Source organism: Bufo gargarizans, chromosome 2 (genome assembly GCF_014858855.1).
Source record: "Bufo gargarizans isolate SCDJY-AF-19 chromosome 2, ASM1485885v1, whole genome shotgun sequence".
NCBI lineage: Eukaryota > Metazoa > Chordata > Amphibia > Anura > Bufonidae > Bufo > Bufo gargarizans.
Window position 1 is genome coordinate 325,578,997 of NC_058081.1, and position 144,179 is coordinate 325,723,175.

The window sequence follows — 144,179 nt, forward strand, 5'->3', positions numbered from 1 at the left end:
TTAGTGGACCCTCTGGTGCTGGGAGAGGACGTGGCCGTTCTGCCACATCCACACGTCCTAGTGTACCAACTACCTCAGGTCCCAGTAGCCGCCAGAATTTACAGCGATATATGGTGGGGCCCAATGCCGTTCTAAGGATGGTAAGGCCTGAGCAGGTACAGGCATTAGTCAATTGGGTGGCCGACAGTGGATCCAGCACGTTCACATTATCTCCCACCCAGTCTTCTGCAGAAAGCGCACAGATGGCGCCTGAAAACCAACCCCATCAGTCTGTCACATCACCCCCATGCATACCAGGGAAACTGTCTCAGCCTCAAGTCATGCAGCAGTCTCTTATGCTGTTTGAAGACTCCGCTGGCAGGGTTTCCCAAGGGCATCCACCTAGCCCTTCCCCAGCGGTGAAAGACATAGAATGCACTGACGCACAACCACTTATGTTTCCTGATGATGAGGACATGGGAATACCACCTCAGCATGTCTCTGATGATGACGAAACACAGGTGCCAACTGCTGCGTCTTTCTGCAGTGTGCAGACTGAACAGGAGGTCAGGGATCAAGACTGGGTGGAAGACGATGCAGGGGACGATGAGGTCCTAGACCCCACATGGAATGAAGGTCGTGCCACTGACTTTCACAGTTCGGAGGAAGAGGCAGTGGTGAGACCGAGCCAACAGCGTAGCAAAAGAGGGAGCAGTGGGCAAAAGCAGAACACCCGCCGCCAAGAGACTCCGCCTGCTACTGACCGCCGCCATCTGGGACCGAGCACCCCAAAGGCAGCTTCAAGGAGTTCCCTGGCATGGCACTTCTTCAAACAATGTGCTGACGACAAGACCCGAGTGGTTTGCACGCTGTGCCATCAGAGCCTGAAGCGAGGCATTAACGTTCTGAACCTGAGCACAACCTGCATGACCAGGCACCTGCATGCAAAGCATGAACTGCAGTGGAGTAAACACCTTAAAACCAAGGAAGTCACTCAGGCTCCCCCTGCTACCTCTTCTGCTGCTGCCGCCTCGGCCTATTCTGCTGCTGCCGCCGCGGCCTCTTCCTCCGCCTCTGGAGGAACGTTGGCACCTGCCGCCCAGCAAACAGGGGATGTACCACCAACACCACCACCACCACCTCCGTCACCAAGCGTCTCAACCATGTCACACGCCAGCGTTCAGCTCTCCATCTCACAAACATTTGATAGAAAGCGTAAATTCCCACCTAGCCACCCTCGATCCCTGGCCCTGAATGCCAGCATTTCTAAACTACTGGCCTATGAAATGCTGTCATTTAGGCTGGTGGACACAGACAGCTTCAAACAGCTCATGTCGCTTGCTGTCCCACAGTATGTTGTTCCCAGCCGGCACTACTTCTCCAAGAGAGCCGTGCCTTCCCTGCACAACCAAGTATCCGATAAAATCAAGTGTGCACTGCGCAACGCCATCTGTAGCAAGGTCCACCTAACCACAGATACGTGGACCAGTAAGCACGGCCAGGGACGCTATATCTCCCTAACTGCACACTGGGTAAATGTAGTGGCAGCTGGGCCCCAGGCGGAGAGCTGTTTGGCGCACGTCCTTCCGCCGCCAAGGATCGCAGGGCAACATTCTTTGCCTCCTGTTGCCACCTCCTCCTTCTCGGCTTCCTCCTCCTCTTCTTCCACCTGCTCATCCAGTCAGCCACACACCTTCACCACCAACTTCAGCACAGCCCGGGGTAAACGTCAGCAGGCCATTCTGAAACTCATATGTTTGGGGGACAGGCCCCACACCGCACAGGAGTTGTGGCGGGGTATTGAACAACAGACCGACGAGTGGTTGCTGCCGGTGAGCCTCAAGCCCGGCCTGGTGGTGTGTGATAATGGGCGAAATCTCGTTGCAGCTCTGGGACTAGCCAATTTGACGCACATCCCTTGCTTGGCGCATGTGCTGAATTTGGTGGTGCAGAAGTTCATTCACAACTACCCCGACATGTCAGAGCTGCTGCATAAAGTGCGGGCCGTCTGTTCGCGCTTCCGGCGTTCACATCCTGCCGCTGCTCGCCTGTCTGCGCTACAGCGTAACTTCGGCCTTCCCGCTCACCGCCTCATATGCGACGTGCCCACCAGGTGGAACTCCACCTTGCACATGCTGGACAGACTGTGCGAGCAGCAGCAGGCCATAGTGGAGTTTCAGCTGCAGCACGCACGGGTCAGTCGCACTACAGAACAGCACCACTTCACCACCAATGACTGGGCCTCCATGCGAGACCTGTGTGCCCTGTTGCGCTGTTTCGAGTACTCCACCAACATGGCCAGTGGCGATGACACCGTTATCAGCGTTACAATACCACTTCTATGTCTCCTTGAGAAAACACTTAGGGCGATGATGGAAGAGGAGGTGGCCCAGGAGGAGGAGGAGGAGGAGGAGGAAGAGGGGTCATTTTTAGCACTTTCAGGCCAGTCTCTTCGAAGTGACTCAGAGGGAGGTTTTTGGCAACAGCAGAGGCCAGGTACAAATGTGGCCAGCCAGGGCCCACTACTGGAGGACGAGGAGGACGAGGATGAGGAGGAGGTGGAGGAGGATGAGGATGAAGCATGGTCACAGCGGGGTGGCACCCAACGCAGCTCGGGTCCATCACTGGTGCGTGGCTGGGGGGAAAGGCAGGACGATGACGATACGCCTCCCACAGAGGACAGCTTGTCCTTACCCCTGGGCAGCCTGGCACACATGAGCGACTACATGCTGCAGTGCCTGCGCAACGACAGCAGAGTTGCCCACATTTTAACCTGTGCGGACTACTGGGTTGCCACCCTGCTGGATCCACGCTACAAAGACAATGTGCCCACCTTACTTCCTGCACTGGAGCGTGATAGGAAGATGCGCGAGTACAAGCGCACGTTGGTAGACGCGCTACTGAGAGCATTCCCAAATGTCACAGGGGAACAAGTGGAAGCCCAAGGCCAAGGCAGAGGAGGAGCAAGAGGTCGCCAAGGCAGCTGTGTCACGGCCAGCTCCTCTGAGGGCAGGGTTAGCATGGCAGAGATGTGGAAAACTTTTGTCAACACGCCACAGCTAACTGCACCACCACCTGATACGCAACGTGTTAGCAGGAGGCAACATTTCACTAACATGGTGGAACAGTACGTGTGCACACCCCTCCACGTACTGACTGATGGTTCGGCCCCATTCAACTTCTGGGTCTCTAAATTGTCCACGTGGCCAGAGCTAGCCTTTTATGCCTTGGAGGTGCTGGCCTGCCCGGCAGCCAGCGTTTTGTCTGAACGTGTATTCAGCACGGCAGGGGGCGTCATTACAGACAAACGCAGCCGCCTGTCTACAGCCAATGTGGACAAGCTGACGTTCATAAAAATGAACCAGGCATGGATCCCACAGGACCTGTCCGTCCCTTGTCCAGATTAGACATTAACTACCTCCCCATAACCATATATTATTGGACTCCAGGGCACTTCCTCATTCAATCCTATTTTTATTTTCATTTTACCATTATATTGCAAGGCTACCCAAAGTTGAATGAACCTCTCCTCTGCCTGTGTGCTAGGCCTAAATATATGCCAATGGATTGTTGCAGTGGTGGCTGACGTGAAGCCTGATTCTCTGCTATGACATGCAGACTAATTCTCTGCTGACATGAAGCCAGATTGTCTGTTACGGGACCTCTCTCCTCTGCCTGGGTGCTGGGCCTAAATTTATGACAATGGACTGTTGCAGTGGTGGCTGACGTGAAGCCTGATTCTCTGCTATGACATGCAGACTAATTCTCTGCTGACATGAAGCCAGATTGTCTGTTACGGGACCTCTCTCCTCTGCCTGGGTGCTGGGCCTAAATTTATGAAAATGGACTGTTGCAGTGGTGGGTGACGTGAAGCCTGATTCTCTGCTATGACATGAAGACTGATTCTCTCCTGACATGAAGCCAGATTGTCTGTTACGGGACCTCTCTCCTCTGCCTGGGTGCTGGGCCTAAATTTATGAAAATGGACTGTTACAGTGGTGGGTGACGTGAAGCCTGATTCTCTGCTATGATATGAAGACTGATTCTCTGCTGACATGAAGCCAGATTGTCTGTTACGGGACCTCTCTCCTCTGCCTGGGTGCTGGGCCTAAATTTATGAAAATGGACTCTTACAGTGGTGGGTGACGTGAAGCCTGATTCTCTGCTATGACATGAAGACTGATTCTCTGCTGACATGAAGCCAGATTGTCTGTTACGGGACCTCTCTCCTCTGCCTGGGTGCCGGGGCCTAAATATCTGAGAATGGACTGTTCCAGTGGTGGGTGACGGGAAGCCAGATTCTCTGCTATGGAACCTCTCTCCAATTGATTTTGGTTAATTTTTATTTATTTAATTTTTATTTTAATTAATTTCCCTATCCACATTTGTTTGCAGGGGATTTACCTACATGTTGCTGCCTTTTGCAGCCCTCTAGCCCTTTCCTGGGCTGTTTTACAGCCGTTTTAGTGCCGAAAAGTTCGGGTCCCCATTGACTTCAATGGGGTTCGGGTTCGGGACGAAGTTCGGATCGGGTTCGGATCCCGAACCCGAACATTTCCGGGATGTTCGGCCGAACTTCTCGAACCCGAACATCCAGGTGTTCGCTCAACTCTACTCACAACATTTTGGATTATCTATCTGTCTGTCTATCTATCTATCTATCTATCTCTCACAGTATCTATCTATCTATTACGTATCTATCTATCAATTACAGTATCTATTTATTTATCTATTTACAATGAATATATATTTCTATCTATCTATAGTGTATTTGTCAATTTATATCTATCTTATACCTAATTCTTATACCTGTTTATTTTATCTACACGGCATTTATCTATCTGTTGTGGGGTTTCGCTCTGGTAGACAGGATTAGCGGACACAGTATAGAGGCAACAAGTTCTTTGGATCAAACAGTTGAGTGTTTTATTTACACTTTAGGCAAGTGACAAAACAAGAAGTCATAAACAAGCAAAAAGTCACCTTGCGGTGTTGGTCACAATTCACACGATGTGGCAATTCTGCCTCAAAGAGTCCTTGAGCATAGCAGCACCAGCCTATTTTCACACTAAACAGGTATCAAGCCTTCATCCAGACACAAGGGTCCCAGATCCCAACACAGAGACCTTGCTTCTGAGCCAAGCTGCCTATTTAAGAACAGCCAGGTTCTGCCAAAACCCGGACCGGTATTTAAAATCCGGTCCGGAATATGACCTCACCTGGCTGTAAATCAGCCCAGCAGCACATGCTGGGAGGAAAATACCTGTTTTCAAGACCAAACCTCTCACTGTGTCACATACCCCCCCCCCCCCCCCCCTTTGTTCAACTTTGAGGGGGTGAACACACACCAGACAGTGTACCCGGGACAGGGCATCCGCGTTTTCCTATAACCGGCCTTCCCTGTGTTCCACCGGCCTGTCTCATCCACTTGAGAGGGTAGTGGTCAGTCACCAGGTGGGATTTTCTCCCCAATAAATAATAGCGGAGAGATTCTAGTGCCAACTTGATAGCCAGGCACTCTCTCTCCACTATACTATACCGGGTCTCGGCTGGGGTGAGCTTACAGCTGAGGAAGACAACGGGATGCTCCTCCCCGTTGACTTCCTCAGACAGTACAGCACCGAGGCCTACTTTGGAGGCATCGGTCTGTACTATAAACTACCTTTTGAAGTCGAGCGTCACCAAAACTGGGGACCCGCACAGGGCCGACTTCAAAGTGGAGAAAGCCTCTTCCGCCCGATCATCCCAGCGCACCATCGTTGACTTGTGTCTTTTCAACAGTCCTGTCAAGGGCGCTGCTAGAGTAGCAAAGTGGGGAACAAAACTCATGTAATAGCCCACCATTCCCAGGAATTACTTTATTTGCCTAGTGGTGACAGGTCAGGGCCAATTCTGTATCGCCTCTATTTTGTTCCCTTGTGTTTTGATGACTCCGCGCCAAGTGACATACCCCAGGTACTTAGTCTCTTGTAACCCCATCGGACATTTTTTTGGGTTAGCGGTTAGGCCAGCTTTCCGAAGAGAGTCCACTACAGCCTGCACTTTGGGTAGGTAACTTTCCCAGTCGGTACTGTGGATGACAATATCGTCCAGGTAAGCCAAAGCGTACCGACGATGTGGACGAAGCGCAATGTCCATTAGTCGCTGAAAAGTGGCGTGGGCGCCCTACAGACCAAAGGGTGAGACCTTGATACAGCCCCTCAGGTGTGATGAAGGCAGTTTTCTCTTTGGCAGCCTCCGTTAAGGGCACCTGCCAGTACCCTTTCGTGAGGTCCAAACCAGAAAAATACTGGGCTTGTCCTAACCTCTCGATGAGCTCATCCACCCGGGGCATGGTATACGCATCGAACTTGGAAACCTTCTTAAGTTTTCGAAAGTCATTACTAAACCACAACGTCCCGTCCGGCTTTTGTATCAATACTATAGGACAGGCCCACTCACTTTTTGACTCCTCAATGACGTCTAGCTGCAACATTAGCTGCACCTACTCTGATATGGCTTGTCGCCGAGCCTCGGGTACCTGGTATGGTTTTAATTAGACTTTTGCCTGAGGCTCAGTGACAATGTCATGCTGGATTATGGAAGTCCAGGGAGGTCCGAGAACACATCCGTGTTCCAACTAAAGAATTCCCTGGCCTCCTGAGTCTGTTTAGAGGAGAGGCTGTCAGCAATTTTTACTGTGGCAGCTAGCTCTCTTGCATCAGACAGAGGATCCAGTACCTCTTCTCCTAGAAAACCCGGCCGCTGGCTGTCTTCTGTACAGGTTTCCCTATCTTTCCACGGTTTGAGTAAATTCACATGGTAAACCTGCACCAGCTTTCGCCGCCCTGGCTGGTGTACCTTGTAGTTTACATCTCAAATTTTCTCGAGTACCTCGTAGGGCCAGGAACTTACTTCCCCGGTCAGCACCAGAACCAAAACCGGATCACCCAGACCCGAGCCTGCCAATTATAGACTCAACTTTGGACTCGCTGAGCTGCCTCCCTATGCTCCATAACAAGAGGCAACACTGTCTCTATCTGATCTTGAATCTGGGTAACTTACTTAATGACACTTTTATCTGGAGTGGGTTGTTGTTCCCACGCCTCTTTGGCCACATCCAAGAGACCGCGAGGGTGTCTGCCATATAGCAGTTCGAAGGGCGGGAACCCAGTAGAGGCCTGGGGTACCTCTCGCACTGCGAACATGAGATAGGGCAGAAGGAGGTTCCAGTCTTTCACATCTTTAGACACTACCTTTTTCAGCATATTTTTTAATGTTTGGTTAAACCGTTCTACCAGACCGTCCATTTGCGGATGGTAAACGGATGTCCGTAGTTGTTTTATGTGCTGCAACTTACAGAGTTCCCTCATCACCTTGGACATAAAAGGGTTCCTTCGGTCGGTCAGTACCTCTTTAGGTAGTCCTACTCAGGAAAAGATCTTCATTAACTACTTAGCTATGAGTTTGGCCAAGGTATGTTGCAGTGGCACCGCCTCCGGGTACCGAGTGGCGTAGTCTAGAATGACTAAGATTGTGTTGATTCCCTCTGGTGGACTTAGTTACTGGGCCTATGAGGTCCATAGCTATTCGGTCAAACGATACTTCGATAATCGGGAGAGGTACTAGGGGACTACGGAAATGTGGCTGGGGGCTAGTTATCTGGCAGGTCGGGCAAGACTTACAAAACTCTTCCACTTGTTTGAATATGCAGGGGCAGTAAAACTACTGTAGAATATGATCCTGAGTCCTAGGTGACCCCCAAGAACGTGTTGGTTGGCTAGATCTAAGACAAGCTTGCGATAAGCCTTGGGGACCACAAACTGTTCAATAGGCTCACCCTGTAGTTGGTTTACCCGATACAACATATCCAGATGAACCACAAAACGGGAAAACACTGACTCTGCCCCAGGTTGTTGTTGTTCACCATTTACTATTAACACATTTTCTCCAGCGCGGGATAGGGTTGGGTCTCGACATTGGGCGGTACCAAAATTATCCCCTGAGACATTGAGATCTGCCAATTCAGGACCCAGCTGCAAGTCCTTCACGTCTCCCACCATCACATTTAGCGCGGTTGTCTCCCCCTCTTCTACAGAAGTAGTGATCACCCCTACTGCTGGCCCTTTGATCTCAGGTTCCCAGGGTTCTGGTCTCCCCCCTGAGCCGGGCCACTCTGCTAGGGTTACCCCGTCTCATGGATATCAGTCACTCTCATAGCAGCCCACAGTGTCGGGAAGCCCGGGAAGTCTCTCCCTATTATGAGTTCATAATGTAGATTTGTGAAGACAGCCACCTCTTGGGTCCATCTACCGGCCACTGTGGTTAGAGACACCAGCACGGTGGGGTAGTCTTTTAAGTCTCCGTGGATGCACATCACCCCGACTTTCTGGCCCGTATACTCAGTGGACTACACCAGGGTAGCCCTTACTAGGGTCACCAGACTCCCTGAGTCCAGCAGAGCCTCCGCCGGAGTGTCTCCCACTTCGACCTGGCACAAGTGATCTAGAGACTCTGGGGTACCTGTTTCACACAGCCTCCTGGCATATAGCGACTGATGGTAGCCATAGTTAGTGTCCATGGGCTCAACCCGATGGGGACAGTCAGCCCTTACATGGCCAGGCTCCTGACACCGCCAGCAGACTATCGGAGCCAGGCCCGCCATGGGTACATCCCGGGCTGGTTTTATCAGCTCAAATCTCCGGGTCTGGGGTGGAGATTTCCACGGTTTGCCGACCTCCCTTCCGACAGAACCCTCCTTTATATTCCTGATAGCTTCATAGCGTTCCACTAGGTCCACCATCATAAAGGCATTGCCAGGAGACACCTGACTGATCCAGTGCTGGAGAGGGTATGGCAAAGCCCACCAGAACATAACGGTTAACAGACAATCCAGCATAGCAGTAGGACTCAGCACGTCAGGCTGTAGCCAGTTTTTGCAAGGCAAAGTAAGTTATAATACTGGGGTCTTGCAGGGTCAGCCGGGTTGAACCCCCACTGATGCACCCGCTGTGCCCGGACCAATACATTCACCCCCAGTCTTGCCAGAATCTCACCTTTGACGTTCTGGTATTCGGCCGCTTGTTCGTCCGGCAAGTCGAAATACACCCGCTGGGAATCGGATGCCAGGAACGGAGCGACAACCTCTCGCTGCTGCAGATTAGCCTCAATGAGGGACTTCACAACAGCCTCCATTTTGTCGTGGGGCACTGGTTGTAATGCAGCTGGTTTAATGTGCGACATAAAACTGTGCCTGAAAGATGCAGAAACCAAAAATATCGGCGTTTACTCCAGCCTGACTGCTCTTGCCTGCATCCTCCAGCAATTGTGGGGTTTCGCTCTGGTAGACAGGATTAGTGGACGCAATATAGAGGCAACAACAAGTTTTTGGGATCAAACAGTTCAGTGTTTTATTCACACTTTAGGCAAGTGACAAAACAAGCAGTCATAAACAAGCAAAAAGTCACCTTGCGGTGTTGGTGGTACAGTAATTCACACCATGCGGCAATTCTGCATCAAAGAGTCCTTGAGCATAGCAGCACCAACCTGTTTTAACGTCAAACAGGTAGCAAGCCTTCATCCAGACACAAGGGTCCCAGATCCCAACACAGAGACCTTGCTTCTGGGCCCAGCTGCCTATTTAAGGACAGCCAGGTGCTGCCAAAACCCGGACCGGTACTTAAAATCCGGTCTGGTATTTGACCTCACCTGGATGTAAACCATCCCAGCAGCACATGCTGGTAGGAAAATACCTGTTTTCCCAGACCAAACCTCTCACTGTGTCACACTGTTTATCTGTTATAGATTTTATTGATCTATCTATCTATCTATCTATCACAGTATCTATATATCACAGTATCTATCTATCTATCTATTTACAATGAATCTATCTATCTATCTATCTATCTATCTACAGTTCTTTCTTACTACAGTGTATCTGTCTATCTTCCAATCTATCTAATATCTATCTATTGACCTATCTATCTACAGTCTATCTTTCTATCTATCTATCTATCTATCTATCTATCTATCTATTTATCACAGTGTCTATATATCACAGTATCTATCTATCTATTTGCGAATATCTAGAATATAGTGCTATATCTTCGTAATCGCGAATCTTCTATATTTTTTTCATCAGTACACATGATCCCTCACTGCTTCTTGCTTGTGGGCCAATGATAAGGCTGCAATATCTTTGACTTTAGGAGTAGTATTGATTGCAAATGTTTCCGATTGCCGATTTTTATAATCAAGAAAATAATGACTGGAGATCACGAGTTCTCGAATTTGCGAATATATGATGAATATTCGCCCAAATATTCGCAAAATATAGCGAATTTGAGTATTGCCCCTGCCGCTCATCACTGCTATCTATCTATCTATCTATCTATCTATCTATCTATATATATATACATGTATTTACATGTATCTATCTATCTACAGTCTATCCATCTGTGTATCTATGTGTCTATGTATCAATCATCTATTTGTCTCCCATCTGTTCATCTATCTACAGTCTATCTATCTGTGTATCAATCTATCAATCTGTCAATTCATCTATCTTCTATGTATCTATTTATCTATCTATCTATCTATCTATCTATCTATCTATCTATCTATCTACAGTGTATCTATCCATAATTTATGAACAGATCCCATCAATTCTCCAAACCATTTATTACAGCAGGTACATCCACCACAAAAACGATAGCGACTTTTCGGCAGCATTCCCTTTTAATGGGTCAGCGTTCAGTTTTGTGCTGTCCATTCAACACTTGGACACCATCTGAACAGGACATTTGTTGATCTGATTTCACCCTTATGGTATAATTACGCACAAATAAGGATTTACATTTTGAATAAATGTTATATTTTTCAATGAATTATTAGCCAAAGCCTAAGAGATAATTTAGGGTGAGCTCAGATGACTCTCAGGCTCTGGGTATGGACCACTCCCTGGGACCAAGATGATGCATGCAGCTTGCTACAGCTTGTACGGTGTGGATTTGTTTCAGACAGTCTCCTCCCACTCATTCCTCCTCTTAACCCAGCTCTGATGGAACATGTGCAGATCCGTCACCATCACACAGTGTACACACAGCAGGCGTGCTCTCTGATCACCCATCATCCTCATCTTCTGTCCGTCCACAGGTAAGGCACATCCATTTCATATCCAATATTTGATTGATGTTTAGCTTGGATATGTGGAGGGGAAGAGGAAGGTGTTGTGTTTGAAGCCATGATGCTGCTGGCTGATCCTTACAAAGCACTGGAGGCCTGTCTGATGCTGGTGGGATTCTATGTCTACACAGACCCCACCTTAGGATGGATCGTGTGCTCCTCACACATGTGTGCAGATGGTGCTTGTGCCGCATGTCAGTCTGCAAGCACATGTGTGGTTAGGGGAAATCAGACAGCATGCTTCTTCTCTGCTTCCATATACGTGAGGTCCTCTGATCAGAAGCTGAACAACCGCCTTGCAGAAAACAGCTTTACTGCATTATACAGCTCCTGAGTGTATGGCGGTGGTGTGTGTACACAGGAATGTAGATTTTATGTTACTGAATCGTAAGAAAATGCTTGAGGTTTTGTCTAACGACTGCTACCTATCCTCACATTTCATAGTAGATTTCTCGTGTTGGCTGGATGAAGAAGCCCTTTATCTCTGCGCAGTGTGAATGAATCATTTTCTACTGATCTCAGCTTCAGGCGCTTGTGAAGGTCGAAAGGTAGAATTGTGGTTAAATCTTGATGTCATTACCCTTTTCATGGCCTTGCTAAATCTCATTAGGACGATGCAGGTCCTAATCATATAAGCTGACAGGGCGGATGAAAGGATGAAGGTAGTGCTGCTGCTGTTCTACCATCCCTGGTATACATCTCTCATAATACCCATTAGTAAACATGAGTCATTTATGTGTACGACAGGTAAGAATGTTTTCAGCGCTCATAGTAAGCTTCTTAGCACACCGTCCAGACCATGTGATAGTGCATTGCCTTTGAAGGGCAGCCTCCATTGCCCCCCTTCCTCCATGTAAACTACAGTGGAGTAAACCCTGCCCTGCTGCTGCCTGGTGCTTGCAGAGAAGTGCCCGCCTTTCCCCCTTCCCTCGTAGGTCTATTCTCCTCGATGACAAGGGGAGGCCCACTTTCATTTGAGTGGAACGCCCTACTTCATTGTATTCTTGTCATCTTTAAAACATGAACTCTTTAGGAGCGCTCCAGCATGGGAACGTGTCCGTTCAAACGAGAATACTACACATTAGTATATGTTTAACAATACTGACTATGTTACACATGGCACTCTGCTACCATGTAATGAGTCCAGGACTGCTTCAGCCCTCGAATCATTGGAGATTATATTTTACCTATGCACACAATACCATGTTGTGTGACCTGCTGACAGGATATGACATTGCACCGTAGGATAATTTAGGTACATTTCAAATATGTGCAAATCTACTTTAAAACCATAGCAACTAGTCAAACATTTGCTTTTCATTGTATAACTTTCACTAGACAGATGACTGGTTACCATGACTTTAGTGGGGATTTGCAGCTTGAACTAACGTTAGTGAATAAGATTTACTGAATTAGCTAGGTTTCTCATATTTTAATCAGGTTATTGTAAAACGGTAAACTATAAAACTATAAGACATACATTGTAACATAGTCTATAAGGCTGAAAAAAGACATCTGTCTATCCAGTTCAGCCTGTTATCCTGCATACATGGTGTATAAAAAGTTATGGTTGGGCAGCACGGTGGCTCAGTGGTTAGCACTGGTGCCATGCAGCACTGGAGTCTTAGGTTTGAATCTGACCAAGGACAACATCTGCATGGAGTTTGTATGCTCTCTTCAGGTTTGCGTGGGTTTCCTCCAGGTACTCCGGTTTCCTCCCACACTGCAAAGACATACTGATAGGGAACTTAGTTTGTGAGTCCCATTGGGGACAGCGTGATGCTAATATGAAGGAAGGAACCCACAATCCTTTGTACTGCAATTATATCAGGTTTATTCGCCACTCATAGAAGAGGTGACGCACGTTTCGACACATGCAAGTGCATTTATCAAAGCAATGCGAGCAGCATGTGTCGAAACGCGCGTCACCTCTTCTATGAGTGGCGAATAAACCTGATATAATTGCAGTACAACGGAGTGCCGGTTCCTTCCTTCATTCAAGCATCCGGAGTGACGTCCGCTAACCGTGCACCCATACCTTCACGCAGTGCCGCCCGACTATTCGTAACCAGCATGATGCTAATGTCTGTAAAGTGCTGCAGAATATGTCAGAGCTATATAAATGAGTAAAATAAGGTTAGCTTCTTCCCTCTCTGTAGCCAAAGGTTAACTACTGTTCGTTATTAGGGTATGACCACACGGTCAGGTTCCCTGATGCGGTTTTGGAAGCCAAAATCAGGAGAGGGTCATAAAAAGAGAGAAGGTACACAGGACTGATATGACTTCTTATCTTTTTTGAATCCACTCATGGATTTGGCTTTCAGATCTGCATCAATAAACCTGACCATGTGGCAATACCCTTAGGGCTTATTCACACGCAATACACGGGCACTGGCCGTGAACTCTGTGCTGCAGTGCAGACCCATTGACTTGAATGGGTCCGCGATCTGCTTGATACAGCAAAAGATAGGACACATTCTATCTATTGCGGGGTGGAGGCGCGGATCAGAAAGGCACAGAAACATTCAGAAGCCCTTCCATGGGCTTCCAGTGCAAAAGATATGACATGTCGAGGACCCATTCAAGTCAATGGGTTTGCACCACATTACGGAGTTCACACCGTCCGCAACATGGGCATGGCGAGCATACGGTCATGTAAATGATCCCTTATACTGTATTTCTTGGGAGTTGACCAGATACTTGCTTCGTAATGTAGTGATGGAAGATAGTTTACCTTTGGTTGTGTGAGCAGATGCAACCAAATCTGGAGAAAGCCTTTCATTAAGCATAGTCAGTATAAAGTTATTTTAAAAACCACTATCAGGGCAGCTAAGCTCCCTTCTATAGTATATATTGGTGAAATAATTGATTGACCTACTTTCTTTAACCCTCATTGAACCTCGGTTTGTGTATTTGTGTATGTTCCCACTGCAATTAAAGATCATTGACTTCTTTAGTAAAGATTTTCAGTACACACACAATCTATATGCTTGCTTGATGATGCAATCGAGCTATGTCGCTTATATAGTTAGAAATATAAGGTTTTTGGATGCAGAACGAAGACTGAATAAAAAAATGAGAAGTTGTACAGTATCTGTCCTTTATACTTTTTTTACTTTAATGATCCACTCCTAATTTTGGCTTACAAAATTGATGGTGTCTGTAACCTTACTTTCATACTATGACAAAGGACAAATACCAAGAGAATATAAAGAGGGTCTGTATTTTTCTTTTAACATGCACTCAAATAAGCATAACATTTAGCCACCTTATATTGCATTGTACTCCTGAGCTAAGACCAGGGCTCTATGTATGTGCTGTTCACGTGGAATAGTTTGACGCCCTAGCTCAGTGATGGCAAACCTTTTATAGACCGAGTGTCGAAACTGCAACCCAAAAACCACTTATTTATCTCAAAGTGCCAACACAGCAATTTACCCTGAATACTACAGTCCAATATTGTATATCTTCCATGTACTTTATCACAGCTATAATAGCTTGCCTACATTTAATAAACTGCCTGTGCTGTTCATAGTACGCCCTGCGCTGATGAATGACAGGAAAGTCTAAGACATGTTGGTACACCATAGACTTTTTCCAGGGTGCGGGTGCCCACAGAGAGGGCTCTGAGTGCCGCCTCTTGGCACCCGTGCCATAGGTTACCACCACTACCCTAGCTTGAACCTTTAGAGGGCATCTGTCAGCAGATTTGCACCTATGAAACTTGCTGACCTGTTGCATGTGCACTTGCAGCTGATGGCATCTGTGTTGGTCCCATGTTCATATGTGTCCACATTGATAAGAAATATGAAGTTTTGCTTTATGCAAATGAGCCTCTGGGAGCAATGGGGCATTGTTGTTACTTCTAGAGGCTCAGCTCTCTCTGCAACTGCCGCACCCTCTGTACTTTGACTTTACATGCAACAGGTCAGCCAATTTTATACGTACAAATCTGCTGACAGATGCCCTTTACCAGCACTGTGCCAATATACAAAGCTGGTGACACAGTTTCGATAAGAACTGCATTTATAAAAAGTGTCATATCACTAAAATTTTCCACTCTCACCAAACATAATGCCAAAACACTGTGTGAACTCGTGTTTCCAGTCGTGTAATTAATCCTTAATCATGTAATGAAGCTCTGCAATTTTATACTTAAGGTCCCTTTAGACGAGACAATTTAGTGATCTCCACCACAGTATGGGGAGGAGCAATCACAAATGCCATCACTCTTCCCCATACAGACTCGTTGTTTGCCAGCAACAGAGCTTGTTCAGACAGCATGATCTGCTGCCGGCAAACTATTTAGGTGCCTACAAAAATGATTCAATTAACCACTGAATGAGCATTTCACTCAATTATCGAGTAATCGGCGGCACCCGTAGACCACCAGATAATTGCTAACGAGCATTCCTATAAACATTTCTTAGCAATTATCTGGTGGATTCTCATCCCTTTTAAAGGACCCTTTAGTGTTTCAATCGCTCACTGTTTTGCCTGAGATTTTAATTTAGATAAAAACAGAATACACACGGGCACTCACCAAAACTCCCTGTGGCTCTGTAATAAGGAGTCATATGAGACTTCATGTGCCGTTAGTATTAGGGTGCCTAAACACGTCACAGTTTGCTGCAGAAAATTTCTGTGACTAAAAATCTGTTAAATTGGATTTCTGCAAGGTGAATGGAACTGATTTTCAGTTGCAGAAAATTCCTACAGCTAAATCTGGTTCGTGTTAAGGCACTATAAAGCAGAAATACCACGTAATGCTAAATTTTGGTCACCCCAGATCAAAAATATTGTTACTGTAAAAAGTTCACACTTCAGTTATTTGATCAGTTATTTAATTAGTCATTGTGAGCCAAAACCAGGTGTGAGTCAAAAGCACAGAACAGGAGGAAATATTTCGACTATACCTTATCTCTGAGTAGATAAAATTTCAGAATTTTACTTTTTTTTGCCAGATTTTCCATTTTAATTCATTTTTTCCAGTAACAAAGCAAGGGTTAACAGCCAAAAAAAACTCAATATTTATTACCCTGATTCTCAACAGCAGTACGAGCACACAGCAGGGCACAGAAGGAAAGGAACGCCATATGGTTTTTGGAAGACAGATTTCACTGGGATAATTTTAAGTTGTTGTGTCACATTTGAAGACACCCTGATGTACCCCTAGAGTAGAAACTCCCAAAAAGTGACCCCATTTTGGAAACTATGTGATAAGGCGGCAGTTTTGTTGGTGCTATTTTAGGGTACATATGATTTTTGGTTGCTCTATATTACACTTTTTGTGAGGCAAGTTAACAAAAAAAAGCTGTTTTGGCACCATTTTTATCTTTTGCGATGTTCATCTGACAGGTTAGGTCATGTACCAGGGGCGTAGCTATAGGAGGTGCAGAGGTAGCAGTCGCTACCAGGCCCAGGAGCCTGAGGGGGGCCCAAAGACCCTTGTGCCACATAAGAAGATACCAGTATTATAGAAAGACACCAGTATTATAGAAAGTGCATGCTGGTCAAGTTATAGCTCTGGCTGGAGGGAAGGGGTTAGGTCAAGAATTTGGCATGGGGGGGTTGGGGGGGTCTACTGTTTCAATTTTTTGCCACAGGTAGCATGAAGGCTATGTGCTTCCCTAGCCACAAAACACTGAGGGAAGGGGGGGCCCAAGCTGAACCCTTGGACCAGGGCCCATGAGCCTTTAGCTACGCCCCTGTCATGTACTATTTTTATAGAGCAGATTGTTATGGATGTGACAATACCAAATATGACTACACAATATGACTAACGTTTGTTTAAGTTTTACATAATAAAGCATTTTAAAAACAGGATTTTTTAGTGTCTCCATATTCTGAAAGCCATATATATTTTTTTTTTTTGGGTGACTGTCTTATGTAGGGGCTCATTTTTTTCGGTATGTGATGACAGTTTGATTGGTACTATTTTAGGGTGCATATGACTTTTTGATCGCTTGGTAATACACTTTTTGTGAGATAAGGTGACAAAAAAATTGCATTAGGTCATGTGATATTTTTATAGACCAGATTGTTACGGACATGGCGATACCTAATATGTCTATTTTTTGTTTTCACTTTTATCACAATAAAAGCATTTTCGAAACTAAAAAGTGCCTTATATTCTGAGAGCCATATTTATTTTTATTTTTTGGGCGACTGCCTGATCACTTGGTATTAAACTTTTTGTGATGCAAGGTGACAAAGAATGGCTTTTTTATCACAATAAAAGCATTTTTTAAACAAAAAAAATCATGTTTTTGTGTCTCCATATTCCGAGAGCTATGTTTTTTTTTATTTTTTGGGCGACTGCCTTTTGTAGAGGCTCATTTTTTTCGGTATGAGATTACGCATTGATTGGTACTATTTTGGGGGACATACGCTTTTTTGATCGCTTGGTGTTGCACTTTTTGTCATATAGGGTGACAAAAAAACTGTTGTTTTAGCACAGTTTTATTTATTCTACAGCGTTCAGGAGAGGGGGTGCATCATGTGATATTTTTATAGAGACGGTTGTTACGGATGAGACAATACCCAATATGTCTATTTAAACGACCACTGCCATAAGCTCTGATTCAGAATCTTCTACTGTCTCTACCATATCACTCAAGTTCCTTTTTATACTTTCTTGCTTTAGCTTTTTACTTTAATGTATCATTTATGTCTTTAATGTATCATTTCCACTTATCATACATTCTGGTGAACTTTTTCTCTTTTAACCGCTTCACGACTGCAATACGTTTATATACGTGATATTTGCACATGCCCCGTGCAGCTATCACGTCTATAAACGTCAAACCAGCAAAGCTCTTGGATTAAAGATTCTGCCCCTGCACTGCTGCTGTCATGGACAGCATACAGTGCAGTAATGCCGGCAAGGGACCAATCCGAGTGGCCCCTTGCCGGCAATCGATCCGATTGGTTAGTCTGTGCAGACTAACCAATCGGATTGCGTCAGTGAAAAAAATGCTGGTTTCAGGCTCTGATCTGCGCTCTGCAGATCAGACCCTGAAATCCGGTAGTGTCTCTGTGCCCCCCGATCTTGCACCTCCAACACCACCCTGTCCGCGCCTGCCCCTGATTCAGTTCCCCCGCGCCATCCATATTCATGTAGTCTGCCCCTGATGCGGTTTGCCCCCTCCCCGCCCCATGCATTCTCCCTGCCCCTCCTTCCCCAGCCTCCCTCAATGTTGGCGGCCATACCCCCCCATTCCAGCGCTGCCCCCAGTCCCCCTGCTGTGTGTGATGGCGGCGGCTCCATTCTTGAGCCGCCGCCATCAGCAGTGAGTGTCGGCTCTATACTGACACTCTGCTGTAACCGGTTGCGGCATCCATGGGGTTAATAGAGGGAGGGAGCTCCCTCTCTCAACCATCGGGGCTGCTGTGCTGTGATGGCAGCACCCGATGGTTGCCATGGCAACCGGACGCTTTGCAAAAGCGTCCGCTGTTGCCACCTACAGGGCATCTAATAGTATTATACTTTGCAAAGTAAGAGCATTGCAAAGTATAGTACAGCCATGAGCCCCACTGGATCTTTATGATCCAAGAGGGACTTGATAAAAAAGAAAGTGAAAATAATAAAAATGAAAAATAAAAAAATAAATAAAAATGTAAATTAAAAAAAGAAATTGCCTTTTCCTATAAAAAATGAAAAAATAAAATAAAATACACATATTAGGTGTCACCGCGTCCGTAACGACCTTCTCTCTATAAATTTATCACATGATAGACCCCGTCCGATAAACACCATAAAAGAAAACTTACATCACAAAAAGTGCAACAGCAAGTGATCAAAAAGGCTTATGACCGCCAAAATAGTACCAATCAAACCGTCACCTCATCCTGCAAAAAATGATACCCTATTTAAGACAATCGCCCAAGAAATAAAAAAGCTATGGCTCTCAGACTATGGAGACACTAAAACATCATTTTTGGGGGTTTCAGAAATGCTATTATTGTTTAAACTTTAATAAATAAGAAAAAGTATACATTTTAGGTATTGCCACGTCCATAACGATCTGCCCTATAAAACTATCACATGACCTAACTCCTCAGATGAACGCTGTAAAAGTAAATAAATGAAAACTGTTCCAAAACTGTTTTTCTGGCACGTGATAAACGTCTTAGTTCATCTGCTTGGGCTATATTTGTTTGAGGCAAGACTAATGCTGCATCAGACTCTTCTACCTCATACAGGTTCCCTTGCTCTTCAACTTCTACTCTATCTATCTTTACATCCTCTAACAGTGGCATGGCAATTCTAGGCTCAGACATTTTACTTTAAATGCTATAACAATCAATACAAATAATAAAGGACCTTTCACTTTAAATGCAATATTGACAAATGCAGAAATAAATGACTTGCACTTTAAATGCAATAGCAATAGATGCAGGCAATACATGACTTTCATTTTAAATACTTTAGAGTCCACAGACTACAATCTGTCCTGTGTTTTTGAGTTAAAGTCTCTTAATTCTGAACACAAAAAATTGTCTCTTTATGCCAAAGCCTATATGCAATGATAGTAATTAGAGGAGTAATTAAAGGAAAGCTCTGACCTTATCTTAAAGGAGATGTGTCTTTTCTTGATATGATGCGATTCTCTGTGCTGAATTGCGATGCTCTGTGCAGACTTGCGATGCGCTGGCTTGGATACGCTGCTTACAGGCTTTGGGCCTAGTGGCGGGAAACTAGCTGGCTGCAGTACATGGTCTCTCCGTGGATAGCAGTGCAGGCACTCTAGCTCTGGACTTTGGCCTCCCACCATGCAGCTCTTTCTCTTTTTTTTTCTGGTTTCAGGCTCTGATCTGCGCTCTGCAGATCAGAGCCTGAAATCAGGTAGTGTCTCTATACCCCCCAGATCTGCGCCTCCCCGATCTTTCCCTCGCTAGGGATCGCTAGGGATTTCTCTGACTATTTTGGCTTTGCCTTTCTGCCACTTTAAGAGTCGGCAGCAGTTTGACTAATGCACACATTCTATGGTCTCTATGGTAGCTCTGCTGAGGTGTCTCCGCTATCACTTCGTCCTCTGAGGGTAATAGTTCCACTGTGGCAGGTGCAGCACTATGAAGTACCTTTTCCGCTGTGGCATTTAGAAGAATTATGATATCTCAGACTTTTTAGTCTAACCAGATTGTCTATTACTCTGACGCAATTCTATGGAAACAGTAGGTTTAAAGAGCACACCAAATGCTTGAAATAACTTCTTTATTAACTTCAACTTTTCTTCATATATAACACTGCCGCCTCCGCAGCACATAGTCCATGTACATAACACGTGTTGAAAACCTATCACAAAATGGCGGTATGCATAAGGTGGTTCAACTGTTCAATCTTGTTATTCAACATAAAATGGTGGATATATTTTTCTCTTCAGTATCTGTACTCTCACTTTAAGTTATTTAAGCACTTTGTGATCTCTCTGAGAGGTATATCTGAGGTATAACTAATAGTTCTACTTGCTGAATTTGGTCGCAATTTGCAGTATGCAGTTAGCAGTAACTATTTGCAGATTGGTTGAGTATGATCTGGTATGGTTGTATGCAATTTGGATTGCAATATGGAATTTGAATTTGGATTGTGAACTTTGTAGTTTGCAATTGGTGGAACTGTAAGTAAACACACATATAACTGGTTTAGTATACAGTTCAAAACACTATATTAACAGTGGGAACATTATATAACTGTTTTAAATATCTATTTTGGCCTCTCTTCTTCCATAAAACACAGCTCTTAGTGGAGTGAATGTCTGTTCAGCTTCTCTCCTCTGGTGAAATGATTCTAGCAGCTCCTTCTAGGGGAATTTCCCACACAGGCTGTGTGTGAGGCTGGGTGTGATTGTTCAAAACTCCTGCCCAGCAACAACAGTTTAACTCTATGCAATCTGTTGTTTCTGCTGTATCAGTGAGCTTACCTTACATTATATAATGAATCTTAAAGGCATATTATCTTTTCTGCTTCTGTGAACACAATATATAACAGTTTTATGACATCCAAACACAAAGTCACTGTAAATAACTGCTTTTGTCTTTAACACACAAACATAGGAACTATATTAAGGTTATTGGCAGGCTTAGCTGTATAAACATATAAGCTATATTACCAACCTAGGACAGGTCTTAGCTGGCCAGCTACAACATCTCTCTACACTTGCAAAACAAAGAATGGCTGCCAGATCGGGTTCTTTGATAGGGTGGGGGGGGGGGGGGTCCATGTGCTGAAACGTCTCAATTGGCTTTCCTGTCCCACCTGATGGATGTGTCATGGTGTTTTGCCTGATAAAAGTGTTGCTAACGCTACTACAGAGTGCTCACTAGCACACAGACTAGGACCTTAAGTGAGTTAAAGCAAAACAATTACTTTGTTTATTTTAGTGCTCTCATTAAGAGAAACTAAATAAGAGTATTGCAGGTTTGATACCTTTTAATCGCAAACAAAAATAGAAGTAATTATGTTACATAGCAAGCTTTCGATACATCACCAGTCCCTTCATCAGGTGTACTACAATAATATATGAAGAAACAGCAATATATATATACAATAAGAACAGAGACATGGGGGAATGAATGGACATTTGAAAAAAAAAAAAGAACAACATATTAAAGATCTTGAGAATGAGTCCTTAATTATCTTACAGATAAGGGGTGTAAAAGTTTTATGGTCTCTAAATTGATGTTATCTCATAGACCTGGTGCCCCGACTATGTCTATAGACAAATTCAGTCCCGGGATTTATGACACACTACAAGATCTAAAGAGTCTTCTATAGGCATAGTTGGGGCACCAGGTCTCTGAGATACCATCAATTTAGAGACCATAAAACTTTTACACCCCTTATCTGTAAGATAGTGAAGGACTCATTCTCAAGATCTTTAATATGTTGTTCTGTTTTGTTTTTTCAAATGTCCATTCATTCCCCCATGTCTCTGTTCTTATTGTATATATATTGCTGTTTCTTCATAAATTATTTTGTTTCTCTTAATGAGAGCACTAAACTAGTTTTCTATTGGCTAACACGGTACCAGACTTTTTCCCTTTATACATTTTTTAATGGTAATAAAATTATGGTTGACAATAAGAGTTATCATAATTATAAAACTACAGTTATCTTGACTATCATGAGTAAGTAAGAGTAAAGCATCAATACATCACCAGATATTGATATTGTAGCTTGGGGGATTCCAACAATCAGCACAAGGAAGAATCTGGGAACAGCGCAAGGCACTTCTGCCACGTCTTCTAGGAATCACAATTTCCAGTGGAAACCCCCCTAATTTTACAAGCAAATATGTTTTCATAAACTCGTGCTTATTATGAGAAAAGTAGAAAAAGTCTTAATATGAAGAAGTATTATGAGAAAAATCTTATTATGAACACTTCAAATGTTTATGCACAATAACCTGTTTTCCTGACTTGTGATAATGCCTGATAATTTTCTTTGTTTTCCTGAACTCCAGTACCCTCAGTACTTTTCCACTTATATACACGGCTATGCTAACTAAGGTTTCATGACTACTTGAGTGTCAATCACTAGTGTTGATAGAGCACTGTAGTGCTCGGGGGCTTGGGCCGAAAACATTGTGATATTCGGGTGCTCGAGCACCTGAGTATAATGGAAGTCAATGGGAGAACCCGAGCACCAGGTAAGGTGGAATACAGAGTGGGCTCAGCATGCTAGTGGAACCTGCATTCCTTGAAGAAAATGGAGGCCGGCACCAAAGTGGTATTATATAGTGTAGGTTCAGCATGCATGAGGAGCCTGCATCCCCAAAATAAAATGGAGGCTATTTTGGCACCATAAGAAGCATAATATAATGTGGACTTGGCATGCATGTGAAACCTGCATTCCCTGAATGTAATGGAGGCCAGTATAGCACCAGTTAATGTGGTATTTAGTGTTAGGTTCCCATATTACTGAGATCGCCTTGACGTTTGGCAGACGGGCCCAAATAATTTTGTACAAAATGATTTGCCAAGCATCTCAAATATATTAGCGTAGCATTTGCACCAGAATACTTTCTATTATTTTGGCATTATTGTACTTTTTTGGGTTTGCAGACTGCTGTTGCATTGTATATTTTTTTTGCCAACTTGCTTTTGTGGGCTGCATCAGTGGCGTAGCTATAAATTTTTGAATAGGTCTCCATCCCACAGTAATTTTTTAACGACCCCTTCCTTTCATGCCACCCCCATTCCTGTGGCTAGTAAAAATCGCTCTCTCAGACCAGGGCCGGCCGCTGTTCTATCCGTTTTATACACTGTCTATACTGTCACTGTATATAATTTCATTGTGTAATACTGTTGAGGGGGCCCTGACCAAATCCTTTAGTCTTCCTCCTCCTGGATGGGCCCCTTCTGTGTCAGGGCCCAAAAGCTGCAGCTTCCCCTGCTTCCATTATAGCTACGCCCCTGGTCTGGCTCCACAGATTTCTTTCCATCTGCATCTTTCTAAGCACTCTGTGGCCTTAGTCTTTTATCCAGACTCAGTCATTGTGCCACTATGTGGCCTCCTCATGCTGCCATCTCTACAGTATGTCACCTTGCCACTCATTTTTGTCACCATGCTGCTGCTGATGCTGCTTAAAAGCCCTTAAACTGATCACCAGGCCCACAATCTAATTATGTTTTTACGCACAAAACCAAAGTGAAAAATCAATTTTATAGGAAAAATGTATTCTTTCCTGTATACTTACTTATATATAAAGTGCAAGTTCTGCCACAAATGACAAGGAAGAGGCACTCCGATACAACCTGTATATCACATAAAGGAGGGCTTCATTCACATTGAGTTGTGAGCCTGCAGGTGAGCAGACCCTGTAAAAGATTTGATTTGTGGGCCTGCAGGTGAGATGACCCTGTAAAAGATTTGAGTTGCGGGCCTGTAGGTGAGCTGACCCTGTAAAATATTTTAGGTTTGGGCCTGCAGGTGAGCTGACCCTGTAAAATATTTGAGTTGCGGGCCTGTAGGTGAGCTGACCCAGTAAAAGATTTCAGTTGTGGGCCTGCAGGTGAGCTGACCATGTAAAAAAATTAGATGTGAGGGCCTGATGGTGAGCGGACCCTGTAAAATATTAGATGTGAGGGCCTGCTGGTGAGCGTACCCTGTAAAAAATTAGATGCGAGGGCTTGCTGGTGAGCGGACCCTGTAAACAATTAGATGTGAGGGGCTGCTGGTGAGCAGACCCTGTAAAAAATTAGATGTGAGGGCCTGCTGATGATCGGACCCTCTAAAAAATTATATGTGAGCGCCTGCTGGTGAACGGACCCTCTAAAAATTATATTCGAAGGCCACATATGTGATGAATAAGCAATTCATGTTAATATGACGGAAGAGGAGGAGGAAGATAAGAAAAGGAAGATTCAACCATATACCCTTGTTTGTGGTGGAAGGGGTGCATGGGAATACAGTCTATTAACTACATTAAAAACAACACATGTAAAGTGCCTTTATGTTCATCAGCATTCCTGCCAGCATTTTGAGTTGACAGGTGGATACGCTTATCTGTTATAATGCCACCAGCAGCACTAAATACACGCTCAGACAAAACGCTGGTGGCAGGGCAGGCTAGCACCTCCAAAGCATAGAGCGCCAGTTTGTGCCACGTGTCCAGCTTGGACATCCAGTAGTTGTAAGGTACTGAGGGATCATTGAGGACGCTGACACGGTCTGCTATGTACTCCTTAACAATCTTCCAAAATGTCTCTCTCCTTGTGGCAGTTAGAGATGGCCTCGCGGTTCGCCTGGCGGTCGTTTCGCTGCGAACTTTGCTCGTTCGCTGTTGGCCGAATGGGCGAGCATATGACGATATTCGCTCCCCCCATATTCTTTTACATTGTGAAGAGCTTTGACCCATGACACATCCAACAGGTGGTACCGGACAGCCAATTGAGTCGTTTCAGCACATGGATATACCCCCTACCTTATAAATAAACCTGATCTGGGCGCCATTTTACATTCAGTCTTTTGCCAGTGTAGATAGAGGTTGCTGTGTGGAGCAGGGACAAACTGTTAGGGACACAAAACGCTAGCTAATAGGGCCACAAAAGTCCTTTTAAGGACTGGTATAGGTGTGCTTCTGATAGGTGTGACATACTGAGGGGTGTAATATACTTACAGTATAATATACTTTCTAACATAGAAAGTATATTATAGTGCAATTGTATTGTGCAGCAGTTGTGTGCAGTGCTTCTGCAATACTACAGCCACACAGAGTGCCAAACGCTATTGGAACGCTATATACCAATAATATACAGTACTTTCTATATAGTGCATTTAGGTAGTGCAGCATTTGTTTGCGGGTTTGCTGCGTTACCGCATCTACACAGAGTGACAAACGCTATTGGAACAAATAATTTCTACTGGTGTGATTTAGCAGTTGCCCCCCAAAAGAACTGATTAAAGCAGGGGTGTTATATACCAATAATATACTTTCTATATAGTGCATTTAGTTAGTGCAGCATTTGTTTGCGGTTTTGCTGTGTTACCGCATCTACACAGAGTGAAAAACACTATTTAAACAAATCATTTCTACTGATGTGATTTACCAGTTGCCCCCCAAAAAAACTGATTGAAGCAGGGGTGTTATATACCAATAATATACTTTCTATATAGTGCATTTAGTTAGTGCAGCATTTGTTTGCAGTTTTGCTGCGTTACCGCATCTACACAGAGTGAAAAACACTATTTAAACAAATCATTTCTACTGATGTGATTTACCAGTTGCCCCCCAAAAAAACTGATTGAAGCAGGGGTGTTATATACCAATAATATACTTTCTATATAGTGCATTTAGGCAGTGTAGCATTTGTTTGTGGTTTTGCTGCGTTACCTCATCTACACAGAGTGAAAAACATTATTTAAAGAAATAATTTCTACTGGTGTGATTTACCAGTCCCCCCCCCAAAAAAAATAAAAAATGATTGAAGCAGGGGTGTGATATACCTTCTTCCACAAATACTGCTCTTCTATAGGGACTTTTGTCACAGGGTCATTTTGAAAATGACAGACAGAGGAAGAGGCAGGCAATTCTGCAGGCGTGGTAGGGGTCGGGCTGGTGCACCAGGCCGGAGCTTAAGTGGGAATTTGCAGAAGGTGCGTGCGATTACGTCAAAGGACACACCAGACTTAGTTGAGTGGCTCACTCAGCCTTCCTCTTCTGCACCCTCCTCATCCTCTCTATCTACACCCTCTTCACTCTCTGCTGTGTGCACCCCCAAAGGCACCACCACCACCATATCCCCTCTGCTTGAGTCTGAGGAATTATTTTCACATCCATTACAAGACCTTACCGATGCGCAGCCATTATTGGCATCGTATCAGGAAAATGAGGTATCAATGGTCGCCACCCAGCAGTCTGACGACCGTACCCAGATTAGCCCAAGGAGGGTGGTCCCCGCTGTTGCTGCCTACTCCGAGATCGCAGTGTGGGAATTTTTTAACGTGTCCACTGCAGACAATAGTGTTGCCATCTGCAGCCTGTGCTGTCAACGCATATGTCACAGTAAGCCCAACACTCACCTAGGGACGACCACCTTAAGAAGGCACCTGGCCTCCCATCACGGAGCCCAGAACCCGTCAGAACCTACAAAGCCACACTTCCGGTGCTCCCTGTCCTGCTTATTCTCCTTCTCCTCTCTCCTCCCATTTGTCCTCCACTCCACCTTCCACGTGCTGTCATCTAGTTCATCTGGCAAGAGGCAGGATTCCTTGCCCCAAATGTTCGGGCGAAAAAAGATGATGAGGTAGCGCTTTGTCAGTACATGGCATCCTCCCCTATCCGCCACGCTGCTCCGATTTGTACTGGTGCTTATTCTGACACTAGGGCTGGGTTCATATCCTATTTTTGCTATACACACCAAAAATGTATGCGTTAACAGATGCCTCAGACTGATGCCATACAGTGGCGTCCGTTCACCATACAGTTCCATGGTAGAAGGGGCAAATTTTTTAGAGTTTCCCTTTAAGATGCATAAAAATGGCCCCTTATTAAAATACATATTTTTTGTAGGAATTTTTGCCAATGATCCCCCTCTGGTATATCACTGTCTATGTTGTGGGACTATTTGAGCTGAAGTTTTTTTCAGGTTCGCCTGCCATTAAAGTGAATTGGGCCCGCCACGAACTTGCGGTCCGCAAATATTTGATAGCGTTTGCGCGATCGCGTTCGCGCAAACGCTAGTGGCAGTAAGCTGCACACCAGGGTGAGGGTGCTAGCGGGGTTTAATGAAACTGTCCCAGGTTTTGGAGAGTGTTGCCCTGCCTCTGTTAGAACTGCTGTGTGTTCCCCTTGTCTTCCCTCCTCGGTTGGCCAAGGAAGTACGGACTCTGCCGCCAGCGTTGACAGATGGAATATTTTCTTGTCCTCTCCACTAGAGGAATGAGAGGTGAGAAGTTCTCTTTGTAGCGGTGGTCAAGAAGGGTGAACAACCAGTAATCCGTGTTTTTTAAAATTCATATAACGCACGGGTCACTGGAAAGGCAGCCTAACATGAAGTCAGCCATGTGTGCCAAAGTACCAACAGGCGAGACTTCGCTGTCATCATCAGGAGGATCACTCCCAATCTCCTTACCCTCATCCTCCTCTTCTGCCCACCCACGCAGAACAAATGGAATTATACTTCCATGGGTACTACCCTCTGTAGCTGAGGCAACCGTCTCCTGCTCCTCCTCCTCTTCAGCCTCCAATTCGCGCTGAAAAGATGAACTGAGGGTGGTCTGGCTATCATCAACCTGTGTAATGTCTTTCCCCATTTCCACCTCTTCCACATGCACAGCGTTGTCCTTAATTGTGAGCAGCGAGCGTTTGAGAAGACACAGAAGTTGGATGGTGACGCTGATAATAGCGTTATTGCCGCTCACCATCTGTGTTGATTCCTTAAAGTTGCGTAAAACCTCACAGAGGTCAGACATCCATGCCCACTCCTCGCTTGACTGGAAAGGCGGCGACCATGTTGCAGCTGGTATTCCACAACTGCCCTCACAACGCCCGGCCAACATGTGGAACGTGGAGATCCAGCGTGTGCTCACGTCGCACAACAACCGGTGAGCTGGAAATTTCAAGCGCTGCTGCAGCATTGACAGACCGGCTGAAGCTGTCAGTGACTTGCGGAAATGTGCACAGACATGGCGCACCTTCACCAGTAGCTCGGCTGAACCACAAGGTTGAATACGTGGACAAGGCATGGGATGTGTCTAAGGTTGTCCAGCTCCAAATCCGCCACCAAGTTACAGCCATTATCAGACACAACCATGCCTGGTTGCTTCCAGCTAACGACTGATGACTGACTGGTGCTGCACGTGGATAATTTGGAGGTTGAAGTGGAGGAGGCGGAGGAGGAGAAGTGGGGGTTGGAGCCACAAACGTAGGTGGTGGTGGAAACCCTGATGGAATTGAGGCCAGTAATCCTTGGCGTCGGTAGCACCTTTGCCATCCCAGGGTATGAGTCGCTCCCGGCCTCCACAACATTAACCCAGTATGTCGTCAGGGAAATGTAGCATCCCTGGCCGAAAGTACTTTTCCATGTCCATGGTAAAGTGGACCTTACCAGTAACTGCATTGGTCAGGGCACGTGTGATGTTAAGGAACACATATTGGTGTAAGGCTGGCACGGCACACCTTGAAAAATAGTGGCAGCTGACATCAGACTGTGGAAGGCCTCAGTGTCCACAAGCCCAAATGGCAACATTTCCAGGGCTAGTAATGTGGAAAGCTGCGCATTTAGTGCTATGGCCTGTGGGTAGGTGGCTAGGTATTTGCGCTTGATTTCAAATGCCTGGGGCAATGACATTTGGACGCTGCACTGGGACAGGGAAGTGGATGTGGTCGCTGATGGTGCTTGCAAAGGTCCAGGTGCAAGGCGGGAGGCATCTGGGCCTGTGTCTTGGACAGGGGATTGGCCAGCACGTAACACATGGGAAGAGGAGGCAGTGGTGTGACCTGCAGACACAGATTGTGGACCCAGGCTTTTGGCTCTCCTATTAGGGTGCTTTGATGCCATGTGGCGGATCATGCTGGTGGTGAGGTTGCTAGTGTTCACGCCCCGGCTCATTTTGGTGTGGCACAGGTTGAAAACTACTATTCTTTTGGCAAGGGAGATTTACGCAAGCGGGTGCTCCGTGGAACAGTTGCAGACCTGTTCGGTGGTGCCAGTCTTCTACCTTTTGCCATCCCACTGCCTCTTCCAACCTGTTGAAGTGCTGCAGATCTCTCCCCCTCTGTACTGCTCTCCTTGCTCGGCTTGTTGCCACCTTCCCAAGTTGGGTCAGTGACCTCGTCGTCCAGCAGATCCTCTTCCACTTCCTTCCTCACTCTGATCCTCCTCCTGATTTGTTGACCTAACCACAACCTCAGTGATTGACAACTGTATGTCATCCTCTTCCTCAACATCTTGAGACAGTAATTGCAGTTGAGTCATTGGTAACTGTGTCTCATCATCATCCACCTCAGTAAACACTAAATGCCGTTCCCCAGCGTCATGTTCTTGTGACTCTGGATGCTCACGAGGTTGTGAATCGGGGCACAAGATCTCAGGTCCCTCTTCAAGCATGCTTGGTGAGAGGGCCAAGTCAATTAATGGCAATGCAAAGAGGTCCTCAGAATATCCGAGTGTGGGATCACTTGTTTGGCCAAATTGTAAATGGTGGGAGGAAGGAGGATCAGGATGAGGATTGTGTGGACCAGACTCCTGGCTACTGAGACTGGACTTGGTGGAAGACAGGGTGGTGCTTAACCGACTGCTGCAATCCAACCAACCACCTGCTCGCACTGGGCTGACTTCAAGAGTGGTGTCCTGCGCCGCCCTGCAAACTGGGACATGAAGCTAGGTATCTTGGATGATTGTTTTTCTTTTGCTCTGGCAGCAGACACAGTTTCACCGCACCCTGGGCCACGGCCTCTGCGTGCACCATCAGCATCACGGCAACTTCCACGTCCCTTAATGCTCGACTTCTTCATATTCAATTATATATGTTATAAGGGACCGTTTATAGGAAAAATGTGGATTAATTATTGAAAAAATATATTTGTTTTTGCTAATATTTTTCCCAATATCTGGCCCTGTCACACACACACTCTATTACACATGCTATTGCAGCGCAGATGTGACAATTCACTGCGGACATGATTTATAGGCAAAGTGTGGATAAATTATGGAAATAATATATTTGTTTTCACTAATATTTTTCCCACTATCTGGCCCTGACACACACACACGCTATTGCATCACAGCTGTGACAATTCACTGCAGACACCGTTTATAGGAAAATTATGGATACATTATGGAAAAAATATATTTCTTGTCAGTAATATTTTTCCCAATATCTGGCCCTGACACACACAGGCTATTGCAGCGCAGATGTGACAATACACTACAGACACTGTTTATAGGCAACGTGTGGATAAATTGTGGAGAAAATATATTTGTTGTCAGTAATATTTTTCCCAATATCTGGGCCTGACACACACATGCTATTGCAGCACAGATGTGTCAATTCCCTGCAGACACCGTTTATAGGAAAATTATGGATAAATTATGGGAAAAAATATATTTGTTGTCAGTAATTTTTTTCCCAATATCGGGCCCTGACACACACACACGCTATTGCAGCGTAGATGTGACAATTCACTGCAGACATTGTTTATAGGCAAAGTGTGGATAAATTTTGGAAAAAAATATAATTGTTTTAGCTAATATTTTTCCCAATATCTGGGCCTGACACACGCTATTGCAGCACAGATGTGACAATTCACTGCAGACACCGTTTATAGGAAAATTACGGATAAATTATGGAAAAATATATTTGTTGTCACTAATATTTTTCCCAATATCTGGCACTGACACACACACGCTATTGCAGCGCAGATATGACAATTCACTGCGGACACCGTTTAAAGGCAAAGTGTGATACATTTTTGAAAAAATATAATTGTTTTCGCTAATATTTTTCCCAATATCTGGCCTGACACACACACACGCTATTGCATCACAGCTGTGACAATTCACTGCAGACACCGTTTATAGGCAAAGTGTGGATAAGTTATGGAAAAAATATATTTGTCGTTAGTAATATTTTTCTCAATATCTGTCACTGACGCACACATGCTTTTGCAGCGCAGATGTGACAATTCACAGCAGACACCATTTAAAGGCAAAGTGTGGATACATTTTTGAAAAAATATAATTGTTTTCGCTAATATTTTTGCCAGTATCTGGCCTGACACACACACACGCTATTGCAGCGCAGATATGACAATTCACTGCAGACACCGTTTATAGGAAAATTATGGATAAATTATGGAAAAAATATATTTGTCGTCAGTAATATTTTTCTCAATATCTGTCACTGATGTACACATGCTATTGCAGTGCAGATGTGACAATTCACAGCAGACACCATTTATAGGCAAAGTGTGGATAATGCTCAGTCAGATTGGACGGGGAGTGTCTGTGAACAGCTATTTTCAAGTCTTGCCACAAATTCTCAATGGGATTTAGGTCTGTACTTTGACTGGGCCATTTTAACACATGAATATGCTTTGATCTAAATCATTCTATTGTAGCTCTGGCTGTATGTTTAGGAACAATGCCCTACCGGAAGTTGAAGAAAAGCATGATGCTACCACCAACATGTTTCACGGTGGAGATGGGGTGTTCAGGGTGATGTGCAATGTTAGTTTTCTGCCACATATAGCGTTTTGCATTTAGGCAAAAAAGTTCAACTTTGGTCCCATCTGAAAAGAACACCTTCTTCCAGATGTTTGCTGTGTCCCCTACATGGCTTGTGACAAACTGCAATTGTTTTGTTTTAAAAAATGGCTTTCTTCTTGCCACTCTTCCATAAATGCCATGTGGAGTACATGACTAGGATAATGCGCACAGATTCATCCACCTGTGCTGTGGATATCTGCAGTATCTCCAGAGTAATCATGGGCCTCTTGGCTGCTTTTCTAGTCCTCTCATTGCCTGGGCTGTCAGTTTAGGTGGATGCCATGTCTTACTAGGTTTGCAGTTGTGCCATGCCCTCTCCATTTTCAGATGATGTAATGAACAGTGCTCCGTGATATGTTCAGAGCTTAGAATTATTTTTTTTATAACCTATCCCTGCTTTACACTTCTCTACAAATTTTTCCCTGACCTGTCTGGTATGTTCCTTGGCTTTTATGATGCTAATTCATCATTCTCTAACAAAACTATGAGGCCTTTATAGAACAGCTGTAGTTATACTGAGAATAAATTACACACTGGTGGACTCTATTTACTAATTAGGTGACTTCTGAAGGCAATTAGTCACACTGGATTTTATTTAGGGGTTTTAGAGTACAGGGGGCTAAATACAAATGCACACCACACTTTTCAGATTTGTATTTATTAAATTAAAAACCATGTATCTTTTTCTTCTCACTTCACGCATACTTGCTACTTTTTGTTGGTCTATTACATATAATCACAATAAATACATTAAATTTGTGCATGTAACATAAAAACATGTGTAAATGTTCAAGGCATATAAATACTTTTCAAGGTACTGTAGATAAAGTTAATACAAATCACTTACCGATGTACTGTGTGTCATGGAACCATGAACCAGACGTACAACAAGAGATAAGTGGAAATAAGATGGCTTTATTGAAAATCAAGCTGTAAGGCAAAAGTCCAAACGGATGGCTAAACCGAAGCAGGGTCTTGCGAAGCCAGAGGTCAGGAACCAGAAGGGTAGTCAGACGAAGCCTGGATCAGGAACCAGCAGGGTAGTCAGACGAAGCCTGGATCAGGAACCAGCAGGGTAGTCAGACGAAGCCTGGATCAGGAACCAGCAGGGTAGTCAGACGAAGCCAGGATCAGGAACCAGAAGCAGCAGCAGTCTTAGAAGCATGTGAACACAGGAGGACCAAGCAAGGAACTGAAGCCACAGACCTCCTATATATATGAGCTAGGCATCCAGCTCCTCCCAGTGGGAAGGAGAAGCCGCAGGGTGGGAGGCTACAAGAAACCCAGAAACCAAGATGGCCGCCAGCACATGTCAAACGAAGGAGAACAGCAAGAAGGTAAGACCATGACAGTACCTCCCCCTCAAGGGCCCCTCCTCCGCGGAGTAAAGAACGGTTTCTGAGGGAAGCGTGCGTGGAAGGCTCGGAGCAAGGCAGGAGCATGGACATCTGCGGAGGGAACCCAGGAACGCTCCTCTGGACCATAACCACGCCAATGGACCAAAAACTGCACCCGACCGCGGACCAGGCGTGAGTCCAGGATATTGCTCACCTCATACTCCTCACGATTGCCCACTTGGACCGGACGAGGCCGAGGAACCGAGGAAGTGAAACGTTTACACACCAGTGGCTTCAACAGGGAGACATGAAACACGTTGGAGATCCGCATGCCAGCAGGAAGCGCAAGGGCATAGGCTACCGGGTTTATCCTGCGAAGCACTCGGAAGGGACCAACAAAGCGAGGCGCCAGCTTGGGAGTGGGCACACGAAGGTTGAGGTTGCGGGTGGACAACCATACGCGGTCTCCGACCTGGTAGGAAGGAGCGGGCGCTCGTCTGCGATCAGCCTGGAGTCTCTGGCGCTGCGCAGAGACCTCAAGGGACCTCTGGATCTGTACCCAAGAAGCACGTAGGACGGAAAGGTGATCCTCCACAGCCGGAATATCCTGGGGAGAGAATACCTCCGGTAACACGGCAGGTTGGAACCCATAATTGGCCATGAAGGGAGACGTCCCAGAGGAAGAGTTCACCGCCGTGTTCCTGGCAAACTCAGCCCAAGGCAGGAGGTCAACCCAATTGTCTTGGTGATCGGAGACATAGCAACGAAGGAGTTGCTCCAAGGCCTGATTGGATCGTTCTGCAGCCCCATTGGACTGAGGGTGGTAGGCCGAGGAGAAAGAGAGATGAATCCCCAACTGGGAGCAAAAGGCGCGCCAGAACCTGGACACAAACTGACTCCCCCGATCCGACACAATCTCCTTGGGCAAACCGTGCAACCGGAAGACCTCCCTGGCAAAAATCGAGGCCAACTCTTGTGCAGAGGGTAACTTCTTGAGAGGAACACAGTGGCACATTTTGGAAAACCGATCCACAATCATGAGAATGACCGTATGGCCTCGGGATGCAGGGAGGTCCACAATGAAATCCATCCCCAGGTGTGACCATGGACGCTCCCCGGTGGCTATGGGTTGCAAAAGGCCCAACGGAAGGTGCCGAGGGGACTTACTCTGGGCACAAACGGAGCATGCCGCTACATATGCGGCGATGTCGGAACGTAGAGAAGGCCACCAGAACAGACGTGAAACAGCCCAGGACAGCTGATTCTTTCCAGGATGCCCCGCGGCCTTGGAGTTATGGTAGGTTCGCAACAACCGAGTGCGCAACTCCTCAGGCACAAAACATCTGCCGTTGGGTCTCCCAGAGGGAGCACCAGATTGAGCCGCCAAAATCTGCTCACCCAGGGGAGAGGTCAGGCTGGTGCGAATAGCGGCCAGGATCTGATTCGGAGGTATGACCGAAGTCGGAATTGACTCCTCCCCGGATAGCTCGGAGTACTGCCGTGATAAGGCATCCGCTCTGATGTTCTTGGAACCGGGTAGGTAGGAGACCACGTAATTAAAACGTGACAAGAACAGAGCCCATCTGGCCTGACGTGGTGTCAATCTCTTGGCCTCAGAGAGGTAGGTCAGATTCTTGTGGTCCGTCAGGATGAGAACCGGAACCACCGAGCCCTCGAGCAAGTGCCTCCATTCTTTAAGGGCCTGCACGATGGCCAATAACTCCCTGTCACCAATCTGATAGTTGCACTCCGCGGAAGACAGTTTCCGGGAGTAAAACCCACAAGGAAGCAGAGGACCCTCTGGTGTTCTACGCTGAGACAGAAGGGCGCCTACTCCCGTCTCAGACGCGTCCACCTCGAGGACAAAAGGCAACCCAGGGTTGGGATGCGACAGAATCGGAGCCGACACAAAGGCGGACTTTAGAGCCTCAAAAGCTCGGATGGCCTCGAGTTGCCAGACCTGGGGATTACTGCCCTTCCTGGTCAGATCCGTGAGAGGCTTGGCTAGCATGGAAAAGTCCCTGATGAACTTCCGATAATAATTGGCGAAGCCCAAAAAGCGCTGCAGGGCACGAAGACCACTGGGCTGGGGCCACTGTAAGACAGCCGAAACCTTCTCAGGATCCATGGAGAACCCCTCAGCGGAAATGATGTAACCTAAGAAGGTTACCTGGGATCGGTGAAATTCGCATTTCTCAAGCTTACCGAACAGCTTGTTCTCTCGTAACCGTTGCAACACTCGTCTGACATCCAGAATGTGGGCCTCCATGGATTCAGAATATACCAAGATGTCATCCAAATAGACCACCACACACTGCTGCAACAGGTCACGGAAAACATCGTTGATGAATTCCTGGAAGACTGCGGGCGCATTGCACAACCCAAAGGGCATAACCAAGGATTCATAATGACCGGTCCTGGTGTTAAACGCGGTCTTCCACTCATCGCCCGCCCTGATCCTTACCAGGTTATATGCCGCCCTCAGGTCGAGTTTGGTAAAGACCGTGGCCCCTTTGAGGCGATCGAAAAGCTCGGAAATCAAGGGTATCGGGTAAGCGTTCTTGATCGTGATGCGATTGAGACCCCTGTAATCGATGCAAGGCCTCAACTCACCGCCCTTCTTTTTCACAAAGAAAAATCCAACCCCTGCCGGGGACGAGGATTTGCGAATGTGTCCGCGTGAAAGCGCCTCCCTCACATACTCCTCCAGATTGTAACTCTATGGCACAATCGTATGGGCGGTGCGGAGGTAGGGCAACCGCACGCACCTTATCGAATACATCCCGGTACTCCTCGTATTCAGGAGGCAACAGGGAGTCCGAGGAAGTACACAGCAACTTGACAGGCCCATGAATGCAACTAGCCCCACACTGCGGTGACCACGAGAGGATCTCGGCCGATCTCCAATCGAAAGTCGGATTATGCTTCTGGAGCCAGGGGTACCCCAAGACCACCGAGTAGTGTGGAGACGAAATAACCTGGAGACAGACCGACTCTCTGTGAACGGCACCAATGGCCATCCCCACTGGAAGGGTCTCCTGAGTCACGTGTGGTGGCAGAAGGGATCTGCCGTCTATCGCCTCAAGAGCCAGTGGGGAACCTCGAGGCTGCAGAGGAATGGAATTGGCGGCAGCGAACACACTATCAATGAACAAACCACCAGCACCAGAGTCCACCAATGCCTGGGTTGTCACCGAGCCCCCGACCCAGGAGAGGACAACAGTAATCAGTGGTTTGTCAACACGGGAAACCGGGGACGAGGAGACTCCACCCAAGATCTGCCCCCGACAGGATCTCAGGTGCGAGCGTTTCCCGGACGGTTCGGGCATGCCAACCGAAAATGCCCACCGAGACCACAGTACATGCATCGGCCCTCGCGTCTCCGGAGTACCCTCTCCCCCTCGGACAGGCGAGCAAACCCCAGCTGCATGGGTTCACCCCCAGACAAGTCATCCCCAGGAGGCGTGGGAGGAGAGGGAGGCACGGGTGGGACAGCAAACGTAGGCGCCAATCTGTTAGAAGACCTCCGCAGGCTCTCCTTAAAGGAAGGTCTCTCCCTGAGTCTGGTGTCAATCAAAATCAGGAAAGAAATAAGGGACTCGAGCGCCACTGGTAGGTCCTTAGCTGCAACCTCATCCTTCAAGGCATCCGAGAGACCATGAGAGAAAGCAGCGACCAGAGCCTCATTATTCCAGCCCACCTCTGCTGCCAGGGTACGAAACTCAATGGCGTATTCAGCTACGGATCGTGAACCCTGTCTGATGGACATAAGGAGCTTCGCAGCAGAGGCAGCACGAGCCGGCACATCGAATACCTTCCGAAGAGAAGCAACAAAACCGGAAAACTCGGCAACCACCGGATTGTTGTTCTCCCATAAAGGGCTGGCCCAGGCCAAGGCCTTGTCCGAGAGCAGCGAGATCAAGAAGCCCACCTTTGATCTCTCAGTAGGAAAGGCATGTGGCAGCAACTCGAAATAAATGCCCACCTGGTTAAGGAAACCTCGGCACTGAGTTGGCTCTCCCCCAAAGCGCTGTGGAAGGGGGGCAGAACCGGTCATACCCCGAAACACCGCAGGCGCAGCAACAGGTGTCGGGGTAGACTCTGGCGCAACAACCGGAGCAGCAGTAGGAGCGGGCCCAGGAGCGACAACCGACCCATCAGCAACGGAAGCTAAATGAGCCGTGCGTTCAAGCAGGGTTTGCAACGCCACAGCGAACCGACCCAACAGGTGATCCTGCTGATCAAGTCTGGCAACCAGCGTAGGTAGCGAGGATGGCCCTGTACCGTCAGAATTCATGGCTTGGTCCTAATGTCATGGAACCATGAACCAGACGTACAACAAGAGATAAGTGGAAATAAGAAGGCTTTATTGAAAATCAAGCTGTAAGGCAAAAGTCCAAATGGATGGCTAAACCGAAGCAGGGTCTTGCGAAGCCAGAGGTCAGGAACCAGAAGGGTAGTCAGACGAAGCCTGGATCAGGAACCAGCAGGGTAGTCAGATGAAGCCTGGATCAGGAACCAGCAGGGTAGTCAGATGAAGCCTGGATCAGGAACCAGCAGGGTAGTCAGACGAAGCCAGGATCAGGAACCAGAAGCAGCAGCAGTCTTAAAAGCATGTGAACACAGGAGGACCAAGCAAGGAACTGAAGCCACAGACCTCCTATATATATGAGCTAGGCATCCAGCTCCTCCCAGTGGGAAGGAGAAGCCGCAGGGTGGGAGGCTACAAGAAACCCAGAAACCAAGATGGCCGCCAGCACATGTCAAACGAAGGAGAACAGCAAGAAGGTAAGACCATGACACTGTGATTGCCCTTATTGCCTCCTTTGCTGGCTTGATTCTTTCTACATCGTATTATACACTGCTTGCATCCAGGGGTTAAAGCCACGCTGCAATCCAGCAGAGGTAGCCATGATTGCACACTATCGGAAAAAGCGCTGGCCACTGTGAAGGCCGGAACCATAATAGTGCACATAGGCTTGCATGTGCAACAGCTCCTAGCCACATTGTATCTGTGCTTCAGCGGTGGTTATATTCCCTGAAAACATGCAGTGTATACTGCAATAGAAAAATGAATCAAGCCAGGGAAGGAGGCAATATGGATAAACACAATACATTAGTAAGTGCCTTGTATTAATATTGTCTGCATGATAAATGCTATTTGATTAAGTTAGACAACCCCTTTAAGGTTCTTAAATGTATGTAGTAATGAGCCTTGCAGTGCTGGGGTCCTGGGATTAAATCCAACTAAACACAACATTTGCATGAAGTTTCTCTGGGTTTGGGTAGGCTTCCACCTAGTACCTTTGATTTCCTCCCACACTCATGATAGGTAGGGGTGGGATTCAAATTTTTAGCAACAGGTTTCCTACTCAACGACAGACACGTGGCATCACGACGCATGTTTACATGTACATACACCATATACAGTATATGCAACACACATACACATAAATACACCGTATATACACCACACACACATACCACCCAACTAAGGAGCTAAACTATCAGTGACACGCAAAGCAATGGAAGCAAACATCTCCTGCTGCCATGCTGCCTCCAGAGCACCGGATTGGGACTCAGCCGGTAACATTATTCTCCGATCCAGTCGTAATTTTAACAACCAGATCTGAAGAACTGGAGGGAACTGGCTGAATCCCATGCCTGATGATAGGTTGATTAGCATCCTGTGAGTTTCGAACTAGTATTTGTATATATAATCATGCGTTTGCGATAGGGAAATGAGATTTTGAGTCCATATTGGAGACAGGGACTGGCTTTAATGTTAATGATATCTGCTGTATTGTTGCCATGTGCATGAGCAGTTAAAGATGTGTTGAAGCCTAAAGTACACAGTGGTCTTCAAACTACAGTTGTTTCACACCTTTGAACTTCATTATGTCGGAGAAGGGTGTACTATGCAGCATACTACACTTTCATAGTGAATAATGAACTCCCACTCAACTTACAATATTTCTCATGAAAATACATGACATTACTCAAGATTTTAACAAGTTCACACGTCTGTGTGTAGAGGTGGAAGAGTTGGAATCAGCTCTGGGGAAACTTTTCCTTAATGAATACACATGCATGGTACATATTCATCATGTGCAATAAGGCACTAGTGCAATAAGCAAGGCATTTAGAAAACTATGTTGTTGAGTGTACCTGCTCCATTGATGATGCTCTCATGCATTTCTATGGCTACTATTACAAACTACCGTATAGGAAATAATTAAGACATTTTTGTTTTAATCCTGCAAGGATTGCTGTCACATGATGGAAAGTCCACTGCTATTAGTTTTTTTTGCAAACTTCTCAGCTAGTTATATTGATAGCTTTGAAGTTTCTTTCAGTATGTCATGTGAATAAGATATTTATGATTATTCAGAATACTTTGTCTTCCCAAATTACATTTTCTTAAATCACTTTTGAAGCAGAAAATATAAGATTTGTTCTCTTGTCAAGAGAAAAGTTGTATTAAACCAAAATATTTGATTAATTTTCCATAAAAATCTGAACTCCTGAATGTGGATCATGAATGGAAATATCTGTGAGAAAGATGTAAAGAAATAATTAATAGTGTTGATCGAGCACCAAGGTGCTCGGGTGCTCTGGTGCTCAAGCAAAACACTCTTCAAAGCACCAAAGCACAATGGAAGTCAATGGGAGAACCCGAGCATTAAACCAGGCAACCCCTGATCTGAAATGGTTCGGGAACATCATGGGGAGAATGTCTGGATGCATCTTGGACTCCCGGGTCGCTGCTGGGAATGATGTTGTCCAAGTAGTACGCCACTTTTACAGACTGACAATAATACGCACAAAACTGAAGATAAAATTGATTTTACTTGTATATAAAGTGCAAGTGCTGCCAAAAAATACAAGGAAGAGGCACTCCGATACAACCTGTATATCAAATAAAGGAGGGCCACATTTACATTGTGGTACAATTGTTCAGGTAGTGGGACTCCTAAACTCATAAAGCCTATGCACTAAGTGAAAGGGCTGCCAAAAATTACAAGGAACCGGCACTCCAATACACCCTTTATTACATATAAAGGAGGGCATCATACACACCCTTAAAAAATTATGATTGATGGCCTGCTGGTGACCCTCAAAAACATTAGAAGCAAGGGCCTGCTGGTGACCCCCTAAAACATTAGAGGTGAGGGCCTGTTGCTGATCTGACCATGTAAAACATTAGGTCTGCTGCTGAGCTGACCATCTAAAACATTATGTGCGAGGGCCTGCTGGTGACCCTCTAAAACATTAGGGGTGAGGGTCCTCTGCTGAGCTGACCCTCTGAAACATTAGGAACGAGGGCAGCCTAATAAGCATATTCATATAATGGAAGAGGAGGAGGAGGATAAGAACAGGAAGATTGAACCATATGCCCTTTTTTTGTGGTGGAAGGGGTGCATGGGAATACAGTGTATTCAATACACCATAAAAGCCACATTTAAAGTGCCTTTATGTTCAGCCGCTTTCCTCTGGTGGAGTAGAGAAGTCAGGTGAAATCCAGGCCTTGTTCATTTCGATATGAGTCAACCTGTTAGCATTTCCAGTTGACAGGCGGATGTGCTTATCAGTTATTATTCCCCCAGCAGCACTAAATTCTCGCTCTGACAAAACGCTGGCAGCAAGGCAGGCCAGCACCTCCAAGGCAGTTCGTGCTACGTGTCCAGCTTAGACACCCAATAGTTGTAAGCTTAGACACCCAATAGTTGTAAGGCACAGAGGGATCACTAAGGACGCTGACATGGTCTTCTACGTACTCCTTCACCATCTTCCAAAACTTTTCCCTCCTTGTGACACTAGGCTGCGCATCAGGGTGAGGTTTCTGGCGGGGTGTCAAGAAACTGTCCCAGGCCTTGGAGAATGTTGCCCAGCCTCTGTTGGAACTGCTGTGTGTTCCCCTCGTCTCCCCTCCTCGGTTGCCCAAGGAAGTACAGACTCTGCTGCCAGCATTGTCAGCTGGAAATTTTTGGAGAAATGTTTCCACAAGGACCTTCTGGTATTGCACCATTTAGTTATTACTCTCCACCACAGAATGAGAGATGAGAAGTTCTCTTTATAGCGGGGGTCGAGAAGGGTGAACAACCAGTAATCGGTGTTGGCCTAAATGCGTATAACGAGAGGGTCCCGGTAAAGGCAGCATAACATAAAGTCAGTCATGTGTGCCAGAGTCCCAACAGACAAGACTTCGCTGTCCTCATCAGGAGGATGACTCTCAGTCTCCTCATCCTCTTCCTCTTCTTCGGCCCATCCACGCTGAACAAATGGAATAAACCTGCTATGGGTACTACCCTCTGTAGCTGAGGCAACCGTCTCCTGCTCCTCCTCATCATCATCCAATTTGCCCTGAGAAGACGAACTGAGGGTGGTCTGGCTATCACTCTGTGTACTGTCTTCCCCCATCTCCACCTCTTCCACATGCAAAGCATCTGTCTTCATTGTGAGCAGTGAGCGTTTCAGTAGACACAGAAGTGGGATGATTAGGCTGATAATAGCAGCATCGAGCTCACCCTCTGGGTTGATTCCTCAAAAATGTTTAAAACCTCACAGAGGTCAGACATCCATGCCCATTTATCCCTTGTGAAGAGCAGAAGCTGACTGGAAAGATGACGACCATGTTGCAGTTGGTATTCCACTACTGCCCTCTGCTGCTCACAAAGCCTAGCCAACATGTTGAAAGTGGAGTTCCAGCACATGCTCACGTCGCACAACAGTCAGTTAGCTGGCAATTGCAAGCGCTGGTGCAGTGTTGCCAGACTGGCGGCAGCTGTAGATGACTTTCAGAAATGAGCACACATGCGGCGTACCTTCACCAGTAGCTCAGGCAAATTGGGGTAGGTTTTGAGAAACCGCTGAACTGCTAAGTTGAACACGTGGGCTAAGCATGGTATGTGTGTGAGCTTGCCGTGCTCCAAAGCCACCACCAAGTTACAGCCATTATCAGACACAACCATGCCTGGTTGTAGGTTGAGTGGCGAGAGCCACAGCTCAGTCTAGTCTCTTATACCCTGCCACAGCTGTGCGGCGGTATGCTGTTTGTCACCTATACAAATTACTTTCAGCACGGCCTGTTGCCACTTCCCCACTGAAATCCTACACTGCTTTCAGCTACTGACTGATGGATGACTGGTGCTGAAAGATGATAATTCAGAGGTGGAAGTGGAGGAGGAGAAGGGGGGGGGGGTTGCAGCCACCAATGTAGGTGGTGGTGGAAATCCTGATGGAAGTAGGGCCCTCAATCCTTGGCGTCGGTAGCATCTGTGCATTCCAGGGTACAAAACGCTCACGTCCTGCACAAAGTTCACCCAGTGTGCCGTCAGGAAAATGTAGCATCCCTGGCCAAAAGCACTTGTCCTTGTGTGAGTCATTAAGTGGACCTTCCAAATAACTGCGTTGGTCAAGGGACGGGTGATGTTATAGGACACATGCAGGTGTAAGGCGGCGACGGCACACCGGGAAAAATAGTGGTGGCTGGGGACTGAGTAAAAAGAGATGGCTGCCACCATCAGGCTGCTGAAAGCCTCAGTGTACACAAGCCTAAATGGCAGCATTTCCAGGGCCATCAATTTGGAAAGGTGCGCATTTAGTGTTATGGCCTGTGGGTGGGTGGCTGGGTATTTGCGCTTTTGTGCAAAGGCCTGGGGAATGGACATCTGTATGCTGCGCTGGGACACAGAAGTGGATGTGCTAGCTGATGGTGCTTGCGAAGGTCCAGGTGCAGGGAGGGAGGCATCCGGGCCTGCGTCTTGGACTGGGGATTGGCCAACACGTAACACAGGAGAAGAGGAGGCAGTGGTGTGACCCGCAGACACTGATTGTGGACCCAGGCGTTCAGCAGACCTATTAGGGTGCTTTGATGCCATGTGGCGGATCATGCTAGTGGTGGTGAGGTTGCTAGTGTTCATGCCCCTGCTCATTTTGGTATGGCACAGGTTTCAAATTACAATTCTTTTATCATTCGCACTTTCCTCAAAGAAGCAACAGACTGCGGAACACCTACCACCCCTTGGCAAGGGAGATTGCTGCAAGGGGGTGCTCCGGGGAACAGTTGCGGGCCTGTTTGGTGTGACCCGCCTTCTCCCTTTTGCCACCACACTGCCTCTTCCAGCCTGTTGCGGTGCTGTGGATCCCTCCTCTTCTGTACTGCTGTCCTCGCTTGGCTTGCCACCTTCCCAGGTTGGGTCAGTGATTTCATCGTCCACCACCTCCTCTTCCACTCCCTCACTCTGGTCATCCTTCTGACTTGTTGCCCTAACAAGAACCTCAATTATTGACAACTGTGTCTCATCCTCATGAGACACTAATTGCCGTTTCTTCTTCTGACTGTGGATGCTCAAGAGTTTGGGAATCAGTGCACAATATCTCCTCATGTCCCTCTGCAAGCGGGCTTGGCCAGAGGCCCAAATCAAGGAATGGCGATGAAAAGAGCTCCTCGGAATATCCGAGTGTGGGATCACTTATTTGCCAAGACTCTCCATGGTGGGAGGAAGGGGGATCAGGGTGAGGGTTTTGTTGACCATACTGTTGGCTACTGAGACTGGACTTTGTGGAAGACAGGGTGGTGCTTAACCAACTGGAAGCATTATCTGCTGCAATCCAACCAACCACCTGGTCGCACTGGTGTGACTTCGAGAGTGGTGTACTGCGGCACCCTGCAAACTGGGACATGAAGGTAGGTATTGTGGATGAGTGTGTTTCTTGAGCTCTGGCAGCAGGCACAGTTTCACCGCACCCAGACCCATGGCCTCTGCGTGCACCATCAGCAGCACGTCCACTTCCCTGTCTCTTACTGCTCGCCTTGAGCTCGAGCTCACATGGTATTCGGCCTGAGCATGTGTCGAGTCAAAATGATGTTTGGCCGAGCATGCTCGTCCAACACTAAGAATTAACATATGAAAGAGGTCTTCCACTTATAGATGCATATTTATGTACAGTCTGTAGGAATAAACTCTTGATAATGTTACATTCTATCCGCTTTTAGTATTATGTGACCATATATTAATACCGTTACGCCAGGTATCTGTCGTAATTGTATTGAGAAATTTAGGTTATTAAACATTTTCATTTGGAAAGGGTGAAAGGGTGTACATGTTCTTCCAGTGGTTGATATATAAGCTTCTTTAAAAAGCGGTGGTGAACATTGGAGTTTGCTGCCTATCATTCAATAGGGTGGGCTCAACAGTTATGCATGTATTGGGGTATACAATACACACTACATCTCTCCTTCAGACTAGTGTGTCTTTCAACAGGCATACCTGTTTTCAAATCTTCAGCAAATTCTTTGTCTGGACCCCGGCCTAACACATTTCTTGATACACTGGTTGCTAATTCATTAGAAGAATCATGTTTCAACACAATACCAATTTTATGTATTATCCCTATGTATTTTCTAAACAGTGGTCCACTTTCTTTGATAGTATAAAAATAAGGTGATTGAGCACTCCAAGGATGTCAGACACGTACACCAATAGCTTTCACCAAAATGGTTCCAGTCCTCCAAATTTCTTCCATTTATACCAGTTTTTTTCCCTTAATAATGAAAAAAAGATGTGTGGACATGCATACAGTACTAGAATAGAAGTGTCTACTAAACCTCTGCTCCTAGATGTATAGCCTCATACCTTATGCTTTGATAAATGTGGCACTGTTGAAAGACACCCTCATAGCTATAATTTTGGTATGTTTTTAGGCTACTTTCACATTTTTGGCATGGAGATCCGGCCACCTGATCCAGCAAAAATGGGATGAATCGGCTGGGCACAAATTGCGGCATGCAGCCAGAATGCATTTTTGCCGGAATGTGGCCGGATCTCTCTCCAGACCTCATTATATTTAGTGGGGCCGACGGGAATTGCTGTTGGATCTGGCAGTGCCAGATCCAGAATGTGAAAGTAGCCTTAATTTGGTCTTTCATTGGTTTGATAAGAAACCCTACAGTAGAACCTCAACAGACATTGTCATCATTCACACTAGACTCTATCCTCTTTTGGATTCACAAACTACTTCCCTGTCTCAGACATCCATTGAACTCCATGTATACTGTATGTTGCTCTAAGGTGACTTTTAAGTCTGCAGCCTCAGTTCTAACAAAGGAAACACCTTGATGCATTTACACAGGGATATGTTTGGTAGTTTTTTAAAAATATAAAATTACAAAAGAAGGGGCCATGGCACCCCAATAGGAGAGAGCTTCATTACCAGGCACAGTACCTTTATCAGCGAAATTGCAGAAGGCCTCGATGGTAAGGTGTGTCTTTTTGCTGATGACACAAAGATTTGTAACAGGGTTGATGTTCCTGGAGGGATACACCAAATGGAAAAGGATTTAGGAAAACTAGAGGAATGGTCAAAAATTTGGCAACTAAAATTGAATGTTGATAAGTGCAAGATAATGCACCTGGGGCGTAAAAAAGGTAGGCAGACAATGTCATAGAGCAGCAGGAAATGCTAGCAGAATGCTTGGGTGTATACGGCATTACCAGTAGAAAGAGGGAGGTGCTCATGCCGCTCTACAGAGCACTAGTGAGACCTCATTTGGAGTATTGTGCGCAGTACTGGAGACCATATCTCCAGAAGGATATTCATACTTTGGAGAGAGTTCAGAGAAGAGCTACTAAACTAGTACATCTATTTCAGGATAAAACTTACCAGGAAAGATTAAAGGACCTTAACATGTATAGTTTGGAAGAAAGACGAGACAGAGGGGATATGATAGAAACTTTTAAATACATAAAGGGAATCAACAAATAAGGAGAGAATATTTAAAAGAAGAAAAACTGCTACAGGAGGACATAGTTTTAAATTAGAGGGGCAAAGGTTTAAAAGTAATATCAGGAAGTATTACTTTACTGAGAGAGTAGTGGATGCATGGAATAGCCTTCCTGCAGAAGTGGTAGCTGCGATCACAGTGAAGGAGTTTAAGCATGCATGGGATAGGCATAAGGCCATCCTTCATATAAGATAGGGCCAGGGGCTATCCATAGTACTTAGTATATTGGGCAGACTAGATGGACCAAATGGTTCTTATCTACCGACACATTCTATGTTTCTATGTTTTCGTGTTTCTATAATGCCAGTGATACATGGTCGCTGGCATCTCTCACCCTCCCTGCTGCGATCTGTTCCCCTCAGACTCGCCTAAACTTTTTCCTCCTGCACTTGTTTGTGTGCTCCCTTAGGATGTGCTCTCCCCATATTTTAAAGGGTTAGCACACAGGACCTATGACTGCATTGCCTAGGGTATACATGTTACCTTGTCTATGAGCAATAAGACTCCTAGCTTGTCTATTTTCTGCATAGTTGAGCTGCTATCCTTTGTTCTGTCCCCCTGTTCCGGGCCGCTGCCCAATAACCATATTGACACTGTACCACCTGACCTATTGTTTGTTTTACTGTATTGTTCAAACTCTGCCTGCCTTAACCTCAGCTTGCCCTCTCACTATGCTTCTGTCTGTTGCCCTTGTGCCTTGTACTGGTGTCTCGTGATCTGCCTATGTCCACAGCCTCTGAATGGAGACTACTCCTAAAGCTAGTGGCCTACTGGTCCCTGCAGAAAGGTTCAGATCCACATACATAGATGAAAGGGGGAACACTAGGACAGGGGGCCACCTTGACAATGTCCTCAGGAGTAACCCTAAGGGCTCTTTCACACTTGCGTTGTCCGGATCCGGCGGGTACTCCATTTGCCGGAATTACACGCCGGATCTGGAAAAACGCAAGTGAACTAAAAGCATTTGAAGACGGATCCGTCTTCAAAATGCGTTCAGTGTTACTATGGCAGCCAGGACGCTATTAAAGTCCTGGTTGCCATAGTAGCAGTGGGGAGCGGGGAAGCAGTATACTTACAGTCCGTGCGGCTCCCAGGGCGCTCCAGAATGACGTCAGAGCGCCCTATGCGCATGGATGACGTGCCATGTGATCACGTCATCCATGCGCGTGGGGCGCCCTGACGTCACTCTGGAGCGCCCCGGGAGCTGCACGGATGGTAAGTATACTGCTCCTCCGCTCCCCACTACACTTTACCATGGCTGCCAGGACTTTAGCGTCCTGGCAGCCATGGTAACCATTCAGAAAAAGCTAAACGTCGGATCCGGCAATGCGCCGAAACGACGTTTAGATTAAGGCCGGATCCGGATTAATGCCTTTCAATGGGCATTAATTCCGGATCCGGCCTTGCGGCAAGTATTCAGGATTTTTGGCCGGAGCAAAAAGCGCAGCATGCTGCGGCATTTTCTCCGGCCAAAAAACGTTCCGGTCCTGAACTGAAGACATCCTGATGCATCCTGAACGGATTTCTCTCCATTCAGAATGCATTAGGATAATCCTGATCAGGATTCTTCCGGCATAGAGCCCCGACGACGGAACTCTATGCCGGAAGAAAAGAACGCAAGTGTGAAAGAGCCCTAAGTCAAATCTGTTCAGTGGCACAGTGGGTCCACACCTGCTGTGCTACACCACTATATATAAACCCTTATAGATACTTACTTCTTCATGTTGTTTGTTTGGGATCCAATTTGGATCCATAATGCAATTCAAAAAGTGTAACATTTTAACTTCTGCTATCCAGTCTTCCATCTGGAGTATGAGTCATGCTCTAAATGGGGGGAGACAAGTAACAATTCATCTTCGCTCCATGTAGGGGTGATGCAGTTGTGAATTCACACCAAAATTGGTAAGTGGACATTTCACATAGAACTCTAGTTACACCACTGCACTTTCCTATTTGATTACAGGAATAGAAAAAGAAAACAACAATGATGCTAAATCGAATACATGATGAACACCAATGACGCCCCACAGACTCCATTGGCTATAATTAATTCTATTGTGTTTTCCTCCTGGTGTCCTTTATTTTACGCTTTGCTAGGTTTTTCACCATTTTGTTAGAATCTGTGATGGAGGCTCCTAATAGAATGTCTGACACATATGTGAACCTAGACTAAAGTTGACTGTGATCTGAGAATGTTGAGTGTGATAACCTTTTTTCATGCTGTGGGAAGAATTCTGCATATTCCAGCACTAGCAATGTTCTTTAGTGAAGGAGGTACATTGAATAAAGCCATTATGCCTCACATAATGAGTTGTGAATGTAAAATAATCCCTCCTAACTAATATTACTGTGATTTTAATCCCATTCTTGGCTTTTTCCCAGTAGTTAATAGATATTCTGTACAGTACATTTCCTTTGAAAGTGAAACAGTGAAGTGGGTGTTAAAATAACCAGATTACCTTCATAAGGTAAAGCCTTATACTGCAATATTGTTTCCAAGAAATAAACCATATGCAATCTAGTCACTTTATAGTAACACAGTAACATAGTTTGTAAGGCTGAAAAAAAGAAATCTGTCTATCAAGTTCAGCCTATTATCCTACAAAGTTGATCCAGAGGAAGGCAAAAAAACAAGGAGGTAGAAGCAATTGCTTCTCAACTTAAAGCAGCAATCAGAATAACTCCCTGGACCAACAACCCCTCTCTAGTAGCTATAGCCTGTAATATTATTACACTCCAGAAATACATCCAGGCCCCTCTTGAACTCCTTTATTGTACTCACCATCACCACCTCCTCAGGCAGAGAGTTCCACAGTCTCACTGCTCTTACCGTAAAGAACCCTAATTTTGTCTTGTCACATGGATCTATGCCCCTTTTGATGCAACCCATTATCTTATGGGCCTTGGCAGCAGCTTCCTGACTGGTTGCTACAGTTAAATTTTCTTGTCAGACAAAATTCCTTGGTCCTTTTCCACTTCATCGTTACTCAATGTTTTACGATTTAGTATGTACTGTGGTGGTACCACACTAGTGACGGTGACCCAATCTGAGTGTGTACCATTAATAACCACCCTGTTTTCTATTACTGAGCCAGTTACCTACATACAGACAGTTTCTCCCAGTCCAAGCATTCTCATTTTATATACTAACCTTTTATGTGGTACAGTATCAAATGCTTTGGAGAGGCCAAGATATACAATGTCTATTGACTCAACATGGTCCAGTCTAGAACTTACCCCCTCATAGAAACTGAATAGATTAGTTTGACATGACAGATCCCTCATGAAGCCATGCTGATACAGCGTTATTCATGTATTTTCATTGAGATACTCCAGGATAGCATCTCTTAGAAAACTTTCAAACAGATTACCCACAACAGATATTAAACTTATCGGCCTATAGTTTCTGGGCTCAGATTTTGACCTCTTTTTGAATATTGGCCCCACATTTGCTAAATACCAATCCTGTGGACCAGACCCTGTCATTATAGAGTCTATAAAGGGGTTGTCAAGGTTATTTTTATAGATGACCTACCCTCAGGATAGGTCATTAATATCAGATCAGCAGGAGACTGACACAGAGAACCCCTGCCAATCTGCTGGTTGAAGAGAAGGCTGCGCTTGTGCAAGTGCTGCCTTCCCTTCATTGTTTATATGCTTGGAGAGAAGGTGTCATTACAAAAAGCTGTCCCTTTCACTTCCTATTCAAGTGTGATAGCATGTTGTGATAGCAAGCAGGCACCCAATGAAGTGAAGGAAGCGCTGGCTCGGCACACACCTTCTCTTCAACCAGCTGATCGGTGGGGTGTCGGGTGTTCTGAGGATAGGTCATCAATAAAAATTACTTGGACAACCCCTTGAAATAATGTTCTGTCTATAACATTACTTAATTCTATCAGGGTAGGGGAGTGTATGCCATCTGAATCAGGTGATTTGTCTATGTTAATCTATTTAAGACACCCCTGCAATTCATCCTTGGTGAGACAGACCATGTTTAATGTGGAGTTTGTTTTGACACTATGTATTTCATCTGACATTTAATTTTCATCAGTTAATACAGTGGAGAAAAAATATTTAATAAATTTGCTTTCTCCTTATTGCTTTTTGCAACTCCCCCCTCATCACTCGTTCAGGGACCAACACTTTCAGGCTTAACTTCTTTACCATTTATATAATTTAAGAACATTTTAGGGCTCATGCACATTTTTCCCCCACATCCGTTATGTTTTTTTGCAGTCCGTATATGGAACCATTCAATGGGACAGCAAAAAAGACGGAAAGTACTCTGTGTGCATTGTGTGTCCATATGTCCGCATGGGTTTTCTGCAAAAAGATGTCCTATTGTTGTCTGCATTATGGACAAGGATAGGACTGTTCTATTAGGGGTAGGCCCTTCTGTTCCGCAAAATGCGAAATACACACAGCCGGTATCCGTGTTTCATGGTTCCACAATTTGTGGACAAAAAAAAACGCCCAACGATCATGTGCATGAGCCCTTAGGGTTAGTTTTACTCTCTTTGGTAACTATTTCCTCTGTTTTCAGCTTGGCTACCTATATCTTTTACATATTCAATTTTTTTTCCTTATAGATAACAACCACTATGGATCTTTGAGGAAGGTTGCCGGTGATAACTCAAATATACACGAACACTAAAAAGTATTTAATCAGAATCCACTTTTTTGTCAAGAGTCAAGACATTTAACTCGAGCCAATACAGAAACTGTATAATATCTTCAGATGCCTAAGAACAGTAAGGTAGCTAAAAGAGAGCTGGATGATGATGTTGTGGATTCTGTTAAGGATCTGCTGTCCAATGAAGACTCATGTGAAGAAAGCTTTAAGAAGAGTGAGCTGATGGTCCAGGATGAGTTGGACAAAGACAGAGATATTGAGGATGGATCTGATATTGATGACGAAAGACCAGCCTGGAATAGCAAAGTACAGTATATCCTTGCGCAAGTTGGCTTTTCCGTTGGCTTAGGAAATGTGTGGAGATTCCCATATTTATGCCAGAAAAATGGAGGAGGTGAGAAAAAAAATCTGTTTTTTTTCAGTTGTAGGGAGTTTATGAGCAGTTTTGACCATGAAGACTGCTTACAGGGCTAGGTAGGGACTGGAAAGCAGTATAAACATACAGTACCTTTTGTGGAGCTTTATTATCCGGAGTAGTGTGAATATAGCTGAGAGCAAAGAGCATTTCACAGTGAAGCTCCACTTCCTTGACATTTGCATTAGCAGAATCTGACAGAATAGAAGTTCATATTGACAGTACTCCTGATAATATAGTCTTTAAAAAGTATGTACTATAGCACTATCGGCAGACATGGTCAAAACGGACTCTTTTTAAATTAACAAGTAATGGCTCTATATTGTTCATATTGGTCATGGATGGAGAAAAGAACAGATTGAAACATGCACAGGATAGTAACAAAATCCTGCTTTATCAAATCATTTTTGTGTCACACATGACAGTGACAGGCATTATACAGTAAAAACAAATCTGTTTTTGGATTAAATGCATCTGTTACTGTGATTTCTCTCCTTTATTCAATGGTACATTATGCTTGTTATACCAGGCTCTGTTAGGATGTCTGTTAGGAGGTCTAGTTCCATTTGTCAAAAAAAAAAATTAAAAAAATGGGAAGCTAGCTCCAACCTAAAAGACAAAAAAGTCCTTCTGGAACCACCAGTCATTTCTTGACTAATATAGTTGCAAAAGTTGCAAACGTAGAAGGCATCTAGCAATTAAAATACATGGGAGATAATTTGTACATGGTACATGGGAGATAATTTGTTCTCCCTCTAAGGAGGACCAGGTAAGCTGATCCACACTTTTTTCTTATTCATGACTAGTACACATACAAGGTTACATTTGTTGTGTCTTTAGAAGCCTCATAACTAGAGTTGAGCGAACACCTGGATGTTCGGGTTCGAGAAGTTCGGCCGAACATCCCGGAAATGTTCGGGTTCGGGATCCGAACCCGATCCGAACTTCGTCCCGAACCCGAACCCCATTGAAGTCAATGGGGACCCGAACTTTTCGGCACTAAAACGGCTGTAAAACAGCCCAGGAAAGGGCTAGAGGGCTGCAAAAGGCAGCAACATGTAGGTAAATCCCCTGCAAACAAATGTGGATAGGGAAATTAATTAAAATAAAAATTAAATAAATAAAAATTAACCAAAATCAATTGGAGAGAGGTTCCATAGCAGAGAATCTGGCTTCCCGTCACCCACCACTGGAACAGTCCATTCTCAGATATTTAGGCCCCGGCACCCAGGCAGAGGAGAGAGGTCCCGTAACAGACAATCTGGCTTCATGTCAGCAGAGAATCAGTCTTCATGTCATAGCAGAGAATCAGGCTTCACGTCACCCACCACTGTAAGAGTCCATTTTCATAAATTTAGGCCCAGCACCCAGGCAGAGGAGAGAGGTCCCGTAACAGACAATCTGGCTTCATGTCAGCAGAGAATCAGTCTTCATATCATAGCAGAGAATCTGGCTTCCCGTTACCCACCACTGGAACAGTCCATTCTCAGATATTTAGGCCCCGGCACCCAGGCAGAGGAGAGAGGTCCCGTAACAGACAATCTGGCTTCATGTCAGCAGAGAATCAGTCTTCATATCATAGCAGAGAATCAGGCTTCACGTCAGCCACCACTGCAACAGTCCATTGTCATAAATTCAGGCCCAGCACCCAGGCAGAGGAGAGAGGTCCCGTAACAGACAATCTGGCTTCATGTCAGCAGAGAATCAGTCTGCATGTCATAGCAGAGAATCAGGCTTCACGTCACCCACCACTGTAAGAGTCCATTTTCATAAATTTAGGCCCAGCACCCAGGCAGAGGAGAGAGGTCCCGTAACAGACAATCTGGCTTCATGTCAGCAGAGAATCAGTCTTCATATCATAGCAGAGAATCTGGCTTCCCGTTACCCACCACTGGAACAGTCCATTCTCAGATATTTAGGCCCCGGCACCCAGGCAGAGGAGAGAGGTCCCGTAACAGACAATCTGGCTTCATGTCAGCAGAGAATCAGTCTTCATATCATAGCAGAGAATCAGGCTTCACGTCAGCCACCACTGCAACAGTCCATTGTCATAAATTCAGGCCCAGCACCCAGGCAGAGGAGAGAGGTCCCGTAACAGACAATCTGGCTTCATGTCAGCAGAGAATCAGTCTGCATGTCATAGCAGAGAATGAGGCTTCACGTCACCCACCACTGCAACAGTCCATTTTCATAAATTTAGGCCCAGCACCCAGGCAGAGGAGAGAGGTCCCGTAACAGAGGATCTGGCTTCATGTCACCAGAGAATCAGTCTGCATGTCATAGCAGAGAATCAGGCTTCACGTCACCCACCACTGCAACAGTCCATTTTCATAAATTTAGGCCCAGCACCCAGGCAGAGGAGAGAGGTCCCGTAACAGAGGATCTGGCTTCATGTCACCAGAGAATCAGTCTGCATGTCATAGCAGAGAATCAGGCTTCACGTCAGCCACCACTGCAACAATCCATTGGCATATATTTAGGCCTAGCACACAGGCAGAGGAGAGAGGTCCCGTAACAGACAATCTGGCTTCATGTCAGCAGAGAATCAGTCTTCATATCATAGCAGAGAATCAGGCTTCACGTCAGCCACCAATGCAACAGTCCATTGTCAGATATTTAGGCCCAGCACCCAGGCAGAGGAGAGAGGTCCCGTAACAGAGGATCTGGCTTCATGTCAGCAGAGAATCAGTCTTCATGTCATAGCAGAGAATCAGGCTTCACGTCACCCACCACTGTAAGAGTCCATTTTCATAAATTTAGGCCCAGCACCCAGGCAGAGGAGAGAGGTCCCGTAACAGACGATCTGGCTTCATGTCAGCAGAGAATCAGTCTGCATGTCATAGCAGAGAATGAGGCTTCACGTCACCCACCACTGCAACAGTCCATTTTCATAAATTTAGGCCCAGCACCCAGGCAGAGGAGAGAGGTCCCGCAACAGAGGATCTGGCTTCATGTCAGCAGAGAATCAGTCTGCATGTCATAGCAGAGAATCAGGCTTCACGTCAGCCACCACTGCAACAGTCCATTGTCATAAATTCAGGCCCAGCACCCAGGCAGAGGAGAGAGGTCCCGTAACAGACAATCTGGCTTCATGTCACCAGAGAATCAGTCTGCATGTCATAGCAGAGAATGAGGCTTCACGTCAGCCACCACTGCAACAATCCATTGGCATATATTTAGGCCTAGCACACAGGCAGAGGAGAGGTTCATTCAACTTTGGGTAGCCTTGCAATATAATGGTAAAATGAAAATAAAAATAGGATTGAATGAGGAAGTGCCCTGGAGTCCAATAATATATGGTTATGGGGAGGTAGTTAATGTCTAATCTGGACAAGGGACGGACAGGTCCTGTGGGATCCATGCCTGGTTCATTTTTATGAACGTCAGCTTGTCCACATTGGCTGTAGACAGGCGGCTGCGTTTGTCTGTAATGACGCCCCCTGCCGTGCTGAATACACGTTCAGACAAAACGCTGGCTGCCGGGCAGGCCAGCACCTCCAAGGCATAAAAGGCTAGCTCTGGCCACGTGGACAATTTAGAGACCCAGAAGTTGAATGGGGCCGAACCATCAGTCAGTACGTGGAGGGGTGTGCACACGTACTGTTCCACCATGTTAGTGAAATGTTGCCTCCTGCTAACACGTTGCGTATCAGGTGGTGGTGCAGTTAGCTGTGGCGTGTTGACAAAAGTTTTCCACATCTCTGCCATGCTAACCCTGCCCTCAGAGGAGCTGGCCGTGACACAGCTGCCTTGGCGACCTCTTGCTCCTCCTCTGCCTTGGCCTTGGGCTTCCACTTGTTCCCCTGTGACATTTGGGAATGCTCTCAGTAGCGCGTCTACCAACGTGCGCTTGTACTCGCGCATCTTCCTATCACGCTCCAGTGCAGGAAGTAAGGTGGGCACATTGTCTTTGTAGCGTGGATCCAGCAGGGTGGCAACCCAGTAGTCCGCACAGGTTAAAATGTGGGCAACTCTGCTGTCGTTGCGCAGGCACTGCAGCATGTAGTCGCTCATGTGTGCCAGGCTGCCCAGGGGTAAGGACAAGCTGTCCTCTGTGGGAGGCGTATCGTCATCGTCCTGCCTTTCCCCCCAGCCACGCACCAGTGATGGACCCGAGCTGCGTTGGGTGCCACCCCGCTGTGACCATGCTTCATCCTCATCCTCCTCCACCTCCTCCTCATCCTCGTCCTCCTCGTCCTCCAGTAGTGGGCCCTGGCTGGCCACATTTGTACCTGGCCTCTGCTGTTGCCAAAAACCTCCCTCTGAGTCACTTCGAAGAGACTGGCCTGAAAGTGCTAAAAATGACCCCTCTTCCTCCTCCTCCTCCTCCTCCTCCTGGGCCACCTCCTCTTCCATCATCGCCCTAAGTGTTTTCTCAAGGAGACATAGAAGTGGTATTGTAACGCTGATAACGGTGTCATCGCCACTGGCCATGTTGGTGGAGTACTCGAAACAGCGCAACAGGGCACACAGGTCTCGCATGGAGGCCCAGTCATTGGTGGTGAAGTGGTGCTGTTCTGTAGTGCGACTGACCCGTGCGTGCTGCAGCTGAAACTCCACTATGGCCTGCTGCTGCTCGCACAGTCTGTCCAGCATGTGCAAGGTGGAGTTCCACCTGGTGGGCACGTCGCATATGAGGCGGTGAGCGGGAAGGCCGAAGTTACGCTGTAGCGCAGACAGGCGAGCAGCGGCAGGATGTGAACGCCGGAAGCGCGAACAGACGGCCCGCACTTTATGCAGCAGCTCTGACATGTCGGGGTAGTTGTGAATGAACTTCTGCACCACCAAATTCAGCACATGCGCCAAGCAAGGGATGTGCGTCAAATTGGCTAGTCCCAGAGCTGCAACGAGATTTCGCCCATTATCACACACCACCAGGCCGGGCTTGAGGCTCACCGGCAGCAACCACTCGTCGGTCTGTTGTTCAATACCCCGCCACAACTCCTGTGCGGTGTGGGGCCTGTCCCCCAAACATATGAGTTTCAGAATGGCCTGCTGACGTTTACCCCGGGCTGTGCTGAAGTTGGTGGTGAAGGTGTGTGGCTGACTGGATGAGCAGGTGGAAGAAGAGGAGGAGGAAGCCGAGAAGGAGGAGGTGGCAACAGGAGGCAAAGAATGTTGCCCTGCGATCCTTGGCGGCGGAAGGACGTGCGCCAAACAGCTCTCCGCCTGGGGCCCAGCTGCCACTACATTTACCCAGTGTGCAGTTAGGGAGATATAGCGTCCCTGGCCGTGCTTACTGGTCCACGTATCTGTGGTTAGGTGGACCTTGCTACAGATGGCGTTGCGCAGTGCACACTTGATTTTATCGGATACTTGGTTGTGCAGGGAAGGCACGGCTCTCTTGGAGAAGTAGTGCCGGCTGGGAACAACATACTGTGGGACAGCAAGCGACATGAGCTGTTTGAAGCTGTCTGTGTCCACCAGCCTAAATGACAGCATTTCATAGGCCAGTAGTTTAGAAATGCTGGCATTCAGGGCCAGGGATCGAGGGTGGCTAGGTGGGAATTTACGCTTTCTATCAAATGTTTGTGAGATGGAGAGCTGAACGCTGGCGTGTGACATGGTTGAGACGCTTGGTGACGGAGGTGGTGGTGGTGGTGTTGGTGGTACATCCCCTGTTTGCTGGGCGGCAGGTGCCAACGTTCCTCCAGAGGCGGAGGAAGAGGCCGAGGCGGCAGCAGCAGAATAGGCCGAGGCGGCAGCAGCAGAAGAGGTAGCAGGGGGAGCCTGAGTGACTTCCTTGGTTTTAAGGTGTTTACTCCACTGCAGTTCATGCTTTGCATGCAGGTGCCTGGTCATGCAGGTTGTGCTCAGGTTCAGAACGTTAATGCCTCGCTTCAGGCTCTGATGGCACAGCGTGCAAACCACTCGGGTCTTGTCGTCAGCACATTGTTTGAAGAAGTGCCATGCCAGGGAACTCCTTGAAGCTGCCTTTGGGGTGCTCGGTCCCAGATGGCGGCGGTCAGTAGCAGGCGGAGTCTCTTGGCGGCGGGTGTTCTGCTTTTGCCCACTGCTCCCTCTTTTGCTACGCTGTTGGCTCGGTCTCACCACTGCCTCTTCCTCCGAACTGTGAAAGTCAGTGGCACGACCTTCATTCCATGTGGGGTCTAGGACCTCATCGTCCCCTGCATCGTCTTCCACCCAGTCTTGATCCCTGACCTCCTGTTCAGTCTGCACACTGCAGAAAGACGCAGCAGTTGGCACCTGTGTTTCGTCATCATCAGAGACATGCTGAGGTGGTATTCCCATGTCCTCATCATCAGGAAACATAAGTGGTTGTGCGTCAGTGCATTCTATGTCTTTCACCGCTGGGGAAGGGCTAGGTGGATGCCCTTGGGAAACCCTGCCAGCGGAGTCTTCAAACAGCATAAGAGACTGCTGCATAACTTGAGGCTGAGACAGTTTCCCTGGTATGCATGGGGGTGATGTGACAGACTGATGGGGTTGGTTTTCAGGCGCCATCTGTGCGCTTTCTGCAGAAGACTGGGTGGGAGATAATGTGAACGTGCTGGATCCACTGTCGGCCACCCAATTGACTAATGCCTGTACCTGCTCAGGCCTTACCATCCTTAGAACGGCATTGGGCCCCACCATATATCGCTGTAAATTCTGGCGGCTACTGGGACCTGAGGTAGTTGGTACACTAGGACGTGTGGATGTGGCAGAACGGCCACGTCCTCTCCCAGCACCAGAGGGTCCACTAACACCACCACGACCATGTCCACGTCCGCGTCCCTTACTAGATGTTTTTCTCATTGTTATGGTTCACCACAACAACAAATATATTATTTGGCCCAATGTATTGTATTCAAATTCAGCGGGATATAAATTTGAGGCCTAGTATTTAGGCGCTGGGTGACCGGTATGGATTTAGTGACAGAATTAGACTTGGAAATGCACAGAAGCGTGTGTGTGAAGTTATTCTGAATGACCCTATGTGCACCTTGAATATTATATACCCTTTTTGGGATAGATTTCAAATAGCTCTGATATAGCAGGAACCACTAAATTATGAAATTGCTAAATTGGGAATTGTATTTCAACCCAGAACAAAAAATGTGCTTTGACGGACACTAAATATCTTGCCCAGCAACAACAGTACAGCGGTAACGAGAGATTTAGCAGGATATAAATTTGAGGCCTAGTATTTAGGCGCTGGGTGACAGGTATGGGTTTAGTGACAGAATTAGACTTGGAAATACACAGTAGCGGGTGTGTGTGAAGTTATTCTGAATGACCCAATGTGCACCTTGAATATTATATACCCTTTTAGGGATAGATTTCAAATAGCTCTGATATAGCAGAAACCACTAAATTATGAAATTGCTAAATTGGGAATTGTACTTCAACCCAGAACAAAAAATGTGCTTTGACGGACACTAAATAACTTTCCCAGCTACAACAGGACAGCGGTAACGAGAGATTTAGCAGGATATAAATTTGAGGCCTAGTATTTAGGCGCTGGGTGACAGGTATGGGTTTAGTGACAGAATTAGACTTGAAAATACACAGTAGCGGGTGTGTGTGAAGTTATTCTGAATGACCCAATGTGCACCTTGAATATTATATACCCTTTTAGGGATAGATTTCAAATAGCTCTGATATAGCAGAAACCACTAAATTATGAAATTGCTAAATTGGGAATTGTACTTCAACCCAGAACAAAAAATGTGCTTTGACGGACACTAAATAACTTTCCCAGCTACAACAGGACAGCGGTAACGAGAGATTTAGCAGGATATAAATTTGAGGCCTAGTATTTAGGCGCTGGGTGACAGGTATGGGTTTAGTGACAGAATTAGACTTGAAAATACACAGTAGCGGGTGTGTGTGAAGTTATTCTGAATGACCCAATGTGCACCTTGAATATTATATACCCTTTTAGGGATAGATTTCAAATAGCTCTGATATAGCAGAAACCACTAAATTATGAAATTGCTAAATTGGGAATTGTACTTCAACCCAGAACAAAAAATGTGCTTTGACGGACACTAAATAACTTTCCCAGCTACAACAGGACAGCGGTAACGAGAGATTTAGCGGGATATAAATTTGAGGCCTAGTATTTAGGCGCTGGGTGACCGGTATGGATTTAGTGACAGAATTAGACTGGGATATGGCCAAAAAATAACCACACTATTGCTGGTTAAATGCACTTGGTGACGGGCGCAGCTTGCCCCTGATGTAGTATATGGCCAAAAAATGAACAGACTATTGCTGGTTAAATGCACTTGGTGTCACAGCTTGACCAACCACACTACTGAGGGTTAAATGCACTTGGTGACGGGCGCAGCTTGCCCCTGATGTAGTATATGGCCAAAAAATAAACAGACTATTGCTGGTTAAATGCACTTGGTGTGACAGCTTCACCCTGATGTAGGCTTTAGCCAGAAAACAACCACACCATTGAGGGTTAAATGCACTTGGTGACAGGCGCAGCTTGCCCCTGATTTTGTATATGGCCAAAAAATGAACAGACTATTGCTGGTTAAATGCACTTGGTGTGACAGCTTCACCCTGATGTAGGCTTTAGCCAAAAAACAACCACACCATTGAGGGTTAAATGCACTTGGTGACAGGCGCAGCTTGCCCCTGATTTTGTATATGGCCAAAAAATGAACAGACTATTGCTGGTTAAATGCACTTGGTGTGACAGCTTCACCCTGATGTAGGCTTTAGCCAAAAAACAACCACACCATTGAGGGTTAAATGCACTTGGTGACAGGCGCAGCTTGCCCCTGATTTTGTATATGGCCAAAAAATGAACAGACTATTGCTGGTTAAATGCACTTGGTGTGACAGCTTCACCCTGATGTAGGCTTTAGCCAAAAAACAACCACACCATTGAGGGTTAAATGCACTTGGTGACAGGCGCAGCTTGCCCCTGATTTTGTATATGGCCAAAAAATGAACAGACTATTGCTGGTTAAATGCACTTGGTGTGACAGCTTCACCCTGATGTAGGCTTTAGCCAAAAAACAACCACACCATTGAGGGTTAAATGCACTTGGTCGCAGCTTGTGCTGGCGCACCACAAGACACAAAATGGCCGCCGATCACCCCAGAAAAATGTGACTGACAAACGGTCTGGGCAGCCTAAAAACAGTGAGCAATTGAGGATCAGCAGCTCAATGATCCACAGCTGCAGATCGATCAGTTAATCAAGTCCTTTGGAGGAGTTAATCTGCCTAATCTCGCCCTACTGTCGCAGCCGCAACCTCTCCCTACGCTAATCAGAGCAGAGTGACGGGCGGCGCTATGTGACTCCAGCTTAAATAGAGGCTGGGTCACATGGTGCTCTGGCCAATCACAGCCATGCCAATAGTAGGCATGGCTGTGATGGCCTCTTGGGGCAAGTAGTATGACGCTTGTTGATTGGCTGCTTTGCAGCCTTTCAAAAAGCGCCAAGAAAGCGTCACAAAAGCGCCAAGAAAGCGACGAACACCGAACCCGAACCCGGACTTTTACGAAAATGTCCGGGTTCGGGTCCGTGTCACGGACACCCCAAAATTCGGTACGAACCCGAACTATACAGTTCGAGTTCGCTCATCCCTACTCATAACCAGAAAAGTTAAAAGCCAGATGTCATGCAGAACATGGTGTCTGATTTTTAGGCAGCATGTTATGGAGCAGGAGGAAGCTGAGCAGATTGATGTATAATTTTGTATGAAAGGATTTTGAGTAACTTATGATTTATTCATTTACGCTACTCATTATTAAATTAGTCCAGTGGGCAGTCCTACTCTGTGATTGAGAGCTCCCTATGACTTTTCCCTCAGATATAGCTGTTAATCACTAAGTAGAACTGACCACGTGACTCCAAAGCATAGAAAAAGCAGATATTTAAATTTAATAAAATTAGTTATACAAAATCATTTCTCACAGCCTATACATTAGTCTGCTCAGCAAATTCTTTGACAGACAGTCTTAAGATTTGCTGGATTTATTACGGTGGCTCAGGCTGGATGATCAATGTGATGCATCGCTAAACACTTTTGTCTAACTTTACACCATCTATTCGTGATTTACTATGCAGTGCTACTGCATGTTAAATAACATGCTTCTCCTTCCTCTAATCACTGAAATGTAACTAATGATTTGATAGTAATTTTCACACTAAGACCAAAAACATATCACTGAAAGCACAAATATAAAACTTAACTTTTAATGAATATCAAATTAAAAAGGAAAAAACAAATAGTCTCAAATCATTATTTCTACATATAGGGCCCAAAGTTATTACTAAGAAGAAAAAAAAATGTTGTCAGGAGGTTAGTAAATAAATAATATTGGCAAAGTAAGGGGGAATAAGGAAATTACTTTCCCTAATACTCACCCTAAAGATACCCCTGCACACGGAGCCTGATGGCGGATGCATTACACACTTGAACCTATCACTGAACACCCTAGTATAGCTTGCATTGATGAAATAAACAAGGTGCATTTACCCATAGATGAATGGAGCTGAAGCTACGGTTGGGTTTATCAGGGACCAATATACATTCACCTAAAGAATTATTAGGAACACCTGTTCTATTTCTCATTAATGCAATTATCTAGTCAACCAATCACATGGCAGTTGCTTCAATGCATGTAGGGTTGTGGTCCTAGTCAAGACAATCTCCTGAACTCCAAACTGAATGTCAGAATGGGAAAGAAAGGTGATTTAAGCAATTTTGAGCGTGGCATGGTTGTTGGTGCCAGACGGGCCGGTCTGAGTATTTCACAATCTGCTCAGTTACTGGGATTTTCACGCACAACCATTTCTAGGGTTTACAAAGAATGGTGTGAAAAGGGAAAAACATCCAGTATGCGGCAGTCCTGTGGGCAAAAATCCCTTGTTGATGCTAGAGGTCAGAGGAGAATGGGCCGACTGATTCAAGCTGATAGAAGAGCAACGTTGATTGAAATGACCACTCGTTACAACCGAGGTATGCAGCAAAGCATTTGTGAAGCCACAACACGCACAACCTTGAGGCAGATGGGCTACAACAGCAGAAGACCCCACCGGGCACCACTCATCTCCACTACAAATAGGAAAAAGAGGCTACAATTTACACAAGCTCACCAAAATTGGACTGTTGAAGACTGGAAAAATGTTGCTTGGTCTGATGAGTCTCGATTTCTGTTGAGACATTCAAATAGTAGAGTCCGAATTTGGCGTAAACAGAATGAGAACATGTATCCATCATGCCTTGTTAACACTGTGCAGGCTGGTGGTGGTGTAATGGTGTGGGGGATGTTTTCTGGGCACACTTTAGGCCCCTTAGTGCCAATTGGCCATGGTTTAAATGCCACAGGCTACCTGAGCATTGTTTCTGACCATATCCATCCCTTCATGTCCACCATATACCCATCCTCTGATGGCTACTTCCAGCAGGATAATGCACCATGTCACAAAGTTCGAATCATTTCAAATTGGTTTCTGGAACATGACAATGTGTTCACTGTACTAAAATGGATCCCACAGTCACCAGATCTCAACCCAATAGAGCATCTTTGGGATGTGGTGGAACGGAAGCTTCGTGCCCTGGATGTGCATCCCTCAAATCTCCGATGTGCCCAGCTCCTCCTTTGCTTTCATCAGCGATGTGCCCAGCATCTCCTTTGCTGTCATCAGCGCCGCCTGAGAATACTTTGCAACGCCTCCGGCTCTCCCTCACTCCCCCCTCCTTCTTCTCTAAGATCCCGCGCGTGCGCACAGGCCTGTGCCTGATGCGCCCGTGCAGACTTCTCCGTTTAGCTTCATTGAGCGAAGTGCGCATGCGCCGGCACTTTGCTCAACCTCCCGATGACCTGAACGCTGGCGCCAGCGTTCAGGTCATCGGGAGGTTGAGCGAAGTGCCGGCGCATGCGCACTTCGCTTAATGAAGCTGAACGGAGAAGTCCGCACGGGCGCATCAGGCACAGGCCTGTGCGCACGCGCGGGATCTTAGAGAAGAAGGAGGGGGGAGTGAGGGAGAGCCGGAGGCGTTGCAAAGTATTCTCAGGCGGCGCTGATGACTGCAAAGGAGGAGCTGGGCACATCGCTGATGAAAGCAAAGGAGGAGCTGGGCACATCGCTGATGAAAGCAAAGGAGGAGCTGGGCACATCGCTGATGACAGCAAAGGAGGAGCTGGGCACGAACGGCGGCGGCGGGCGGCATCTTGGAGACATGAGCATCCTCCTGGGCACCTTAATCTGATGAATGACAGGTTAGATAAAACGTTTTTTACACTAAATGAGCCTACAGATTTAGCTTATAAGACCACATTAGGAATCACAAGGGCTCCATGCACATAACCATATTTTTGAATGTGGGGGTCAAAAACTGGTGACAGAATCCCTTTAAAGCATTTTTTGCTGCACATTGTTGCACCTTAAGCCTTGCCTCTTTCCCACTAAGTCATGCCTTCTATGTATGAGTCAGAAAAAGTGAAACACTTAATAAATGGTGCTCAGCATGTACTCTAGCCCACTATGCTGACAAAATGTGCAAAATGTAGGTGCAATATAATTAGTATAAGGCATTTTCTATATAGTTCTGGCAATGTGCGGATCCACAAAATGCGGAAAGCACATTGCCGGTGTCCGTGTTTTGCAGATCCGCGGTGTCCGTGTTTTGCGGATCCGCGGATCCACAAAACACATACGGACGTCTGAATGGAGCCTTACAGAGGGGTGATCAATGACAGGGGGGTGATCAGGGAGTCTATATAAGGTGATCACCCCCCTGTCATTGATCACCCCCCTGTAAGGCTCCATTCAGACATCCATATGTTTTTTGCGGATCCGCAAAACACATACGGACGTCTGAATGGAGCCTTACAGGGGGGCGATCAATGACAGGGGGGTGATCAGGGAGTCTATATGGTGTGATCAGGGGTTAATAAGGGGTTAATAAGTGACAGGGGGGTGGGGGTGTAGTGTAGTGGTGTTTGGTTCTACTTACAGGGCAAAAGGGACCACCAGAGGACCAGGTAGCAGGTATATCAGACGCTGTTAACAAAACAGCGTCTGATATACCTTTCAAGGGTTAAAAAAAAATCGCATCTACAGCCTGCCAGCGAATGATCGCCGCTGGCAGGCTGTAGATGCACTCGTTTACCTGCCGTTTCCTGTGAACGCGCGCTCCTGTGTGTGCGCGTTCACAGGAAATCTCGCATCTCGCGAGATGACGCGCCGGCGCGTCGAAGAGGAACAGACCGGCCGCCTCCGGACCGCAATCCTGCTTTAGGCGGTCCGGAGGCGGTTAAAAAAGTTGCAAAAAAGGTTGCAATCTTACTCCAGTAGGAAAGTGGAGTAGAAAAGCTTAAAGGATAACTGTCACACTTAGACCCTAATTTCAATTTTCATATATGTAGTTACTAATAACATGATATTCCAGAATCAGTTGCTATTAGACTGACTTACCCCATATTTAATAATATTCAGCCCTTAGCAACCAGTCTGCATAAAACTGCAATTTCACTATTCAGTTAAGATGGCCGCCACTGCCCTCACCCTGAGGCTAATCCCGCCTGCCCTCACTAGCCAGTAACAATAGCCCCCCAAAAGTGTCAGTAACCAGAGCCCTCCCCCTAAAGGGTTAATCTCCTGCAGCACAAAGGGGTCCTCTTACCACAGGTTGCTTTTATTTATACACTGAGCAGACGGCAGATCTCCCTTCCCTGCTCTGCGCTGCTTCAACTCTGCATCCTCCAGCTCTGCTGAGTGAGGGAGCGTCTGCCAAGCGCAGGGACAGGGAGAAGTGCACATAGCACAGGCACTGTTATCAGCTGCTGGGGAGGACCTGGCTTTAATCATTTACTTACAGTCCCTGGCTGTCAGTAATGTGACCCTGCACGCTGCGTGCTCCGTCTATCAACAGACAGACGGACCATGCCTAGCAACCCTATTTTAAGCACAGGTAAAAATAGGCAGTACAGGGAACAAAAATGTGGAATTAAGGGGTAATTGAATACACAGTGAAAAGTTGAAATAGGGACACCAGGGTTATATTAATTACCACAATCCAATACTCAAAAAAAAAAAAAATGACAGTTATACTTTAAGTAGCCTTTCTAGAAAAAAGTGTTAGGGCTAAGGATAGGACACATTTATCAAACAATCTGTGACAGATAAATGTGGCATAAATGTAGCCGATGCATACTCAAGCAAAACTGACTTCAAATATTACCCTCATGATAAATTCCCCCCATTGACTCTAAAAGGTTGACCTTGGTTTTTTTTTTTTACTCATTTTGTGTTTATAAAAATCTTTACTCAAATTTATGTTTCCTCCATGATAATGGAGTAGAGCACAGGTTTAATTTTGTCTACATTTGTATGATCCCCAAATTTGTTTTTATATTCCTTCTAGGTGCATATCTGGTGCCATATTTAATATTATTAATAGTTATTGGAATTCCAGTCTTTTTTCTGGAGCTTTCTGTGGGGCAGAGAATACGAAGAGGAAGCATTGGAGTTTGGAATTACATTAGCCCAAAAATGGGTGGAATTGGATTTTCAAGCTGTATTGTAAGTATTCTTGTGTGTTTTAGCAAATTTTAATCCCCCCACAGTTAACAGAAGTATGAAATAATGGGATCTAGTCAACAGGAGAGTGTTTAGGAGAGACTAAAGGGACATATTCTTCAGGTGCTGGGGGAAAGCAAGTCATTCTGCTAAGATATTTAGGTACAAGGCTGGAGCAACAAACAAAATTATTGCCCAGGGTGCGAAAAAACCTAGCAATAACTCTGCATCCAGTAATAATTGCTAACAAGAAAATGCCAAAAAGGTTTTCTCCAATTTCTAGTATGTTAGTAGGTTATGGTGAAGATCAGGAAGTTAATACTCTGAATGAAAGGGTCCAGCACTCAGTAAGAAGCCAGATCAAAGGTGATCAGCTTTGATTCATGCATCTGAAAAGGTTGTGTCTCAATAAAGCAATAGCAATAGTGCATTCCTGAGTCAGAACCAAAGGGCCCCAGCAGTTGTCTGAGTCCTTTGCTCACAGCCTGGGTAGCAAGGTCACTTAAGCATAAGTCCATCTCTGTTTACTCTACTGTTCTCTATTTGGAAGTGAGGTTCTTTTGCCCAATATACCAGGGTTTGCTCCATTGAACAGTTCTGCAGCCCTCCTTCAGAACATACTACAAACCGGATTCCCAAAAAGTTGGGACACTAAACAAATTGTGAATAAAAACTGAATGCAATGATGTGGAGATGGCAAATGTCAATATTTTATTTGTACTAGAACGCAGAGGACAGATCAAACGTTTAATCCGAGTAAATGTATCATTTTAAAGGAAAAATACGTTGATTCAAATTTTCACGGTGTCAACAAATCCCCAAAAAGTTGGGACAAGTAGCAATAAGAGGCTGGAAAAAGTAAATTTGAGCATAACGAAGAGCTGGAAGACCAATTAACACTAATTAGGTCAATTGGCAACATGATTGGGTATAATAAGAGCTTCTCAGAGTGGCAGTGTCTCTCAGAAGCCAAGATGGGTAGAGGATCACCAATTCCCACAATGTTGCGCAAAAAGATAGTTGAGCAATATCAGAAAGGTGTTACCCAGCGAAAAATCTGCATCTATCATCAACTGTGCATAACATCATCTGAAGATTCAGAGAATCTGGAACAATCTCTGTGCGTAAGGGTCAAGGCCGTAAAACCAAACTGGATGCCCATGATCTCCGGGCCCTTAAACGACACTGCACCACAAACAGGAATGCTACTGTAAAGGAAATCACAGAATGGGCTCAGGAATACTTCCAGAAACCATTGTCAGTGAACACAATCCACCGTGCCATCCGCCGTTGCCAGCTGAAACTCTACAGTGCAAAGAAGAAGCCATTTCTAAGCAAGATCCACAAGCTCAGGCGTTTTCACTGGGCCAGGGATCATTTAAAATGGAGTGTGGCAAAATGGAAGACTGTTCTGTGGTCAGACAAGTCACGATTCGAAGTTCTTTTTGGAAATCTGGGACGCCATGTCATCCGGACCAAAGAGGACAAGGACAACCCAAGTTGTTATCAACGCTCAGTTCAGAAGCCTGCATATCTGATGGTATGGGGTTGCATGAGTGCGTGTGGCATGGGCAGCTTGCATGTCTGGAAAGGCACCATCAATGCAGAAAAATATATTCAGGTTCTAGAACAACATATGTTCCCATCCAGATGTCATCTCTTTCAGGGAAGATCCTGCATTTTTCAACACATTCTGCATCAATCACAACATCATGGCTGCCTAGGAGAAGGATCCGGGTACTGAAATGGCCAGTCTGCAGGCCAGATCTTTCACCTATAGAGAACATTTGGCTCATCATAAAGAGGAAGGTGCAACAAAGAAGGCCCAAGATGATTGAACAGTTAGAGGCCTGTATTAGACAAGAATGGGAGAGCATTCCTATTTCTAAACTTGAGAAACTGCTCTCCTCGGTCCCCAGACATCTGTTGAGTGCTGTAAGAAGAAGGGGAGATGCCACACAGTGGTGAAAATGGCCTTGTCCCAACTTTTTGGGGATTTGTTGACACCATGAAATTCTGATTCAACATATTTTTCCCTTAAAATGGTACATTTTCTCAGTTTAAACTTTTGTTCCGTGATTTATGTACTATTCTGAATAAAATATTAGAACCTCCACATCATTGCATTCAGTTTTTATTCACGATTTGTATAGTGTCCCAACTTTTTTGGAATCCGGTTTGTAATAATGTCCTCCTGAAGGTCACAGTTGGAGATGTTTCGATTTGATCTGAATTTATTTGTGGCAAATAGCGTTAAAAAACTGTTATTTCCTGGCTGCTGAGAGCCTGTATAGTGGTGTAGAACACTGTGCCTTGCAGTAACACTCATAAGGAGTCTGCTGTGGTAGTTATGGGGCCAAAACTGAACAAATAACTGAAGTGTGAACTCAGCCTTACAGGTCAATGTTAGCGTCAAGATAAAGCGCACACCTTATTCACCGTCATCAGCTGATTCCACATATATGTCTACAGAACATGTTCTATTAAACGCTTATACAAGTAGAGCCCCCCGACAGAGTGGAGAGCCTGTCAGCAGTAAGTTTGTGTTAACGTCACAGATTATTTTCCCCTTCTTCTGATCCGTCAGAACAACAAACCCCCCAAAAACGGATCCTGTCTGTTGAGCATCCACCTTCACTCAGTCAGCATTTGGTCAGTAATCCATCAGTATTACTAAAGCCAAAAAAAAACAGGTGTGGATCCAAAACAGAGATGACACGTGGATGGAATATTTGCATGTCTTCTGTGTTTTGTACCCACTCCAGGTTTTGGCTAGAGTGGGGCCATACATGCCTTACAGCTGCTTACAGGCCTTACAGCTGCTACATAGACAGGATCGATTTTGTGTCTCATTTTTCCTTCCTTCTGACAGATCAGAAGAAGGGTCAAATAAATGATGATGTCGACTAGCCCAAAAAGGCAAAATACTGGCCCAGTTATGAAGTGGGGAGGGTGGGAACAGCATGAGAAGTACACAGAGTGTACCAATTACATAGTGGTGAGGTGGCAGCAGCATGAGTAGGCCACAGAGTGGCCCAGTGACATAGTGTTGAGATAGCAGCAGCATGAGGAGACCACAGAGTGGCCCAGTGACATTGTGTTGAGGTTGCAGCAGCATTAGGAGACCACAGAATGGTGATTTGGCAGTAGCATGAGGAGACCACAGAGTGGTTAAGAGGCAGCAGCATGAGGAGACCACAGAGTGGCACAATGACAGAGTGTAGAGCTGGCAGCAGCAGCACGAGGAGACCACAGAGTGACCCAGAGACAGAGTTGGGAGTTGGCAGCAGCATGAGGAAACCACAGAGTGGCACAATGACATAGTGTGGAGGTAGCAGCAGCAGCATGAGGAGACCACAGAGTGGCCCAAAGACACAGTTGTGAGTTGGCAGCAGCATGAGGAGGCCACAGAGTGGCAAGGTGACATAGTGTGGAGTTAGCAGCAGCAACATGAGGAGACCACAGAGTGGCACAATGACATAGTGTGGAGGTGGCAACAGCAGCATGAGGAGACCTGAGTGGTGAGGTGGCAGCAGCATCAGGGGACGACAGAGTGACCCGTTGACAGAGTGGGGAGGTGGGTGGCAAGAACACCACTGACGATGGTAGGAGTAAGAAGGAGCACTTGGCATCAGATGTGTGGCATCAGGCGGGTGGCAGCATCAGAATAGCAGCAGAGGCAGGTAGCCAGAAGAAACCGGTCTCTTTTGTCAAGATTTGGGTGAGGCAGCATGGATGATCCAATCTAATGCATCAGGCATTGGTGGGTTGAAATCCTGGCTGATCCACGCCTGATTCATCTTGACAAAGGTCAGTCTCTCCACGTTTTGGGTGGACAGGCGAGTTCTCCTTGCGGCATCTATGGCAGTAAATACCTGCTCTGATGCCACACTACTGGCCGGGCAGGACAGCTTTTCGAGGGCAAACTCGACCAGTTGCGGCCACAAATCCAGTTTGGCTGCCCAGTAGTCCAGTGGATCTTTAATGTGGGGTGGCAGGGTGCTGTCAAAGTATATTCAGGTTCTGATCCAGGTCTAGCTGCTGCTGCTGGTGAGTAGTTTCTTCACTAGGCGGGTGAAATTAGTTGCTCATCAGCAACTCTAGACTCAAGCTGGACCACCACATCAGAGACACAGTTCTCCCAGGCCACTTTATTGTGACGCTGCATTTGTTGGCAACAATGAAACCCTGCCCGTGTTTCACCTTCTGCCCACAAATTCGGCAAATGGCCAAGTTCACCTCCTCCGTTGGCCTAACAAAAAATTGCCACACTGCCGAATATAGCATTTTCCCCCCAACACTCTGTGCTGACTGCCTGCTACCGCTGCCTCCGTGAGTCCCTGCACCACTACTTTCTGGGCTGGTAGGCTCCTGCGAAGCGAATGATCTACTCCGGGCACGTTTGGCTCCCGACCTCCCACTGCTGCCACCCTGCTGACTTACTGCCACGCTGCCACCCTGTCTCTCGTGCAAGCTGCCACCCTCTTTTCCTGATGATGATGATGAAGCCCCTTCTTCACCTGGCTCCCAAGTGCGATCAGCTACATCATCATCATCCACTACTGTCTACACGTCACTGATGTCCCCCTTAACCACCTCAGCTCCCCTAGCTTAAACACCCTTAATGACCAGACCACTTTTTTACAATTCTGCACTACACTACTTTCACTGTTTATTGCTCGGTCATACAACTTACCACCCAAATGAATTTTACCTCCTTTTCTTCTCACTAATAGAGCTTTCATTTGGTGGTATTTCATTGCTGCTGCCATTTTAACTTTTTTGTTATTAATCGAAATTTACCGATTTTTTGGGCAAATAAATGACATTTTTTACTTTCAGTTGTAAAATTTTTCAAATAAAACTACATCTCTATATACATGTTTATCTAAATTTATTGTTCTACATGTCTTTGATAAAAAAAAATGTTTGGGTAAAAAAAAATGGTTTAGGTAAAAGTTATAGCGTTTACAAACTATGGTACAAAAATGTGAATTTCCGCATTTTGAAGCAGCTCTGACCTGTCATGTTTCCTGAGGTTCTACAATGCCCAGACAGTAGAAAAACCCCACAAATGACCCCATTTCGAAAAGTAGACACCCTAAGGTATTCGCTGATGGGCATAGTGAGTTCATAGAACTTTTTATTTTTTGTCACAAGTTAGCGGAAAATGATGATTTTTTTTTCTTATAAAGTCTCATATTCCACTAACTTGTGACAAAAAATAAAAACTTCCATGAACTCACTATGCCCATCACAAAATACCTTGGGGTGTCTTCTTTCCAAAATGGGGTCACTTGTGGGGTAGTTATACTGCCCTGGCATTTTAGGGGCCCTAATACGTGAGAAGTAGTTTGAAATCAAAATGTGTACAAAATGCCCTGTGAAATCCTAAAGGTGCTCTTTGGAATTTGTGCCCCTTTGCCCACCTAGGCTGCAAAAAAGTGTCACACATGTGGTATCGCAGTACTCAGGAGAAGTTGGGCAATGTGTTTAGGGGTGTCTTTTTACATATACCCATGCTGGCTGAGAGAAATATCTCTCTAAATGACAACTTTTCCCATTTTTTTATACAAAGTTGGCATTTGACAGAGATATTTATCTCACCCAGCATGGGTATATGTAAAAAGACACCCCAAAACACATTGCCCAACTTCTCCTGAGTACGGCGATACCACATGTGTGACACTTTTTTGCAGCCTAGGTGGGCAAAGGGGCACAAATTCCAAAGAGCACCTTTAGGATTTTACAGGGCATTTTGTACACATTTTGATTTCAAACTACTTCTCATGCATTAGGGCCCCTAAAATGCCAGGGCAGTATAACTACCCCACAAGTGACCCCATTTTGGAAAGAAGAAGGTTTCTGCTATTCTCCTTATATTGAGCATACGGGTAATGAGATTTTTCTTTTCCGTTCAGCCTCTGGGCTGAAAGAAAAAAATGAACGGCACAGATTTCTTCATTCGCATCAATCAATGTGGATGAAAAAATCTCTGCCCAAAAAAAAAAGGAGGGGAAATGCGTCTGCCAGGACATAGGAGCTCCACCCAACATCCAAACCCACTTAGCTTGTATGCCCTGGCAAACCCAATTTCTCCATACACATCAATCGTTTTTTTGTTACCTTTTTTATAGAACAAACCTCTCCTTTGTCCCAGGTGAAAGGAGAGGTTTGCAGCAGCTCTGTGTGAAAGGGCCCTAATAGCCCTGTGTGCCTGTCCTGTGAGATGCAATCCCTATGTACCTGTGAGTGGTACTTCCGGAAACACTCCCCTAAGCATAGGGCAGGGTGGTCAGGGCAGTCAGGACAGAAATAGCGGGTGTCACGCCTTATTCCACTCCTGCTACAGACACAACATCTTTTTTCGGGGTGACGCTTGGGTTGAGGTACCAGCAACGACATTGGGGAAATGTCGCTCGTGTAGACGGCTCACTACACTGGTGGATGGGGCCACGGATGATCTTTTCCTGAAATTTGAGGAAGGATCTTGTTCTCCCAGCCTTACTGTAGAGAACAAAACTATTATATACAGCCAATTAAATTAAATATACAGACACCTTCTTTTACCAGCGTCTGGTGCGGCGGGACACTAAATAAGGCGCCAACATCTGGTCATTAAAGTCCACCCCTCCCATGAGCGAATTATAGTTGTGGACTGAGAGGGGCTTTTCAATGACACTGGTTGCTCGTTCAATTTGTATTGTCGTGTCTGCGTGAATGGAGGAGAGCATGTAAACGTCACGCTTGTCTCTCCATTTCACCGCAAGCAGTTCTTCGTTACACAAGGCAGCCCTCTCCCCCCTTGCAAGACTGGTGGTAACGAGCCGTTGGGGGAAGCCCCGGCGACTAGGTTCGAGCAGTGCCACAGCAGCCAATCTGTTCTAGGAACAAATGCCTGAAGAGGGGCACACTTGTGTAAAAATTGTCCACATAAAGATGGTACCCCTTGCCAAATAAGGGTGACACCAAGTCCCAGACTGTCTTCCCACTGCTCCCCAGGTAGTCAGGGCAACTGACCGGCTCCAGGGTCTGATCTTTACCCTCATAGATACAAAATTTGTGGGTATAGCCTGTGGCCCTTTCACAGAGCTTATACAATTTGACCCCATACCGGGCGCGCTTGCTTGGGATGTATTGTTTGAAGCCAAGGCGCCTGGTAGAATGTATAAGGGACTCGTCTACGCAGATGTTTTGCTCAGGGGTATACAAATATGCAAATTTGGTGTTAAGGTGGTCTATGAGGGGCTGAATTTTGTGGAGCCGGTCAAAAGCTGGGTGGCCTCTGGGATGAGAGGTGCTGTTGTCGCTAAAGTGCAGGAAACGCAGGATGGCCTCAAATCGTGCCCTGGACATGGCAGCAGAGAACATGGGCATGTGATGAATTGGGTTCGTGGACCAATATGACCACAATTCATGCTTTTTTGGTTAGGCCCATGTTGAGGAGAAGGCCCAGAAAAGTTTTCATTTCGGAAACTTGGACGGGTTTCCACCGGAAAAACTGGGCATAAAAGATTCCCGGGTCGACGGCTATAAATTGAGTGGCATACCGATTTGTTTCTGCCACGACTAAGTCCAAGAGCTCCACAGTCAAGAACAGCTCAAAGAATCCCAGTGCCGAACCGATCTGAGCTGTCTCAACCTGAACTCCAGACTGGGCGGTGAAAGGGGGAACTACTGGTGCGGCTGAAGTTGGGGGCTGCCAATCAGGGTTTGCCAGCACCTCAGGAACTCTAGGGGCTCTACGGGCCTGTCTGTGCGGTGGCGGGGGAACTACTGCACGTGCCACTGTACCAGCTTCAACTGCCCTTCTGGTGCTCGCCACTTCACCATGTTCTACGGCAGTGCTGGTACTAGGTCCAGGATGGGCTGCGCTGCTGGTGTATGCCTCACCACGTAATCCGCCAGCGCCAGCCCCACTCTGCTGCCCTTGAAGCGGATCCTGCGCAACCTGTGGTCTAGCAACACGGGGCCGGGTACGCCTGGTGGTATCAGGGACCTCAACCTCCTTGTCCGTACTTTGGGTCAGACTGCCACTGCTTTCTACAGGTTCGTATTCTGACCCGCTGGATTCGTCAGATGAGGGTTCCCATTCCTCATCCGACTGGGTCAGAAGCCTGTAGGCCTCTTCAGAAGAATACCCCTTATTTGCCATTTGGTCAACTAAATTTAGGGGGTATTCCCTGAGACTACCCAAGAAAAAAAGCAAGCCTGTCTTACAAATAGGAGGCTAGCAAAGTACCGGAGGCCGCATTGATTGATAAAAAATATCAAAACTGATTTTTTTTTATCGCCGCAGCACTTGTAAAGTGATTGTGCAGTGATAAAAAAAAAAAATTGTCACTGCGGCAGGGCGGGCGTGGGTGAACGCACGTGTGGGCGACCGATCAGGCCTGATCGGGCAAACACTGCGTTTTGGGTGGAGGGCGAGCTAAGGTGACACTAATACTATTATAGATCTGACTGTGATCAATTCTGATCACTTACAGATACTATAACAGTACAAATGCTGATTAACGATACGCTAATCAGCAAATCAGTGACTGCGGTGCGGTGAGCTGGGTGCTAAACAATCGCTAACTACCTAACCAAGGGACCTAAACTATCCTAAAACCTAACAGTTAATACCAGTGAAAAAAAAAGTGACAGTTTACACTGATCACTTTTTTCCCTTTCACTAGGTGATTGACAGGGGCGATCAAGGGGTGATCAAGGGGTTAATTGGAGTGATGGGGATGATCTGGGGGCTAAGTGTAGTGTTGGGTGTACTCACTGTGAACTGCGCTCCTCTGCTGGAACCAACCAACGAAAAGGACCAGCAGAGGAGCACAGCAGCCATTTAACACATTATATTTATAAATATAATGTGTTAGATGGCTTCTGATTCGTTTTTTTTGAAAATCATCAGCCTGCCAGCTACGATCATTGGCTGGCAGGCTGATGACGAACTTGTCTTGTAACTTTTGCCGGCGATGCGCGGGCCGGCTGTGAGCGTAATCTTGCGTCTCGCGAGATGACGCATAGATGCGTGACTGTGCCTGAGTGAGCCGCCTCCAGAACGCGATCCTGCGTTAGGCGGTCCTGAGGCGGTTAAACGACCGCCGCTCCCAACATCTGCTCCTATGCGACTCTCATCATCACTACATGCCCGCCTACCGGGGGAAGCGGCGGATGTCTCCTCTAGATCTTGGCTGGGCAGTAGCTGCTGACTGGGCTGGTGCTGCCTTATTGCAAAGAAATGACGGCTTGGAACGCTCCACCTCGGATCAGCACAAGCCATCTTTTCTCTGAAAGGTGCAGAGTCCACCACTTGGAAAGGGAGGGACTGCAGTACTAGCAACTTTACCAGGAGCACATTCAGCTTCTGTGCCTTAGGATGACCACACATGTATTGCTGTATCTTGGCAATCGCTTCAGTGATCGACTGTTGACAAAATGAGTGATAAGTAGGGGGACCAGGAGCATCAGGACCGGTAGATGATGGGAAGGACAGACAACTATCTTTGGCTGCGGTGGTGGAGCCTTGAATGCCTGAAATCGTGTGAGTGCCACTGGGTGATGCAGAGGTTGCTGCGACAGGCTGGACCACCATTGGCACCGTGGCTACGCTTCACCTTCTGCCCACAGATTTGGAAAATGGCCATGTTCACCTCCTCTCTGCAGCTTAACAAAAAGCTGCCACACTGCCGAGTAGGTGATTTTACCCCAAACAATCCACACTGACTGACTGCTATGGCCGCTTCCTCCATGAACCCCTGCACCACTACTTCCCAGGAAGGTAGGCTTCTGCGAAGCGGGTGGTCTACCACAAGCACGTTTGGCTCATGACCTCCCACTGCTGCCACCCTGCTGACTCCCGGCCATGCTATTGTCTTGCTGGCTCCGCTGCTGCCTCATGCACAAGCTGCCACCCTCTTCTCCCAATGATGATGAAGCCCCTTTGTCATCTGGCTCCCAATTGTGATCGGCTACGTCATCATCGAGTACTGTCTGCACGTCACTGATGTCCTCCTCAATAGTCTCTGAACTAGGCGCCTGACCGTTCGCAACACCAGCTCCCACTCCACTTTCCTCATAACTACTTGCCTGCCTACCGGAGGAATCGTGGAGGTCTCCTTCACATCTTGGCTGGCCAGTAGCTGCTGACTTTTCTCTAGTAGCTCATCCTCGCTGTATAGTGGAGCTGAGCCCACAGCATATAATACTTTTCTGGCTAAGGGAACAGAAAAGGACAGAGGCAGGTTGAGGACAGATGAGGGCACAGGGCCTGTTCCTGGGCCACGCCAACTAAGGGTTGTGTCTGACGAACCCATCGACTGTTGGCTTGGGGTGTCTGATGTCAATTGGGACGAAGTGGATAACCGAGTCAACAATTCAAGCACCGCTGGGTTGCTAGTCAAAAAACAACCACTAGATGACACCGGGAGCTCTGCTGCTGCGACCTGTGCCTGCGCCAGAAACATTTAGGACTCTGCCCCTCTCCTGTGCAGGGCCTGTCACTTCTCTGTTTGACATACTGTTAGATCAAATAAATAAATAAAAGAGAAATTAATACACTCCAAGAAAGGCTGTAATTTTCTCGCTTCACCGCACAATGGCTAACAAGCCTTTTTCTCCCACTAATACACCACAAAAAAGGCTTTAGAACATATAACTGCACTGCTGAATGGCAAATAAGACCTTTTTTTCCCTCTAATACACCCCAAAAAAGGCTTTAAAACATATAACTGCACCGCTGAACGGCTAATAAGACTTTTTTTCAACTAATACACTAGAAAAAGGCTGTAATTTTGTCACTTCACCGCACAATGGCTAACAAGCTTTTTTTTTCCACTAATACACCACAAAAAAGGCTTTAGAACTTATAACTGCACCGCTGAATGGCTAGTAAGACTTTTTTTCCATTAATACACCGCAAAAAGGGCTGTAATTTTGTCACTTCACCGCACAACGGCTAGTAAGCCATTTTTTTTCCACTAATACACCCCAAAAAGGCTTTAGAACATATAACTGCACCGCTGAACAGCAAATAATACTTTTTCCCACTAATACACCCCAAAAAAAGGCTATAATTTTTACACTTCACCACACAATGGCAAATAAGATCCCTTTTTTCCCACTAATACAACACAAAAAAAGCTTTAAAACATATAACTGCACCGCTGAATGGCTAATAAGCCCATTTTTGCACTAATACACCCCAAAAAGAGGCTTTAGAACATATAACTGCACCGCACAAAGTTGTACAAATATTTTCTAGTAATACACCCTGTTAATGGCTGTATCACACAGCACTTGCACCCCAATAACAAGCAAGGTTTGCTGGAATTATATAGGTATCATCTATTGCAAAGCTAAAAACAGCAGTATAATGGCAATTTGAATCCCCAGTCAGTGCAGCAAGGTGTAATAGGATTGCTCCTATTACCCAGGCTGTACACTCCCCTATTGGACCCTGTTCTTCTTTTATAGTGTGGAATAATTCCTCCCTATCCTTTCTCTCTTCTATTCAGCCCAAAACAAGTTTTAAAGTCTTTTCTACCACTGTCCCTAGCGCCTGCTGACGTCTCTCCCTGCACTAAGTACACTGGAAAATGGCTGAATCCAAGATGGCTGAGGCTATTTATACGGCTGTGACATCACAGGGGCTGGCTGGCTGCTGATTGGCTGCATGCATGGCATTGTGGCTGATCCTTCATTCCCAGAGTTCTTTGCTCTATGTCCTAAAACGTTCAGCAGCTATTTTAGGCAAAAATGTGATTCGTTACCACGAAGTGTGAGGAAATTCAGTGCACATCGAATTTTTCCTGAAATTTAGATTGAATTCCACTTCATCAACTTCGATTCCCTCATCTCTAGTCACAATGCTTTTTCATTAGGATCACGATACCAATGTCTTTACAACAATTCCTTTAAAAAAATGTTCACAAAAAACTCTTTGGATGATTAAACACATCCTTACTCAGCTATGAGTAATGATGTCTAATTGTTCAAAAAGAGTAAACATCTTTTTATGAACATATCTTCAATAAAGAAAGATATCCTGAATGAAGACGTAGAACTGTGAGGTACTTGCACTTGTGCCCTATAGCTTCCCCTAGCGTTAAGTACTGCATTATGACTACTGGTACATAAGAACATAAGAACGCAGACAAACACTACATGCAGCAGCATAAAAGCATTGTATGTATTCATGTTTAGGGTAAATTATGCACAATTTGTCAGTTTTCATAAAGCTCTTTCTTAAGGTAGTGTGGAGATTCGATCTGGTAGTTAGGACTAGCGGATGCAGTATAGAGGAAAAAATACACAGTTCTTGAATCATACAGTGGTGTTCATTCACACATTGGTGTATAACAAAATGCAGATAAGGTGTATCACAAAACGTAGGTGGCCTGGTCTTTGTTTACAATAAAAGTCACCTTTTCTCCTGGGTGTGAATTCACACCCTGTTAGCAGTTCAGCCTCATCAAATCCATAGGTGGCCTGTTCACCTTTAGAGGGGCCTGAGCCCTCCAGACCCAGCTCAAACATCAAATCCTAGCACAGCCCTCAGTTCACAGCACACAGACTCCTGAGCTCCACTGTCAGAGGGAGGTAGATCCACACACCTGGCAGTGCAAATTTTTTATGCCTGGCAAAAACCGGCCTGGAACATGGGGACTAGTTACCCACCCAGCACTTTGACTACTCCCAGTAAGAGCCGTCCCGGATCAGCAATAACAGCAATGCTAAATCTTTAGGTTCCAATTAGCAATAGCTGCTGCGGAAAATAAAATACCGGTTCTTACTTCACCGAGGCCAGGAACCTCGGTGACACATACCTTCCATCCACAATGATTCCAGGTACCTTGTTACAGTAGTCAGTAGAGATGAGTAAATCGATTCCCATGAAGTGGAATTCGATCCGAATTTCTGTATAAATTCGATTTGCCTAAAAGCCTAATTTCCTCGTGCTTCGTGTCAGCAAATTGATTTAACCTGAAATAGTCGCCGCTCACCATCTGTGTTGATTTCTCAAAGTTTTTTAAACCTCACAGAGGTCAGACATCCATGCCCACTCCTCGTTTGTGAATAGCGGAAGCTGACTGGAAAGGTGACAACCATGTTGCAGCCGGTATTCCACTACTGCCCTCTGCTGCTCACAAAGCCTGGCCAACATGGGGAACGTGGCGTTCCAGCGTGTGCTCACGTCACCCAACAGTCGGTGAGCTGGCAATTTCAAGCGCTGCTGCAGCGTTGACAGACCTGCTGAAGCTCTCGATAACTTGCAGAAATGTGCAGACACGCTGCGCACCTTCACCAATAGCTCAGGCAAATTTGGGTAGGTTTTGAGAAACCGCTGAACCACAAGGTTGAACACGTGGGCTAGGCATGGGATGTGTCTGAGCTTGCTGAGCTCCAAAGCCGCCACCAAGTTACGGCCATTATCAGACACAACCAAGCCTGGTTCTAGGGTGAGTGGCGAGAGCCACAGCTCAGTTTGGTCTCTTATCCCCTGCCACAGCTCTGCGGCTGTGTGCTGTTTGTCCCCTAAGCATATAAGCTTCAGCACAGCCTGTTGCCGCTTCCCCACTGCAGTGCTACACTGCTTCCAGCTACAAACTGATGGCTAACTGGTGCTGCATGCGGATAATTCAGAGGTGGTAGTGGAGGAGAAGGCAGAGCTGGAGAAGAGGGGGTTGGAGCCATTAACGTAGGTACTGGTGGAAAACCAGATCAACGTAGGGCCTGCAATCCTTGGTGTCGGTAGCACCTGCTCCATCCCAGGGTACGACTCGCTTCCGGCCTCCACAACGTTCACCCAGTGTGCCATCAGGGAAATGTAGCATCCCTGGCCAAATGCACTTGTTCATGTGTCCGTGGTTAAGTGGACCATCCCAGTAACTGCAGTGGTCAGGGCACGTGTGATGTTACGGGACACATATTAGTGTAAGGCAGGCACAGAAAAATAGTGGTGGCTGGGGAATGCGTAACGAGGGATGGCCGCTGACATCAGGCTGCGGAAGGCCTCAGTGTCCACAAGCCTAAATGGCAACATTTCCAGGGCCAGTAATTTTGAAAGTTGCACATTCAGTGCTATGGCCTGTGGGTGGGTGGCTGGGTATTTGCGCTTGCATTGAAATGCCTGGGGTAAGGACATTTGTACGCTGCGCTGGGACACGTAAGTGGATGTGGTCGCTGATGGTGCTTGCAAAGGTGCAGGTGCAGGGCGGGATGCATCCTGGCCTGCGCTTCGACAGGGGATTGGCCAGCACGTAACACAGGAGAAGAGGAGGCAGTGGTTTGACCCACAGACACAGATTGTGGACCCAGGCATTCATCCCACCTATTATGGTGCTTGGATGCCATGTGGCGGATCATGCTGGTGGTAGTGAGGTTCATAGTGTTCACGCCCTGGCTCATTTTCATATGGCACAGGTTGCAAACTACTATCCTTTTGTCGTCCTCACTTTCCTCAAAAAAGCGCTGCGGTATCAGTTCTGCAGATCCCTCCCCCTCTTTGCTGTCCTCGCTCAGCTTTCCACCTTCCCAGGTTGGGTCACTGACCTCATCGTCCACCACCTCCTCTTCCACTTCCTCACTCTGATCATCCTCCTGATTTGTTGACCTAACAGCCTCAGTGATTGACAACTGTGTCTCATCCTCTTCAAACAGTAATTGCAGTTAACTCATTGGCAACCGTGTTTCATCATCATCCTCCTCATTAAACACTAATTACCATTCCCCACTATCATGTTCTTGTGACTGTGGATGTTCAAGAGGTTGGGAATCAGGCCACAAGATCTCATGTCCCTCTTCAAGCGTGCTTGGCGAGAGGGCCAAATCAAGTAATGGCGATGAAAAGAGGTCCTCGGAATATATAAGTGTGGGATCACTTGTTTGGCCAGACTGTAAATGGTGGGAGGAAGGAGAATCAGGGTGAGGATTGCGTTGACCAGACTCCTAGCTACTGAGACTGGACTTGGTGGAAGACCGTCTACGGAAAAAGTGCACTGTGTGTCACTGATATTTTAAACAGGGGATGTGGCGCAGATCATTTTACTGACCGCAGGGGACACCGTCTACAGAAAAGTGTACTGGATGTCACTGATATTTTGGGATGCGCACACTTTAAACAGGAGACGTAGCGCAGAAAATGTTACTGTCCATAGGGGACACCATCTGTAGAAAAAGTGCACTGGATGTCACTGATATTTTAGGGATGCGCACACTTTAAACAGGAGATGTGGCGCGGATAAGTTAACTGTCCTCGGCGGACAACGTCTACCGAAAAAGTGCACTGGATATTTAGGGATGGGCACACTTTAAGCAGGAGATGTGGCGCAAATAATTTAACTGTCCACAGGGGACACTATGGAAAAAGTGCATTGAGTGCCACAGATATTTTAGGGATGCGCACACTTTAAACAGGAGATGTGGCATGGATAATTTGACTGTCCGCAGCGGACACCATGTACGGAAAAAATGCACTGGATGTCACTGATATTTTACGGATGTGCACACTTTTAACAGGAGATGTGGCGCAGATAATATTACTGTCCGCAGTGGACACCGTCTACGGAAAAAGTATACTGGATGTCACTGATATTTTAGGGATGCACACACTTTAAACAGGAGATGTGGCGCGGATAATTTAACTGTCCTCAGCGGACACCGCCTACGGAAAAAGTGCACTGGATGTCACAGATATTTTATGGTTGCGCACACTTTAAAAAGGAGATGTAGCGTGGATAATAACTGTCCGCAGCGGACACCATCTACGGAAAAAGTGCACTGGATGTCACTGATATTTTTATGGATACGCACAATTTACACAGGAGATGTGGCGTGAATAATTTAACTGTCAGCAACAGCCTATTACACGGTATTTTGCCCAGGATGCGCTAAAAATATATATTGCTGCTGTCACACACAATAGTCCTTAAAAGGACTTTTGGGTCTCTGAAAAGTTTTTTATGTAAAAATCTTCCTATTACACTCCCTACACTGTCTGTCCCTTCCTATACACAGCTCTCCCTAGTACTGAGCAATTTAGCGCAGGTTGCACTACAAACATATCTTGCTTCTGTCACACACAATCAATAGTCCTTACAGGGACTTTTGGGTCTATGAAACGTTTTTGTAGGAAAATGTAATTCATTTACACTGCCTACACTCTCTCTCCCTTCTTATGCTCAGCTCTCCCTGACTTAGAATGAACCGAACACGCGTCATCGGGTGCTATGTATATAGCACCCAATAACGTGTTACGGCCAGCCAATTACTGTAATGCCAGTAGCCAACATGGCTACTGGCATTACAGTGAGGGAAGTACTTGCCTGCATATTTATTGGCTGCATAGCAGCCGTGAAACATTCAGGGAGGAGACTTGAGCATTGAGCTCGAGCACATGCGGTACTCGGCCGAGTACCGCCATGTGCCGAGCATAGCGATGCTCAAGCCGAACTGGTATTCGGCCGAGCCTGCTCGCTCAACACTAGAAGCAAACTTTTTGTGAAATTCAGCGAATCATCCGAATCGAACTTTTAAGAAATTCGCTCATCTCTAGTAGTCAGGAGATTTTACTACTTCTCCCTCCTCCAGCTTCTGATCTTTTATTTATTCTACTTACAGCATTTCTGCTTAGCACCTTCCCAGCTTCATAATCTGAATTTACACGATCTGCCAATATGGAGCCAGTAGAAAGAATATTATGTAGCTTTGTAGTAACCAGGGTAATAGCTATAGGGGGTGCAGAGGTAGTAGTCGCTACCGGGCCCAGGAGCCTGAGGGGGCTTAAAGACCCTTATGGTGCATAAGAAAACACCAGTATTATAAAAAGTGCATGCTGGTCAAGTCATATCTCTAGCTGGAGAGAAGGGGTTAGGTCAAGAATTTGGCATGGTGAAGTGCCCCTGGCCACAAAGCACTGAGGGAAGGGTGGCCCAAGCTGAACACTAGCACCAGGGCCAATGAGCCTTTAGCTACACCCCTAGTAGTAACTGTGTTTAAAAAGACATGGATTGCACATATGTTTTAATCAAAATGCATAGGTCCACTTACCATATTACTGTAGGTCCCTACACTAATCTAGCCCAGCACCACATGGTGACCACCGCTCCAACGGCAAATCAACACCCCTGCTGTCAGACTAAGCCCTCTTGGCTCTGGGCCGCACAAGACCAAAACCACAGTACTAGAGCAACAACCAATACTGTACAGCACTGTACCATGTGAGCAGATGCCATAAGCTAACCTTTCCATTTGGTCACTGAAACCAGTCTGAGACCAAGTGGGTATTAACCTGTATGCAGTATCTTATCAATTAAAAAAAAATGTTGATTTATCAAATTAACTTTGCTTAAAGAGGTTTTCAAGACTATGATATTATTATAATTATTATAATTATTATATCATCAAGCACCTTCAATTTCATACTGTATATTACATACATAATATGAAACACAAGTGCAATGAAACTACAGTATTGAAAGACTTGAACTGAGGGGGAGAGGACCCTTTCCGTGAGAGCTTACAATCTACAAGGGTCAGGGGAAAGACACAGTGGGTGAGGGTAAAAGCTGTTCATCTGGCTGCGTGATGGCAGGCTTTCCCGAAGAGTAGGGTTTTCAGGTGGTTTTGAAGGTTTTAATCTTGAGGGAGTGTGTGGTGTGCTAAGATAGTGAGTTCCAGAGTAGGGGAGATGCACATGACAAATCTTGTAGGTGATTGTGTGAGAAACAGACAAGAGGAGAACAAAGAAGAAGGTCCTGCAAGGATGATATTGATAGCCACCCTGCCAATCAGCTGTTCGAAGAGGCAGCAGCACTTTGGTACAGCTTAGAGAAGGTACTGGCTCTCCTTATGGAGACCAGCTGTGTATGGAGACTTTGTGGCAATGCTCCATTGGAAAATAATGTGCAAAGAGACAAAGAGAAGTCTTGCTAGTGTCACCTATTGGAAGTCAAAGAGGGTTATTTACGATCAGAAATACGCCTAATATAGGTGCCGCAAAGATTATTTGTGCCTCAATCTGTGACTTTTTTCAGCTCATGCCAGGTCTAAAGAAAGTGGACATGGTGGGGAAGGGGACGGGCCAGGAGGTCCGTCTCATTCATCATTTTCTACGCCTGTTTTACTCATAGAAAATGGTCTAAATATAAGACAGCTAGAAATCTGTCTTACATTTAGACCAGCTTCTGATATGCCAAAGTTATGTACAAACGAGTGCCTCTACATAAATTCGGCAGATCCATCGCCATCACAGGGGCTTTATTAAGACAGGCTTCTAAAATGCCTGTCTTAATAAGTGACCCCCCCCCCCCCCCCAAAGTCTTTTATGGAGTTCATCACTAAGCGGAAAGGCCCACAATTCATTGTGACTGCCCTTTCTGCTGTGGCATGAAGTACAGGCCACATGTTGTACCTATTTTTTAAAAACAATATTAGTCACAATTAATCAGAAATATTTCCCCACATCATTAGTTTTGTTCTTTCCGTACATTTTTACTCATATACTTGTCTTATTTTACAGGTCTGCTTGTTCGTGGCTCTGTACTACAATGTCATCATAGGATGGAGCCTGTTTTATTTCTCACAGTCCTTCCAGCATCCTCTGCCTTGGGACCAATGCCCTTTGGTGAAAAATGCCTCATATACCTGTGAGATATTACCATATGCCCTATTTACTTGGACTAAATGCATACATTAAAGAGTCAAACTAGTGCAAACTAGTAGGCAGATAGGAAATGTATTATCTATAGCCAACGTCCATTGGTATTGTAACAGAACATATTGCAACATGTGATCATGTACATTACTATCATCACTGCAAAGTAAACTTTTAAATGTTTAATTGTCCCAGGGAAATTATTTTATTTTAGACTTATAGTTCGGTGTTGATAAGTTTAATAATTTATAGAGACAGGAGTGCCATTTTACTGTTAACAGAGCTTTAGACCTTCTGCTTCTTTTGGTGGCAGTCATAGAGTTAAGTGAGAAGATTCTAGTGGCCTGCAGGCACCACTAGGGGGAGCTAATGCAAGCCCTGTATACAGTTTCATTATTGAGTTCAAATAGCTGTATTAATCTGTGGCAATATACTCCCCTAGGCAGAATGTTATTGTGGATGTGTAAAGGGAGAGCATTTGGAGCTCTTTATTAGAAAAAAGTAGATCTCCAATCCTCATTATAGATATAGTATCAAATGAATGGCTTTTTCTCTTGTAAATAAGCCTAAATGGTGTATGAGGTGAGATTCATTTTAACACTTTCAAGCTTAGTGTGTGTTACATATCTAGGAGGAATGGTACCATTTATATTACAGTTTTGTCATGTTTCAGATATCGAACCTGAATGTGAGAAAAGTTCTGCAACTACATATTACTGGTACAGAGAAGCATTAAATATTTCCAGCTCAATCTCAGAAGGTGGAGGACTCAACTGGAGGATGACTCTATGCTTACTAGCTGCATGGATTATGGTGTGCCTTGCCATGATCAAAGGCATTCAGTCTTCAGGCAAAGTGAGTATATCAGAGCCTTCCATATTGACAACAGGTTTATAGGTCCATAAAAGGGGCAGGGAAATAGTAATCCCATAGAATTATGACAGTTTATATTTCCAATATGTTATTGAGATACAATATATGTGAGAGCAGGTATAATTATTGTAGTAAAGCCAGGTCCCAGTCAATTAAACCACTTTTACGTGGTCAGTATTTGGTCAGAGTATATTTCATAAAAATTTGTAAGCCAAAACTAGCTGTGGAACCTGCATGGAAAGAGACCTGTATAATGGAAAGATTCATGCATCGCTGTCTTTTAGTTCCCCTCCTGGTTTTGACAAATACTGATGAAAAGTACTGGCTCACAATCACTGATGAAATACCAACCAAACACTGAGGCCTTGTCCACATTTCCTTGTCAGTTTGATGTCTGTGGAAAAAAATGTGTCCGTGTTATCTGTGAAAATATCCGTGAGGGATCCATGTTTGGTACTTATGTCCGTTTTTACCCTCCACTTTCCACCCATAATCCACAAATACTGCTCTGTGAAAAGTGGAAGCAACACAGAAGCCACCCGTGTTGTGTCTGTGATTTTCACTGACTCATAGACTTCAATGGGCGTGTTTGGTCCGCATTATGGACCAAAGTAGTGCATGTCTCCATGATGTCTCCCATGGTCAGTAAAAAAATACTGATGTGTGAACAAACACATTCAAGTCAATGGGTACGTGTGCTGTCTGCAGAAAATGCGGACAGCACACTTCAGTGAAAAACAGAAATGTGGACGAGGCTTGACTATGTGAAAGCTGCCAAGGCGTTGGCCTAAAAAGAGAAAAGTGTCTAATTTGTAAAAAGAAGCGCCAAATCTATCACACAATGTGCACCACTGTGATGAATTTGGCACGTCTTGTTAGTGCCTGTCTATGTTTAGGCTGTCTAATTATTGGGGTACGGCCATATGTACAGGTGAAACTCGAAAAATTGTAATATTGTGCAAAGTTCATTTATTTCAGTAATACAACTTAAAAGGTGAAACTAACATATGAGATAGAGTCATTACATGCAAAGTGAGATATTTCAAGCCTTTGTTTGGTATAATTTGGATGATTATGGCTTATAGCTTATGAAACCCCAAAGTCACAACCTCAGGTCCCCTTTATCAGGGGGTATGGATTAATTAGCCGACTAGAGTGTGACACTTTGAGCCTAGCGTATTAAACCTTTTCACAAAATTATAATTTTAAGCTGCATTAATACAATTCCTTTTAATTAGCATTACTGAAATAAATAAAAACTTTTGCACGATATTCTAATTTTTCGAGTTTCACCTGTATGGTAAATGCTGCAGGGTTTCTGCAGAAAATCAGCAGAGTTTATAGTAACAGCTCAGTGGGTAATATTTAAAAAATCTCATCCAATCTCTGCAGAAAGTGTCCGCACTGGAATTCACATGTAACCTGACATGTGGTCTGAATTTTACATTTGCGGCATGTCAGTTTATGTTTGAGGATATCTGCCACGGATTTAACCCTTTGCAGTGTAGAGGATGAAATCTGCATCGGATCTGCAGCGTTTCAGCAACAAAACCCACAGTAAAAACCATCATAATTTGGTGCTGATTTTGCTCGTGTTAATTTCAGACAGATAAGGACCCATTATGTGTGTGGCCATACCCTTAGATAGAGCTAGTAACTATGAGCCAGTGTTCCCATTCACTGACAGCAAACACATCTTAAAATTGACAAAGACTGAGCCAAATAGTATGCTATAAAAATAGCAGAAATAGTCATTCTAGAATGATTCAAGCAGTCAGGGGACAAATGTAATTATCGCACTCATCCTAAGGATCCCTGTCCACTAATTCTGGGGCAGCTATGCTGGCTTACTTCCATGGATCAGACTAAAACCTGCGGCGATCCCAGGAATGCCTAGGATAGGACTGTGACAAGGACTAACATATTCTCTATTTGTCCTCCCCAGGTCATGTATTTCAGTTCTCTTTTTCCATATTTGGTTCTTACCTGTTTCCTTGTACGAGCTTTGCTCCTAAACGGTTCAATTGATGGCATCCGACACATGTTCACCCCAAAGGTAAGAGTATAAGTAGAATTTTGAGTCCTTGATCCTTTTCCCCCCATTTTTGTGTCTGTGTATGTTTTAAAAAAAAATCTATATCAATAACTGTTCAGAAAGAGACACCAAGCTTTTACAACTCCTGAGTGGTCATTTGCCATCCATAAACCTGAGATGTCTGTCATAATGGTAAATGCTCCTCATAAATCTGCTATGACTGTAAGACTCTGTTCACACCACGTTTGGCTGGTTTATATGGTACATCTGACATACACAACGGTAAAATCTGGACTTGTGCACCTGTATGGTATAGTGTTGCATACATCTGAATATTTGCTGTGGTATAACTATCTTATCTTATACTGGCTACCCTTGTATTATGAAGGTTATTTGGTGAAGTGCTTGTATACCGTACCTTCCATGTGTGTGCCTAAAGGACACTCTTTTAAAATACACACAATCCATATGGCACATGTATCTGATGTTGTCTGTGTGCACAGTGGATTTGAAAAACCAAACAGAACACGATGAGAGTGATAGTTCTAATTGGATTTCTGGTATGTGATGTGAAAGCATGTCCCATGGTCCTGTGTAGTGTCCTATGATTCTGTAAAGTGTCCTTTGATACTGTATGGGTTTCCTGCAGTGTAAAATATACCTTATTAGGGGTTCACTTCATGTCTACAGTATGCAGTTACCGTAAATGCTGGGAAAACTCCCATTAATTGGACCCATAGGCCACCATTAGTGTTCTTTTGACCACCATTTGGTGGTATCTGCCATATTTATATATATTTTTTCTACTGCATGGGATAGAGAATACAAAGACATCCAATAAAAAAGTCAAATCTTTTTTTTTTTTTTTTACCATGGGCGACTGGGTGAATCCTCCCAAAGCAAGCCCTGGACGTGCTCTGCTATCGCAGTGTGAAAAGAGCTTCAGAGTTTTGTCAGTTTCCCAGGAATAGGTGTGAACGGGAAGCATGCGTAGATTGTATCATCCCTGCATCTGTGCTAGTGGCTATGAGGACAGTACAGCTATCGAGATGTGTGCAATATGGCTAGATCAGCTCTCTGTTGCTGCAGCCGCCAGTTACAAGTTCCCTTGGGTGAAGACATAACATAGAGTTGTAGGAGGCACTGTTCTGAAGTGGTGGTAAACACGAGGCAGGAAGATGACGGTGAAGGCTTGCTGACCTTCATTAAGAAAGATTGTGACTACTAAATATATATTACAGTATGTAGTCAATTCTACTTAATTCTCTTCCTAAAGTTTTCTTGGCTGATAGTCCTTTTGGCCTACTTTTGGCCTGTATACATCAATATACCCTTTTTTAACCATTTCAACACTAATGAATGCCGCAAAAAAAAAAATGTAAAGGACGTGCACGACCATATAGGCAGCACTGTCAAAAAGTGCACACCTAGTAAAATACCCAAGTGTGATTTAGAGAGAGTGGAATCTTTACAGTTTGCAACTATAATGGCAGCAGCGATTCCTCAGTGTGGCAGCTTTGTCACTAGTTTTGAGCGCGAAAATTCAAATAGCGAATATTAATCGCAAATATCGCAACTTCGCGAATTCGCAAATATTTAGAATATAGTGCTATATATTCGCTATATCGAATATTCGTAATTTTTTCCATCTGAACACATGATTCCTCCCGGCCCCTTTCTTGTGGGTCAATGAGTCATTGGCCCACAAGCAACTTAAGCAGAAAGGAATCATGTTTTCATATGGAAAAAAAATGACGAATATTCTAAAAAACAAATATATAGCAATATAGCGAATATTCGTAAAATACACATATAGACTGCAATTTAGCTAATATAGTGCTATAATATTTTTTTTTATAGTGTACATTTTTTATCAAATATGAAGTTCAGAAGAGACAAAAAAAATTAGACTATAAAAAAAGATTATAGCACTATATTAGCTAAATTACAGTCTATTTGTGTATTTTACAAATGTTCGCTATATTGCTATAACTTTGTTTTTTAGAATATTTGTCATATTCTAAAACAAAAATATATAGCAATATAGGGAATATTTGTAAAATACACATATTAGACATAGCCATAGCCAACCAATAGGAAAGTTGCCTTATACAGTTAAAAAAAGAAAAAAATCGCAATACGCAAACAATTAAATCGCATATTGTTCGCGATAAATAGAATAATGACGAAAATATTCAATTTCGACGAATATAAGATGAATATTCAATTGAATATTCATGAAATATAGCAAAATCGAATATGGCACCTCCCGCTCATCACTATTTGTCACCATGCACAGCTGAGATGATGACAACATAGGTTCTTTTCACGCCGCATTTTCCTGTGTACATCAGAGGTACATGCTTGGATATTTTCCTGATACTTACCCATGATAAATGCCACTACTTAGGCTACATGCACATTTTGCGGTGCGGAAAGGAACGGGCGGCCCATTGTAGAAATGCCTATTTTTGTCCACAAAACGGACAAGAATAGGACATGTCATATTTTTTTTGCAGGGCTATGGAACGGAGCAACGGATGCGGACAGCACACGGAGTACTGTCCGTATCTTTTGTGGCCCTATTAAAGTGAATGGGTCCGCATCCGAGCCGCCAAAACTGCGGCTCGGATGCGGACCAAAACAATGGTCGTGTGCATGAGGCCTTAGGCATACAGTGAAATCTGTTGCACATGGTAGACATTTTTTGTACTAGATACCTCTGTATGGAATAGCACCAAAACACAGTGTGAATGCACCGATGCTGATTCTTGAAGTTGTACTATGGGACCTGTTTTACAGTGTGCAATTTACGCTCATGTCCTGCAGAATTCATCTAAAAATTCCTTTAGATGATTATACGTGATAGTTGTTTCCCTGGAAACACTCCAAATCATGGAAAAATCTATTTGTATTTGGAATCCAGTTTTAATTTTTTTAAGAATGTTTACCAAAATAAAAGCTTTATACTGTTTGGTTTTCTGTTGATTTGCATCATTTTAATAATAAAAATACAAACACAATGGCTCAATTATGGACAAATCTTTATTATCCCCATGACATGATGACCGGTAGTCTTTAGAATCAATTCAACAGATGTGAGGTTCACCAAATCATTATGGAAAATTAATGAAGAAGAGAATATTTTAAAAAAATTCTCTCACCTCAATTTCGAGATTTTGATCTATTCGTTATATTTGTTCAATTCCCAGCAGCACCACTAGAGGGGTAATAAAGCATTACATGTTGTTCTTTAAAGGGGTTATCCTAGAAAAGATAATGACTTATCCTCAGGATCAGCGGGGGTCCAAGTCCTGGCATCCCCGCCGCTCAGCTGTTTCAGGGAGCCACTGCGCTCACCAAAGCTCCGGCAAGCTATGCAGGCTCCTGGCAGCTTTCCAAAGACAGCGCCGTATATTGTATAGTGGCAGTGCTTGGTATTGCAGCTTAGACCGATTAACTTGAATGGGACTGAGCTGCAACTAGGCCACATGACCAATGTACAGTACTGGCCTAGGAAGAGGCCACAACGCTCAAGGCCTCTTCTAACAGCTGATCAGTGGGGGTCCCGGGTGTCGCACCCCCGCACATCTGGTACTGATGACCTATCCTGAGGATAAGTCATAAGTAGCTTTTCCTGGATAAGCCCTTTAAATCAATGGGCTCTGTGGATGAACCTGAGTGATCAGTTCCCTTGCAGCACCACTACAGGGTAAATTAAGCATTATGTGTCACTCCCTACAGGCTCTTAAGGAACCCAACAGACATTCAATTCCCTGCAGTGCCCCCACAGGCAAAATGTAGTATCATCCTTTAAATCAATGGGCTCTCTGTGTAATGCACGGCCATGTTGGGTCCTCCAGAGAGAGAATCATTATATGTAGTCACTCTTTGCTCCAGCTAATTGATAGAGGTTCTGACTGAAGGGATACACTCTTTTTACTCAAATTTGAAGTCAGATTTTCTAAACCAAACACGCCAACCCTTTTGGAGGTAAAAGCACAGCAGGACTCTATGACACTACCCTTGGTATGTCAAAGCCCTTCAATTGTATTGCTTACTTTATAATACATTCTCATGTTTGCACAGAGCTTTTTTTTCTTTTTTTTTTTCATTAAAAAAATGACCACAAAGAAATGTATGTGTAAATGATTGTTTTTATGACGGTATATCACGATGCATGTCAGACTGTAGCATTTTCTGTGACATATGAAATGACTTTTTTATGCTTTTGATGGAAGCAATCATTAATCTTGTATACAGTGCCACCTAGTGTCATGTATCATAATTGCTACTCCCTTGCAAAGAAATGTATAAATCTGAGTCATGGTTCAATGTATGTAATTAACTTTTCAACTAAAATACATTTTCTCAGGCCTGAAATAACTTGATATTACTGAGCTAAAAGAAAATGTCCCAAAAGAAATGTTAAAATAAAGGAAAAGTGTAAAGCATTCTTAAAGGGGTTGGCCACTTCCTGGCTACTTGTGACCAATGTGTTTGTAAGATGACGGTGTGGCAGTTGGTAATATAGATTTTGTTGATATTCTGTGCCGTTTTCCATATTTCATAAGTCATGTGCCCTTGTTAGGAAAAATTTCTGTGCTGTCTACATAGAAGTCCTGTCCATAAGGTGGCCGCAGATGGAGGGTCATGTGACAGACACATCACCTTCTCCATTCAAACACATTGCCCCTGTGTGAAACGTCCAACAGTAGTCGGGATGGAGGAGACATCACATGGAGGTGAGTTGCCTGGTCACATGACCCTCCATCAGCAGCCATTTTAAAGACAAGACCTCTGTGTGGACAGGACAAAAGAACTGGCAAAGTATATCTTATTAAATATAGAAAATGGTGCAGAATTTCAATAAAGGTTATATTAGTAAGTGCCATATAGTCATTATACAAAAACGTTGGTCAATAGTAACCAGAAAGTGGACAACCCCTTTAAGTATGTTAAGATAAATAACTTCGGAGCATTTTGCAGCAGTCTCAAGAGCACAATTACTGTCATCTTACTTAGTAACTTTTTTTTCTCATTTCAGCTTGAAATAATGCTAGAGCCTAAGGTCTGGAGAGAAGCAGCGACACAAGTGTTCTTTGCTCTGGGTTTAGGATTTGGAGGAGTTATTGCCTTTTCAAGCTACAACAAGCGAGACAACAATTGCCACTTTGATGCCGTCTTGGTGTCATTTATCAACTTCTTTACATCAGTTTTGGCAACATTGGTCGTGTTTGCTGTATTGGGATTCAAAGCAAACATTATGAATGAGGGCTGCATCTCTGAGTAAGATTCCTGAGTTCTTTCATGTAATTGTTTTAAAAGTAACGTCAGCATATTAAATATTCTTCATTACTGACTTTATTATTGCAGGAATGCAGGGAAGATTGTGAAACTTCTGCAAGCGGGCAATCTCAGCCATAGTGTCATCCCGCATCATGTGAATTTCTCCAGCATTACAACACAGGATTACCAGTTGGTGTATGATATTATTAAAAAGGTTAAAGAAGAAGAATTTGATGCGCTCGGATTGGCAGCTTGCCAGATAGAAGATGAGCTTAACAAGGTAAACCGTTACCTCAGAGCAGCGAGCCCAGGAGGAGCAAGTGGAGGATGGGATTGGTAGTAGTTCTGGCAATGATAGTTGCACACACGAATCATAGTGCCAATCCTCACACTGATCCCCCCTATGGCCGTGCAGTGACAGGAATGCACACTGTTTTCTTCCATTGGGGCCCACACTTATGTTGGGGCACCTGCAAGATGGTAGTTGGGGTGCCATTAGTGTTTAGTGTTGGTCCAGGTGCAAGGTAGGAGGGGTAGGTACAATGGCCAGTATATGGCAGTAACCAGGCCGGGTGTGATAAATTATTAAGTCCCTCTTTACTAAAGTGCAGAATAAGAGTAGTAGTATATCTGACAGTAGCACAGTAAGGCACAGTTCCAAGTAGTTCACAGTGCATTTCTTCCCCAATAGTAATACAGGGATAGCAGGGAATGATGGAGATTGTAGTACTCCTTCCCTGTCTCTTTCTATAGTCTCTCTGCAGAACCTTAGGCATGCAGTTGAGGCTCGTAGTAGATGTTTCTGTAATTTCCAGGATGAGGGCTTCAGAATTAAGTTATGGTTGGCCAAACCATCTCGAAGTGTGGAAAGGTGTGTGAGCAATGTTCCCTTTCATGGCAGCAAAATCTTTCTCTGCCATAAACATGCACAATACCTTGCTGTCTGACTCTAAGGCATGGTTTTGCAGATTCTGGACCCTCTAGTTTCCTTTCTGGAGCACTTTTGTAGAATAGCTTGCTTGGGTAGCTGTAGTCAGAGATGAGGAGCTTGTACAATATAGGTCTTCTCTCTTTTTCAGCTAAGCACAGCTGATGAGCCAAACCAAATCCATCTCCTAGTGACCTAAGGGGACGAGCCAAGGTTGTAACCCTTTTTCCATAAGTTGAAAATGCGTCACTCACCAATTTAAAATATTCTCTTTATTGGTGTATCAAAAATCCATAAAATACACTTGCAGGATGACAGGCCGAACTGGATGGACAAATGTCTTTTTTCGGCCGTATGTACTATGTTTCTATGTTACACTAGAACTAGAGGATGAGCCAATGTTTTAACCCTTGCTTGTCCATATAATCCTGTTGATATACAAATATAGAAAATTAGAATATTTATCTTAGCATTACAACATTACAGCAGTCGCCCCTTTGCAGTAACCCTGTTTTAGGAGTACTGCACCAGCACTTTTTAATATATATGTGCAGTGCTCTTAGATCCTCATATACAGCATTTTTTGCTGCAAATCTCTGCAAATTATTATACTCCGCCTTTTTATACACACGGAGGAGTTGCAGCTCAGTGATAACCAGTATCCCTACCAGCCTGCAAGCTCTCATTACACTTACCGCTCCTCCTCCTCCTCTTACATACACTCATACACAGTGCTTGAATCAGTTCCGATGCTGCTGTAATCACAGGACTAATTCACAGTCAGATAGTGGAACTGGGTGTTACTGCTGTAGGATTCTCCAATCCCAAAATATCCTAAAAGAAAAAAATGATAAAAATACTGATAACACTTCAGTCAATTATATCCTTCATCCAGTTCAGAAACATGAGTGTAGGAATAATTCCAGAAAACACAATTAGCAAGCTATTTAAGTGCAATTAGGACCCTTGTCTTGCTTTATCTGGATGAGGGGTCAGGGCTGGTGTGATGGAAGGTTGAATCACAGGACTAGTTGGTAACCTCCTCTATAGACAATCAAATAAGTTGTAATTCCTTCTTTGAGTAAATATTTCAGTTATTTTCTTATCAAGGCCAGCATGTCCTATGCCGGCTTTGATATGGCTTGCACCACCAGAAGAGGCCTGTAATTTATGACAAGGCATAGGCTTTGTAATAAATTATTTGCCTCCTCCAGCTCTCTGTGTGCCAGAATGAAATCTACAGCAGTTCATTGCTGCTGTAGATTTTGGTCATTATTTACACCAGTTCCTGGTGTAAATAATGGTGAATTAGACAGGGCTGATGGCCCTGCCCTCACAACGCTCTCACTCCACTCATTTTTCTTGGCAAGGGCAGTGTAATATGCAGATTGCAACAACAAAAAAGTCACAAATGCATTGAAAAGGAACAAATGTGGTGAATTTGCTACTTTTGTACACCATAAATAGGCATGAGGGGAATGATGAATTTCCCAAAATGTTTCCAAACTAAGGTGACAGAGGCATGCATAACTAAGGACTCATGGGCCCCAGTGCAAAGGTTTAGCTTAGGCCTTCCAGCAGAATTTTTCCTCACCCTTGCCCACTTCAAGTGATTACAATGCAGTCACATCTTGTTTGATTGGGTTGTGTGGTTCCCAGATGACTGCAAGATGTTTAACAGAAGGAGGTGGCTTTTATATCACATTGTGCTTTTTGTGCAGTTGTACTCAAGCACTTGCTCTCTGGTGTCAACCAGTGCATGAATATCCACGTTTAATCAACTTGTGCTGTAGGGCCTGATAATGGGTTTCACATTAGTAACTGGATACCCCTACACACCACCAGAACCACCACTACTCGAAGAGAAGTAGTGGTACTGGTGGAGTATAATCACCTGTGTAGCTCGGCCGTCTTTCAGTAAATTTTTACACAACTTCCCTTCTCTGATTAGATACTGCCCTACTGCTACTTCTGCCATTTAAAGGTTAATAAACTCCTCTCTGACAATAGGGGATGTCCAGTGTCATAAATCTTCTTCCCCTGTCTCATCCACTGCAGCCATCAAAAGAAATCAGAAAGGAGATCAAACAAATAATGTGGTGGGGGGTCTTCTGGCTTGTAGTCTAGTAGTAACTGGGATCCCTATAGTTACAACACTGTAAGGTGGTAAGAGGTTTAAAGGTTTAAGTGGATTCCTAGAGGTACACTTCAACCCTTTCCTAACATCTACCATACACTGTATGTATGGTTGACATGGAAGCCGGGTGCCTTGTAGTATACTATAAAAGCGATCCAACAATTCCTTGGTAAAGTCACTTTGTGGGACAAAAAAAAAAAGTTAAATAAAGTTTAATAAAATGTTAAAAAAAATGTAAACAACAAATAATTTGATATGAAATAAATGGCTGTATTTACCCCAAAATGGTACCATCATGGGAAAATCTTATTTAGAAAAAGCAGTATTAGCCCCGAACTTTACAATCAGCAATTTTTCATAATAAGATTTTCTCCTGGTGGTACCCTCAAACAGTTCAGTCAGTGCTTTTTCATAATTAGATTTTCCCTTGTTGGTTGCCTCCTACTGTTCAGTCAGTGCTTTTTCACAATGGAAAGCTAATTTGCATACCTTATCTAGGAAAGATATTCAAATTAGCTTTTTTTCCGAAAAGACTAAGACTATATGATGCCAGTAGAAGTAAGATATGCTAATTAGCAAATATTTTTCACAGAAACACAGAGCAGCGTTGTTTAGACTATAATACACCTAAAGTATAGATGGTCTCCCTAATGAGAAAAAAACCCTCCACTCAGGCCACTCAGTTAACCAGGGCAATTTTCTCTTGAGGCACTCGGTTGTTTTGGAAGAAGACCTCTTTTCTAGTCATGTATTACTTATCTCGGATTAACAAGAAATTCAGGGTCATCTAGAATGCAATTTTTTGGTGAAATTCAGGACAAATTCTTAATTGGCAGAATCAATTTGCTCATATCTAGTTCATTCCCAATAATTGCCTGGTCAGTTGGTCCATGTAAAAGGACCTTTAGAAGCAGCTAAATGACATTGAAATTAATGTTGTTTAGTCTGTGATTTAGAAGTACACACAAAGCCTTTATATTTGAACTCCCAAATTCTTGTATTTTGCCCAGTTATGTTTAGGAAGTTTCTGTATTTCCAGATTCCTCAGTTAATGGATATGGAGATGTTATGATGCCCCTCACTATACTGGAGACATGCCAGTATTGATACCAGGTACCAGTCTGCTTCCAGCTTTTTCAGTATATCCTGTCTTAAAAGGACTGCTTGGACTAACAGGAGACTGTCTCCCTTCTGGAGTTCTTCTTAAAAGAGTAAAAGAATGTTCTTAAGTCTGATATCAAACTTGAATCTTAGCATGCAGATGTAATAGCAGTTATGAAAACAGATAATGCCTGCTGATTCTGGCTACAAGACACTGGTTCTGCTGCACCAGATGGTATTGCATTATGCTAATATGTGCCATCTGGCATTGAGAAAATTAAATGCAATGTGTTTTGAAGAAAAACATTACATTGTGATACTTTAATTTATTGGAACATAGCACAAGCAGCAAGATTTTTTATTTACCTAAAATGTAGGTTATACAGTATCTACTGTACCAAAATAAGTGATGAAAGACTCTTAAAGGCTATGTATATCTTCAGGGGCCTTTTTTTATTATTGCATTTTACTTATATTGGGCTTCAAATCATTTTTTCAATTTTTTTATTAAAAATATTCAGCAGCTTTGTCATAAAGGGTTAACTTCTGCCTAGCTGTGAGTATCCTACTTTTACTTTCATTTTGTACATGTCATCTAATAACCCTTATCTCTAAATTACTAATAGCTCAAAAACACTTATTTAAGCCACAGTCTTATCAGTTAGATAATAATTGAGCTATAATGAGTGTTCATAAGGTCAGAGATCACAGATTAGGAGCTGTCAGCTGAGCTGCCTGACAGAACGCAGTAAAAATACAGAACCTGCTACTAGAGAATCTGATGTCTGTACAGGGAAAGGGGCTCAACACTTTTAATAAAAACCAATTGAAAAAATAATTTTCAAATTCAAAATGAGTACAATGTTGGCATTGGCTCTATGGCACCATTTCTCTAATATGAGTTTTTTTTTATGTAAAATACATATTGAATTTACTCTTTAATTATTTTATTGTGAAGAGTGACTTTAAAGGCTTTCCCAGCTAGACTATAATTAAAAAGGCCGGAATCTCAGCTCTCAAGTGATACCATGGCCAATATTTTATGTGCATTATTCAGGGAACATCATTTGTTTGAGGGCTCATGCCCACAAACGTACTTTGTTCCTGTGGCCGTTCTGCAGGAAGTTACTCCGTGTGCATTCTGTTTCCATATGTCCATTCAGCAATAAAATAGAACTTGTCCTATTATTGTCTGCATTATGGACAAGGATAGGACTGTTCTATTAGGGGCAAGCTGTTCCCTTCTGCAAAATACGGAATGCACACGGACATCATCCGTATTTTTTGCGGATCCATGTTTTGCGGACCGCAAAATACATAAGGTCGTGTGCATGAGCCCTGAAGCTGAGGACCTGCATGAAAAGTTTAAATAGTGAAAACCACTGCTGTGGATTTTAAAGGTCAGTTTTTGCATGTACCGTAGTAATACCAAATACACAATGGGGGAGATTTGTCAGAACTGGTGTAGAGGAAAACTGGATTAGTTGCCCATAGCAACCAATCAGATTCCACCTTTCATTTTTCAAAGGAGCTCTGAAAAATGAAAGGTGGAATCTGATTAGTTGCTATAGGCAACTAGACCAGTTTCCTTTACACCAGTTTTGATAAGTCTTCCCCATTGTGTACGTGAGATTGGGCATGAAAATCTGTGTGGAAAAACCATATGTAATCCTCTTCATGTGCATGTACCCTTACACATCTAATTATCTCCTTCACCTAATCAGGACATATTTTGAATCTGTGAATGGTATTTAGTGTTTGCATAGATATCTAGTGGTACTTGGATTATTACGAGTTAGTTCATCTTTTCCTTGCCAAATGTGCTATGGAAGGTGCCTAAATTGACAGCAGATTGTGCACCACCACTTTAAGGACACAATACACCCTTAGGGCTCATTCAGATGGCAGCATGTTGCTTTCCGCATCTTTTGCAGATTAGATGCGGACCCATTCACTTCTATGGGGCCCCGAAAGATGCAGATAGCACTCCTTCCCGCAAAACAAATAAAACATGTCCTATACTTGTCAGTGAAAATTGGGAACTGGCCACACTGAAGTCTAAGGGTTTGTAAAAATGCGTAACTCAATCCGTCTTTTTGCGGACATGCTGAACTGACCGCAACAAAGCAGATCCACATTTTTGCGAACAGCAAAAAACATACTGCCATTTGAATGAGCCCTTAGACTTCATTTTTGTTATTTGGTACATTGGTTAAATTCAACAGCATTTTACTACTACTACAAATAATAATTATATTTGTTTCCTCTGATTTGCAGTCTGTCCAGGGCACTGGCTTGGCTTTCATTGCTTTTACTGAAGCCATGACACATTTCCCTGCATCTCCTTTTTGGTCTGTGATGTTTTTCCTCATGTTGGTAAACCTGGGCCTTGGCAGCATGTTTGGGACCATTGAAGGAATCACCACACCTATAGTTGATACATTTAAAATAAGGAAGGAACCACTTACTGGTAAGTCCAATTATCTGAACATAATTTTCACGTGCTGAAAAAGTGTGGTAAAAAAATGTTAGGTTTGTAATTGAATAGCAAATGTAACACAATCTAGGCATGGGAAATATAAGGGGGAGGTGTTTATAAAAAAAAAAACAGCATACCCTCGGCACACTCCCAGTCTGATGCAAAAAGTTAGACATTTTTGTATTGACTCAATCAGTGCATAAATGAAACTTTCACTGAATCCAAATAAGGGATGGAATATTGCTTTACGTATCAGGACATTTCTGTCTACACGGACCTTTGTCTTCAATGCCACTACTGAATAAAGGAAGGACATAAATGTGAAATAATAAAAAAAAAACGAAGAACCAAAAAAGTTTCCAAGGGAAGACTGTGAGATATGTAACATGGGAAAGAACAAATGAAAGAAACTAGTTGGTAAAACTACATTTATATACAGTAATGAGTGCCAACACATGAAGTGTTACTAATGGGCAATGTGGATACAGTAACACAAGAGGAATACGAAGTATATAATATGATGTGTGGACACAGAAAATGTAAGGTATAGGGTATATATGTAGGTGTAAAGGTAAGAGAGTAGAAAGGTGGCTGATATCGGGTGGAAAAGGGAAGGTACAGGCAAGGATATAAGAAAGTAGCTCACCAGGAGGATGGAGGAGAACAGCATTTCCCAGCGCTAACATGTGTATGCTTACATGGTGGCATGGATGAGGTTTAAATGTGCAGGACTTCTCCTGCCTGCTGCTACTTCTAGTTTTGGATTAAAAACGTGCCGGAAAATTTGCCTAAAATCTTCCTAAAAAAAACCTACCTTAACAGTTCAAGAACACTTTAAATTGTCTTACTTTCTTTCAGATTTATATACCAGAAATGTTGGTACATTTTTTCATTAGAAGTCATGGCCCTTGTCGAGGATGCCCAAAAAATTGTCTAAAACATGTCATCTGTCTTTTTTTCTCCAAACTGCACCAAAATGCGGCAAAATTCTAGTCAAAGTCGAGACAGAGTCATATATAGACCATTGTAGCAAACCTTTTTCTGTTTATAAGGTCTATTATTATTATTATTATTAGTGCATTCTACTTATCTGGGGCTAAAAATCTTTTTTCAAATTAGTTCCCTGACAGCTCATAAACATTCATTTAAGCAAAAGTCTTATCAAAATGAGAAGAATATGCCTTAAAGGAGAGGCAACAGTCTGCAGAAGAAGGAAAACTGAATGCTGTAGGACAGGCATGCTCAACCTGCGGCCCTCCAGCTGTTGCAAAACTACAACTCCCAACATGCCCGGACATCCTACAGCTATCAGCCTACAGTAGGGCATTGTGGGAGTTGTAGTTTTACAACAGCTGGAGGGCCGCAGGTTGAGCACCCCTGCTGTAGAAGACAAAATGTTGAAAATTCTTAATAAAGATCGATCAGAAAAATTATTTTTAGCCCAAGATAAGTAGAATGCAAAAAAAAAAGTCCCCAAAGGTGTCCATAACCTTTAAGATATTGACCACTGTCTTCTTTGTATATAATACAGCATTGCTGCTTTCATTTATATCATTGTTTTCTGTGTATAGTACTTAATGAATATATTATGTATTTTATACTTCAGTTGGATGCTGCTTGATGGCGTTCTGCATTGGCTTACTCTTTGTGCAGAGATCAGGAAATTATTTTGTTACTATGTTTGATGACTACTCTGCAACTTTACCGCTTCTTGTTGTGGTTATTCTGGAGAATGTTGCTGTCTCTTGGATTTACGGGATTGACAAGTAAGATGTAGTTATTTGTAGCAGTTATATGACATTCAATAATACATGATATTTCTGTTGGATTCCTGTGAACTCTTTGTATGTCCTCCTCATGCCAATTTGGCAACATAAAGAGATATACACAGTATTTTCCAATAAATTTCTGTAGGTAGTTCCCATGGAACAGAGAGATTTCTAACCCACCAGTATATGGAAATAACTAGAGATGAGCCAATGAAAAATTTGATTTGCACCGAATCCGAATTTCCTCATGCTCCGTGGTAATGAATCACATTTTTTTCTAAAATGGCTTCTGCATGTGTTAGGACATGGAGCAAAGAACTCTGGGAACGAGGGATCAACCACAATGCCATGCATGCAGCCAATCAGCAGCCAGCCAGCACTGTGATGTCACAGCCCTACAAATAGCCTCAGCCATTTTGGATTCTTCTAATTTTCCAGTGTGCTTAGTGCAGGGAGAGATGTCAGCAGGCACTAGGGACAGTGGTAGGAAAGACTTAAAGGGTTTCTACCACTTCGTTTTCACATAATTAGCTTTCAGACACTAGCGATCCGCTAGTGTCTGCTCTGCCAAACAATCCTAATATAATAGCTTTTGGGGCAGCCATTTAGCAAAAAAAAAAAGAACTTATATTGATATGCTAATGACCCTCTAGGTGCTATGGGGGCGTCATTAGCACCCAGAGGATCGGTCTACCTTCACAAAATGCCGCCGCCCAGCGCGTCCCTCCAGCCTGCCCATCTCCTCCGGAATGCGATCAAGCGGACGAATTCTCGTGCATGCGCCGTGCGCGTCTGTATTCGGCGCATGCGCAGTGAATGTCCGACCGCTTCCCTGCTCAGACATCTCCACTGCGCCTGCGCCGATGACGTCATAGTGCTCCGAGGAACAGGCGCAGTGGAGATGTCTGTGCAGAAAGCGGTCGGACATTCACTGCGCATGCACCGAATACAGACGCGCACGGCGCATGCGCGAGAATTCGTCCGCTTGATCGCATTCCGGAGGAGATGGGCGGGCTGGAGGGACGCGCTGGGCGGCGGCATTTTGTGAAGGTAGACCGATCCTCTAGGTACTAATGACGCCCCCATAGCACCTAGAGGGTCATTAGCATATCAATATAAGTTCTTTTTTTAGCGAAACGGCTGCCCCAAAAGCTATTATATTAGGATTGTTTGGCAGAGCAGACACTAGCGGATCGCTAGTGTCTGACACCTAATTATGTGAAAATGAAGTGGTAGAAACCCTTTAATTGTGCTAAAAAAAAACTATTTACAAGTTCAGGGAAAGATTAGTCAAGGTGTAGGGAAAGGATAGGGAGCCATTATCAGTGCTATAAAAGGAGAACAGGGTGCAATAGGAGCGATTTTATTACACCTTGCTGCACTTATTGGGGATCCAAATTGTTTTTAGGTTGTTTGCGCTATATGATACATCACTAATTTCAGCAAACCTTGCTTGTGATTGGGGTGAAAGTTCTGTGATACAGCCATTTATGGGATGTATTAATAGGAAAGATATTTATGTCCCATTAGCAGTTCTGCTTTGATTTAACATTGTTTAATATTTTTTTTTTTGGGGGTGTATTAATAGAAAAAAAAGAGGGAAAAATATATGTCATAATTGTCATTCAGCAGTGAAGTTACATTGTACTACAGCCATTTACATGGTATAGAAAAAGAAAATATATGTACGTCCCATCACCCGTTTTGCGGGGAATTGTGATTGTTATGTTTCTTTTTTTGTGGTTTGGAAATAGGAAAAAAAAGAGAAAATATACGGTATGTCATAATTGGTATTCAGCGGTGAAGTTACATTGTACTACAGCCATTTACGTGGTGTAGAAAAAGAAAATATACGTACGTCCCATCACCTGTTCTGCGGTGAATTGTGATGGTCATACTTCTTATTTTTGGGTGTAGATATAGGAAAAAGAATATGTCTTAACTGCTGTTCTGCGGTGAATTGTGATAATTTTTTTGGGGGGGAGTTTATTAATCAGGAAAAAAAATATGTATGTCTTAATTGCCGTTCAGTGGTGAACTCACATTGTACTACAGCCATTTATGTGGTGTAGTGAAAGAAAATATACAAACATCCCATCACCCGTTCTGCGGTGAATTGTGATTGTTATATTTCTTTTTTGTGCTGTATAAATAGGAAAAAAAGGGAGAAAATATATGTCATAATTGGCATTCAGCGGTGAAGTTACATTGTACTACAGCCATTTACGTGGTGTATTAATAGGAAAGATACGTACTGTACGTCCCGTTAGCCGTTCTGCGGTGAATTGTTCAATTTCTTTTTTTGGGGTGTAGAAATAGGAAAAAGAATACGTCTTAATTGCCGTTCTGCGGTGAATTGTGTTTTTATTTTTGGGTTGGGAGGGGGAGTTTATTAATCAGAAAAAAATTAAAATAAAATAAATATATATATATATATATATATATATATCTTAATTGCCATTCAGCGGTGAAGTAACATTGTACTATAGCCTTTTTTGGGGGGTATTATTTTAATTTTAATTAAATTCTTTTATCATACAGTATGTCAGACAGACAGGTAACAGACCCTTCAAATGGAATGGGCAGTGGCCAAAATGTTTCTGTCGCAGGCAGCAGAAGAAGGGTGGTGGCAGCATAAGTCGCAGCGAGAGGCCGGAGCTACCGGTGTCATCTAGTGGTCGTGTCTTGACAAGCAAGAATCGGTGGGTTCCTCTGACCCAATGCTTAGTTGGCATGACCCGGGAGCAGGCCCTGTGCCCCCACCTTTCTTGAACCTTCCTGTTATTTTCGGTTCCCTTAGCGCGAGAAGTATTATATGACGTAGGCTCTGCTCCACTTTTCAGCAAGGACGAGCTACTAGAGGACAGTCAGCAGCTACTGCCCAGCCAAGATCTGGAGGAGACATCCACCGCTTCCTCTGGTAGGTAGGCAAGTAGTGATGATGAGAGTCTCGTGGGAGCAGGTGTTGCGAGCGGTCTGGTTCCTGGCCCTGAGACCGTTAAGGGGGACATCAGTGACGTGCAGACAGTAGTGGATTATGATGAAGGCGATCGCACTTGGGAGCCAGGTGAAGAAGGGGATTCATCATCATCAGAAGAGGGTGGCAGATTGCGCATCAGGCAGTGGCTGACCCAGCAGGGTGGCAACGTGGCTGTGAGTCAGCAGGGTGGCAGCAGTGGGCGGATGGGAGCCAAATGTGTCCGGGGTAGACCACCCGCTTTGCAGGAGCCTACTGGCCTTAAAAGTTGGGGTGCAGGGGTTCACGAAGGCAGCGGTAGCAGGCAGTCAGGAGTGTTGGTGGGAAAATGCCATACTCGGCAGTGTGGCAATTTTTTGTTAGGCTGCCAGAGGAGGTGAACATGGCCATTTGCCGGATTTGTGGGCACAAGGTGAAGCGTAGCCAGGGTGCCAATGTTGGCACCATGGCCCTGCATCAACACATGCAGCGTCACCATAAAGTGGCCTGGGAGAACCCTGTCTCCGATGTGGTGGTCCAGCCTGCCGCAGCAACTGCTGCATTACCCAATGGCACGCAACCAATTTCATGCAGTCAAGGCTCCACCACCTCAGAAGAAGCGAGCTGTCTGTCCTTCCCATCATCTGCTGGTCCTGATGCTACTGCTTCTCCTTCTCGTCAGTCATTCCGTCAGCAAGCGATTGTCAAGGGACAACAGTATGCGTGCACTCATCCAATGGTGCATAAGCTGAATGTGCTCCTGGCCAAGTTGATGGTGCTGCAGTCCCTCCCTTTCCAAGTGTGGACTCTGCACCTTTTAGAGAACTGATGGCTTGTGCCAAGTCGAGGTGGAAAGTCCCAAGCTGTCATTTCTTTGCTAAAAAGGCAGTACCAGCCCTGCACACATATGTAGAACAGAAAGTAGGCCAGTCCTTGAGCCTATCGGTGTCTTCCAAAGTGCATGGCAGCGCCAACGTGTGGAGCTGTAACTACGGTCAAGGACAGTATATGTCCTTTACGGCCCACTGGGTAAATGTGGTTCCTGCCCAGCTACACCAGCAACTTGGCTAGGTGACGCCGCTTCCGCCTCCACTTCTCACGCAGTTGGTCCTGCGACAAAGTCAGCCTCTGCCGCCTCATCATCCACTTCTCAGTGCCCCACCAGCATACCACATGTACAGGGCACAGCGGTGTCAGACTGTTGCCTAGGCGAACAGAGTCACACAGGGGAGAAACTGCTCCACGCCCTTCATCAAAAAATCAAATCCTGGCTTTCTTCTCGACAATTTAAAATTGGAACCATGGTGACCGACAACTGGAAGAACATGGTGTCAGCGCTGCGTCAAGAAGGGCTGAGCCATAAGCCCTGCATGCAGGGCGCACGTGTTCAATCTGGTTGTAAAACAGTTCCTGAAGTCTTCCACCCAGGGCTGCCATCAGAAATTTTGGGGCCCCTTACACAGCTCAAGGCCTGGGCCCCCCCTCCTACCCCGCCCCTTTAGAATCCGTCCTGACTCCACCTCCCCTCCACCCCCAAGGACCTACCCCCAATTTCATTATTTTTTTACAACTACAAAGACAGTAAAAAGTGATAATCAGCGATTTCAGTAAGGAATTAATTTTTGACCAAATAATATGAAGCCTGCTACCACGACAAGGTAGGCTCTTTTAAGCAGGACCCTACACTAACACTAACTACACTACCTGTTCTAATCTGCCCTAGCAATCTTCCCCTGGCACATTTAAGAAAAAACACCTTAAAAGCACAAGGTTTACTGTTACAGTGGTATGGGGGGATCTGTGGATGATGTACTGTTATGGGGGAATCTGTGGAGGACTTACTGTTATGGGGGGAATCTGTGGAGGACTTACTGTTATGGGGGAATCTGTGGAGGACTTACTGTTATGGGGGGAATCTGTGGAGGACTTACTGTTATGGGGGGAATCTGTGGAGGACTTACTGTTATGGGGGAATCTGTGGAGGACTTACTGTTATGGGGGGAATCTGTGGAGGACTTACTGTTATGGGGGAATCTGTGGAGGACTTACTGTTATGGGGGGAATCTGTGGATGACTTACTGTTATGGGGGGAATCTGTGGATGACTTACTGTTATGGGGGGAATCTGTGGATGACTTACTGTTATGGAGGGAATCTGTGGATGACTTACTGTTATGGGGGGAATCTGTGGATGACACACTGTTATGGGGGGATCTGTGGATGACACTGTTATGAGGGATCTGTGGATGACACACTGTTATGGGGGGAATCTGTGGGTGACACTGTTATGAGGATCTGTGGATGACACTGTTATGGGGGAATCTGTGGATGACACTGTTATGAGGGATCTGTGGATGACACTTATGAGGGATCTGTGGATGACACTGTTATGGGGATCTGTGGATGACACTGTTATGGGGATCTGTGGATGACACACTGTTATGGGGGGAATCTGTGGATGACGAACACTGTTATGGGGATCTGTGGATGACACTGTTATGGGGGATCTGTGGCTGACACACTGTTATGGGGTATTGTGGATGACACACTTATGAGGGATCTGTGGATGACACACTGTTATGAGGAATCTGTGGATGACGAACACTGTTATGGGGATCTGTGGATGACACACTGTTATGGGGATCTGTGGATGACACACTGTTATGGGGGATCTGTGGATTACACTTTTATGGGGGATCTGTGGATGACACTCAACCACTCTCAAACCCAACTGGTCAAACTTGTTAAATGGATCCCAAACACAATATGCACAATAACACACCCCCTCCAACACTTAATTAACCCCTTCATGGCCTAAACATTTTTTTCAAAGCAGAACACAAAGCTAAATAGGGCTGGGTGGGCTGGCAAGGGAGGGGTTAATAACAATAAGTGATGGAGGATCCTGGCCCTGTGGGATAATCCAGAAAACAGCTTTGCATTTTACCCCCGAGCAAAGACCACACAACATAGAGCTGCCGAGCCAAGGAGACAACATAAGGATCAATATGAAAATAAATAATTTGGAGCCTTTGAAATCGCTCAGCTCAGTATGCGGCATAGGCTACTTTCACACTGCCGTTTCTGGGTCCGTCTGTGAGATCTGTTTCAGGGATCTCACAAGGGCCCCAAACACATCAGTTTTGCCCCCAATGCATTCAGAATGGATAAGGATCCGTTCAGAATGCATCCGTTTAGCTCCGTTCCGCCTCCATTCCGCTCTGGAGGCGGACACCAAAACGCTGCTTGCAGTCGGATCTTTAGATTCTTTTCACCTGTGACTCATTCGATTCTTAGACTCCCTGTACAGTGTGTGACTCAGAGCTGCTAGTGCTTGCCTTGCCTCAGCTCTGATTGGTTGGTGGGCGGGGAGGGTAGGGGCTGGCAGAAGCAGCTTCCACTCTAGGATCAGATTACACTCCTCCCGAGCCCCTCCCCTCCCTGCTGCAAGCGGCTCTGCTATTGTGTGCTAGGTCAGAAAGAGCTGTTTCACTCAGATCAGCTCAGTCAGAGGAATCGACTCCTCCGGTTCAGTGAACTGAATCCATTCAAATGAATGATTCGTTCATGAACCGGACATCACTAGCAAGGAATAATCAATTGCCCCCCTCTAGCGATGCTATAAAGTTCAACTCAAGTCAATGACAAATGGGAGGGGAAGAAAAAAAAAAAAGTTTTTTATTTTTTTTTATTTTTTTTATTGGAACTGCCCGGGCCCCCCCCCAGGGTCTGGGCCCCTTACTGGGGTATTGGCTGTACCCCCCTGATGGCGGCCCTGCTTCCACCCATCTGCAAGACATCCTGAAAATGGCCAGGAAACTTTGCATGCACTTCAGCCACTCATACACCGCAAAACACACCCTCCTTGAGCTGCAGCGTCAGAATGGCATCCCCAAACATAGGCTGACATGAAACGTTTCCACCCGTTGGAATTCCACCCTCCATATGTTGGACCGACTATATGAACAGAGAAAGGCCATAAATGATTTCTTGATGATACAGGCAGACAGAGGTATTCCCCTGTATAGCTTTGATGTTAGCGAGTGGCAGCTCATGCATGACACCTGCTGTTTGTCAGTCGCCAGGACTACGGGATGAACAATGTCATTCCACTGATTCATGTCCTGGAACAGATGCTGCTAAATCTGGCTGGCCAGGGGACAGGAGACGTGGTGACTACATCTCATGGCAACGTAAGCCCTGTGGCGGCTGAACTAGAGAAGTAGGACATTCGAGCACAAGCAATACGTAGAGAAATGGATGGTTTTTCTACACAGGTGACACAAGTCACTTGCGCAAATCGTCAGATGCATGCTCACTTGCTTGCGTAGTGACAGCCGAATTTTCACCATTTGCCAGAGGGGTGACCACTGGCTCTCCACCATGTTAGACCCTTGCTACAGGTCCAAAATGGGGACCTTTTTCACACCCACTGAGAGGGAGGACAAACTGAACTACTATCGAGACATCCTATGTAGTCAGTTGCAGTGTTGAGCACAAAATTCGAAAAGCTAATTTTTATCTTGAATATCACCACTTCGAGAATTCGCGATTATTTAGAATATAGTGCTATATATTCGTTATATCAAATATTCATAATTTTTTCCATCTGAACACATGATTCCTCCTTGCTTCTTGCTTGTGGGCCAATGAGTCATTGGCTCACAAGCAACTTAAGCAGGGAGGAATCATGACTTCAGATGGAAAAAAAATTACAAATATTCTAAAAACAAATATATAGCACTATATTCAATATAGTGCTATATATTCGTATTTTAGAATAGTCATAATTTTTCGAGTTTTCAGTGTTCAGTGTTCCCTTCAGATGGAAAAAAAATGACGACTATTCTAAAATATGAATATATAGGACTATATTAAATATAGTCCTATATATTCGTTTTTTAGAGAATCATGACTTCAGATGGAAAAAAATGACAAATATTCTAAAAACAAATATATAGCACTATAATCTATAGTGCTATATATTCATTTTTTAACACACGCCTGTATTGATCGCGTAATATTCGTATATTACACGATCATTACCTAGCTGATTTTCGAGTAAAAAAAAAGAATGTAGAATATAACGAATATTCAAATTCGCATATATTTGATGAATATTCTACAAAATATTTGCGAAATATCACTAATTCGAATATGACCCCTGCCGCTCATCACTAGTCAGTTGGCTGCTGCCTATGTGCGCCATCGCCCACCCTCACGCAGTTCTGATCGGAGGATCCCTCTGCACTCATGTTCCACTGCTATGGCTGCTGGAGGTGGGGGGCAGGAGCAGTACCAGTACCAGCTCCATCAACAGCAAATTAAGTCTAGAGTTGCTGATGAACAGTTTTCTTCATCCACCTACTGAAGAAACTACTCACCAGCAGCAGCAGCTAGACATACAGCAGAACCTGAACCAGCAGGTTGTGGCATACTTGGAGTTCACCCTGCCACCCCACATCGAAGATCCCCTGGACTACTGGGCATCCAAACTCGATTTGTGGCCGCAACTGGCCGAGTTTACCCTGGACAAGCTTTCCGGCCCGGCCAGCAGTGTGGCATCAGAGCGAGTGTCTAGTGCGGCGGGAGCCATAGTTACCCCAAGGAGAACTCGCCTGTCCACCCAAAATGTAGAGAAACTGACCTTTGTGAAAATGAATCATGCGTGGATCAGCCAGGATTTTCAAACACCAATGCCTGATGCATCAAACTAGATAATCCATGGTGCCAGACCAACAATTTGACAAAATAGAACTGTTTCTTCTGACTATCTGCTTCAGCTACTATTCTGATGCTGCCACCCACCTGATGCCACACCTACTGCCAGGTGCTCCTACTGTCAGCCACCATCGTCAGCTGGTACTAGTATTGCCCCCCACCTACCCAATCTGTCACTGGGCCACTCTGTGGTCTCCTCATGCTGCTGCCACCTCAACACTATGTCTTTGGGTCACTCTGTGGTCTCCTCATGCTGCTGCTACCTCACCACTATGTCACTGGGCTACTCTGTGGTCTCCTCATGCTGCTGCTACATCACCACTCTGGTCTTCTCATGCTGCTGCCACCTCAACACTATGTATCTGTGCCACTCCGTGGTCTCTTCATGCTGTTGCCACATCACCAGTCTGGTCTCTTCATGCTGCTGCAACTTCACCACTCTGTGGTCTCCTCATGCTGCTGCCACTTCAACACTATATCTCTGAGCCACTCTGTGGTCTCCTCATGCTGCTGCCTTCTTAACACTATGTCACTGGGTCACCATTCTGGTCTCCTCATGCTGCTGCAACTTCACCACTCTGTGGTCTCCTCATGCTGCTGACACCTCACTACTCTGTGGTCTCCTCATGCTGCTGCCACCTCAACACTATGTCTCTGAGCCACTCTGTGGTCTCCTCATGCTGCTGCCACATAACCACTCTGTGGTCTCCTCATGCTGCTGCCACATCACCACTATGTCTCTGGGTCACTCTGTGGTCTCCTTATGCTGTTCCCACCCTCCCCACTTCATGACTGGGCCACTATTTTGCCTTTTTGGCCTGGTTGACATCATCATTTATTTGACCCTTCTTTTGATCTGTCAGAAATAAGGAAAAATGAGATGCACAATGGATCCTGTCTATGTAGCAGCTGTAAGGCCTGTATGGTCCCTTCAAAATTGGGTTATGATTTGGTAGCTAAAAGCAGGAGTGGGTACAAAAATATTCTATTCTGTTTTGGATCCACTCCTGTTTTTTTTGGCTTTAGCCATTTAAAAATGTTCCTGTGTGTAAATATTACTATAACATAATTTTTAGAGCACAAGCTAATATTCTTTTGATTCCACCTCCAAAGGTCCACCTACAATGCCCATTGATGTTGATCTCAGATACTCAAGTCAAATTTCCTGGTTCCTTTTGTACATGGGCTGTAGAGTGATTCCTGCTGTTACCTGCTATGACCAGTCAATATCATTCAGTGCACTAGGTCTTACTTTTCCCACCAGCCCATCAGCATTTAACACATTAGATTAATGTTCTGAGAGGGGATCAAAAGAACACAACGGGCGTCATCATAACCTGTGTAGTATTTACTACATCATAACCTGTGTAGAGTAAATTAACATTTAATTATAGGACAACCTATTTAAAGTGTGATTTTCAGCTCCAGTAATATGTATCTCCAGTCAAAATCTACTTCTGTTGCTTCATATTATAATTAAAAATTTGCCGAACTGGCCTTTTCTTTTCAGATTTATGGATGACCTAAAGGATATGCTTGGATTCACTCCCTACAAATACTACTATTATATATGGAAATACGTCTCCCCTATAATGCTAGTTATTTTGCTTATATCAAGTATTGTCCAAATGGGCATCACTCCTCCTGGTTATTATGCATGGATTGCTGAAACGGTGAGTGATGGGAATTATTGCCTTTCTTACATAAGGGAACAGTAATAAATTTGGCTTTTTGGACTTAAAGTGTACCTCCAAGGATCGATTTTGTGGATATGTACCTCAATATGTAAATTTAAATGATTGTTCAGTCCTTTTTATTAGCTTTTTTTTTTTTTTTTTTTTTGCTGGCTGCACACCTCATTAGTTTCATGAGACAGAAGGAGGCATGACTCAATGCAGCCCTTTACTTCCTTCTTGGTGATGTTATCTGAAGTAGCAGATCGATAAAGTGAGAGAGACTGTATAACTTAAAACACTTTCCTAAACAAAGAAGTAGAAGCTGTTTGTATGCATCAGATGTAGAGGGATTGTGCTATTTTCTACAGTCCTGTGATTACAGAAGTGTCTGAACTGAAACAAACAGTGTGTAGGAGTGTCCTAAAAGGGAAAAGAACAAGGAGAAGGGTACAAAGTATTAGGCTAGGCATACATGGCAGTCTTGGCCACTATACCTGTTGTGTGACTACAGATTTCACTTTCGCTTATGGAAAGTTAATGGAGTCATGTTGCAACCTGTAGATTGTTGTGATTGCAGCACTACAGTCACAAGTCATCCTACCCTACTGTATTGTTGCAATTTTAGCAACCCCTGAGTTCCAATGTGATTTCAGTCACATTCACTATGCTTCGATGAGGCATATCAAAAGTGTGATCTTCAAGGCAGGTGATGGGTTTTGCCCCAAGACTGCCATATAGCTTCCGACTAAAGCCTTATTCACACAGTCAATGTTTGGTCAGTGATTTCCATCAGTGATTATGAGCCAAAACCAGGAGTGGAGGCTACACCGAGATAAGGTATAAGGGAAAGATCTGCACCTGTTCTTTGTGTAGACCTGAACCTGATTTTGGCTCACAATAAATTAATAGAAATCACTGACCGAAAACTGACTGTTTGAATAACCAATAAGGCTTGTATAAAAACTAATTTGGAAACAAGAGAGGTCTTTAACATAGCTTTGAAGTTGAAGCTTTGAATTTAAAGAGTTAAAAAATTGTACACCATAAAGTTTTTACTTTTTTAGTGAAGGTACATTTTAAAGCACCTCTGTCAGCATGATCAGCACTACTAAACCAGGTATACAGCCTGGTAGGGTTGATCATGCTGATAAAAACCTTTAAATATATAATCATGCTGATAAAATCTCTAAATCTATAAAAATATTTATTATGAATATCATATTGCTGAGAAAAACACATTTTTACATGCTAATGACCTAATTTGAGCACCAAGGGGCTGGCAAAACCCTTGGAGGACTAGTTTGTTACACCCCTTCACCGTCAGCCTCCCCTCCTTCCCCTGGATTTACAGTGCTAGACATCAGGTCTAGCATGTCTTTTTGAGCCTGTGCCTGCTCTTCGAGTCTCAGAGCTTGTTCTGTGTTCTCCTGCTCCTCTCCAAGAACTGAGACCTGTCATCTGTGCCTGCACTGTATCTTATGGCTTCAGCCCTTCATCAGTATATCTCCTGGAACACTCAGCAAGTACAGAGACCAGGAGATACAGCACAGGTATAGATGACAGGTCTCAGCATTTATTTTGTGTTCTCCTGCTGCTCTCCAAGAGACCTGTTGTCCATGCCTGCGCTGTATCTCCTGGTCTTGACACTGGATCAGTATATCTCCTGTTGCATTGAGTAAGTGCTGAGAACAGGAGATATAGTGCGGCACAGATGAAAGGGCTCAGTGTTTGAACAGCAGCAGGAGAACACAGAAGAAGTGCTGATACCAGGAGAGCAGTCACAAAAGACATGACTATATCCAATGTCTAGTGCAATCAAGGGGAAGGGAATGAAGGTAAAGGGGTATAACAAACTGGTGCCCTCCAGGGCTTTAGTTCCCGTGTTGTCCAGTTAGGTCATTAGTATATAAATAAAAATGTGTTTTTCTCAGCGATAGGGCCATGAATATTCATTGTTTTTATCAGCAAGATAAACCCTACCAGGCTGTATGCCTGGTTTACTGGGGTTGATCATGCTGACATTGGCTCTTAAATTGAGATAAACTATGTAATATCTATGCAGTATAACATGCGTGCAGTGCATATATTCCTTTTTCTAGCCATGCTCCATGAAATTAGTACTTCATGGGCAAATTTGGGTTGATAGGTGTCCAGACATATTTGTTGGTATTATAGCCCTTTACATTATCTCACCATATGTGTTTCAAAGCCATATGATTTCTACATCAAGTATCAGCATTTTATAAGTTATAGGTTTTATACGTTATTATAACGTTCCAAAGTTATTGTCAAAGTTTTATGAAACTCAGTCTAGATGGTCCATTACATGCCTTTTAAAACAACTAAATATATTCTGCTATCCATTATTTATCATCTTTTTTTCTTTGTAGGCTACTGAAGAGCGTTTGAGTTATCCAACCTGGGGACTTTTTGTATGTGTGTTGCTTATAGTACTTGCTTTACTTCCCGTTCCATTGGTCTTCATTGTCCGATTCTTTAATCTTATTGATGATAGCAGTGGGAGCCTGGCTTCAGTTTCTTATAAAAGAGGGCGTATTATAAAAGAAATATCCAACCCTGAAGAAGATGATGCCAGTCTGATCCATGAGAAGATTCAAAGTGAAATGCCATCACCAAATATTGGAAATAGCATCTACAGGAAGCAAAATGGATCTCCATCTCTGAAAGTAGATACTGCCCCCAATGGACGATATGGCATTGGATACCTAATGGCAGATATGCCAGACATGCCTGAATCAGACTTGTAAATGAAATAACAAAATGCAAAATGTTTCCTTCTTGGCACTGTACACTAGCTCTTCTGAGGCGAAGAGGTTGGCTTTAATGCTTGTGAAGCACTGATAGCAGTATATTGTTCTCAGCACTGAGGACACATAGTTTGAGAGGGAAAAGGGTATTGTGGGTTGTTACCAAAAGGCATGGGACTATTGTGTTCTGGATATGGCTTTAGCCCTTAGCACTTTCTAGGACCTTAAGTACTGTATGTGTCTTACCTCTCTGTGCCTAATGTATCCCAACATCAAGTGACAAATCAGTTACAAACATCTGTCTTCTTTACATGCATAGAAATGTCATAATACAATGAACAATAAGGGCAATGAATTGAAAAGTGTTTTACATGCTAATAAGTTGTGGGTCCCTAACTTCCCTTTAAGCCATATGAACGGTTGGTTGGTGGGCTTCAGTATTATCACGTATTAAGGATATTTCTCAGTATTTTATTAGCATGGAACCTTTTCTGCTGTCTTGGTCAGTTGAAGCTCAGGGCTATCAAGCAACTGTTCCATTTTAATGTTCTTTAACATGAAAGGTCCATTTTATGTGATTTTATTTGAGTTAATTTCCAGATTCTTTCTTCAGTGTTAATTTCATTTCAGAATGTCAGGGTCACTCAGTGGTCATAAAGTAAAGCAATTTTGAATGTTATTTTTCAAGACCAAAATTGGTATTTTCAATGGAAGCATACGGCACAGGAAAGCCAAATGCATAGGTCTACAGCTCATCATGAATGTATTCTATATGGAGAAGCATTATTACATTTATTAGGAATATTTCAACAAAACAAAGCTATTTGTGCCAAAATGACTTATATGCCAACCTGTTCCAAAGCCACTTTGTGTAGATAGGGTTCATTACCATTAAAATATGCCTGCTTACTAATACTAACCTACAAGAAGTTAACTGAAGCACCTCATTAACCAGTAATAGAAATCAAATCCAGAATAGACTTCTCTATTTTTACATGCAGGACAAAGGATTTTATATTTTTATGTAAACTTCAGTTCCTCGCATAACGGTACCATGCAATATTTAATACAATTTGCACAATGACAAAGATTGTACAATTATTAGGTGCATAGAGTTCTTCTAAAGATGCGAAATGTTTCATTGACCAAGTAAAACACTACTGCTTTTTGGTATTAATGGAATGTTGGTCACTTTGGGTAGTACAGGATCACTTAAACACGCACACTTGCATAAGACACTCGCTGTCTAGTATATGGCACTTACTCTTAGATCAAATCTGGTCAATTTCTGGAGATGAAATCACTGTTGAGTTGATAATGTTTTGTAAAAGTTCATTCAAATGTATCTCATTGAAAGTACCTAAACTGGCTCTGGTTAACTCTCTGGGCCCATTTCTTCATGAGACAGCCGCCTGACCCCAATTTCACACATTGTTTAACATAGCCTATTAAAGGAGCACAATACATTACAGGAGTTACTAACAGGCGAGTACTAGAGGCTGAGAGTGATTGCACTCAAAATCTAAAAATCCCTGCTCCAGTAGGTTTGACACATCTACTAATGAATGCTTATCAACTCATGTTGACCTCAAATACTACTAAAGCTTATATATGTATTTAGAACTCATTATATTTGGATTGCAATATAATGAATACTTTAAAATATATTATGCTGACCTCTGTACAAGCAGAGTCTGCTTTATTGTCCTTTATGTAGCCAGTTTATTAGGCTATGTTCCCACTAGCATGAAAGTAAAACACTACTGTAGTAAATGACATACTAATGCACTAAAGCCTTTCATACTCTCTCCATTAAAGGGTTTCTGTCACCAGAATTAACCCTAACTGTACTATTTTTATGGTTACGGATGCCTCGGTTACTGCACAATTTTAACTTTGATATGCAAATTAGCCTCTAGGAGCAGGGGGCGTTGCTCCTGCTCCTAGAGGCTCGGTTCTCCCACTTAAAGTCACGCCCTTCCATCCTTGATTGACAGGCCAGCGTTTGTCTTCTCCTGCTGGCCCTGTGCGCTAGGTAAATCTCGCGCCTGCGCAGTCCCAGCACAGAGGGCCGGCAGGAGGAGACAAATGCTTGCTGGCCCTGTCAATCAAGGACGGCAGGGCGTGACTTGAGGTGGGAGAACCGAGCCTCTAGTAGTAGGAGCAACACGACCCCTGCTCCTAGAGGCTAATTTGCATATCATAAAAGTTAAAATTGTGCAGTAACCGGGGCATCCATAAGCATAAAAATAGTACAGTTAGGGTCTGCTGACATTAGCACATCGCTAATGTCAGCCAGTTTAATAGGGTTAATTCTGGTGACACAAACACTTTAAGGATGGAAGTACAGTAAAGGCAAAAATGCCAAAATTATTAGTACATATTGTCTTCATCAATAAGAAAGAAGAAAAGCCAAATGTTGGGTAATTACCTCCATTGTTTGTAAAGGCAAATGGTACAAAATCTGAAACTGGCAATGCACTGTTCTTCGATTAAAGGTTGCTAGCAATTGCACCAGCTTTATTTATTTTTATTTTTTATATGTTTAGTACATGAACAAAGTTAAATTGAAACTATCACGTGTTCTTCAATCTGCAGTCAGCATGTTATAGAGCAGGAGGAGCTGAGCAGATTGATATGTTTTATGGGAAAATATTCAGTATAAGTTATAATTCACTTATCAAACCAGTAAATCACAAATAAGGCCACTTCCCCACAGTCAGTGTTTGATCAGTAATGTTTTCATTAGTGATTACACGCCAAAACCCGGTGTGAAGACTACACAGAGGTAAAGTGTAATGGAGAGATTTGTACCTGTTCGCGTTTTTGACCTTCACCTGGTTTTGACTTACATTCAGTAATGAAAATCACTGATCAAACACTGACTTTGTGAAAGTGGCCACATTTTTTCCCCCATAAGACTATATATCATGATATCTCATGCTACCTGTAGATAGGTAGCATGTATGACAGGTTAACTTTAATACTTTATGGCATTCACTACCAGTAAAATACCTAATGAAAGTGTGAACTGGCCCTGTTAAATAAAAACATAACAAAACCAAATAAATCGGCAAAGTCTGTTTCCTGCTAAAGGTTATGCACAGCTACCCTCCCCGCTAAGAGACAATGAATGCTTATACATACACCCGCACTTGATTGTACTGTAATATTTAAAACCAATAGGATACTCTTATGTTATTAGCCCTGTTACATCCGATCTAAATAAAGTAGTGTGCTTATTATTTTCTTATGTATTAGCTATATAGATAATTAGTTGTAAGAAATAAAAACAATGGCACTTAATGAGTGTGGGGTGTAATCTGTCCCCTTCTTTGTTGTGGATGTATGACATAAAGCTGTATATTTTGAGTAAAGAACTTGATGTAAACTACAAGATGATCTATTATCAGGTTATAATACGTTACAGTGAGAATGAAAGGTTTTTGACATGTTTGTGATCTTAACAAAGCCTTTGATTGCTATTTATTGTGGTTCCATCATGTCCAATATGTCGTATATTTATACACTCGTACTGTAAATATGTATATTACTATACACTGACTTGCAACTAGGTTTCATGTTTTAAGCTAGCCGCAGACGCAAATGCTTTTCTCTTTGATTGAAAGAAGACCTGTTTTGGAGCTCTTATGAAAACGTACACAGTGTGACATGCAGAACGTAAAACACAGACAATATTTTTTTGGACTTTGTTTTTCTTCTAACTTAAAATATAAAACTTGCGACTCTGGTATTCATCTTCAGCCATACATTTAATACCTTTTCAGTTATTCGCATGTACCTGTATGCCAGGTCTGTTACATAATTCCTAATTTGTATTATAATGTATGTTTTATTAAAACATTAACAAGAAGCCTGATGTGTGATTATTGTTATTCTGATATTACAGGATCATCGTCAGCATTTAGACATTTCAGGGTCACACATTCCTAATCCTTATGACAATTAGGCTTACATCTGCGCTGTCATCTACGTTTTTCTGTTCCAGCATAAAATCAGATAACCAAAAATCAGTGCTGGAACCATCATACCTTGGTGAACAATGGTGCCCGACAGATCCCAATGACTTATAATGGGGTTCTCCAGGTTCTGTTTGTGTATTTTTTATGAGACAAATATAGTGCTGCATGCTGAGCTTTATTTTTTTGCCAGCAAATACGATAGAATGCTACAGTCTTTGATGCAGATATAAATTCAGCCCCTAACAAAGAGTTGTGTTTGATGCACAATTCAGTCTGGGTTCACATCATGTTTTGTCTTAGTTTAACGTATGCATTAAATGGATGCCATTAACGGATGCCATACAGTGGCATGCATTCAATAAATTTCAATTGTAAAAAAAAAATAAAAAAAAATAAAAAAAATATTATCTATATATATATATATATATATATATATATTTTTATTTATTTTTTTGCTGGACTCTGCAGGATGGAAAAGTGTAGTGCATTACACTTTTGCATCCTTTTTTCCCCCCAAACATATATGTTAAATGTAGGGCAAAAACGTAATATGAACCCAGCCTAACACATTGCCACACCACAAGAATGCTCCTTATTGGTGGCAATCAAGTCCCATACTATACCCATCATATACACCGTAGCCAGGCAAATCATCATCGGGAGTGGGTCAAAGTCTGTGATTTATCATGCCTTCACTCCAGAATTATGTCTTCCAAAAATCGCAAAAAAAGGGGGGTTTTGCGACTTTTTGGGTCCCCCAGCTTAAATATATTTCAAATTTTTAAGTGCTCACTCCAGTTTTGAAATATGGGTGAGAAAGCGAGCGGAGTTAGCTATGTTAATGAGTTTCACTCCAGTTTTATCAATGAGCCTTTTCTTACTCCAGTAGGTGGGTGGAGTAGGAAAACTGGAGTAGCTGGAGTACTGTTAAGTTTAAGGATGAGACAAAGTTATCAAACAACTTGCGACATTTGATAAATTTGGCACAAAGTACACCAACAAAGACTCAAGCAAAATTGACTTCAAATATTCCCCTCATAAGAAATTTTCCCCAATGACTGTAATACACAGCTGTCCCACACGATTGTTGAAGATTAGAGAAACTTCTTGTATCTATTGGTAATCCCTTGTTAAAGCCAAAATAAAATCTGATTGTAGCATACAAGTGCATAGACAAATAGTGCATGATGTAATAGGGGATCCTTTTGAACATACCAAAGCAGAGCAGATACTAGTTCTGCTCTAAGAGCAAAGAGCAGATTCTCACTTCCTTTCTGGGATTCGCATATAGCCGTGTGGCCATACAGAAGTTTTTGACCACATATGGGGTGTTTCTGTAAACTACAGAATCAGGGCAATAAATATTGAGTTTAGTTTGGCTGTTAATCCTTGCTTTGTTAGCGGAAAAAAAAAAATATTAAAATGGAAAATCTGCCAAAAAAGTTAAATTCTTAAAATCTCCATTTCCCACTAAGTCTTGTGGAACACCTAAAGCATAAACAAAGTTTGTAAAATCCATTTTAAATACCTTGAGGGGTGTAGTTTCTAAAATGGGGTCACTTTTTTGGAGTTTTTACTCTAGGGGTGCATCAGGGGGTCTTCAAATGTGACATGGCAAGTTAAAATTATCCCAGTGAAATCTGCCCTCCAAAAAACAATGGCGTTCCTTTCCTTCTGCACCCTGCCGTGTGGCCATACAGCAGTTTTTGACCACATATAGGGTGTTTCTGTAAATTACAGAATCAGGGCAATAAATATTGAGTTTAGTTTGGCTGTTAATCCTTGGTTTGTTAGTGGAATTTTTTTTATTAAAATGGAAAATATGTAACTTCATCTCCATTTCCCATTAATTCTTGTGGAACACCTAAAGGGTTAACAAAGTTTGTAAAATCAGTTTTGTAAAATCAGTTTTGAATACCTTGAGGGGTGTAGTTTCTAAAATTGGGTCATTTTTTGGGAGTTTCTACCCTAGGGGTACATCAGGGTGGCTTCAAATGGGACATGGTGTCAAAAAACCAGTCCATCAAAATCTACCTTCTAGAAACCATATGGCTTTCCTTTCCTTCTGCGCCCTTCTGGAGAGGGAGAGAGCCCCCCGACAGCCCCCCTCAGCCCTATGCTTACACTTCCCCCTCTGCAAAGTTGTGGCAGACGGGAAGGTTCCCATGGCAACAGGACGCCTTCTCAGGCGTCCTGCTGTCCATGATGCTGAACAGATCTATGCTAAAGGCATAGATCTGTTCAGACAAAGTTTAAGTAAAATACAGTACAGTACAATATATATTGTACTGTACTGTATTATACAGACATCAGACCCACTGGATCTTCAAGAACCAAGTGGGTCTGGGTCAAAAAAAATGTAAAAAAAAAAAGTGAAAAAAGTTAAGATAAAAAAAAAACAATTATCACTGAATAAAAATTAAAAAAATAAAATACACTACACATATTAGATATTGCCGCGTCCGTAACGACCTGACCTATAAAACGGTCATGTTACTTTACCTGCACGGTGAACGCCATAAAAATGAGAAAATAAAAACTATGAGAAAATTGAAATTTTGCCCACCTTACTTCCCAAAAAAGGTAATAAAAGTGATCAAAAAAGTCGCATGTACGCCAAAATAGTACCAATCAAACCGTCATCTCATCCCGCAAAAAATGAGACCCTACTCAAGATAATCGCCCAAAAACTGTAAAAACTATGACTCTTAGACTATGGAAACACTAAAACATGATTTTTTTTGTTTCAAAAATGAAATCATTGTGTAAAACTTACATAAATAAAAATAAAGTATATATATTAGGTATCGCCGCATCCGTATCGACCGGCTCTATAAAAATCACATGACCTAAGGTGACCACCGTAAAAAAAAAAAAAAAAACGGTGTAAAAAAAGCCATTTTTTCTCATCTTACGTCCCAAAAAGTGTAATAGCAAGCGATCAAAAAGTCATATGCACCCCAAAATAGTGCCAATCAAACTGTCATCTCATCCTCCAAAAACTGAGACCCTACTCAAGATAATCGCCCAAAAACTGAAAAAACTATGGCTCTTAGACTATGGAGACACTAAAACATTTTTTTGGTTTTAAAAATGAAGTTATTGTATAAAACTTACATAAATAAAAAAAATTGTATACATATTAGGTATCGCTGCGTCCGTGACAACCTGCTATATAAAATTACCACATGATCTAACCTGTCAGATGAATGTTGTAAATAACAAAAAAAAAGTGCCAAAAAAGCTATTTCTTGTTACCTTGCCGCACAAAAAGTGTAATATAGAGCAACCAAAAATCATATGTATCCTAAACTAGTACCAACAAAGCTGCAACCCTATTCCGTACTTTCTAAAATGGGGTCACTTTTTGGGCGTTTCTACTCTAGGGGTGCAACAGGGGGGCTTCAAATGGGACATGGTGTTAAAAAAAACAGTCCAGCAAAAATCTGCCTTCCAAAAACCGTATGGCATTCCTTTCCTTCTGCACCCTGCCATGTGCCCGTACAGCAGTTTACGGCCACATATGGGGTGTTTCTGTAAACTACAGAATCAGGGCCATAAATAATGAGTTTTGTTTGGCTGCTAACCCTTGCTTTGTAACTGGAAAAAAAATATTAAAATTGAAAATCTGCCAAAAAAGTGAAATTTTGAAATTGTATCTCTATTTTCCATTAAATCTTGTGCAACACCTAAAGGGTTAACAAAGTTTGTAAAATCAGTTTTGAATACCTTGATGGGTGTAGTTTCTTAGATGGGGTCACTTTCATGGAGTTTCTACTCTAGGGGTGCATCAGGGGGCTTCAAATGTGACATGGTGTCAAAAAAACAGTCCAGCAAAATCTGGCTTCCAAAAACCATACGGCGCACCTTTCACTCTACGCCCCCGCTGTGTGGCCGTACAGTAGTTTACGGCCACATATGGGGTGTTTCTGTAAACGGCAGAGTCAGGGCAATAAAGATACAGTCTTGTTTGGCTGTTAACCCTTGCTTTGTTAGTGGAAAAAATGGGTTAAAATGGATTCTCAAATTTCATCCCCATTTTCCAATAACTCTTGTGCAACACCGAAAGGGTTAACGAAGTTTGTAAAATCAGTTTTGAATACCTTGAGGGGTGTAGTTTATAGAATGGGGTCATTTTTGGGTGGTTTCTATTATGTAAGCCTCGCAAAGTGACTTCAGACCTGTAGTGGTCCCTAAAAATTGGGTTTTTGTAAATTTCTGAAAAATTTCAAGATTTGCTTCTAAACTTCTAAGCCTTGTAACATCCCCAAAAAATAAAATATCATTCCCAAAATAATTCAAACACGAAGTAGACATATGGGGAATCTTAAGTCAGCACAATTTTTTGGGGTATTACTATGTATTACAGAAGTAGAGAAACTGAAACGTTGAAATTTGCTAATTTTTCAAGATTTTGGGTAAATTAGGTATTTTATTATGCAAAAAAATTATTATTTTTTACTTCATTTTACCAGTGTCATGAAGCACCATTTGTGAAGAAAAATCTCAGAATGGCCTGGATAAGTCAAAGTGTTTTAAAGTTATCAGCACTTAAAGTGACACTGGTCAGATTTGCAAAAAATGGCCAAGTCTTTAAGGTGAAATAGGGCTGAGTCCTTAAGTGGTTAAGCTCCTTGTTAGAGAACATCACGTTATGCAAAAAGTACTGAAAAATTTAACAGTTGAACATGTGCATTCAAAGGTTTAGAGAAGGTCACATTAAGTTCATCTGTAAAGGTTCGAGTGCACACAATCCAAATATCCCAAACTTTTTGTGAGTAGTGTATCTTGAATCTATCACATAATATTTTGGTATCCAAAGTACAGTAAGGGACATTTATTAACTTATTGTGGCGTAAATAGGTCACACATTTTGTCGCAGACTTCTCACATGTGGAGAGAAAAGGAGTGTGCTGTGGGTGGGGAGTGAGCGGCGCTGCAGGCCCACCACATTTATCTTTCTTCACGCCAGTTTGACATGAAGAAAGACTTAAAACTACAGTACCTAGGAAGCTGTAATAGATTTACAGTAAGTGTGTTGCACAGCCAGAAGATGCGCCAAATATTTGGGAGGCCTGCACCTCTGCTTGGATTTGGCCCATCCTTTAGCAGCACAGGGAAATCAAGACCAGTGTACAATGCACCAGTCTTGATGAATATCCTCAATAAGTTTATAATCTAATTTATGATAATTGGTGCAAATAGAATTGGACGATTTGCTCACAAAAACTATGCTTAAAAGATACATGTAAACCATAAAATAAAAACATAATAACTACCAAAAGGCAAAGAGTTAAAACCCCAAAAACTTTTCAGACACATTGCTCTTTTGAAGAAAAGATAAAAAAGACAGTACATTTCAGAAAATGTATTGGATATTGTAATTATATCCTGTACAAACTTCTCTGCACATATTTAATGCCCTGCTCTCTCACTAGATGGTGCTAAGATCCTTACTTTTCCTTTTTTTCTCACTAGACTTCGGCTTGTGAGCAAACATAAGTGTTACTAAACATTACTCAAAATAGGTCGGAAAATAACTGAACTGTAGCTTTCCTTCACCCTGGGCAAAGGTTCAGTTCACTGCCTTTCTAAGTACCTTGCTGGTGCCCTCTGGCAACCAGCACCTGAGGCCCATACTTATGCATTTAATTGTAGCCTTTGTGATTACTTCAAGAGGATATTTGTTATACTCACTTAAATAGTGCTGACATATTCCGTAGTGCTTTATAGACATCAGCATCAAGCTGTCCCCAATGAGCTCACAATCTAAAGTCCCCATCAGTATGTCTGGAGTGTGGGAGGAAACCAGAGTACCTGGAGGAACCCCACGCAAACACGCAGATGTTGTCCTGTAGAGCCACATACCTACAGTACACATACCTAAAGTACATATATGTTTCTACCACAGGACAGATTTGTGTTCACCTGTAAGTAAAGAATAAAGGTTCTTATTCAATATCTACAAGAAGAAATCTTGAAAACTTGGTGTAAATTTTCAAATGTAATTATTTTTTGCTGAAACTGGAATACTCCCTTAAGAGTGTTATCCAGGATTTTGATATTGATGGCTTATTCTCAAGATACATAAATATCAGATTGGCAGAGTCCAAACTGCATACCCCCGCTGATCAGATGTTACCTTGTAGTTGCACCAGAACTACACAGTTCCGTTCATTGTGTAGATTGAAGGACCTGGTAACCGCAGTGCTGCTCCCAGTGAAGGGAACTACACAGTGGATGGTGCTGTCCAGTGGCTATAGGGGTTGTAGCAGGGCCACAGGGCCCCCCTTGCTGGTAGCACACCCCTAATTACCAAATATTTTGCTTTATAAGATGCAATGTGTCTTATAAAGTGAATACTAGTGAGATCAATTCTGAAAGTCCTCACTAGTAGAGTTGAGTGGACACCAGGATGTACGGGTTCGAGAAGTTCGGCCGAACTTCCCGGAAATATTCGGGTTCGGGATCCGAACTTCGTCCCGAACCCGAACCCCATTGATATCAATGGGGACCCGAACTTTTTGGCACTAAAAAGGCTGTAAAACAGCCCAGGAAAGGGCTAGAGGGCTGCAAAAGGCAGCAACATGTAGGTAAATTCCATGCAAACAAATGTGGATAATGAAATGAATAAAAATAAAAATAAAATAAATAAAAATTAACCAATATCAATTGGAGAGAGGTCCCATAGCAGAGAATCTGGCTTCACATCACCCACCACTGGAACAGTCCATTCTCAGATATTTAGGCCCCGGCACCCAGGCAGAGGAGAGAGGTCCCGTAACAGAGAATCTGGCTTCATGTCAGCAGAGAATCAGTCTGCATGTCATAGCAGAGAATCAGGCTTCACGTCAGCCACCACTGCAACAGTCCATTGTCAGATATTTAGGCCCAGCACACAGGCAGAGGAGAGAGGTCCCGTAACAGAGAATCTGTCTTCATGTCAGCAGAGAATCAGTCTGCATGTCATAGCAGAGAATCAGGCTTCACGTCAGCCACCACTGCAACAGTCCATTGGCATATATTTAGGCCCAGCACCCAGGCAGAGGAGAGAGGTCCCGTAACAGAGGATCTGGCTTCATGTTAGCAGAGAATCAGTCTGCATGTCATAGCAGAGAATCAGGCTATACGTCAGCCACCACTGCAACAGTCCATTGTCAGATATTTAGGCCCAGCACACAGGCAGAGGAGAGAGGTCCCGTAACAGAGAATCTGTCTTCATGTCAGCAGAGAATCAGTCTGCATGTCATAGCAGAGAATCAGGCTTCACGTCAGCCACCACTGCAACAGTCCATTGGCATATATTTAGGCCCAGCACCCAGGCAGAGGAGAGAGGTCCCGTAACAGAGAATCTGTCTTCATGTCAGCAGAGAATCAGTCTGCATGTCATAGCAGAGAATCAGGCTTCACGTCACCCAACATTGGAACAGTCCTTTGGCATATATTTAGGCCCAGCACCCAGGCAGAGGAGAGAGGTCCCGTAACAGAGGATCTGGCTTCATGTCAGCAGAGAATCAGTCTGCATGTCATAGCAGAGAATCAGGCTTCACGTCAGCCACCACTGCAACATTCCATTGTCAGATATTTAGGCCCAGCACACAGGCAGAGGAGAGAGGTCCCGTAACAGAGGATCTGGCTTCATGTCAGCAGAGAATCAGTCTGCATGTCATAGCAGAGAATCAGGCTTCACGTCAGCCACCACTGCAACAGTCCATTGTCAGATATTTAGGCCCAGCACACAGGCAGAGGAGAGAGGTCCCGTAACAGAGGATCTGGCTTCATGTCAGCAGAGAATCAGTCTGCATATCATAGCAGAGAATCAGGCTTCACGTCAGCCACCACTGCAACAGTCCATTGGCATATATTTAGGCCCAGCACCCAGGCAGAGGAGAGAGGTCCCGTAACAGAGAATCTGTCTTCATGTCAGCAGAGAATCAGTCTGCATGTCATAGCAGAGAATCAGGCTTCACGTCAGCCACCAGTGCAACAGTCCATTGTCATATATTTAGGCCCAGCACCCAGGCAGAGGAGAGAGGTCCCGTAACAGAGAATCTGGCTTCATGTCAGCAGAGAATTAGTCTGCATGTCATAGCAGAGAATCAGGCTTCACGTCACCCAACATTGGAATAGTCCATTGGCATATATCTAGGCCCCGGCACCCAGACAGAGGAGAGGTTCATTCAACTTTGGGTAGCCTCGCAATATAATGGTAAAATGAAAATAAAAATAGGATTGAATGAGGAAGTGCCCTGGAGTACAATAATATATGGTTAAGGGGAGGTAGTTAATGTCTAATCTGCACAAGGGATGGACAGGTCCTGTGGGATCCATGCCTGGTTCATTTTTATGAACGTCAGCTTGTCCACATTGGCTGTAGACAGGCGGCTGCGTTTGTCTGTAATGACGCCCCCTGCCGTGCTGAATACACGTTCAGACAAAACGCTGGCTGCCGGGCAGGCCAGCACCTCCAAGGCATAAAAGGCTAGCTCTGGCCACGTGGACAATTTAGAGACCCAGAAGTTGAATGGGGCCGAACCATCAGTCAGTACGTGGAGGGGTGTGCACATGTACTGTTCCACCATGTTAGTGAAATGTTGCCTCCTGCTAACACGTTGCATATCAGTTGGTGGTGCAGTTAGCTGTGGCGTGTTGACAAAACTTTTCCACATCTCTGCCATACTAACCCTGCCCTCAGAGGAGCTGGCCGTGACACAGCTGCCTTGGCGACCTCTTGCTCCTCCTCTGCCTTGGCCTTGGGCTTCCACTTGTTCCCCTGTGACATTTGGGAATGCTCTCAGTAGCGCATCTACCAACGTGCACTTGTACTCGCGCATCTTCCTATCACCCTCCAATGCAGGAAGTAAGGTGGGCACATTGTCTTTGTACCGTGGATCCAGCAGGGTGGCAACCCAGTAGTCCGCACACGTTAAAATGTGGGCAACTCTGCTGTCGTTGCGCAGGCACTGCAGCATGTAGTCGCTCATGTGTGCCAGGCTGCCCAGGGGTAAGGACAAGCTGTCCTCTGTGGGAGGCGTATCGTCATCGTCCTGCCTTTCCCCCCAGCCAAGCACCAGTGATGGACCCGAGCTGCGTTGGGTGCCACCCCGCTGTGACCATGCTTCATCCTCATCCTCCAGTAGTGGGCCCTGGCTGGCCATATTTGTACCTGGCCTCTGCTGTTGCCAAAAACCTCCCTCTGAGTCACTTCGAAGAGACTGGCCTGAAAGTGCTAAAAATGACCCCTCTTCCTCCTCCTCCTCCTGGGCCACCTCCTCTTCCATCATCGCCCTAAGTGTTTTCTCAAGGAGACATAGAAGTGGTATTGTAACGCTGATAACGGCGTCATCGCCACTGGCCATGTTGGTGGAGTACTCGAAACAGCGCAACAGGGCACACAGGTCTCGCATGGAGGCCCAGTCATTGGTAATGAAGTGGTGCTGTTCCGTAGTGCGACTGACCCGTGCATGCTGCAGCTGAAACTCCACTATGGCCTGCTGCTGCTTGCACAGTCTGTCCAGCATGTGCAAGGTGGAGTTCCACCTGGTGGGCACGTCGCATATGAGGCGGTGAGCGGGAAGGCTGAAGTTACGCTGTAGCGCAGACAGGCGAGCAGCAGCAGGATGTGAACGCCGGAAGCGCGAACAGACGGCCCGCACTTTATGCAGCAGCTCTGACATGTCGGGGTAGTTGTGAATGAAATTCTGCACCACCAAATTCAGCACAGGCGCCAAGCAAAGGATGTGCGTCAAACCGGCTAGTCCCAGAGCTGCAACGAGATTTCAACCATTATCGCACACCACCAGGCCGGGCTTGAGGCTCACCGGCAGCAACCACTCGTCGGTCTGTTGTTCTATACCCCGCCACAACTCCTGTGCGGTGTGGGGCCTGTCCCCCAAACATATGAGTTTCAGAATGGCCTGCTGACGTTTACCCCGGGCTGTGCTGAAGTTGGTGGTGAAGGTGTGTGGCTGACTGGATGAGCAGGTAGAAGAAGAGGAGGAGGAAGCAGAGTAGGAGGAGGTGGCAACAGGAGGCAAAGAATGTTGCCCTGTGATCCTTGGCGGCGGAAGGACGTGCGCCAAACAGCTCTCCGCCTGGGGCCCAGCTGCCACTACATTTACCCAGTGTGCAGTTAGGGAGATATAGCGTCCCTGGCCGTGCTTACTGGTCTACGTATCTGTGGTTAGGTGGACCTTGCCACAGATGGCGTTGCGCAGTGCACACTTGATTTTATCGGATACTTGGTTGTGCAGGGAAGGCACGGCTCTCTTGGAGAAGTAGTGCCGGCTGGGAACAACATACTGTGGGACAACAAGCGACATGAGCTGTTTGAAGCTGTCTGTGTCCACCAGCCTAAATGACAGCCTTTCATAGGCCAGTAGTTTAGAAATGCTGGCATTCAGGGCCAGGGATCGAGGGTGGCTAGGTGGGAATTTACGCTTTCTCTCAAATGTTTGTGAGATGGAGAGCTGAACGCTGCCGTGTGACATGGTTGAGATGCTTGGTGACGGAGGTGGTGGTGGTGTTGGTGGTACATCCCCTGTTTGCTGGGTGGCAGGTGCCAATGTTCCTCCAGAGGCGGAGGAAGAGGCCGAGGCGGCAACAGCAGAAGAGGCCGAGGCGGCAGCAGCAGAAGAGGTAGCAGGGGGAGCCTGAGTGACTTCCTTGGTTTTAAGGTGTATACTCCACTGCAGTTCATGCTTTGCATGCAGGTGCCTGGTCATGCAGGTTGTGCTAAGGTTCAGAACATTAATGCCTCGCTTCAGGCTCTGATGGCACAGCGTGCAAACCACTCGGGTCTTGTCGTCAGCACATTGTTTGAAGAAGTGCCATGCCAGGGAACTCCTTGAAGCTGCCTTTGGGGTGCTCGGTCCCAGATGGCGGCGGTCAGTAGCAGGCGGAGTCTCTTGGCGGCGGGTGTTCTGCTTTTGCCCACTGCTCCCTCTTTTGCTACGCTGTTGGCTCGGTCTCACCACTGCCTCTTCCTCCGAACTGTGAAAGTCAGTGGCACGACCTTCATTCCATGTGGGGTCTAAGACCTCATCGTCCCCTGCATCGTCTTCCACCCAGTCTTGATCCCTGACCTCCTGTTCAGTCTGCACACTGCAGAAAGACGCAGCAGTTGGCACCTGTGTTTCGTCATCATCAGAGACATGCTGAGGTGGTATTCCCATGTCCTCATCATCAGGAGACATAAGTGGTTGTGTGTCAGTGCATTCTATGTTTTCCACCGCTGGGAAAGGGCTGGGTGGATGCCCTTGGGAAACCCTGCCAGCGGAGTCTTCAAACAGCATAAGAGACTGCTGCATAACTTGAGGCTCAGACAGTTTCCCTGGTATGCATGGGGGTGATGTGACAGACTGATGGGCTTGGTTTTCAGGCGCCATCTGTGCGCTTTCTGCAGAAGACTGGGTGGGAGATAATGTGAACGTGCTGGATCCACTTTCGGCCACCCAATTGACTAATGCCTGTACCTGCTCAGGTACCATCCTTAGAACGGCATTGGGCACCACCAAATATCGCTGTAAATTATGGCGGCTACTAGGACCTGAGGTAGTTGGTACACTAGGACGTGTGGCTGTGGCAGAACGGCCACGTCCTCTCCCAGCACCAGAGGGTCCACTAACACCACCACGACCATGTCCGCGTCCTTTACTAGATGTTTTCCTCATTGTTATCGTTCACCACAACAACAAAAATATTATTTGGCCCAATGTATTTAATTCAAATTCAGGCCTTTTTTTACAGACACCTAACACTATTTGGCTATCTATTTAGGTACCGTATTACACTAATACAGGCACAGCAGTAACCACAGATTTAGCTGAATATAAATTTGAGGCCTAGTATTTAGGCGCTGGGTGACAGGTATACGTTTTACGGACAGAATTAGACTGGGATATGCACAGTAGCGTGTGTGTGAAGTTATTCAGAATGACCCTATGTGCACCTTGAATCTGATATACCCTTTTAGGGATAGATTTCAAATAGCTCTGATACAGCAGAAACCAATAAATTAGGAAATTGCTAAATTGGGAATTGTATTTCAACCCAGAACAAAAAATTTGCTTTGACGGACACTAAATAACTTGCCCAGCCACAACAGTACAGCAGTAACGACAGATTTAGCAGGATATAAATTTGAGGCCTAGTATTTAGGCGCTGGGTGACAGGTATACGTTTTACGGACAGAATTAGACTGGGATATGCACAGTAGCGTGTGTGTGAAGTTATTCAGAATGACCCTATGTGCCCCTTGAATCTGATATACCCTTTTAGGGATAAATTTAAAGTAGGCCTGATACAGCAGAAACCACTAAATTAGGAAATTGCTAAATAGGGAATTGTATTTCAACCCAGAACAAAAAATGTGCTTTGACGGACACTAAATAACTTGCCCAGCCACAACAGTACAGCAGTAACGACAGATTTAGCTGGATATAAATTTGAGGCCTAGTATTTAGGCGCTGGGTGACAGGTATACATTTTACGGACAGAATTAGACTGGGATATGCACAGTAGCGTGTGTGTGAAGTTATTCAGAATGACCCTATGTGCACCTTGAATCTGATATACCCTTTTAGGGATACATTTAAAGTAGGCCTGATACAGCAGAAACCACTAAATTAGGAAATTGCTAAATTGGGAATTGTATTTCAACCCAGAACAAAAAATGTGCTTTGACGGACACTAAATAACTTGCCCAGCCACAACAGTACAGCAGTAACGACAGATTTAGCTGGATATAAATTTGAGGCCTAGTATTTAGGCGCTGGGTGACAGGTATAGGTTTACTGACAGAATTAGACTTGGAAATGCACAGTAGCGTGTGTGTGAAGTTATTCAGAATGACCCTATGTGCACCTTGAATCTGATATACCCTTTTAGGGATAGATTTCAAATAGCTCTGATACAGCAGAAACCAATAAATTAGGAAATTGCTAAATTGGGAATTGTATTTCAACCCAGAACAAAAAATTTGCTTTGACGGACACTAAATAACTTGCCCAGCCACAACAGTACAGCAGTAACGACAGATTTAGCAGGATATAAATTTGAGGCCTAGTATTTAGGCGCTGGGTGACAGGTATACGTTTTACGGACAGAATTAGACTGGGATATGCACAGTAGCGTGTGTGTGAAGTTATTCAGAATGACCCTATGTGCCCCTTGAATCTGATATACCCTTTTAGGGATAAATTTAAAGTAGGCCTGATACAGCAGAAACCACTAAATTAGGAAATTGCTAAATTGGGAATTGTATTTCAACCCAGAACAAAAAATGTGCTTTGACGGACACTAAATAACTTGCCCAGCCACAACAGTACAGCAGTAACGACAGATTTAGCTGGATATAAATTTGAGGCCTAGTATTTAGGCACTGGGTGACAGGTATACATTTTACGGACAGAATTAGACTGGGATATGCACAGTAGTGTGTGTGTGAAGTTATTCAGAATGACCCTATGTGCACCTTGAATCTGATATACCCTTTTAGGGATACATTTAAAGTAGGCCTGATACAGCAGAAACCACTAAATTAGGAAATTGCTAAATTGGGAATTGTATTTCAACCCAGAACAAAAAATGTGCTTTGACGGACACTAAATAACTTGCCCAGCCACAACAGTACAGCAGTAACGACAGATTTAGCTGGATATAAATTTGAGGCCTAGTATTTAGGCGCTGGGTGACAGGTATAGGTTTACTGACAGAATTAGACTTGGAAATGCACAGTAGCATGTGTGTGAAGTTATTCAGAATGACCCTATGTGCACCTTGAATCTGATATACCCTTTAAGGGATAGGTTTCAAATAGCTCTGATACAGCAGAAACCAATAAATTAGGAAATTGCTAAATTGGGAATTGTATTTTAACCCAGAACAAAAAATGTGCTTTGACGGACACTAAATAACTTGCCCAGCCACAACAGTACAGCAGTAACGACAGATTTAGCAGGATATAAATTTGAGGCCTAGTATTTAGGCGCTGGGTGACAGGTATACGTTTTACGGACAGAATTAGACTGTGATATGCACAGTAGCGTGTGTGTGAAGTTATTCAGAATGACCCTATGTGCACCTTGAATCTGATATACCCTTTTAGGGATAGATTTCAAATAGCTCTGATACAGCAGAAACCAATAAATTAGGAAATTGCTAAATTGGGAATTGTATTTCAACCCAGAACAAAAAATTTGCTTTGACGGACACTAAATAACTTGCCCAGCCACAACAGTACAGCAGTAACGACAGATTTAGCAGGATATAAATTTGAGGCCTAGTATTTAGGCGCTGGGTGACAGGTATACGTTTTACGGACAGAATTAGACTGGGATATGCACAGTAGCGTGTGTGTGAAGTTATTCAGAATGACCCTATGTGCCCCTTGAATCTGATATACCCTTTTAGGGATAAATTTAAAGTAGGCCTGATACAGCAGAAACCACTAAATTAGGAAATTGCTAAATTGGGAATTGTATTTCAACCCAGAACAAAAAATGTGCTTTGACGGACACTAAATAACTTGCCCAGCCACAACAGTACAGCAGTAACGACAGATTTAGCTGGATATAAATTTGAGGCCTAGTATTTAGGCACTGGGTGACAGGTATACATTTTACGGACAGAATTAGACTGGGATATGCACAGTAGTGTGTGTGTGAAGTTATTCAGAATGACCCTATGTGCACCTTGAATCTGATATACCCTTTTAGGGATACATTTAAAGTAGGCCTGATACAGCAGAAACCACTAAATTAGGAAATTGCTAAATTGGGAATTGTATTTCAACCCAGAACAAAAAATGTGCTTTGACGGACACTAAATAACTTGCCCAGCCACAACAGTACAGCAGTAACGACAGATTTAGCTGGATATAAATTTGAGGCCTAGTATTTAGGCGCTGGGTGACAGGTATAGGTTTACTGACAGAATTAGACTTGGAAATGCACAGTAGCATGTGTGTGAAGTTATTCAGAATGACCCTATGTGCACCTTGAATCTGATATACCCTTTAAGGGATAGGTTTCAAATAGCTCTGATACAGCAGAAACCAATAAATTAGGAAATTGCTAAATTGGGAATTGTATTTTAACCCAGAACAAAAAATGTGCTTTGACGGACACTAAATAACTTGCCCAGCCACAACAGTACAGCAGTAACGACAGATTTAGCAGGATATAAATTTGAGGCCTAGTATTTAGGCGCTGGGTGACAGGTATACGTTTTACGGACAGAATTAGACTGTGATATGCACAGTAGCGTGTGTGTGAAGTTATTCAGAATGACCCTATGTGCACCTTGAATCTGATATACCCTTTTAGGGATAAATTTAAAGTAGGCCTGATACAGCAGAAACCACTAAATTAGGAAAATGCTAAATTGGGAATTGTATTTCAACCCAGAACAAAAAATGTGCTTTGACGGACACTAAATAACTTGCCCAGCCACAACAGTACAGCAGTAACGACAGATTTAGCAGGATATAAATTTGAGGCCTAGTATTTAGGCGCTGGGTGACAGGTATACGTTTTACGGACAGAATTAGACTGGGATATGCACAGTAGCGCGTGTGTGAAGTTATTCAGAATGACCCTATGTGCCCCTTGAATCTGATATACCCTTTTAGGGATAAGATAAACAAAAATGACCCAGGGTATCCCCAGGGCGGGTAAGGAACAATGCCCACCCTTGGTAGCCACAGGGGATACACCTAAAGTATAACTCGGTAAAAGCTCCCGAGTGGAATAGCAGAAACAAATGAAGAGAGAGCTCATATTACCAAAAATATATAAATTTTATTATCATATGTTAAAATAACAGAAAAAGAGAGAAAAATAGATAAATGCATAAGATGCCGTAAAGCAAGGTGATGAGGGCGGAGAAAAAGCAGAGCGCCACCCTGGGAGGAAAAACACACGGAAAAAAACATAAAGAAATCAAATGTACAGTCATGTCTAACATGGGAAAGAAGAATCTTGGGTACAGTGCCCAACCCATGAAATGAATATATAGATGGTAAAATGCAATATCAGGTAGAGCAAGGTCAGCTCCTGCATCCCCACTGGGAACAATTGCGAACGCATAAGGTAGAAGTAAGTGGCATGAAGGGCAAAGTGCAGGTGGACACAAATGACCACACAACCAGCGGGGGGCAGGGAGGACCAGAGCTCACCTGAATGAACCGTGTGCAAAAAGACCCAGGGTGGCGCTACCCTGGGTCTTTTTGCACACGGTTCATTCAGGTGAGCTCTGGTCCCCCCTGCCCCCCGCTGGTTGTGTGGGCATTTGTGTCCACCTGCACTTTGCCCTTCATGCCACTTACTTCTACCTTATGCGTTCGCAATTGTTCCCAGTGGGGATGCAGGAGCTGACCTTGCTCTACCTGATATTGCATTTTACCATCTATATATTCATTTCATGGGTTGGGCACTGTACCCAAGATTCTTCTTTCCCATGTTAGACATGACTGTACATTTGATTTCTTTATGTTTTTTTCCGTGTGTTTTTCCTCCCAGGGTGGCGCTCTGCTTTTTCTCCGCCCTCATCACCTTGCTTTACGGCATCTTATGCATTTATCTATTTTTCTCTCTTTTTCTGTTATTTTAACATATGATAATAAAATTTATATATTTTTGGTAATATGAGCTCTCTCTTCATTTGTTTCTCCTTTTAGGGATAAATTTAAAGTAGGCCTGATACAGCAGAAACCACTAAATTAGGAAATTGCTAAATTGGGAATTGTATTTCAACCCAGAACAAAAAATGTGCTTTGACGGACACTAAATAACTTGCCCAGCCACAACAGTACAGCAGTAACGACAGATTTAGCAGGATATAAATTTGAGGCCTAGTATTTAGGCGCTGGGTGACAGGTATACGTTTTACGGACAGAATTAGACTGGGATATGCACAGTAGCATGTGTGTGAAGTTATTCAGAATGACCCTATGTGCCCCTTGAATCTGATATACCCTTTTAGGGATACATTTAAAGTAGGCCTGATACCGCAGAAACCACTAAATTAGGAAATTGCTAAATAGGGAATTGTATTTCAACCCAGAACAAAAAATGTGCTTTGACGGACACTAAATAACTTGCCCAGCCACAACAGTACAGCAGTAACGACAGATTTAGCAGGATATAAATTTGAGGCCTAGTATTTAGGCGCTGGGTGACAGGTATACGTTTTACGGACAGAATTAGACTGGGATATGCACAGTAGAGGGTGTGTGAAGTTATTCAGAATGACCCTATGTGCACCTTGAATCTGATATACCCTTTTAGGGATAGGTTTCAAATAGCTCTGATACAGCAGAAACCAATAAATTAGGAAATTGCTAAATTGGGAATTGTATTTTAACCCAGAACAAAAAATGTGCTTTGACGGACACTAAATAACTTGCCCAGCCACAACAGTACAGCAGTAACGACAGATTTAGCAGGATATAAATTTGAGGCCTAGTATTTAGGCGCTGGGTGACAGGTATAGGTTTACTGACAGAATTAGACTTGGAAATGCACAGTAGCGTGTGTGTGAAGTTATTCAGAATGACCCTATGTGCACCTTGAATCTGATATACCCTTTTAGGGATAGGTTTCAAATAGCTCTGATACAGCAGAAACTAATAAATTAGGAAATTGCTAAATTGGGAATTGTATTTCAACCCAGAACAAAAAATGTGCTTTGACGGACACTAAATAACTTGCCCAGCCACAACAGTACAGCAGTAACGACAGATTTAGCAGGATATAAATTTGAGGCCTAGTATTTAGGCGCTGGGTGACAGGTATACGTTTTACGGACAGAATTAGACTGTGATATGCACAGTAGCGTGTGTGTGAAGTTATTCAGAATGACCCTATGTGCACCTTGAATCTGATATACCCTTTTAGGGATAAATTTAAAGTAGGCCTGATACAGCAGAAACCACTAAATTAGGAAATTGCTAAATTGGGAATTGTATTTCAACCCAGAACAAAAAATGTGCTTTGACGGACACTAAATAACTTGCCCAGCCACAACAGTACAGCAGTAACGACAGATTTAGCAGGATATAAATTTGAGGCCTAGTATTTAGGCGCTGGGTGACAGGTATACGTTTTACGGACAGAATTAGACTTGGAAATGCACAGTAGCGTGTGTGTGAAGTTATTCAGAATGACCCTATGTGCACCTTGAATCTGATATACCCTTTTAGGGATAGATTTAAAATAGCTCTGATACAGCAGAAACCACTAAATTAGGAAATTGCTAAATTGGGAATTGTATTTCAACCCAGAACAAAAAATGTGCTTTGACGGACACTAAATAACTTGCCCAGCCACAACAGTACAGCAGTAACGACAGATTTAGCTGGATATAAATTTGAGGCCTAGTATTTAGGCGCTGGGTGACAGGTATACGTTTTACGGACAGAATTAGACTGGGATATGCACAGTAGCGTGTGTGTGAAGTTATTGAGAATGACCCTATCAGCACCTTGATTCTGATATACCCTTTTAGGGATGTATTTAAAGTAGTCCTGATACAGCAGAAACCACTAAATTTGGAAATTGCTAAATTGGGAATTGTATTTCAACCCAGAACAAAAACTGTGCTTTGACGGACACTAAATAACTTGACCAGCCACACCAGTAACGACAGATTTAGCTGGATATAAACTTGAGGCCTAGTATTTAGGCGCTGGGTGACAGGTATACGTTTACTGACAGAATTAGACTGGGATATGGCCAAAAAATAACCACACTATTAATGGTTAAATGCACTTGGTGTGACAGCTTGACCAACCACACTACTGAGGGTTAAATGCACTTGGTGACAGGCGCAGCTTGCCCCTGATGTAGTATATGGCCAAAAAATAAACAGACTATTGCTGGTTAAATGCACTTGGTGTGACAGCTTGACCAACCACACTACTGTGGGTTAAATGTACTTGGTGACAGGCGCAGCTTGCCCCTGATGTAGTATATGGCCAAAAAATAAACAGACTATTGCTGGTTAAATGCACTTGGTGTGACAGCTTGACCAACCACACTACTGAGGGTTAAATGCACTTGGTGACAGGCGCAGCTTGCCCCTGATGTAGTATATGGCCACAAAATAAACATACTATTGCTGGTTAAATGCACTTGGTGTGACAGCTTCACCCTGATGTAGGCTTTAGCCAAATAACAACCACACCATTGAGGGTTAAATGCACTTGGTGACAGGCGCAGCTTGCCCCTGATGTAGTATATGGCCAAAAAATAAACAGACTATTGCTGGTTAAATGCACTTGGTGTGACAGCTTCACCCTGATGTAGGCTTTAGCCAAAAAACAACCACACCATTGAGGGTTAAATGCACTTGGTGACAGGCGCAGCTTGCCCCTGATGTAGTATATGGCCAAAAAATAAACAGACTATTGCTGGTTAAATACACTTGGTGTGACAGCTTGACCCTGATGTAGGCTTTAGCCAAAAAACAACCACACCATTGAGGGTTAAATGCACTTGGTGGCAGCTTGTGCTGGCGCAACACAAGACGCAAAATGGCCGCCGATCACCCCAGAAAAAAGTGACTGAAAAACGCCCTGGGCAGCCTAAAAACAGTGAGCAATTCAGTAGCAGCAGTTCAATCATCCATATCTGCAGATCGATCAATGGATGGAGTCTTTTGGAGGAGTTAATCAGCCTAATCTCGCCCTACTGTCGCTGCTGCAACCTCTCCCTACGCTAATCAGAGCAGAGTGACGGGCGGCGCTATGTGACTCCAGCTTAAATAGAGGCTGGGTCACATGGTGCTCTCGCCAATCACAGCCATGCCAATAGTAGGCATGGCTGTGACGGCCTCTTGGGGCAAGTAGTATGACGCTTGTTGATTGGCTGCTTTGCAGCCTTTCAAAAAGCGCCAAAAAAGCAATGAACACCGAACCCGAACCTAGACTTTTACGAAAATGTCCGGGTTCGGGTCCGTGTCACGGACACCCCAAAATTCGGTACGAACCCGAACTATACAGTTTGGCTTCGCTCATCCCTAGTCACAATCCATCACAAAAAGTGTAATGCCAAGTGATCAAAAAGTCATATGTCTCTCAAAATGGTACCAATCAAACCGTCATCTGATTCCGCAAAAAATGACAATTGATTAAAAAAAAAAATTGCTCAAAATGCCAACAAAAAAAATATATTTTTCTTGTCAAAAATGCTTTTACTGTGTAAAACTTAACAAAAAAAAAATTATAGGCATATTAGGTATCACCATGACCGAAACAACCTGCCCTAAAAAAATATCACATGACCTACCCAGTCAGTTGAACGCTGTAAAGATAAATAAATAAAAACTGTGCCAGAACAGTCATTTTTTGTCACCTCCCCTTATAAAATGCATAATATCGAGTGATCAAAAAGTCATATGTACCCCAAAATGGTTCTAATTAAAACGTCACCTCATCCCGCCAAAAATGAACCCTGACATAAGATAATCGCTTAAAAAATAAACCAATGGCGCCCGTAAACCAATCTATTAAAATCTGTGTTGCAAAAGCCATGTGGCGCTCCTTCCGTTCTTAGTTTTGCCATGTGCCCCCACAGCAGTGCCCCCACAGCAGTGTACCACTACATATGGGGTGTTGCCGTATTTAGGAGAAAATAGGTAACAAATTATGGGGTGCTTTTTCTCCTGTTGCCCCTTGTGAAAATTAAAAATGTCGGGCTAAAGCAACATTTTATTGGAAGAAATTAAACTTTTCATTTTCACAAGTGTTTCCAAATTCTGTAAAACGCTTATGGGGTCAAAGTGCTCAGTACAACCCTCAATAAATTTTTTGGAGGGATGTAGTTTCCAAAATGGCATCACTTTTTGAGGGGTACATCAGGGTCTCTTCAAATGCAAAATGGTGCCCAAAAACCATTCTGGCAAAATCTGGCTCCAAAATCCATATGGCACTCTTTTCCTTCTGACCACTGCCACGTGCTAATAGAGCAGTTTAACACCACATATCAGGTATTTCTGTGAACTGCAGAATTAGAGTAATGCATATTGAGGTTTATTTAGCTGTGTTTCAAGAAAAATTTGATTAACATGAAAAATCTGCCAAAAAATAATAATTTTGAAATTTCTCCTCCATTTTCCTTTCATTCTTGTGGAACACCTAAAGGGTTAACAAAGTTTGTAACATCAGTTTTGAATAATTTGAGGAGTGTAGTTTCTAAAATGGGGTCATTTATTGGTGGTTTCCATTATGTAAGCCTCTCAAAATCACTTTATATTTGAATTGGTGCTTAAAAAATGGTTTGGGGGGAATTATAACTACAGTCCTGATCAAAAGTTTAAGACCACTTGAAAAATGGCAAAAAAAATCATAGGACCACACCTCCAAAAAAAAACTAAACCCCCCCCCAAAACAGAAATCCAACTTCCAAACATGAACTCATTAATGGCCTTGTCTCCTATTTCATGCTCCTCTCATTCTTTATGGTCACCCACCAAATTGGCTGACAGACAAACAATTGTATTTCTGTGTCAAGGGTGCAAATGAAGTGTTTTGCACCCCAAAAAAGGTTATAGGTCACGACACAATTAACAGACTGATTAACTCTGCTATTACAATAATACAGATGCAACGGTGGACCATGGAAGCCCAAAAGTGGTTTTATGTCACTGACACAATTAACAGACTGATTAACTCTGCTATTACAGTAAGACAGATGCAAAGGCGATGTGATGAACCCCCCCAAATTAGTTTTGTATCACTGACACAACTAAGGCTACTTTCACACTAGCGTTCGGAGCGGATCCGTTCTGAACGGATCCGATCATAATAATGCAGACGGAGGCTCCGTTCAGTACGGATCCGTCTGCATTAATAACTTAGAAAAAAATCTAAGTGTGAAAGCAGCCTGAGCGGATCCGTTCAGACTTTCAATGTAAAGTCAATGGGGGACGGATCCGCTTGAAGATTGAGCCATATGGTGTCATCTTCAAGCGGATCCGTTCCCATTGACTTACATTGTAAGTCTGAACGGATCCGCTCGCCTCCGCACGGCCAGGCGGACAGCTGAGCGCTGCAAGCAGCGTTCAGCTGTCCGCCTGGCCGTGCGGAGGCGAGCGGAGGCTGAACGCCGCCAGACTGATGCAAACTGAGCGGATCCGCTCCATTCAGACTGCATCAGGGCTGGACGGAGGCGTTCGGGTCCGCTCGTGAGCTCCTTCAAACGGAGCTCACGAGCGGACCGACGAGTGCAAGTGTGAAAGGAGCCTAACAGATGAATTAGCTATTGCATTTCCGTGTCACAGGGGTGATTTAAGGGTTTTGCCACAAAAAATAGCTATGTGTCGCCGACACAATTAACAGACAGATTAACTATTGTCTTTCCGTGTCACTGGTCCAAAAAAGCCTAACACTGCCCCTTTATGTAGCAGCGTTCTGTCCCTACATTAGTCAGATCAGAATAGCGGCGCACAATGTGATCTGGTATTTATGCATGCAGGGTCACATGGTGCGCCGGCATGACTGTGATGGCTGCCCACAGTTTAAGCGCTTGTTGATTTGCTGTGCTGCGGCCTTTCAACAAGCTTTATTTAAACTCTGAACACTGAACACGAATTTTCGCACCAATGTCTGTGTTTGGGTTCCGGTACCCAGACACAGTAATGTTCGGTACGAACCTGAACATGACAGTCCGTGTTGCTCATATATATATATATAATGCAGTTACACAGTATTAAACAGTGTAAGTCAGTCCAAGTTAACAAGTTAACCCTTTAAAGTGAAATAAAGTACGGAGTTGATGGCTTTACATACAGAAAATAGGGCCAAATGTCCACAAATGTTCAGACTTTAGAGTGCTGTGTGTCTGTTTATCTATCTATCTATCTATCTATCTATCTATCTATCTATCTATCTATCTATCTATCTATCTACAGTATCTATCTATCTATCTATCTATCTATCTACAGTATCTATCTAGTCCAGAATTCCAGTTGCCACTAAATTGTTTCAAACCTCTGAATTTATAATCTTTGTTTTATAGAACACATAATATTGGGTTTATCTAAGGTGAGATACATGGTGGTTTAGTCATAGTACTGTATATGATTATTGTCTTCTTGAATTTAGATTAGACATGCTGCAATTATTCTATCCCCTCTGTCTCCATTTCCTTTACATATTTCCACAGGACAATTATTATCTCAGTACAGGATGTTCAAAGGAACAATCTGTTGTTAACCTGTAAGTCTAGCATTTTGACAGCATTTTACATAAAACATGATGCATAAATTGGTGTCCTAGTATATCCTGTTGGCTATTTTCCATTAATACTTCAATATGATTTCTGGTTTATTTCAATATTTAAATTATTTCTACAATTATCTTACATGGTTTTTAATTCATTTCCTGTATTATATTCCATTTTTTTTTCCCTATAGAGATGTATTTGAAGAATATTTCCTCTGTGACCTGATGCTTGCCTGTTATTTCATTATTCCTGACCAGGCAATAGCTGTGGCAGTAGCTTAGAGCTAGTTCTGCAAGTGAAGGATGTTATATGCATCACCATGATATATTATGATATTATGAAATGTTTATTAGGATTGATGACATTTAAAGACAATATTCAAGGACGCTTAGCTTTGCCTAGACAGCAAAAATCTTTAGATAGCAGCCAGTTACAAAATAGAAATCCCAATCCATAGTTAGGTATGTAGTTGTTGACATGCCTTAGATGTAGTACAGCCAGAAATGTTGTGTGTAAACCTATGTATATTCGATCCCTCAGCTGGTTTTTCAAATCTACATTTCTAGCTCAGTGATTGCTAAGTGGGCAGGCTTTTCACGATATGATGTAAGCACACCTTTGGAGGAATTTTTTAAAAAGATTTTTATGCATTTTGCTCATTTTGGGCTACAACAAATTTTTTCAATTGGTCTTTATTAAGAATAAATATAACCGATTATAAGGAGTGAGATGAGTATAATACAATTAGTTCAAATAATACTACAATAGTCCAAAAATCACATAATTTATTTGAAAATCACAAAAAAGACACATGATCAGCACTGGTCACAAATAGAACAATAGACACAGGTTACAATACACATTAAAAACCAAGGGGACCGATGGTGAACTGCCGATATATATATATATATATATAGATATAAAGTGCAAGTGCATAGATATTATCAATTGGTCATCATTTAGAGGACATATAGTATCTACAAGCTATGGCTCATAACTACCACAAGAATATCTACATGCATTGTATATCAGAATTTGCCACAAAGTTGGTGTGAGAATATACACCACATTTGTCAAAACTGAAGCAGTAGAGATAATTGGAGTTAAATTCAGCACATAATAGAAAATATACTGACCACTTGATTTAAATATATCGTGCAGCAACACCACCGGTCCACTCCCCAACGCACGTTTCGCGTACAGCTTTTTCAAGGGGTACTGGTTGGCAGAAGGAAAGGCTATCCTAAATAGGTCAGGTGGATGCATTTCATTGGTTCTTGGACTTATATTCAATTAAGTTCCACAGGCTCACCTGAGTATTACCGCATGGCGATTGTTAGCAGCGTCCGGCCCCCCACACAGACCACCACACATCCGGCGACGCCGCGCCAGTCCGGAGGAAGGCAGCCACGCATTTCCTGAGCGACAATCATCACTCCGGAGCGACCGGCGGCACCCGAGCGCGGCGCATGCGCAGATCGCCGGACACGCCACAGCCGCCATGTCAAGTGAGGGCACATGGATAGATCATAATAGCATGTATAACAGAGTCGACTCAATTTACATGGAATGGTGGTAGTTCTCACATATGAACAACATACACAGATCTTACAATTCAAAACACAGTTTTTGTTATAAAGGCATAAATATATATATTCTAACAGCCTAAATCAGATGTTCGTCAGTCATCAAAAAAGGATATATATATACATATATGAAACCTCTCCTCATTTATATAAAGTTGACTCTAATGTATATACATATATGTATATGTTTATAAAGTGCAGGAATCTGGAGTGCAACTGCACTATACAGATGCCATGCACTTCACAGGAGTAGTAGTCATGCACACCGGATTGCACAGCAATTCCATGTAACATGCTACAATTATGACGCATGCGCAGGAGGGAGACATAGGCCATTTATTAAGAATATTCAGCCGTTCTATCATAAAGGTTTAACTGTTTTTCTAGCTGTGTGAATTCTACTTTCACTTTGTGCTGATCATCTAATAACCCTTATCTCTAATTTACTGAGAGGTCATAAACACTTATTTAAGCGACATTCTTATCAGTAAGTTAAGAACTAAGCTATAATATCACGTCTGATATGGCAGGCAACAGACATGCGGCACAGAGGGGAGGGAAGAGGAGTATTCTTTCACTAGGGAGAGGGGGGAGTGGTGACCCTTAACTCACCTAGCACTGGCACCTGTCTGCCCTGACGTCCCTTGATGGACTGCTAACCCGTACACCGATCATGTGCCTTGTCCCTGTCTTACCCTGAAATAAGCCCGCGGCAGTGAGTAGGGCGGTGAGAGCACTAGTCCTCATCACTGACACTAGGGTAACAACAGGGAAGGGACAAACAACACAAACACCATGAACAATCCTCAAAGGGAGACAACAAACAGGAGAGAACTGGAGATCCAACAGCATCAGTTCCAACTGTTCCAACAGCTCCACAGAAACTCCACCAGAGGTCAGAATAGAAAATCTGGAAGGAAGGTCTATGTCTGGCAACAAGGGAAGTAGAAAGGGAAAATATATAGTAGCTGGGAGTGGCTGACAGAGAACAGCTGAAAGGAAAAGCTACCAATTCCTAAATGGGACAAAAGGGATTGCAAACTTAAAGAGAACCTGTCACCTCCAAAACACATATAAAACCAACATCATTACCTTACAGTAGCCCCCAGTGTCTTCATAATCATGTGTTTCATTTCTCCGTCGGTTGCCGCATACTTTCTAAAAACGATGTTTTAATCTTCATTCGCGCTATCGTCACATCAAGCTTGAAGTAAAGGGGGCAGCGGCCTCCTTGCTTCAAGTCAAGCTAAGCCCACCCCTTACCTGTCCTCCCTTAACTTTGATTGACATCCTGCTGTGAGACTGGGATTGCGCAAGTCTCGCGCATGTGCGGTGCGCTCCTTGTTACTGCGCGATCCCGTATCGGCTCCCACACTCAGCTGGCCGCTTACTTCTCTCTGCGCATGCATCGGGCTTTCCCATCGCGCGCACAACCGACGATTCTGGTCCTCAGCGTCAGCATGATCACTGGCT

At 44.1% G+C, this 144,179-nt stretch overlaps 1 protein-coding gene across 1 annotated transcript; it reads left to right on the forward strand.

Annotated features, from left to right (window-relative positions):
• Positions 1 to 11,019: 11,019 nt before the first annotated feature.
• SLC6A15 (solute carrier family 6 member 15) lies at positions 11,020 to 115,783 on the forward strand. The gene is made up of 12 exons (XM_044277252.1): positions 11,020 to 11,112; positions 50,571 to 51,008; positions 65,375 to 65,532; positions 84,047 to 84,173; positions 84,855 to 85,036; positions 87,000 to 87,110; positions 92,137 to 92,378; positions 92,466 to 92,658; positions 98,822 to 99,014; positions 100,630 to 100,789; positions 110,979 to 111,141; positions 113,535 to 115,783. The coding sequence occupies exons 2-12, from the start codon at positions 50,720 to 50,722 to the stop codon at positions 113,910 to 113,912; spliced, it is 2,196 nt and encodes a 731-aa protein (XP_044133187.1). The 5' UTR covers positions 11,020 to 11,112; positions 50,571 to 50,719; the 3' UTR covers positions 113,913 to 115,783.
• Positions 115,784 to 144,179: the final 28,396 nt, after the last annotated feature.

Excerpts from the sequence above, each read along its gene's own strand:
- SLC6A15 (XM_044277252.1), top strand. The coding sequence starts at position 50,720 with ATGCCTAAGAACAGTAAGGTAGCTAAAAGAGAGCTGGATGATGATGTT. Across the intron at positions 51,009-65,374 it reads ATGCCAGAAAAATGGAGGAG|GTGCATATCTGGTGCCATAT; the intron begins GTGAGAAAAAAA and ends TATTCCTTCTAG. Across the intron at positions 99,015-100,629 it reads AAGGAAGGAACCACTTACTG|TTGGATGCTGCTTGATGGCG; the intron begins GTAAGTCCAATT and ends TTTATACTTCAG.